Here is a 137,648-nt window from a genome sequence, read left to right as displayed (position 1 = left end):
AATCTACCAGAATTCCTGGCATATTTTTTCTTTTTAAACCCTTACCTTCTATGTATTAGTTCCAAGACAGAAGAGTGGTAGGGAGGCAATGGGGGTTAAGTGACTTGCCCAGGGTCACACAGATGGGAAGTATCTGAGGTCACATTTGCACCTAGGACCCACCTCTAGGCCTGACTCTCAATCCACTGACCTAACCCACTGCCCCCTATTGGCATTCTTATATGAAAAGAAAATCTAGCAAGATCTGAAAAGAGAAGTTTCTTTTAAAAAAATAACAAAAAGCTTCATCTGGGGAGTACATGAATCTAGTTATAAATATTCTCTACAGACATAAAGATAGATTTAGATAACTGGAAAAGTATTTCCTTATGGGCAGATTGAGTCAATATAATAAAAAAAATGAGGATACTACCTAAATCTATTAGTTATACAACATATAGGAGGAAAGAACAAAACAACAATCCACAGTATTATAGTGTTTGATCAATTGAAAGACTAGTTATTGGAGAGGATTCCCTTTTAAACAAAAATTGTTGAGAAAACTAGACAGCAATCTGACAGAAACTAGACCAACAAGTCCCTGCTTCAATACTTCTTAACTGTGAGACCTTGAGCAATTGAGTTAATCCCTCTGAGACTCAGTTTCCTTATATATAAAATATAGGGATAATAATAGTATCGACTTCAATATTGACTATTTAGACTACTAACATATCAGTTTGAACTGTCAAGCTTCATAGAATTGTTGTGAGGGTCAGATGAGATAGTATAGAAAAGGTACTTTATAAATATAAAATACTTTATAATAAGTTATTATTACTATGACTAACAGCAATAATTATAACAATTCATAATAATTGTTTTTTTTACATTTCCTTCAAGAGTCTTATCCGAAATTCTTTAAAATCTCATAACCTTAGGGTTATAGGTTTATCATCTCAGAAAACTCTGATTTAATGTTTAGAGAGTAAATATTTAATTTATTAAATTATATTCTAAATTAACACTGAGTAGAGGAAATTCTAAAGGAAAAAAAAAACACTCATTTGAGGAGAGCACAAACCCATGGCCTAGAATTACAATTTGATACTTACAAATTTCTCCAGGTTTTTTTTCATTTTTTTTAATCTACCCATCCATCAATAAACACTTACTGTGTCTACTATGTTCCAGGCATTGTGCACAGCCCTGAGGTTGCAGAGAGAGGCAAAAAACAGTCCCTGACCTCAAGAAACTTACATGCCAAATCACAACTCAGTCAGTTAGCTTTCAAGGGTTCTTCTTCATGAATTTAAGAGCTAGATCTGTGATGATGCATGTAATATTGATGGTGGAAGGCCAGAATTAAAAGATAGCTGGAGGAAACAGATTATGTTTATAGAGCAAAAAGCTATCTTGTGTGAGATTTTGAAAACAGAACTTAAAATGAGACCATATGCTATGTTGTCCCTTTTCCTCAGCCATACCACTCTGTCTCAATTATGTTTAAGGGCCACTGTTTCCTTCTCAATTGAAATACTGGTTTAAATCCTGTAGAAACACCTACCATACTTGCAATTTTAAAAACTTCATGCAAGAACTATATTTTCATATCCCTTTCTTGAAAAATTTTTCTTAAAATTTTCTTTAAAAAATTATTAGAACAGACCTATTTAACACAAAACAAAGTCAAGTCTTGTGGGGACAGCAGTATCAACTGGTTTAGCCAGATGTCAGGGGTGACTTCCTCAGGAAACAACAATATTTATTCATGAAATTATGCCAACAAGTCCATCTGGATGCCTAGTAACAACAATTTAGTTCTAGGAGATTTCTTTTCTATAGATCTATCCTCTTTTCTAGTCATCTAAGCCAATGTGTCCTCTCTAAAACAGAACTGAGAGTAGATACTGTGTTCTGCCTTTAAATGCCTAGTTTGTAAAGCAACTAATATAGATAGCTTTAATGAAGATGAAAGTTTATTGCAAGGACACTGTTTAGGGTCACTAATCATCTGTAGTCAAAATCAAATTTATAAAAAAATTATTTTAAAAAATCAGGAAAGTATGCTATGTACCTTACAGTAGTGAATTTAGATGATCTGTTCTTTTTTAAAATTTGTTCCTTTTTGTGCAGTGTGATGTACAGACATCATCAAGGATGCAGAAATTCAACATAATATGAAAATATTTTATATAATTAAAATTTTCAATTCAAGGAGTGTTTTGTGAAGGAAATTAAATCTAGTTGTGAATTAAATGTTGCTAGGTTTATTTAATATTGATCTACTTTTTTACTTATATTTTACTTTTGTAAATGTGAAGAAGAATTAACACTAGCCCTGGTAGGGGTAGACAGTGATGGAGATGGGATTGTGTGCTTTGAGAGGGGTCCCTCAGTGGATTGAGAGCCAGGCCTAGAGAGGGGAGGTCCTGTTCCCTCTTAGCCTCAGACACTTCCCAGCTGTGTGACCCTGGGCAAGTCACTTGACCCCCATTGCCTAGCCCTTACCACTCTTCTGCCTTGGAACCAATACACATTATTGATTCCAGGAAGAAAGGAAGAAAGAAAGAAAGGACAGAAGGAAGGAAGGAAGGAAGGAAGGAAGGAAGGAAGGAAGGAAGAAAGAAAGAAAGAAAGAAAGAAAGAAAGAAAGAAAGAAAGAAAGAAAGAAAGAAAGAAAGAAAGAAAGAAAGAAAGAAAGAAAGAAAGAAAGAAAGAAAGAAAGAAAGAGAGAGAGAGAAAGAGAGAAAGAGAGAAAGAAAGGATGGAAGAGAGAAAGAGAGAGAGAAAGGAAGGAAGGAAGAAAGAAAGAAAGAGAGAGAGGAAGGAAGGAAGGAAGGAAGGAAGGAAGGAAGGAAGGAAGGAAGGAAGGAAGGAAGGAAGGAAGGAAGGAAGGAAGGAAGAAAGGAAGGAAGGAAGGAAGGAAGGAAGGAAGGAAGAAAGGAAGGAAGGAAGGAAGGAAGGAAGGAAGGAAGGAAGGAAGGAAGGAAGGAAGGAAGGAAGGAAGGAAGGAAGGAAGGAAGGAAGGAAGGAAGGAAGGAAGGAAGGAAAAGAAAGAAATACCCAAGGGAGGAACATTCTGAGAAAAGGTGGAGAGTTTCCAAGAATGGGAGGAAGCAATCTCCCAGACCCTCCATAAATCTAGGGACCTTAATCCCTAGACACACACTATTCCATTTCTACAATGGCTATTCCAATACCCTGGCCACAAACTCTCTGGATCATCCTTGAATAAACATTTTCATGCCTTTGGATGAATGGAGTATGAAGTCCCAATTCTTTGGGTAAGAACCTGAATGAGCTCTCCTACAACAGCCTCTTTGCTTGGGAATCAAGAGAAATCTGGCATAGAGAGTCATATGAGAAAGTTAACAGTCTCAGTCTCATTGTTCAATTTCTTCTTTTTTGCTTGCCCTGAGCTCTTTTGTTAAGAAACTCCATGTATGCTCGAGGGGACTACATGCATGCTTTTACTTGTGAGTACTGTAAAAGGAGCAGGAATTGGAGAGACAAGCAAAGGGATGCCTTTGGTTCTGGGAACTCTTGCTCAGCCAACGAGGGCCTCTTTGTTGAAGCCTGCATGGTATTCTCTGCCTATTTTCAGCCCAAGCATGCATTCCCCAAATTGGACCTGGAGACCACAAGGGAAACTTGGGGGAGCTGGATTCTTGATATGATTCAAGAGTTTTTACTAGGATGACAAAAAGTTTTTTAATTGTCTGTGGAGCCAGAGGAACTGATGATTCAAGAGTTCCTGAGCCAGAACTGAATGTGTATACAAAAGGTGTGACCCTCTTATCTCTCAATCTCTAGTCTTTAAGCCTTAGCTTTAGAGAGAACAGCATTGAAAAGTTGGATGAGAGAAAGGGAATCAGTCATATCTCCTCATCCAGCCACCACTCTGTTTCTATTGTGTTCACTCCTTTTTAAAATTTAATTTTAATTTTTTCTCAGATGACATGATGATAACAATTTTTAATATTTGTTTTCTGACATTTTATAAATCATATTTTCTTCCTTCTTTCTACCCTTTCCTTCTCCCTGAGAGCACCCAGGGTGTTTAAGGGATAATTGAAGGCTATTGTTTAAAATATTCATAGCCACACTCTTTGTGGTGGCAAAAAATTGGCAAATGAGGGGATGTCCTCCAATTGGGGAATGACTGAACGAATTGTGGTATCTGATGGTGATGGAATACTATTGTGCTCAAAGGAATAATGAACTGGAGGAATTCCATGGGGACTGGAACAACCTCCAGGAATTGATGCAGAGTGAAAGGAGCAGAACCAGGAGAACATTGTACACAGAGACTGATACACTGTAGAGCAATCGAGCATAATGGACTTCTCTACTAGCAGCAATGCAATGACCCAGGACAATTCTGAGGGACTTATGAGAAAGAGCACGATCCAAATTCAGAGAAAGAACTGTGAGAGTAGAAATGCAGAAGAAAAACAACTACTTGATTACATGGGTCAATGGGGATATGATTGGGGATGTAGACTCTAAACGATCACCCTAGTGCAATTATTAATAATATGGAAATAGGTCTTGATCAATGACACATGTAAAACCCAATGGAATTGAGCATTAGCTATGGGGGTGGGGGGAAAGAGGGGAGGGAAAGAACATGAATCATGTAACCATGGTAAAAATATTGTAAATTAATTAAATAAACATTTTTCAACAACAAATAAAAAAAATAAAGGGTTTGGGATATGGGTCTTTCAGGGAGTTTTCTTGAAGACAAATTCACATAAGACAAAGGTAAATTGGGAATTCACATAAAACAAGGTTGTCATAATAGTTGTCATTCACAGCTGATCATCATACTTTATTGTTGTTATGACTGTGTTCAACATTCTCCTGGTTCTGCTCATTTCTCTTTGCTTGGCTTCATATAAATCTTTCCAAGTTTTTTTGTGATCATCTTGTCATTTCTTACGGCCTGATAATAGTATTCCATTATAATCATACACCACAACTTGTTCAGACATTCCCCAATCAATGGACATCCCTTTAGTTTCCAGTTCTTTGCCACGCAAAAAGAACAGTTATAAATATTTTTGAACAGGTAGATTCTTATTGTTTATTCTTTCTTGCCCTTATTTGAATGAGGATTCCAAGGAAAATATGCAGGTGATTTGGTGAATTTGAGAGGTCCCCAGTTCTCTCAGGGAAGAGGTAGAGAAGAAATGACAATGTACCCATAAAGAGCCTGCAGATGGCCATGGAAAGGTAGTCATAGCTCTCCAGAGTAGCACTCCTTAAGGAAGAGAAAAGTCTCGGCTGAAGAGATGCTCATCTCACTTCTCTGGGCTTCAACGATCTCATCTACAAAATGATCTTTAAAATGTCCTTCCATCTGTAACTTTCTAAGGTAGGCTCTATGCAATTAGAATTCTGACCAGCATAATGACCCACAAAAACCATTTATAAGGGCTAGCATTGCATGAGGAAATACACTCACTGTGCCTTAGCTTTTGGTTAAATTAGTGTGACAAATTGTCTACTGGCAGATGAACTCATATAATAAAGGCATTGCCCTAAAAAAGAACTCATTTCTCTAGGGAAACTTCAAGATATCTCCTCCTTCAGTGTCTAATCAATGTTTTTTGAGAATCTAGAATTTGAAAATAGGTTAATGGCTTGTTTGGGCACCTTTTTTTTTTTAAAGAGTTAATGAAGCTTTTGATTATAAGTTCCTCAGGCTGTTTTTTCATATTTAGAAACAGGTCTTGGACCTAATAATATTCACCAATATTATCAGGGCATGCAAAAAAGCTAAGCAGTAATATTACAAACAGTGATAAGTAGCTTATTTTCTCTGTAAATTAATCAGTAGAAAATTGTTACTCTAGACAAGACCATGGCCCTCACTCATTAAGTTTAACACCAACAAAGTGTTTGCAAAATTGTTTTCAGGTGACTTATAAATTGTTTTGGCAGATCATGCTAATCAATGATTTTAGCATACCCTGAAAGAAGCTCTTCATTAAAGCATCTCATCTAAAATAGTCATTAAGATCCTCACATCCTGTTTCCCATTTGGGTTTGAATAGTGCATTCTTAAAGCATAAAAACATAATGAGCAATGAAAATATTAGAGACTACTGGGCCAGAGTATATTCTGAATTTCAAAAATTCGTTTAAACTTTGTAAAAGTTAACAAAAAGAATCAAATAAAACATATAAAATAAGTCATTAAAGTTTACTTAATAACATTTATACAATGTTTTAAGGTTTACTAAGAGCTTCACTTATTTTATTTTCACAAGAACCCTCACTTAACCATTAGTGGGCTCAGGTTATTTAAGACTACACTAATATATAAGACAACATATTAAATAATTCTCCAATTTCTAGACATAGAATGTTTCTTTTTCTTTCTATTACAAATAAAGCAGCCATAAATATATTTGTACAAATAGGCTGTCTTCTCTTTTTATGACGTCTTTAGAACTAAACCCTAACAATGGGATGAAGAGTATGAATAGTTTTGTGATTTGTTCAACATTGTCATATTGATTTCTAGAACATTTATATGTTCTGCAGTTCTACTAACAACATATTAGAAGTTTTTGTTTTCCTACTGCTTTACCAACATTAGATTTTATAATTTTTGCTTTTTTTTTTTTGCCATTTCAAAGAAAATTAAATGAGATTTTGAAGTTGACTTGATTTCATTTCTCTGGTTATTAGGGAATCTGGGGACCTTTTTATAGGTTAATTAAAGATTATATTTCTTCTAGTCTTCTTAGGTTCTTTCAACCAATGCTTTATGGCATAATGAATATTATTAGCCTTATGGATATATCTTTATGGATTCTGGATGGCACCACTTTAATATATTTATTTCAAAAAATTTTTAATTAATATTACTTTTCTTTTAATTTTAGAAGCACTACTGTTAGGAAAAATACTTTTATCTTTATAGAATCAAACTCATAGATTGTTTCTAATGATTTCTTCTATTTGTTAGATTTTTTTTTTTAAACCCTTACCTTTCATCTTAGAATCAATACTAGGTACTGGTTCCAAGGCAGAAGAGTGGTAAGGGCTAGGCAATGGGGGTCAAGTGACTTGCCTAGGGTCACATAGTGTAAAGGTTAAAAATTAAAGAGTTAGACTAAATATATAAAATTTGGTTATCAGAAATTATTACTCAAGTCAGAATGAATTTCTAGAAATGTATTTATAAAATAGAGGGAAAATGTGAAAGTAGGAAATGAGAGAGAGAGAGAAAGAGAGTAGGTTCGAACCAGGCAGAGCTTCAGAGGCCCCAGCAATGGGGGCCCAGAGGTAAATTAAACAAGGGTTTTAGCCATAAGGCCTCTTCTAAGATGGAGCCTCTCTGAAGGCAAGTACCTCCAGAAAAGCCAGGAAAGGGAGTCAGCCTTTTCATTCACCCATATCGTAGTTCTAAGGGAAAATCCAAGAGCAGTCTGAGGTCCCAAGCTAGAGCTCCTTCAAGATCAAGTTCCAGGGTAAAAGAGCTGGTCACAGGAAGTTCTTGCCACTTTTAAAGGCCATTCCTTTTGTAACTTCCTGTGCCTTCCTTCCATTTTACATGGACCAATTGCAGCTATAGCTTTGCTTAGGACTGTCCAGGGGGCAGTCAGTGGGTTTCTGATTCATCACCCACTATCATATATGTGGGGCACAGACCTCCCCATACTTAAGGATAAGTGGAGTGTATATGCTTTTGGTGATTAAATCTAAAAATGGGCAGGGGAGAGTTAATTCCATCTTCAAATAGCTAGAAAGTACCTGAGGCCATATTTGAACCCAGGACCTCCTATCTCTGGGCCTGACTCTCAATCCACTGAGCCACCCAGCCATCCCCTATTTGTTAGATTAATAAAAATGTCTCTCCTTCCTATCATTGAGGCCAATACATTATCCCTCCTTTTTCCCTTTAAGTTATTGTGTTTTATTTTTATAAAAAAAGCAAATTTTCTGTCTTATAATAAATACTAAGTATCAGTTCTAAGACAGGAGGGCAGTAAGGGCTAAGGGAGTGATGGCAAACCTATGGCATGGGTGCCAAAGATAGCGCGCAAAGTGCTCTCTGTGGGCACACAGTCACTCCCCCAGCCTTCCCAGATCATTATTAGGAAGACAGAGGGACTGGGTAGGACCTGTGCCCCTCCCCCTTTCCATTGGGCCTTATGGCATTTTTTCACATCCCCTGCCCCTCTGCCCAGCAGCCAAATGGGAGAGCTTCCTCCCTCCCCTATGAGAGGTAAGGGGAGGTGGGACATGGCACGAATGAAGGTTCACCATCACTGGGTTAAAGAAATGGGGCCAAGTGACTTGCTCAGGGTTACATAGCTAGATAGTGTCTGAATCCAGATTTGAACCCAGAACCTCCCATCTCCTAGCCTGACTCTCTACTGAGCCACCTAGTTGCCCCTCTCCTAAGTTATTTTTTAAAATTATATATATATGTATATATATATATATATATTTAAAATGTATATTGCTGATTCAACTATAGTTTTATTGAGATGTAGGAAGTGAGGTATGGCCTGAAACCCATTGCTTATCATAGCTATCAAATTGTTTTAGCTTTAAAAAAAAAATTAAACATTGGCTCTATTCCCTAGTCTTTTTAGAGTGTGGGTTTATCAAACTCATCTTTTAAAATAAACATTTATTTTAATATATCAGTTTTCTACTTTGTTCCATTACTCAATTCTTTTTCCAGTGCCAGGATTATTCTTTTTTCATATACTTTACTTCCTTCTACACATTTTACAATTCAGCTACTCTAGCTTGCTTCCTGTTCCTCTCACATATCTCCTTGGTGGCTTTGGATTGACTTGCTCATACCTTGAATACTTGCCCTCTTTTTCTCCACTTCCTACCTTCTCTGTCTTCCTTCAGGATTGGTCTCAAATCTCACCTTCTGAAGGAAGTCTTTCCAGATCATCTATTCCTCCCCATCCCTGAGTCAAAGTTTATTTGCTTGCTGTCTCATCAATTGGAATGTATGTAAGAGACAGACAGAGAGAAAGAGAGAGACAAAGAGAGAGAGGACAGAGACAGGAGAGAGAGAAGGAAGAGAGAGAGAGAGAAGGAAGAGAGAGAGAGAGAGGGAAGAGAGAGACAGAGAGATGAGGGGCAGGGAGACCAAGAGGAGAGAGAGAGAGAGAGGAGAGAAAGAGAGAGACAGAGAGGAGGGGGGAAGGGGGAAGGAAAGAGAGAGAAACAGAGAGGGAGACAGAGAGGGGAGAGAGACGGAGAAAGGAAAGAGAGAGCCAGAGAGCCAGAGACTGAGAAAGAAGGAAAGACAAAGACAGAGAGAGAATGAATTTCCTAAGGGTGAACAGGGAATCTTTTTTGGGTGGGAAAGCTAAGTTGTCCCTTCGTTTCTAGTACCTGAAAATCCAGACTGTTATGAACTGGCTTCCCAGAGTGAGATCATTCTTAACATGGGGGAGCTAAGATTTTTCCTTGCTCCCAAATCAAAGAGCTCATTTACTCTGGTCTCTCTTCTGTTGTTTAACCTAGTATGTTTGACTTCTCTAATTTCTGTTTGCTGCTTACTTTTATAACAAGATGTATTAGTTATACTTGATTGTTGCTTGTGTACCAAGGATGAAAGGAAGTTATTCTGGTAAGAGTAAGTTAGCTGGGCAACTAGCTGACTCAGTGGATAGAGAGCCAAGCTTATTGATAGGAGGTCCTGGGTTCAAATTTGGCCTCAGACACGACTTAGCTGTATGACCCTGGGCAAGTCATTTACTACAATTGCCTAGCCTTTACTGTTCTTCTGCTTTGGAACCAATACTTAGAAGGTAAGGGTTAAAAAAAAAAAGAGTAAGTTAGCTGTTATCTTTCCCTTTAGCATGACAAGGGAAAGTAGCTTTAGTTCTAAACCCCAGAAGAAAATCATTTTAATTTTAAATCAGAAGTATTTGAGGTACAGAAGATAGATGTTGTTCTAGCTCAGTAGACCTCTTGGAGATAAGGAAGTGAAAAAATAAGCACAAGTGAACTAGTAAGCTTCCAGTTGCAAGTTTCTTCTTGTTTCTAACAAGTTTAGAAATCATAATCTTATGAATGAGATGAGCCAGATTAAGTTTCTATCTATCCATGTAAAATTCTGTTGTTTTTTTTCTGAAGTCTGCTATTGGTTGATTCTATGAATTTTTTTGAGATTTCCAATTTTATTCTCTGCATTAGTCATTTTCTGTTTTCTTTTTAATTTTATTATATGGTTTATTTTACTTTTAAAAAGAGTTTCTTTTATTTTTTTCTGCTCCTATGTTGGAAAATAATTTGATATAGGCTAGAAAAATGTTTTAGATGAATAAAATATGCACCATGACAAATTTTTTTTCCCTGTAAGTCCATAGACCTCAGGTTATGGATCTTGGTTCTTGAGGGACCAGGAAAAGCCCCCTGCAGAAGGAGGACTTTGAGCAGTCTAGAAGGAAGTCATAGAAACTAGGAGGCAGAAGAGAAGAAAGAACATGAGAGAGAGTCAGCATAGGGGTGTATGTCAAATTTCGGAAACTTTAGATTATACAGTTATGAGAGGTAGGAAATAAAAGCATTATTACTAGATGCCTGACAAAATACAATTCTATTTTTCCAGTCCTGTTTTTAATATTGTAAAATGTCATTCTATCTGCTTACCCTTAAAACCGTAATATTTTCTTCTGCAGTTTCTATGAAATCAACATAACAGTTTTACTTGGAGAATAGGTCACAAACCAACCAAACATAGGGAAAAAATATTGGAACAGTTAAGATGCTAAAAATAAGCTGGAAAGAAATGGTTAGATACTATTTTTTTTTTCAAAAGGAAACTCTGAAACCTTTTATTTGCCTATATATATTTTATTTTTTTTACTAGGAAATAGTTTTCTTCCCCCCTCATCAAAGTTATAAGATGTAGGAAGTATTAGTGACTTACATAGCATGAAGCAATGCTTCCTCATAGGAGGAAACCAAGACCATTTTACTGCTTTGGCTCATGATGCATGGGGGCTAAGGTCAAACAGCTAAGGATATGTGTTTACTATTGCATTAAGAGCACTTTCCATATCAAGCCAAATGAAGTTATCAGAAGGATTTGTTAACTTAAATGTTTCACAATTTCTACCTTAAGCAATGAACAAGTCAATTGCTTTCTAACATTCATTATATGATATCACTTTGAGATGCCTTGATTTTGTAACTTTAAAGCCAGAGTTCAAAGAAAAGTCAGAAAAAAATGTGTCTTGTTTTTAGCTCTATCTCTAATATGTGGCATTCTGGATTGTGATTTTTTTTTTCTTAGATAATGAAAAAAGCAACATTGTCAATTATACTAAGAGTATTCTGAATATAATATTAGAAAATATTTGTGAAGTGATTTAAATTGATCTGAGGCCATGTCATTTCTCTGCTCAAAAAACTGTAGTGAATTCCTAGTGACTCTAGATTACGGATTTCTCATCCTGACAGTATACAATCTAACTTCAAACTACCTTTCTAGTCTGACTTCACACACTCTAAATTCCATTCAAATGATACTATTAGTTGATCTCTGAACTGGACAAGCTGAGAAAGCTGGTACTTTTCTCTAGGCATTCCTTTCAGGCTATCCTCTATGTTAGGAGTATACCTCCTCCTCATTTCCACTCTCAAAATCTTCCTTGGCTTAGCTCAGGTACCATTTTCTTTATAAAGATTTTTGTCTCCCACACTTTCCACCCCATGAAAATGTTTTATTCTGTCCTAAAAATGTCTTATAACACTGTGTGGACCTCTTTTTGGTCTTCCTCATACTCTACCATGGGTTATGTGTGTCCATGTGTATTCTATATTCCAATATTCCTTTCTTGGTAGAATATAAATTCTTTAAGGTCAGAAATAGTGTTTTTATTTTTTAAAATTTAAAATTTTTATTTTTTCCAATTATATATAAAAACAAATTTTAACCTCCATTTAGGAACTTTGTTTAAAAAACAAATGACTTCAAACCTTCAGCTTAATAAATCTCTATTGAATTGATATAAGTAATAGGCTTAATAAATGCAAAAGGAAAATTAAATGGGGCAGAAATGTGTTTATTTGCATGTGTGTACATAGGGGCAGGGGAGAGAAAGGGTGAATAATTTAGGAAGACTCTGAGTCATTATCAAAACAACACCCTAAAAGCTAAATATTGGCATAATTCATAAAGTACTTTTGTAGGTTGGTTTGTAGGTAGGATCAGAAATGAAAAATCTTAAGACTTTTTAGACAGTACCTTATATGATCACAAAGGAATGTCTAGGGGGAAAAAGGTCTAGTTAATTCTGTTTGTGGTTGGTTAACTCATAGAGAGATATATTCAATGATTTTCAACTTGGGAACTACTGCATTCACATTTGCTATTTGGGGTTCTCTTCATAACTAAGGAATATATGAGGAGACTTGTCTAATGGCAGAGTGATCTGATGTTTTCCTAAGATTTCATATCTATAAGCTTATTTTGATAGATATTAGTAAATTTAAGTTCCTGGTTGTTGAGGTCAGAAAAGGCCCTTTCATCTCATTGTAGAAGGATTGGGGTCACCAGGAGAGAGGGTTTGACCAAGGCCTTCCATCCTGGCTTACTGGCTGTGTGACTCTGGACAAGTTACAACTCTTTCTGCCTCCAGGTCCTTATGGGTAAAATCAGGATAATCATTCATTCACTATATTCCTTCTAGGACTGTTGGGAGTATCTAAGGAGTTTTTCACCAATCCATTAATTTCCCTGTAGTGAAATCTATTCTCCCAGAGGCACCAGGGGGGTCTCTATCCTCTTCAAGACACAAACAAAAACCTAAGTAAATGCCACCACCCCCCAAATTCAAGGTTTTAGGGGACTCCATTAATCCACCCCTTATAGATATCATTTTTAAGGAAGCTTTTTCTCAATTTGTAGCACCTTCTTTGAGCCACTTCCAAAGGGACAGAGCTGGTTACTTCTGCCCCTCAGGATTTTCAAGAAAACTATGGCAAAACTATGGCAACCACTCAGGGTATGACACCCCACATTCAGGGTATGACCTAGGTCTGTCCTTAAAATTTTTTTTTAATAACCCTTATGTGTCTTAGAATCAATCCTGTGTATTGGTTCTAAGGCAGAAGAGCAGTAAGGGCTAGGCGGTGGGGTTAAATGACTTGCCCCCAACACACCACTGGAAAAAGACTTCCAGAGTCGTTGAAGTCCAGTGACAAGACAAAAGTGAGGATGACTGGGGATGGTGGATGAAACTGGGGCAGCTTTGATGCTGACCACGTGCTGGGCACTCACAGAAAGCTTTGACTTTTTTTTTTCCTTTTCTGGGGGTGGCCGTGATAGGCTGACTGCCAGGAGGGCAGTGTTGGGCCCTCTTTCATTCATGGCCACCATGCAACCTGGAGCACAAGAGTTGCCTCTGCTTTGTCTATTCACCCCTCCTCTTAGGTGAAGGTTTGACAGTTGGGAGAACAGGCCACCAGAAATCCAGGCCACAGTTTCTAATGGTGGGTGGTGTGGAGTCCAGTCTAGAGGGCACTTATTCTGGGGGAGGGGGTGGGTCATCTGCTAGGCCGCTAGGTAAGGTGAGCTTGGTGGTGGAAAGGTCGGGTCTGTGCTTGGAGTTTGAATCCATTCTCCATCCAGACTGATGCTAGAGGGGAAGAGGGTGTCCCCCAGGGGCTACTTGGTTAAGTGAAACTGGGGGACTAATGATAGGCAATCCATTGACTGGATGGGAAGAGCCTAGTGGAGGAGTCAGTCAGCTTTTACGAATAAAATTAAAAAGGGATAAAAAGGAGCCAAAAGACACTCCCTACCCTTAAGGGTCTTGCTGCCTAATCCCCAGATAAGGCAACCTTGGGAGCTTCCATCTTTAATGATGTTTACCTACTTTTCTATTTGAATAGTTTTTTAGGACCATAATTTACTCAAGTTGGCAAAGGTATTTTAGAAGGGAAGAGGTATTGGAGCCCAGGGGAGGAGATGGAATCTTGCTCTGGGACCCAACTTGTGTCTTGGAATGGGGGTCGGGATGAGGACTCAGCAGTGTCCGCCAGTAGGATTTGCTGACAACTGTCGCCATTCCGGTGGGGTGGAAGCTCCATGAATGGGGGAATGCTACTGCCCAATCAATGAGGGAAGGGGGAGGGAAAAGGAGAGCATGTTGATGCTGTAATGTCTCCTGCAGTTTAAGATTTATGATGAGAGTAATTGGCTTTCTATCTCCAGAGACAGAGACGGAGTGCTTGCTCTTTAAAGGCCACCAGGGGTGAAATGCAATCTCAGCAGCCTCATCCAGTGGTCCACACCCAGTGGGGTTATAGCGTGTTCATTCACAATTTGTTGTGATGTTGTTTAGGCAACCCCTTATTGTTTAGGAAAATTCCTATGCACAATTAAAGAAAATGTTTTCTCTTTCACCTTTTTAGGAGACCTCCTCCCTCTCCCTAGTAAGTTTTCCCATAGTACTTTTGCCTATGCTTTCTTTTAAAAACCCAAGAGGGTGGCTGCTCTTACAGGGTAAGGAAGAAACTTTTCAGCCTTCTCTTATCAGTAGTTTTGTTGGTGGGGAACTTAAAAAACCTAGAGGAAATGGTAGGGATGGTAATGGAGTATAGAGGGCCAGCTAGCTAGGTCTTCCTGTCTTAAGTGTAAAAGGCTGTCATCTCCCTCTGGTGTTGTGTGGCTAGAAGGAAGGAAAATAGATATCTTTATCCTCTTCTTCTGGCCCCCCCTCCCCCTTCTCCAAGGGAGACTCCTGTCAGGAGGAATCAAAGATTGGCCATTTTGTTTTCCTCAGAGAGGGGGGGGACTGGCCTAGAATTACATCTACCTGTTCTCTCAAATATTATTTTTCTATGAGATATGGTAGGTCCAATCTCACTTCTGATCACTGTTTTGTCATTGTCAGTAGTGGGACCCCCAAGCTTAATATCCAAAGACTCCATTCTCACCACATACCAATTCCACAATGAACACATGTAGGAGGTAGCAAATAGCAAAAAGAAAAGAAAACAAACAAAAAATCTTTCTAATGCAAGTCAATAGCAAAAAAGAGAACAGAGAAAGAATGCATAGGAGACTATATACTAGAGAGTGAAGGAACTCTTCCTTTGGGAGTGAGGTAACAATAAAAAAAAACAAACCAGGAAGTCCTAGATTTCAACCAAGGGGAAGTTCCCCCAAATATCTAGTGTAGCAAATTAAGCAAAGGGACACAATGGAAACTACCAGCTCTTTCCTGTAGTCTTTTCCTTCAGTAACCTTAAATTGGGCTGACCTCTTGATTCTTCTCTAAGCTAGACATCAAAGTACTCTAAGCCTAGAGACTGAAAAACCTGAAGAAACTTAAGGGAGACTGACAGGTCTCTTCTCCCACTCGGCAGGTGTAGGGCCATTGGTCTTCACCAATAAGAAGAGTCATATACTATGAAGCTTTGGGATTAGGGTTACACAAGACAAGGGGGCTGGGAGAAATCAGCAGTGGTCACCTGCTCTCTGACCACAGCTATAAGTCACTGTACTCACAGGAGAGCTAGTAATGTCTACAGGTTAGTTAATCACCATATTTAGGTAACCTCTGAATGGTACATTTGGGGATTTCTCATTTCTATCAAAGAGATTTTTTTGGAACTTCAGTATCTAATAGTGTTCCTTTGCCTCTCTCCAAATCCATCCGGGTAGTCACCAATTCCTTGCCCACAAGGCTCAAATCATGAACAAGATTATTTAGCAGCTAATGGAAAGTAGTAAATGTTCTTGTGTGTTTATAGAAAATAGAAATACAACTTCTTTGAATTCTCTTCCTCAAAGGTCTTTTGGCCCTGGGACAATTGCCCTGGGTGGCTAGGTAGAGTTATTAAAATTACCTGGGATAATTTCCTAAAGTATCTAGGAGAGAAAAGGGAGAAAGTGGTACTATTTATTGATAACGTATAATAATCACTGCCACATAATTATTTGCCACTGTTGCCTAGGTCTACATTAAAAACAAAACAAAACAGAAAACTCCAAAATGTAATCCTCCTTAAATATGCTTTATTTTTGTAAGTGGTAGTGTACTAGAGACACAACTTCAAGTCAAGGAAAATTCCACTAAGCTTTCATATGAGGTAATTTGATCAGATTCTAGTTTTGATCATTTCATTTTGCCCTTATACATTCCTCTCTATCCTCAGCAAGATAAAGAGCAAGCATGAATACAGAACTGAAGATTGTTTCCTATCAACAATTTTCACTTTAGTAGAAATACATTTTTTGTTGAAATCTTAATGCTCTTTTTGAAATATTAGGTCTATGCAAATGAATATGTTGACAAACTGTTGACATATTCATATCAATAATTTCATCCTTTGTTAAATTAACTCAAGCAAAATTTTGTGTACTATGGCAGTGTTTTAAAGGTAAACAATGGCAACAAATTTTTATTTATTTAGTCCCAGTTTTGACTAAGGAAATATTTCCTAACCTTAGACTCACTGTAGAAGAAATTCTTAATCTGAAACTCTGTGAGGGCCCACTCTGACAGATTTAATGATTTATTATACTCACCAAATGAAGAAAATCCTCTCAGGCCAGATACTTTTATAGAAACAGGAACATTCTCTTTGGTACTTAACGGTATATTAAAAATATTGTTGTTATTGAGTTATGTCCGACTCTACATGACCCCATGGTTTTCTTGGCAAAGAATACTGGAGTAGTTTGCCATTCCTCAGTGTGTTCACATTTTATATATGAGGAACTGAGGTAAATAGGGATTAAGTAACTTGCCTTGGCTCACACAGCTAGTAAGTATTTGAGACCAGATTTGAACCCAGATTTTCCTGATTACCTAGTTGTTTACCTTAAAAATAGGTGACCTCAGAACAATAGGTGACTCCCAAGTATCTACTTAAATCACATCTTCTTTTAGTACCCATTTCTTCCTCATGCTACTCGTGGTTATCCAAGCTTCTTACCCAGATCTGGCCTCACTAAACAGTTATGTGTATGTGTATCCTCTAGATATTTTTCCCCTCTACCTTTATCTCTGTCAAAATCAGCTTTCATCATGTTGTCACTTGGAAAGGTCCTGATAAAATAATTTACACTGAGGTTTAACAGGGACTGTATGTTTCCCAGAAGCTCCTGACATTTCTCAGTGAGTTAGCACAAGGAATGAAGTTCTCATGTTGGATATCCAGAAATCAGCATCATACAAATAAAAGGCATTTTGGAGGGGGAGGTCCCAAATTTGATTGTGAAATTAGGGGCTTATACTTTGTACCTGCTGGACAAGCCTTAAGAGCATATGAGCCTATGCTTAATGCTACTGTTATATATATACTTAATGTTAATGTAAACATAAATACAAGACAAATTTGTTACCCTTTGGGAGAATACATTTTGACTAATAGCACTACACTATTGTGGATCCAATTTATTTTGCCTGAAGATAATGCCTCTGTTCTGATGGTGCTAGTGAGCTGATTAGTGTGCCAGACACTGTGCTAAATTCTGAGGATACAAAGAAAGGCAAAGATTTCTCTCAAGCAATTTAGAATCTTAAGGAGGGAGAGAGACAACATGAAGGCAACTGTGGGCAAATAAGACATGCCCAAAATAAACAGAAGAATCTTAAGAGGAAAGGTGCTACCTTTCATGAACGTGGGAGTAGCAGTTTTACCTCTTTGTTGTTGTTCAGTCACCATGGCACAACAATACTGTCACTGGAGTTTCCTTGGCAAAGATACTAGAGTGGTTTGCTATTTCCTTCTCCAGTGGATTAAGGAAAACAGAGGTTAAGTGTTTTGCTCAGGATCGCACAGACAGTAAGTGTCTGAGGTGTGATTTGAATTCTGGTCTTCCTGACTCTAGGCTAGGGCTCCAGCGAACAAACCATCTTAACATGCTTTACTTTTCTACCTTTGACCGGCCCATTTAGGCTTTGAGCCAGTTCCATCAGTTAGGTTTTTTTGTTTATATGCAAACTGGAACACTGCTTCTAGGATAGCAATTTACCCATACATGGCATTATCCCAGGACAGTTTCAAAGTGCTTGATTTGTTTGTCCGCTTATTTTTGTTAAATCATTAAAAAAAAAATTTTTTTTTGAGGTTTGTTGCCATCACATGCATAATGCCAAATTCCATGCTTTGTCTGAGATCTCATGGCATTAACTGCACTTGGGAAAAGTTCACCCAATTTTGTCCAACAGAAAGGTTGGGTGGGTGGTGCTCCAGGAAACGATTTTCACACCAGTGCTGTGATTAGCTCCTCTCAAAACTCATTACTCCAGTTTGGACCTTGATTTATGTCATGGCTTCAAATGTGCTTTCCAATGCTAGTGCTAGTTTCCTCATTTTTTTGCCACATTGGGCAGGATCTGGACAATAAGACATGCTCCAACAGACCACATACAATAGCTCTTCTCAGAAGACAAGGTGATGGATTTGAAATAAGGCCTTTTCCCGAAACGGGAAAATAAGCACCCACCCCCAAACCTAATTAAATATACCCTGTTCTTCCTGGGATGGACTTGATCACTTTTGGAGGAAGTAAGGTACTGGGACTACCGGATTAACCAATGAGGTGTTTTGGAAAGGCTTCCAAATCCCAGGACAGGGTCAACACACCCAGCCCGACGTCTGTCCAACGCACTTTGCTCTTCTTCCCGCCTATAGCCCGCTTGCCAGGTCCGTCCCGCCGCGATTATAAATTCCAATGTGCATTGCGTTTCGGGACTCCAACTCCCAGCATGCTCCAACTCCAATGGCTCGGTCTCTCTATTCAGTCCTCCTGGAATGTAGCGCGCTGGGAGCAGTAGTTTCCGGAGGCTTCAGCCCCAAGTCCTCCGTTCCTTTTCCCTCCTCTTTCCTCAGCCCAAACCCTAAAAGGTGCTACCTACGTCCCTACTCCTTGACAGCAAGAGGAGGGCGAGCCTACCTAATTGTGAACGCAGAACCTCTTTCAGTCTCACTGCCCCCGCTCCCTATCTCCGGGTCGGCAACCCTACCACCAACATTCTAGGAACCGCTTCCAGAAATCTTGTAGAATATGCGGGAGCGCGCAGCGCGTGAAGGTTTATGCCGCGCTAAGGCTCCAAGGGCGGGGCGGACGAAGAGGGGGCCCAGGCCGCCTCGGTGGCGCGCACGTCGCACGCAGGGGCATGTCACGTGGGGCTGCGAGGATCGCAGTGCGCGTGGCCGTGGTAGCTGGTGTGGGGTTGAGTCAGTTGCTATTGGGGGGGAGAAGTGACTGGTCCTCCGACTGCCCGACCTGCAGCCAGCTGAAGCAGGAAGAGAGCGAGCGGTGAGCCCAGGCTGGTGTCTGTACCCTTCTCGTAGCCCCGGCGCTTCGCCATCTCTCCCTTCTCCCCCCACCCGCTTCGGCTCCTCCCACTCCCTCCCCTGGACAGCCCCCTCCCCCCACCCACCCAGGCAAACCGCCGCCTCGGGCGCGCCCCCGCTCCCCCTGCGCTGTCTCTCCGATGGCGGCCGCTCCTGGGGCCATGGCCAAGCACGAGCAGATCCTGGTCCTCGACCCGCCCACAGACCTCAAATTTAAAGGTAGGTAGCGAGGTGGGCCTCGACGCAGAGAAGGGGTAGAACTAGATGGTTAGCTCCTCGCTTCCGCCCCCCCTCCCTTTTTTTTTCGTGGGGGTGTAGGGTCTGGCGAGAGGATAGAGCGTCGCCCGCTCCGCTCTCACTGCTCCCCGTGTGTGTATGTCTTCTGTCTTTCTCCCTCGTTCTTCCAGCTCTCTTCTCGTCTTTCTCGGCGTCAGCCTTTCCTTTACCCTCCACTCCCCCTCTCGTTCACACTCACACTCAGTTTCACGCGCGCGCACACGCAGCTTATGGCGGGGGTTAGTGGGGGGGTTGGCGGAGGAGGCTGAGGAAGGAAAGGCGAGCTGAGCTTGGGGTGCCGGGACCAGGCGCCTTGGCCGCCATCTTGGGATCCCGCCGGGAGGCAGCTTGTGGGGCTTGGGTTCCCGGCCGTCCCTTCTTCTCCCTTTGCCATCGTCCACCACTGACATTTCTTCTTTGCCTCTGGGGATTCGCAGGACTTTTTCTGGGACGGGAGGGGCAGATGACCTCGGAGCGTGTGCGCCTTGGGGCTCCTACTGGGCCCGGAGGTGGCGCATGCTGCTCAGGTGGCCGCAGACTTGGGGCAGCTTTCTAGGACCCGGCCGCACCCCCCGGGGTTCATTTGGCCTCCCCAGAGCGAGGGGGAGCCCATGTTTCCAGCTGCTCTGTGTTGGGGTCCGGTGTTGTTCGAGTTTTTAACTCTGCCAATGAGACCTACAGTTCTCCGCTGCCTTTCCGAATCAGTTCCCTCGGAGGAGTCTCATGGGATGAGAGAGATGTTCGTGATCCTGGTTATTGTGATAGAGAGGCAGGCGCATCTCTCAGCGATTGGGGGGAGGCTCTGGTGTTGAGGATTCTTGATATCGTGTAAGTAGTACACTGGGGGTAAAGATAGGCTTTTAAAATTTAGTCTTTACTCTTAGCGCACCTTGTTTCAGATAGACAACCCCAGCTCCTTGCCTAGTTTCTAGCTTGCTGCCTATTTCTATCATTTATTGCAATTCTCATAGAATTCAGAAAATTTAAAGAAACGGCTTATTTTACAGCTTTTGTTTTCATATAATTTTGTACCAACACCTTTGGTTAAAATATTGGTCCTTCCATATCTTAAGTAGGGAGTCAGCATGCTGTAGCTAAAGGAGTTGTAATCTGAAGAACTTAGTTATTAGGAGTACTCTCCCTTTTAAACACCTATGTGAACTTGGACAAATCACTTATATGTCATTTTAGTCTTATTTTTCTCATTGGTAAAAAGAAGGAGGAAAGGTGGGTGTCCTTACACTAGTTTCCTTTCACTTCTTTATCTGCGATGCTAAAGTGGTACTGCTGACTAGGATTCTTCCTTGGTCTATTGGTGACCTTAGGAGATTTGTGTCTTACTATTTGTTTCTCCATTTCCTGTGTTTGTGGTTTTGAGCAAATGACTTCAGTAAGCTTACCTCACAATCTTAATGAGGATCAAATGCAACAATATTGAGCAGGGATAATCAGATGATAAGTCAGTATGCTCAATTCCACTTGAATTTTCAAAATTCCAGTTAATGCGTTTTTTTAAATTAAAGCATTTCAAAGGGTAAAGTGAAATATGATAAAGCTATTTTGTTCTGGGAAGTGTCAGGCCAACAGGAAAACACTTGTATTTCAGCCAGCATTCATCAGGGGAAAGTTAATATAGCAAAGTTGCTTTATATATCCAGATAATTAGTTTTATGATATGGTATTAGGATACTATTAAGCAACTAGTATTAGACTTTTTAAATACCGATCTATTTCCTGTATTTCTATAGAAAAGTTATGTAAGTAGTTTTTGAGGAGCTATGGGGCATTCTGGAAGTTATGGATATTGTATTCATTCCTATGGTTTAAAAAAAAAGTTCTTAGAGCCTGAAATTACATCAATAGCCACCTGCTTTTGAAATGTTTTGTTTTAATCTACAGTGGTGAATGTTTTTGTGTGTATGTTTTTTACTTTATACTATTGTTTTGGCAGTCTGTGTTTCTGAAATGAATGTCTTTTGGATATGCAAGATATATTGCATATTTATATGCAATATATCAATTGCATATAAATGCAATTGCATAGGTTAAAGTTAAAATGTTGTTATCAAGATGAAAAGGAACCCTCCCTTCCAAAGGTGAAAGGCCCTTGTTTACCATATTTTGTATATTCAAAAATGGACCTATGGTTTACAGAGGAAACAAAACTTGGCTTTAATGTAATCATAAATGTTTTGAACATTTAGAAATTATTTTTCAAACTTAGGAAAACAAATATTCCTTCACTCTCATAACAATCACTAAAGGTGAAAATATTCAGGGTTTGACTTAACTAGTCACCCAGGGAAAAAAGTGTATAGAGAAAGCCTTTTGTCTCAGTTTTGATCCACGATAGGTGGTATATCTTGGTCTGACACTGTACATGGACCTAAATAGAGAGTAGGTTAGATTACCTTAGAAATGACATATCTTTTAAAAATTTATTTACATCTTTACAATTTTAATCTTTACAATAGAAACAACTGTTTTCTGACATTTTAGGACCCCCTCCCCATAAATAATCTGATATAAGTCATACCAGTGCTTTAATGCAATACATATTTCCATATTGCTCATGATGTGATAAAAGGCACATACCATACATATAGTAAAAAATTCATGAAGGAAATAAAATAGAAGATGTCATGTTTTGATTTGCAATCAGTCTAACAATTTCTTCTAAAGGCACATCTTTTTAAACTAAAGTATGAGGCAGGTTCAGTGGTTAGACCGATAGCTTGGCCTCCAGAAGACCAGAGTTCAAATATGGCTTCAGATACTTCTGCAATGTACAAGTTACTTAACTTCTGTTTGCTTTAGTTTCCTCATCTGTAAAATGGGAATAATAGCACCTAACCCCCCCTCCCCCTAGCCTTGTTGTGAGGATTAAATGATATAATAATCATAAAGCACTTTACTTACTTGGTATTCTGGTGATGCTATGTAATTACAGATTATACAATAAATACCACAGTGTCTGAACAATTAAATTTAGTGCTTATCCAAAGGACATTAAAGAGGCACATGGTGGCATACTATAAATGAAGCGTAAAGGATTCTTTCAGATATAGGATGTCGTACATTGAAAGCAAGAGAAAATTGATAGATAAACCTGAGTGCTCCATTAGTATCTGCACTTTCAAGAGAAAGAAAGACCAAGTAGATCACTTTTTGGTGGAATTATGTGAGGCTATACCAATGAAGTATGGCAGTTATTAATGAGTTGAGATTTTTTTTTTTTGAGAAAAGTACCTACATTGAGATTCAGATGTAGAAAGAGTTCTAGGAATCATGAGTCCTGAATTCAATTCTAGCTTTGAAAACTAACTATGTGAGTGAGCTTAGGCAAATCATTTAACCCTTTTCAACTTCAGTATCCTTTTCTGTAAACTAAAGAGAAAGAGAACTTTCAGATCCCTTCGAACTATAGATCTCTCATCCTGTTATTTATTGTGAAAATATAGCCATATAATTACTCAAATATAGATGATCGGTGAATTAATTGAGAATTTCAGGGCTATTCAGAAGATTTTTTGATGAGCTTTGAAAGTTGTAACATTTGACCCTAGCTGTATATGGCCCATTTGGCTGTTCACTTAGAGATGACTTTTCTTCAAATGGGTAAATACTTAACACACAAGCTCATCTTATGCAAATGACCAACATACTACAACATGAAGTGAAATAGGTAGAACAAACTGATGAAATAGGTGAAATTCCTCAATATTTTAATCAGTTTATCTCCAATGTATTATTTTTTTTAAACCCTTGCCTTCCACCTTAGAGTCAATACTGTGTATTGGTTCCAAGGCAGAAGAATGGTAAGGACTAGGCAATGGGGGTGAAGTGACTTGCCCAGGGTCACACAGCTAGGAAGTTTCTGAGTCCACATTTGAACCTAGCCTCTCCTGTCTCTTGGCCTGATTTTCCATCCACTGAGCCAATCCAGTTTCCCCCAATGAGACATTTTTTAAAATGATGCCAAAGCTAAGGCTTGAACCAGTTGAGGGAAAGTGGGTTGTATTTTCATTAGGGTTTTTTTGTTGAGCCCAGGATATACTTACTCTCTGGATGGATAATGCTCAGCTCTCTCTTGAGTCTTCCAGATAATTCTTTGAAACTCCTTTGTAGACTTTTGATGTTCCTATGTGTATGTTAACCAGAGGTTGGAGACTAATCTTAGAAGGTCGTTCCTTAACCTCTCTGGGTCTCAGTTCTTCATCTGTACATTGGACTAGATGAGTTAGAGTTAGGCTTGATGCCCTGTCTGACTTTAGTTTGATGCTGTGAACCATTCTCTGTTTCATAACTTATTGTAAAATGGAGGGGATTGGATCTGGATCACATGAATAAAAAATCAAAAGTGCCTAAAGGTCTAAGATTCTGTGACAGTTGTGCATGAAAAGGCAGGATAAAAAAAAATTAAACAGCTTAATTTTGGAAAGCACACTTGGAAGAATTTGGTATGAGTATCAAAGTTCAGGATTCAAGTCAAGAGGCAGTTAAGAGATATAGGGGATAATTTCAGTTAAGAATACTCAAGTTCAAATTCGTATTAAACTTACTGGCTGTATGGTACTGTTATGGTATGTTATTTAACCACTTCTGCCTTAGTTTCCCTATCTATAAAATGGAGATAATACCTCTTCCAGAAGAGGTTAAATTTAAAGGGCTTTAGAAACTTTTAAAGCACTATATAAATGTCAGCTATGATGATGACAACAAGTATTTATTAAGTGCCTCCTATGTGCCAGGAATCTGCTAAATGCTCAGGATGCCAAGAAACCCTTTGTTAAGAGAGACTCACAGTTTAATGGGAAAGACAACATATAAACGTCATGTACAGATAAAATTGAGGATATTACCTGAGGGAAGGCACTAACATTCTAAAGCATTTGGGAATGTCTTATTGTAGAAGGTGAGATTTTAGCTATGACTTAAAGGAAGCCAGAAAGCAAAGATGAGAAGGGAGAGTGTTCTAGGCATGGAGGACAGTTGATGAAAATGCCTGTAATTAGGAGATAGACTGTCTTGTGAGGCACAGCAGGGAGGCCATTGGCACTGTATGGTGACTGTATGTGGATTTGGTCAATGTTAGCATCCTCACATTTTACTTTGCAGAAGAAAATTAGCCCATGTGATTGTATTTTTATAAGTAGTACTTTCAAGTATTCCTCCCACCCCCAAATGATTTTCTTTAAGCAGAACTTTGTTTTTATTTGAATAAATATCTGAAATTAATAAAGCTGGGATGGGGAGACAACCACCACCCCTTTATTGTCAGCTATATTTCATTCTTCCCTTTTTTCTTTGAGCTGGTTGGGCACCATTGTTTGCTCCCTTATGCACAAGGTATGAGCTGAAGTTATAACACTTAACCATGTGTCCTTAGTCTGGATCAAAGATCCTCAATTCCCAATCCTGAAACATGAGGGAAGTAGTGAGTGTAGTCACAAACTTTCATTTACTTGAAAATCATCTTCCCCTTCCTTCCCTCCCTCCCTCCCTTCTCTTCATCCATCCTTCCCTCTCTCTCTCTCTCTCTCTCTCTCTCTCTCTCTCTCTCTCTCTCTCTCTCATGACCACATTTAGCTACTTCAATTAAAAGAGGGAGGAATTATGGGGCAAGAGGCCCTTAAAAATATAGAAACGAAATAATTTTGCTGCTGAGTGGCAGTACATTAGGAAGAACTTTTTTTTTAATGTGAAGGGGTAGTGTTCATATATAATTCACTCCTTTCTGTTAAAGCAAAAATATTGGTAAGTTATGGGAACAAATATAGCAATTTCTTTTGAGGGACATTAAAAATTTTGGTGATAAGAGCAGTAATCTTATTTGTGAAAATAGCACAGTAATGATTATGGATGCAATTATTGAAGTCAGATTATTCTCAACTAGATTTAAACACTTTGGGCAGGGATTTTGTTGTTTTTGGTTTCTACAAGACTTGGCATATCCTAGCTCTTTATGTTTGTTGAGTTGACTATAAAGAATATACTAGGTCTCTTGAGTATAAATTTTAAAGAGCAAAAAGATCCTCAAACATCTAATCAGGGAATGTGAAGGTTCCCATTTAAGTAGATCTTTTCATTTGAGTACCTTTGAATGTCTTTATGCCATGAATGGAAGCCTCTGCTGTCTTTGAACTGAGAGGTACCAAAGTTTTATGTGAGCCTCCCAAGTTTAAATATTGGATTCTAGAATTTAAAAGAGAACCCAAAGGGCCAAATTCCTAATCTGCTGCTCTGTAAGCCATAAGATATGTTAATGTTTACATATATGAATAACTTACTGAAAATTGACATGATAGTAGAAATATACAGGACCTATATGAAATATTTTGGACGAGAGGCAATTTGTTTGCCTTAATGTGCTTGATGTATTGATTTTTAGTTAAAAATATCTGTTTCAATTCCACATTCACATATATAAATGACAATGATTATACATAACAGAATTTGAAAGCTAGATGGAAGTAATTTTTAGGCTTCTATAATGTCAATTCTAAAAGTACTTAATATCAAATAACAAAGGTATAATGTTTTAATATGGTGTTGATAGTATTAGCATTTTTGCATTGCAATTTAGAAATTACTTGCTGTCAGATTTATTCTCCTTTTCTGATACAGAGCTGGGATACTGCTTTTTGTCTTTTATCATAGATTGCATTTCATTCTAGGAATGCTTTGTAAGATTATTGCCTTATCTTTTAGGTTGAGTGAGGGAGTGAATGTGTGTGTATCTCCATGTCTAATGAGCCAGTGGATCCATGTCCCATTGTGGATTATTGTTGAATAAAGTTCTTTTAGGCTTCAGTACAGAGAAGAAAATGTTTTTCAATTTATCAAAAGAGCACCATGAAATTATAGAATTTTGGAGCTAAAGGGACTTTAAGATGCATTTCAGTAGTTCTCAAACTTTTGGGTCTTGGGAGAATTACTTTTATGCACTGAAAAATTGAGAACTGTAAAGAACTTTTGGTTATATGGGTTATAGCTACTGATATTTTCTGTATTAGAAATTGAAACTGATAATTAAAAACATTACAATTTAGTAAACCTAATTACATGTCAATGTAATATTTTAATGAAAAATAACTTTTTAAGAAATCTTTACCTTCTTTCTTAGAATTAATTTTAAATATTGGTTCAAGGCGGAAGAGTAATAAGGACTAGGCAATTGGGGTTAAATGACTTTCCTGGAGTCACAAAGCTCTAGGAAGTGTCTAAGGTGAGATTTGAACCCAGTACTTCCTATCTTCAGACTTGGTTGTTTCTTCACTGAGCTACCTAGCTGCCCCTGAAAAATAACTTTTCCAAATAAAAAGTATTTAGTAAGAAGAGTGAAATTGCTTTTATATATTTTTGTAAATAATTTTAGTAATTGGCTCAATAGAAGAAAATTGGATTATCATATCTACTGCTTTTGATCTCTTGATGTGTTGTTTTGGTTAACGTATATGAAGAAAGTTTGACCCCACACAGATATAGGTTAGAAAAGGAAGGAATATTTTATTTAAACAACAAAGCTTTAGTATCATTAGGAAAATAGTTAAGACTTTGAGGTCTCAAGGACCACCCCCCAGAGATCCTAGGATCACATTTTGAGAAACCACTGTTTCATTTTACAAATGAGGAAATCATCCTAAGGAGGTGAAATAAAATGACTTGTGTACAGTCACATGGTGAGTTAATAAAAGAGGTGGGGAGTAGAAAGCATTTTTCCTGGTTTATTGCCAAATAATCTTTATACTACATGATGTTGATCCCTCAGCCAGTATCCTTTTTTTTTTTAAAGCACAAATGAAGAGTATCTTTCATAAGAAGTTATTAGTTGATTTTGGGCTGGTGATGATAACTATTGACATATTTTGTGCATATCAACTGAATAAACTTTAATTGCTTTAGACCTTCAGGAGTTTACAGTCTAGTTGGTAAAATGAGACACGATGCAACTATTTTAAAATATATTTTATAACTGCATAGTAGGCACTTCGTAATTGTTGGTGTGGATGGGTTTATCTTAGATTTGGAACAGTGGGACTGAATAAGAAAATCAAGTTGTTTTTAGATACAGAAACCAAAGTAGAATAGCAATTGGAGTCTTAGCTGTAATGCCATTCTTTTGTTATTTTCAAAGCAAAGATATTTAATGAAGTAGCAAAGTAAAAAAATTTCCCCAACAACTTAATACCTCCAACATTTCAAGGCAGTCATATTTCTGGGGTATTGTCATACTGTTCCATCTAAGCTTGCTTTGTGTAGCTTCTGCCAAGCAAGTTTACACACATAATGCATCAGATGCTATTTTGCTTGGAAGCATTGTTACTCAACAGTGTTTCTCCAGATGCATTTTCTCTGTCAGAATTTGTGCTGCTATAAACATTGTCTCTAGCAGTTGTGTAGTCTCTCCTGACTGTAGTCAGATGTGTGATTTTGGAGTTTCTCCCTGGTTCTAGTTTCTGGTTGCAGCAAGAGTCCTTGAAGATAGTGTTGTCTTATGAGAAGAGTGGGCACTTCCATGCTCTTTCAATCAATCGCCAATACTGTTGATATTTTAATAGTTTTTGGAAAGTGGTAACATTTAGCCAACGATTAGCAAAAGTCTTCCCTCAGGTAGAAACATTTTCCTCTCAAAGAAGTAGACTTAAATTTCTTTTGAGGCTTAGCTAGGAGATTTTGTCCCATTCATAAAACTCCAGACATAGAGCTAGATGTAATGTTATTCTCAATGCTATATGTACTACCAAATGGTAGTGGCAAAGTTTGGAATAGGCTCCCATTTTGGTATTAACACAAGATAGAATTCTTTATAAACAAAACCAACTTTGATGAGATTATTTTAGTGATACAGATGACACTCCTTTTTCCCCCACTCTTATATTAGATAGAACTTTATGCTTAATATTGCTTTTGGTGAATACTACTACCTTGAAGTTCTGTAAAATATGATTATTACAAGTGCCAAATAACACATTATTTTAAAAATTATTATTCAAAATTGTGAGGATGAATGTTTGAATTGTATAATTTAAATTTATTTAGAATACTTTTTCAGTGGTTTGGCATATAATTTAGAAAATGTTTTGCACTGACCTAAGAGGGAAAACAGTTTCTTGTGAGTTTTCTTATCTTTTTCTGAACTTGATAGTATAGAAGACATCTCATTTCCAGTTCTTTGATTTTGTATTTGGTACCTCTGAAACTTTGTGATGGCACATAAGTGCTTAAGCATTCTTTGTTTTTCATTCATCCTTTTTCCCCTCTCTGACATCCCCTCTTCCAATTCTCTCCATAAATACATACTCATCATATCTGTACCAACTTGAAACAGAACTTAGAGAAGTTGAAAACGGTGAAGAAAGAAAGGTTAACCTATTTAGGTATTGAATAATAGGAAAGTATGAGAAAGAAGGGAAAATATAGGAAATAAGAAATATTAAATTTTGTGTAGTACATGCATGTAATGATGCAATTTTCAATTGGTATCCCACTTTATATTATTTAACTTTGTATTAATAATCAAGTTGCTGTGCATTAATATGCAAGCTTGAACTTCCTCTGAACTCCTTAAACCTATAGCTGTTGGTTCCCTGTTTGTGACCAACCATTAAGTTTCCTTCTTCAGTACTTTTCAGCAACAAAATTCTTATCTACATTCTTATCTGTCAGAAATCATTAACATGTAAACCACAAGTTCCCTTTTCTCCCTCAGAAATGGTCTACCATGGATTTTCCAGAGGATATTTGTCTGTCTTGTAATAAACTAATGTAACCTGTGAAACTGTTGCACAGTACCCTTAGATCCCTTTTATTGACACTTGCTAATCTTGCTAATAAATTGAATGTGCATGGAACTTTATAGCTTCATTTTCTCTTTAGTGCAGATTTTATCACACCAATTGGCAACCATGGCAGGACTTGAGTAAGGGATCCTGTGGAAGGCCTTTTGAGGAACTTTATTTACAGTGCTCTGGTGAGCTAAAGAACTTCTGTGAGGGACTGTCCCAGAGGTTGGATTCCCCCCTCAGGTTCCAGTCTATTTTTCCAGTCTAAGGTGGGATCAAAGTTCACTCAATTCTTTTACTGGATTCAGGATCCTGTAGTAGCCTACCTTGAATCTTGAAGCATCCCTTGAGATTCTTAGAAAAATAATAGGAAATCTTTAAAGAAAGTATTGCCTTTTAGAGGGATCATTGGGAATATGGCATTATCTAATTCCCTTGAAAAGGTATTCCTTTTATGGGGATTCTCTTGGTAAAAATCTCAGGGAATTTGCTTTTTAGAGCTTTGATAAGACACTTTCCTTTGGAACAACTCAGGAGAGTTATGGGGCCTAATAATAGAAGAAAACTATTTAACAGTGAGTATGGGAGAGCAGAACCTTGGTACTAAGTTGGTGAAATTTGAAACTGCTAGAAATTCACTTGATAAATTGTTTTGGCCTAAAATTTCATTATATTGAATAAAATATGATCTAAACCACAACTTTCCATTTAGCAGGGAAAAACTATGAACCAAGCTCTGCCAAAAAAAAAATGGTCTCAACTCCAAATTTGATCTAAAGGAGGGGACTTTTTGTTTTTTGTGAAAATATTATTTAGTCAATTTAGAACATTATTCCTTGGTTACAAGAATCATATTCTCCCCCCCCCCCCCCTTTCCCGTAGCTGAGGCGCTATTAATAAAGGAAGGGACTTTTAACTGAGAATTAAAGACACTTAAGAAGAGAGTAGAGTTTTAAAACAACTCTCAGGGACCTGCTTTCATAGAATTGGACTTTGAGTGAGAGCTAAGGAGGATAAACTTGACTAAGGGTGTTCTATTTATCTGCTATGAATTTCCAAGCTGTGGTTTAAGGCACTTAGGTCTAAGACAGTGATGGGACGAACCTTTTAGGGACAGAGTGCCAGTCCCCACCCCACTTCACAGGCTGAGTGCTGTGCCTGCTCCCCCCCTTCAGACCAAGTACCATGCCCTGCCCCCTTCTCCCTCTCCCTTCCCCCAGACAGGGGAGGGAAGAAGTGCTCCCATTGGGCTGCTGGGCAGAGGGACTAGTGAATTGAGGAATGTCCTCAGGTGCATGGAGGAGGGGGAGCAGTTCTACCTTGAGTCCCTCTGGCTTTCTAGTAGTGACCTCTGGCAGGTAATAGCAGGTGTGCCCACCGAGAGGGCTCTGCATGCCCTTTTGAGCATGTGTGTCATAGGTTCAACATCACTGACCTTAAGGTAGCAGTGAAATCTCACAGTAGAAAAATTGCATTTTAAATTTGTCTATTTTTCTGTCACTTAAGAACTGCCACTTTACATCTTAAAGTGATAGACTGTCATTTGAAGTGTCGGAACTTTATAAATATTCAAATTAAATTAGAAATGAATTAATGGACTTTCTACCCTAACTTCATGTCCCTACTCTTCCTCATATTTAGAGTCCCATTATCCCTTTTTCCTTCTGCTCCTCCAATTTACTTTCCTTTTATTATGAAATGAAATTGCTGTGCCCCAGTGGGTGCTGCTTTAATGGGCCCATGGAATCTTCCCTAGGATCTGTCTACCCTTATCTTGGCCCCCTACTCAGGCAGCTCCAGCCTTCCATTCCAAACTGTTTTTTTTTTTCCTTTTGCTTCCTTCCTCTAGGCCTGAGATAGTGAACTTATGGCACGCTTTCAAAAAATGGCACGTAGGGCGCTCTCTGTGGGCACATCTGCAGTCATCTGCCAGAGTTTGGTACTAGAAAGCCAGAGGGACCTGGGGTGAATCTGTTCCCCTCCCCCTCTCCATGAGCCTGAGGACATTCCTCCCTTCCCCTGCCCCTCTGCCCAGCAGCCCAATGGGAGCACTTCCTCCCTCCCCTGTATGAGTTAAGTGGAGGGGGAGTGAAGGGAGCAGGAGTGGGGGTCTGGCACTCCATCTCTAAAATGTTTGCCATCACTGAGCTAGGAGGTTGTCTAGGACCTGTGGGAGAAAGCGGTATAGATACAGAGACAAAACCTCTAACAAGTGTTAAGAAATTGGGAGTCACAACTATGTTCTTATTGTAACAGGAAGGGCTACCTCATCAGAGAAACGATAAGAAATGGAGCTTTTCAAAAGTAAAGGTGACTTTAGGAACACCAAACCATCAATTATTAGATATATTTTGCTCTATGTGTCTGACTTGATTTTATGCTCTTGGTTCCTTTGTGTAAATCAAACTTTTTTCTTTTGGCCTGATCCATTGAAAGGAAAAAGGAACTTTAAAAAAAGTCTTTTAGAAGAATAATATTTCTTTGCCTTTAACTTTGGTCAAACTGAAAGGGCAGACCAGAGACAAGGGAGGTAATCTTTATTCCCAGTCTGCATATTATGACATTGTAAACTTTTAGTAATGAAAATGTAAATTCCCTCCAAATTGGGGTTTGAATGTTTTTAAGAAAAAGGGAACTGCCTCTAGTATTAAAAGTAGTATAATGAACAAGTTTAAATGCTTATGAAGAAACAACACCTTAGACTTTTTATCATTTCTTTCCCAAAGAGTGACTGATTTATTGTTATCGGTATAAAGAAAGGAAAGAGGGTGACTTTACTGATTAGAGGCTGCAGTTTAAAGTTTAGATGTATTTGTATTTATAAAAGTACCTATTAACTCTTTCTTGCTTAAGGAAAGAGAAACCTGTTTAAATCAGGGAACAAACTAAAATTTAATTTGGAATAACTTGTTTTCATCACTGTATTTGCTTCTAGTCAGCTTGAGCATTTTTAAGTATTATAATAATATAACTTTACTGGTAAACTAGAATTAAAGTCATCTAAAGAAATTGATATGAACTATGCATTTCTAAACTTTTAAGCTCAAATGATTTGGTTGGGATTTTTGTTTTGAAACTAAAATCTCATTTACAGTGAGATAAATAATAGAAACACAATACTGAAGCTCATGCTTGTGAAGTGCTTTACACAACATCTGGCTTGTGCAGAGGATGAATAATACAATATTTATACTTTATGGAAATTGAATTGGACAAAATAAATCTTTGATATGTGTACCATTAAAAAGCTTTAAAATTTATTTAAAAAGTGCTTTTTAAGATGAGCATTTGTAATAGTGGGATTTTGTTAGGGGAAAGAATAAGAAGGAAACAAAAATCAAGTTTGTTTTTGAGAAAGGGAGGGGGGAAAGGGTAAGAAAAATTATTATAATAATATTATTACACATTGAAAACAAATTTGCTGATATATTAGAAGTTTGAATTACAATTAAGAAATTAAAAGTTAAACATTTCAAAGTACTACAGAATACACATCTGAAACCCTTTAAATTAAGTTTTAAAAAGCAGAAAATGCCTGTTATAGATGGTAATACTATTATGTAAAATATTGTTGTCTATGGAGTAATTAGATTTGATTAAGATGTGACTAATATAAAATGCCAGGGATTAAGAAGATAAATGATTTTCTGTGCAAGATAATTTGGAAATGCACTCAATTCAATTTCACCCAGTTGTATGTTGTTATTGTATTTGTAAAATCTTTGTTATAGTATAAAATTTGGGAAACCATTGTATCAGAAGTGCCATTATATAGTAGATTCCTTTTTATCTGGATCCTTTTAGGAATTAACCTCTTAAAACTCTTTTAACTCTTAAAAAGAATATGACAAAAATGTTAAATATTTATTGGAGTATATTGTATTAAATTAGAAAACAACAATAATAATTCACTGTTGGGAGAAGAAAGTAGCAGCATCCTTTTAGGAGATTGTCTGTGAGGTTCTTTGACTTCCTATTTGAGCTAGGTCATAAGATCTTACTGCTGACATGTTGTGAAACTTTGAAGTGCTACAGCTATAGTGGAAAAACTTACAAATTAATTTTCAATAAAGAGTGAGTTTTATCTAAGGTTATTTGGAAATCATGAAATTATATCTGTTAATAATTAGTATGTAGTAAAGATATATTTTTGAAATACCTATTCAGTATATGTGCGAATACTGGTATTCACTATATATGAATAAAGCTCCAGAATATAGTTATTCTTACATAAATCAGTAAAATGTCCATATATTTGTTAAGACATGAGAATAATAATAACATAACACTAAACTGATTAATGAAGTTTTCCTATTTAAAATGAAGTCTTATCATGTAACCGTGGAAAAATACTCTTAAATTAATTAAATAATTTTTTTCAATTAAAAAAAGATAAACTCTTATGAGACTTTAATTTGAGTTTTTAAATTTTTATTTAGCTTTTTAGTTCTGAGTTATTTATTTCAGCTATACTTGTAAAATTTCAAAGTCAGTGGCTCACCATACAAGGAGAATATCATGTGCTGTTCAAAGGGAATGTGGTCAGGGAACAGGTAGATGTCTAGCATCAGGGAAAAGTTGAGAGAATGACTTTATGAAGGTAGGTTCTTCTTGACTCAAATTTTTCAGACTCTGTTCCTGAACAGGAAATTTTCCCACCTGGTTAATTGTGAGCCTGTACTTCTCAAATTAAATTAATTGTTTATTTAGCTGCTCTCCTCTCTTTGGTCAAACTCCTATCCTTTAACCCTTACACTATGAATACTTGTAACTTTACTACCCAATTGACTTATGCCTGAAATCAAACAGAGGTCCTGTTTTTAACCTGAGTTTGAGGAGTTCTTAGCTTTGGTGCCCACCCTTTGATAATGCTTATATATTTGTGTTTCTAATATTAAATTTTTGAAGTATCAAATTCTTCAGTGATGGGAATAATCTCCTAAGGGAGGGATTAGACAAGGAGTATCAGAAAAGTTTGCAAGGATTAATAAAAATTTCCTAAGGCATTATTTTTTTTAAAACGAAGAGATAATGCTTTCCTCCCCCTGTTCTGCCCCCCAAACACATATTTATGTAATTGGCTCATAATGTTTATAGGTCTTGTCTAGACAATTCCCAGTTTATAGTGGACTGTTGTTCAGACCTTTTTGCAATATGATTTTTATGTAATATGGATTTGCATGTGGACATGAGGACATGTCCCCCTGTGGGGGACAGCACATGTTTCAAGGACATGTGAAAGACAAAGACAGAGAAATGAGAGCAGGAAGAGGAAGGGGCTGTGGCCAAGCACATGGGGGCCTGCTTGGAACCAAAAGCAAGATGCAGGGGATATATACATGGTAGGGCTGGGCTAGACTTGAACACAAGAGAAGACCAGCATCATGTTGGGGCTGGGACCAGACATGTACCTGATGGAGGAAAGATGGGAGATCAATATCTGGCTGGAGACATGAGCAGTCCTCTCCAGTCCATGGAAGTCTCTGTCTTTGTTCTTTAGCCTTTTTTTCCCCTTTTTGATAGAGTTATGGGAGGCTATTAAGTGCTGAGCCAAGGAACTGGATGGGGGTGGAGGAGAGAGATTTCTTTGTGTAAAGTTTAATTTGCATAATGTGATTTTATGTAAAATGAAAACTATATGAAAAGTTGCATTGATAATTAAAATTGTTTTCCTACTTTGAAGTCTGATACTTTTAAGAGGAAGGTCTCTTAGGAACTCATGGATTCCCTTTAACTGTCTTAGTAACAACTCTATGACAGTTGGGTAAGGACTAGACAATCAGGGTTAAGTGATTTGCCCAGGGTCACACAGCTGGGAAGGATCCGAGGTCTGATTTGAACCCAGGTCCTCCTGATAGGCCTGGTACTGTATGCACTGAACTACTTAGCTAGACACTTGGAGATTCTCTAGACACTTGGAGATTCTTGATAAGATTCTTCCTTCAGCCTGTTGATATCAGATTTAGGTAAAGATAGAAACAGCAAAGTGGTATTTATGAAATTCTCAGTTTCAGATGCTTTTCTTAAAGCTATATTGTTAATGCAAACTCAATACAATTTAGAACAACCTTCTAATTTTGTTTTTTTGGGAGATTGTTCTGGATTGTATTGAGTTTGTATTAGATCTTCATGTATGCTCTTGGAATCTAAGACTCAGATTTGGATGGAGGAGTCCTTCACTGCTGTCCTGGGAAAGATTGTTTATCTATTGCTTTTTATCAAGAATTTCCAGCGAATTGGCAGAATTCAATAAAAGACTGTTAATATCCTCACCTCCTTTTCCCATGTACTGCTGCCTCTGTGCCAAAGGTGAATGCCCCCTTAAATTTTTGTCTACTTGCTTGCATTAGGTAATGAGGTTTTAAGCTGGTACACTAGATTGCTTACTTTTGGTCCTGAAAGAAAACAGGCAAATACTTATCACTGCCATCAGTATTAGCACTACTGCCTATTTTATTATTCTTTATTTATTCTTAATAATCTACTCATTGGACCTTAAAGATGTTGGTTCTGTCATTACCTCCATCAAAGCACTCCAAAATTCCTGGTACCTATTCCTCTTTATGTTACTATCATATGAAGGCATGACCATCTTATTCCTACTCATTGTTAATTTCTCATGGGACTCCTATTGTTAGTTTTCCTGACTGGGAAGTGGGGGGGGGGGGATACTGACCTTCAACAAAATAGTTTTCTTTTATCCCTGTGCAAATTATATTTAATTATTGCTTACTTAATTTCACGATGTTTGTGTGAATTTCCCCTCACAGTCTGACTTGCATATACCTATATATACTCTTTAATTCCATTGAGTTCTGATCATAGCAAATTATAAGTTTAGATTTTAGATGGTGATTCATGGGACATCTCTCCCAAGAATCAAAGGGGGGAAATGTGGAATTAATTAATAACCTACTTCATTTTGCATTATTGTACTATGTAATTGATAATCAAGTTGCTATGTATTACTCTTCCTTAATGTGTGAGCTTCAACTCAAGTCTTGTGCTGTTAATTACGTTTGTTATACAAGTCACACTCCAGCCATTAAGTTCCCTTTAGCATTTTCCAGCTACAAAATCCTAATCTGTATTTTAATCTTATCAGAAATTAACATGTTCTTTGTTCTCCTTCAGAAATTATCAACCATGGGACTTCCTAGAGGATCTTCTTTTTGTTATAAACGGATATATATATCTCTTGTTTAGTAACCTTAGCACTGGACCAATCAGACATGAAATACCTCTTTGTTGTTCCAAATTGATATTACTGTTTATTTTTTGGATCCTGATTGTCAGATACATCTTTGGCTACTGAGAAGCTGTAAGATATCCCTTTCATTGGCATTTATTTAGTCTTTCTAATAAATTGAACACGATTGGAACTTTATTATTAGTTTTCCTTTTTTGCAGATATTTTATCATGGAAAAAGTGTGATGTAATATCAAGGCTTGTAAAATCAATAACTTGACCCTAATTAGGGGCGGAAAATGAACTATTGTATTAGGGGTCCTTCTCCACCCAGAATTTAGCATCAGAGCTAGAAGACCTTAGCTTGACTTGAGTTTTATTTATTAACACTATAGTAGAGGTTATAAAATTAGGTTTTTTGTTTTTTTTTTTTTGGCACAAGTTAAAGTTGTTTTTTAAATTTTGTATAAAACAGGCATATTATATTATATTATATTATATTATATTATATTATATTATATTATATTATATTATATTATATTATATTATATTATATTATATTATATTATATTATATTATATTATATTATATTATATTATATTATATTATATTCATGGTAATAGTTCCCTCCAAACCAAGTTATAAAGCACTTAAAAAAAAAACCCAATTTATTTGGATGACAAGTCAGTGAAATGATTCATTCTGCTGCCACATGAATTCAGAGGCATGGTATTCACAGTTTTCATTCTTACACCAATAACTGTTAGTTTTGTATATTAGAACTGAACTGTAAACAGGCCAAATCATATTTTTGGTATTAAAGATATTAAATAGGTATTTTTAATATCTGATCTGTTTATATTATTATGGTAGTTGCTGTATGATACCAAAGACATTAATGTGGCTTTTGGACATCTTAAAATACGGGCCTTTCTTTAAGACCAAATTTTTCTTTGATATCAAAAGTTTGGTCTATAGTCTCTTTCAATTATCCCTTATTCTTTTGAGAGCATTACTATGCTCCATGTCCCAAACCTTTGCACTATTACCAGTTCCCTACTTACCTGACTCCTTGCCTATTTCCCTTTCACCCCAGCACCCCCCATGTAGTCACTTGCCTTGCTCTCTACTTTCTGTATCTGTGCTCACTTTTTGATACAGTGGGAAAGGGAGCCTATTTTAGAGTCAATGAACCTGTTTTCAAATCCCAGCTCTGTCACATATTATATACTTGACACTGGTCTCTAGATTCTCAGGCCTCATCTGTAAGTTAAGTGGGTTGCTATAGATGATCTGAGGTTAAAGTTAGTCTTTCAGATCTTGCTTCACCATGCCCAGGATTAGCCTTTATTTTTATAACCATTTTCTTGTCACACAGCTACATTATTCAACATACGTGTTAGAATAAAGATAATTGGAAAAGTGATACACTAACTTTTAACATTGTTTGATTAACATTTTGAGATCATTCTATACACTTGTATTTTAAGTATTGATTCTGACAGGATACACAAAGGTTTTGCACAAGAGAAATGATTTCATCACAGGTGGCTTAATTTTCTCATTAGTCTTGAGGAGTTTGAGTTTACAGACAATCATGGAAAATCACTTATTACTTTTAATAAAAATAGATTCTCAATCAGAAATTCTAGAGACAATCAACAGTTGAGTGGAGGGATCAGAGGGGCACTAGTAATTTTTTCAGGGTTTGTTTGGAGAGTTTTTCAGGAAGGGTTTTGGTCAGTAAATCAAGTCACTGAGGCATGATAAGGCATGGTGTACCAAAGCATTTTGTACAGGCCTCTCCTTATGAATGATTTATGTACTGGCTTAGGAGAATAAGTTTTGGAGCATGAGAGTAGGGGATTTCTTGGGCACAGCTTTGCTGGGAATTATGTACTACCTAAGTAAAAGTTAACCCATGATAGTCTTTTGGGTTTGGTTTTGTGAGTCTCATCTTTTGGTGATGTTTTGGGGGAATCATATGCAAGCATTTTGCTCTTATATTACTTTTTCTGAGACTAGGGAGAAGGACAATGATCATGTCAAATCCATCAGTAAGGGTTGTTGATGAGAGAAGTCATACAGAAGGGGCTGAGTGGGCAATTCCATCCTGCCAAGGAGCCACTTTGTGATCTCTTGGCTTCCAAAAGTGATCATGTCAAGACACTGTGGCTTGACGGCTCCCAGCAAAATCTAACTTTCAAATTATATATATATATCCTCAAATTTTTCCCCTCTCTGATTACACCACAACTAGACAACAACAAAATTCAAACTATAGAAATGGCATACTAGTTGGTCTCACCTGCCTTCATTCTCCTTTCTCCTATATACTTTGCTTACAGCTGCCAAATTAATAGCATTAAAATACATGTCTGACCATGTCACTTCTGCTCTGTATAATTATCATGCCATTTTACCAGTTATTAAAAATATAAGTATTTAGAGGTGACCTATTTTTCAGCTATTTTACTTGCTATTGCTTAGCTATTGCCTGCAGATTATACGTTTTATGTCAGGAGAAGTTGATGGTGGAAATGACCAAAGTCGTTTTTAACTTAACCCTCAAAACTCTCAAAAAGTTCGTTGCTGTCTTGAAAAATGAAACTGGAGCAATTTTATCCTAAGAAATATCTAGCCTAGTTTCTTGTAAAGCTAGAAAAACAACAGCCAAAAAAGGCCAAAATGTCTTAAATGCAGTCTTAAAAATTGTTAGTATCAAAACATTATTAAGTTGGAATAAATCTTGTAGTTTGTGTAACCTCATTTTCCATCTTAAAAAATGAAACAGTTTAGACCTAGAGAGATTATGAAATTGTTAGGGACACAGTAAGGGTCAAAGCTAGTGCTCTTTATACCATACCATGCTGCTTTCTTTAGTGTAATTTTCATAAATCTTCTGAAATAAGTACAGTTTAATATAGAAGTATTTGGTAGAAGAATACAGTCTTTGGTATCTCAAAGGGTGATAACATCTCAATCATCAGGAAGCCACTTATTTTGTAAACTGAGCAAAACAGAATGTAGCAAAAAACTAGGAAATAAAAATGATTTTTGAATAACCATAGTCAAGAGTCGCATTTTACTAATGGGAGACCTTTTTAAAAATTTTCTAGAACCTATTTTGTTTTAGGTCGCCCACTCAAAGGATCATAAGATTATATATTTAGAGCTTAAAAGAACTTCATTGGCCATGAAGCCTAACCGTTTCATTTTACAGATGAGGAAACCTGAGGCCCATGATGATTAAATGACTTTCTTGAGATCACACAGACATCAGAAGGGAAAGAAGGGAGTATTTGAATCTAGGACCTCTGATTCCAGAATCATTGCTTTTTCTGTGATACTATGCTGCCTTTCCTTAACAAGGTTATCTGGTATTCCTGATTTGAACAGATTGTAAATATCAAATTAGATCGGCTAGGAGGAGAGATTTTCTATTCCTGTGGACATCTTTTTAGTGAGACCATTGCTATTTATAGACAGGTCTCAATTTAATGAGAAGATTGTGTTAAAAGTTTCATTTATATCAGACTATTTTTATGGGGAAAGGTATTCTGAATGTTAAAGTTGTAAATGGTGTTTAGGTTCCTAACATAGTCTCTAGTGCTCTCTTACCTGGCCTACCTTCCCCTTTAAATTGTTCTGAAGTGACTACTTTTGTCCTCTATTTCAAAACTTCTATTTCTTCAATTCATATTATTCCAGCTCTATATTTTGAGCAAAACAATTAGATTGAATTGAGTGTGAATGACAACCACTTATCTCTTAGATTTTTTTGGGGTTCTTGTATTTTTAAAAAATTAACTCAGATAAGCATAATGAAATGTGAAAAAAAGTAGCAGCAGTGTCAATATCCAGTTACTAGAAGTGGATTTTTGCTCTGTCAATACTGTCAAGTTGTGAGGGTTGAGGATCTTGCTAATGGCAGGGTGTTTAGTAGGATAGTGTTTTAAAGTTTACTAGAGTAACCCAGTGGAATTACTTGTTAGCTCCAGGAGTGGGGAGGGAAAGAACATGAATCATGTAACCATGGAAACATATTTTTTAAAAAAGGAATATAAAGAATAAAAATTTACTAGACCATTTAGAAATTTGTAGATAAATTAACCTGCATTGTTTTAAGGCCATGGCGTTTGCTGGGAAGAAATTAGGATACTGTGGGGGAATAGCTTTTAGAGTATCACTATTATGTATTGATTCTGACTTGATTTATGTAGTCATATCAAATGCTTAATTACCAAAACAAGACTCATATCTTACCTTTCTGCCCAAAATAAACGTCTTTAAAATTTTTGAATCTCTATTAAAAACACCATCTTTACATTCACTTAGGATAAGCAATTGTGGAGTCATCCTTAACTCCTGCCCACATCTCATAAAGATAAATGGAGGCAATTGAAGTTCCAAGCATGTTCAGTTTATTAGCACTGACTAATAAGAGGCATCTTTGTCATGCCAGATTGATGTCATTGTCTATTTTTGGGTTCTTCAGTATGATTATAAAAGAGTTGCCTTGATTGTTAGATGCATCCTTGGCTATTGAGGAACCTTTAGATCTCTTATTGGTGATTGCTATTCTTTACAGATTTTCTTAGTCTTTCTCTTCCTCTTGAAATTTGTATAATTTTGTATTTATCTGTGTACATACTATGCCCTCTAGTGGAATGTAAAGTCTTTAAGGGCAGTTTAATTTTTATTTTTTTATCCATTGTAAGTAGTTTATAGAGTCTTACACAAAGTAAATACCATAGTCTCCAAATTGCAATATATTAATTTTGCATATAGATCCTGCATTTACTGACTTGAGAGCTTGTTATCCCTGGTAAAATGTAAGTTCTTTGAGAACATGGATTGTCTTCCCTTTGTATTTGTATGCCTTAAACTGGGAATGGTTCCCTGCAAATAGTAAATTGACTTGTCGATTGATAGATGTTTAATAAATACTTGAATTTGTCACAAAGTATGTAGCTTCTATTATTTTTCATAAAGTCATCTAGATTTTCCTATTTAATGCTTCCGAATGATTGGGAGGGGCTTGTTTAAAGACTTGGGTATGAAAGAAACTACAGGTACCAATTTGGAGGGTTGTAGTCTGTTATTCTATTCACTAGCTCTGTAGCCTTGGGCAAATCAGTTTATGTTGCTTAAACTTCTTTCCTCTTCTTTAAAATAAAGGGGTTGGACTATATCATCTTTAAATTCTTAAAATGATATTCTACTATTAATGGTTTTAATTCCTGATAATCTCCCTTTTTACCAGGAAGGCATACCTAGAACCATGACACAATCTGCTACTATTGATAACTATATGAATATAAGACTTGGGGGAGGAGGGACTAAAAGGCAGAGAATCTTTAAGCAGGAGAATTTCCTGTAGTTGATTTTTCATTTTCATTAAGATGAAAAATCATGTATAGCCTAGTTGGGAAAATTGTGTTTAATGGAATCTGTTGTCACTTCAAACCTAAATTACTCAAAATAGAACTCACCATCTTCTACTACTACACTGGCTTCTTTTCTGACTTTTCATATTCTTCTTAAATGATACTAGTATTAAAATTACAGAATTAGAGTGGGAAGGGACCTAGAGGAGAAAGGTCAGTTTAAACATGGAATAAGAATCATCTTTAAAATTTTATCTACATGGTCATTTCTCCTTTACCTTGAAGGCCCTAGTGAGGGAAAACCTACTACCTAAAGCAGCCAGTTATATTGGCTTTATTATGAAGTTTTTCCTTATATCAAATACAAATATGCCTTTTTGCAACATTTTGCCAAGCAGTGTAGTCTTTCAGTCATACTTATATTACCTATCTGAAAAGTTGTGTCAGTTATATATAACATGTGTGCATGAAAATATTACATAAAATATTAAGCATGCAAGCTATTTTTGATTTTTTTTTTAAACCCTTACCTTCCATCTTGGAATCAATACTGTGTATTGGTTCCAAGGCAGAAGAGTGATAAGGGCTAGGCAATGGAGGTTAAGTGACTTGCCTAGGGTCACACAGCTAGGAAGTTTCTGAGTCCAGATTTGAACCTAGGACCTTCTGTTTCTAGGCCTGGCTCAATCCACTGAGCTACCCAGCTGCCCCCTATTTTTGATTTTTCAATTCTCCACACATATGACCATTTGCCAAGTCTAATTGATTCTAATTCCATTATATTGCCACAATTCTTATGTCTTTTTCTTTACTACCTTGGTTTGTACTACCTTTCATTACTTTTCAACTGGTGTTTTTTAATAGCTGATCTTCCCTTGGAAAGCCTCTTTTCCAGATAATCCAGTCCACACTGGATTGTCAGATTAATCTTCATAGTTTTGATGACATCCCATCTGCTTTGATGCTCAAAATCCTTTAGTAGTTTTTCATTACTTTCTGAATCAAGTTTTAGTTTGGACCATCATAAAACTGTCAAATAAAGAGAATTTATCCTTGAGGTAAGTAGAGAGGTAATAAGAGAGTGCCTGGCTTGATGAGTTCGAATTACTAGGCCCAGATGAATTGAGTCTCAGGGTACTGAAAGAGCTAGCAGAGTTATTGTTGCTTAGCCACTGAACATTTGTACAGGAGCCTGGGGAGAATAGGAAAGGTAATAGAAGACTGGACTAGCAAAGTACTATCCATTTCAAAAGAGGGGAAGAGAATGGAGTCTTCAAACTATAAGCTTTTTAAAAAGTTAAGGGGCATTGAGTTTTAGCAAAATTCTTAAAAAATTTTTTTACTGATAAACCTTAAAAAAAAAAAACCCTAATTTTTAAATGTATCACTCTCTCTTTCCCCAGAGTCTTGGCAAAATTCTAGGATGCATTAAACTGACATTGACTATCTAGAAAAGGAAATGGTGATTACAAAGAGCCACTGTCTTCTACAAGAAGAGGTTATAATAATAGAAAGATAACATATTATAGCATTTATTAGACTGTTTCCTGTGGTAGCAAAAACTAGAAACAAACTAGGTGCCCATCTGTTTGTTAGATTGCAGTTTTCAAAACTGATGTCCCTGGAGGGCAAATCAGTGGCAAAAATGGTACGATATTTTCAAATACAACTCCCAGTGTATACTTCCTCTGATGACAAAGTTTGAATCAAAGTTAGCAAAGGCAAGACTAATAGCAGATTAATTGGTTTAACTTGTTGATAGGTGACAGAAGTGGGAAGACTATTATTGCTGGCTGGCATCATAAATTGGACCTGGGATAAGGGAAATTGATTACTCTGTTCTCCTAGGAGAAAGGATGAATATACTTGCCCTGGAGGAAGAGGAGGAAGATTTATGGAAACTGTGCTGATTGAATATCTGTTACTTTCCTTGCCCTGTGAATAAGTAGAACTAAAATCCACATGAACTGCCCACTTTAGAAATTAGGACCATAGAGGCTCCTGTACCTTCCATTGATGACTTGGTAGGTTCTCTATCCAGATGTCCTCTTTCTGCCTTGTTGTGAAGAAGTTCCCTAGGCTTGACAAAGATAGAGGAGGTTTTGTGAATGTAGAAAAATTAAATTTGTATTTAGTAAGATTTCTGAAAGTCCTTTCAAATCTTGTAAAAAAAAATTTTTTTTCCTGATAGGTAGAAAAACAGCTTTGTAGTTTACTTTTTTTTTGCTTTTTGAATGCTGTGATAATGATTAGCGTCAGAAATGCAAACCCTGGAAGACAAGAGCCAAGACCTTGGATAATCCACTAATTGGATAATTAGCCCATGGATAACTAACTTGACTTAAGGGGATAGATAACCTGTCTGGTAATAGGCTGAATAAAATGTTGAATTTGCTTATTTACCAGATATTGTCTATATGTTTTAAACTGTTCAGTAGTGTTATATTGTAATTACATTGATAAACAAGAAATTAGTGCTTTCTAAATGTTCCTACTCTGGAACTATTAACTAAATAATGCCAATGTATTTTTAAAAATTAAGTTAAACATTATGGAATTACAAAAGATTCATGTTAATATTAGCAATAATTTGCTTTTCCTAGTAGCTCTATAATTATTTAACTTTGTTATGTAGTTACCTACCTTCTTTGAGTATTCAGGTGTTTACTCCTGCTCTGGTGGTGACTTTAATAATTTTGCATCTGTTATGTTAAAATTAATTTCTTACTATACATTTTGTAACTTTTGATTGAAGAGTCCCATCCCACTCAAGTTTTTTTAAAAAATGGATTTACCTTTATTAAATTTACTTTTTATACCATCCCTGTTCTTTGTTTTTCTAATTGAAATGCTACACAAATCAATTCATTTGTCCTTGCTTTATAACCAGCAAACTGCTTTGTGTCACCTGTCCCTGTCCCTGGCCTTGGCCATTATTCCATCAGTTTTGGAGAAGAGAAAAACTAAGGCCCTTAGGATGAGTTTCTCAAAGTTTTGTAGGTAGTAGTAAGTGGCAGTGTCTGGGTATGAAGACAGGTCCTTTGATTCTAAATATCTTTTCTTCTGATTTTTCTTATTGTTTTTTTTTAATCACTCTGATACCTTTTGGGATAATCTCAGTCTGAGATTCTACAGTGAAGCTATCTTAAATTTTCCATATGTATCTAGTGCTGTGGGTCATGAATTCATGAGAAAAAAGTATCACTATCAATAGATAGTCTCAGTATTCTCTTTTGTTGGTTTTTATGCATCTTTAAAACTTTTTAAAAAGTTTTGCATTTTACAAGTTTACTGAGGGGTCAAACAAACTATACTTGATCTGGTTTCTGTCTTGTGCCAATTTTCAGTGGCCAAAAAGTGCTTATTTTTTCTTTGTCCAGTAGCAAAAAAAAAAAAATTTTTTTTTTGATATTTCTTCATCAAAAGTTGTGTTTCTCAGTTTCTGGGAAAGTTTCTTCATTATTTATTTAAACTGTAAAAGGGTTAACATCAAATGGAAAGTAAAATATAGAACCTATATCATTCATTTGATCAAATATGATCCAGTGTATTTAAAATTATCTGTAGTTCTGTATCTGAGTATTGAAGATGATACAGCATTAAGTTTTTGGTGTGTAGCTTCTAAGGTTTATATTTCTATTCACATTTAAATTTTTTGGAGGAAACCGAAAGGATATATATTTTTAAAGAACAGAAGCAAATCTGTCAGGAGCATGGGGGCAGTCCTTTTAGATTTTTCTTATTTGTATCTTCTAAGACTGTTGGTGTGGATGTTTTTGATTTATTAACATTGCTGTTGCTGGCACTTATTACCATGACTCTTCTTCCCCAGTCTTTTGATTACTCATTGTATATGCCAGTTAATTTTTATAATATTTCTCTAAGTTCATAGAGAATTCTCCCTGAGGGAAGTGGGAATAGATCAAAACTTATTGAAGTCCTGAATAAGTTTTAGATCAACATAGAGGAGAATAGTTTACCCTAAATTATTTGGGAGGAGTTTGTTCAGGGTAAAATTAGGAGTTATTGACTGAATATATTATGCTAGTGGTCACCAGGGATTAATTCCATCCCAATAAATTACTCAAGTCAGTTTGGGATTTTTATGGTAGTTTAATTATAATAGAAGGAAGAAATTAAGAAGAAGAAGAGAGAGAGAGAGAGAGACAAGGAATTGGACTGCTCTGGCAAGCCAGATAGGAGTTCAGAGGCCTAGTCCAAGGGGCCTTCTCAATCTAGGTTGGCTTCCAGCCTTGAGGCCTCCTCAGAGATGATGGGCCTCCTAGGAGGAGAGCGTTTTAGAGGAGATAAAGGGATCAGCCAAAACCACTCACCAAACACACTAAGAAGGCCGCCTCGAGCTCCCAACACTGAAAGAGCCAAACGCCTCCGCCAGAGAGGGCTGAGAGGGAAGGTGACTCGAAATATATAGACCTTCTTTACATCACTTCCTGCATCACATGTACCAACGGTAGCTTAAGCTTGACTTAGGACAGTTCAAGGGTTCTGTCAGTTGTTCCTGATTTGCCACGTGCTAGCACATGTCAGTCATAGGCCATCCTCCTCAACATTTAATCCATAAGTAGGGGTGTACACATTCCTGGTTGCTAGAATTTCTAAAGACTAAGCAGGTTTAAGTAAAACTAAAATTCACAAGTTACAATATGGGCAAAGTTTGGGGAAGTTAAGAATGTTTAGGAGAAATGAGACTCAACTTGTGTGTGTGTGTGTGTGAAAAAAGGAGTGTAGATCTTGATTATGGATAGCATAATTGAGCTAGCCACCAGACTTTGCATTTAATGTAGTAGCTAAAGTCATTTTTAGCTTCTTAATTAGTCAGTGTGTGATAAGGGAAAGGAATAAATATTTGTATAGAGCTTATTATGTACCAGGCCCTATGCTTAAGTGCTTTTTATAAGTCTCATCTTATTTGTTCCTCACAGCAACCCTGCAAGGGTAAATGCTGTAAATACCCCCCCATTTTACAGATGAGGAAACTTAATCCAGATAGGTTAAGTGTCTTGCCAGGGTCACACAGCTAGTAAATGTTTGAATTCAGATTTGAACTTAAGTCCAACTGCTTTTAGGCACAGCATCATGTGCTGTGCCATCAGCTACATGATGAATATTGTTTTTAGGGAGATTTTGGATATAGGTCGATCTAAGAGAGACTTGCTTGCAGTAGTAATACAAATGTTAGCTACTTAGGACCTGGATTGTTGGGGGAAACTGAGGGAATCAGAAAATTTGAAGTTGTGACAATACTTAATGAATATAGGATGAAAGAAAGTCTCCTCCAAGGTGGTGGTGGTGTGTGTGTGTTTGGGTGTTTTACATAAGAGAAAATGAAGTATAAGAAACTAAGATTTCTTACCTTTTAAGAAAAAAACCCAAAACAAAAGCTTGGATAACTAAAAGTTATGCATTTTATTTTTGTTTATCACATTCTAAAGTTTTACAGTGTATGCCAATGTTTTCCAGCCTTTGATTCTATGCTAGAGTTTGGCAGTATAACTGAGATAGGCCGGAGATGATGGATATAAGTGGAATTGGGTTGGGGTTTCTTGCTTGGACTAATAACAATAAACTATAAGGTTGGGCTAGTTTGCATTACTGCATTACATTACAACTGCATTACATCATTGCTTGTGAAATTTTGATATTTTCAGTAAATGCTGATAATACTGATTCTCCCAAGTTCTTTTTCCAGTAGTGGTAATCAGGACTCTTCCTGATGAATATATTCTTGTGTGACACATACACAGAATTGGATAAAGAAATTTATTTAGTACACTGGGAAATGGGAGTTAAGGAAAGGAATGAAGAGAGAAAAGGAAATGAGAAGTTGTAGATTAAGAAAAGGATTACTACTAAGCAAAACTATTAAAGATATACCAAAATACTTGAGTTCTTTTTGAGGTTGCAGAGAATGGGAATCTGAAGGGGGGGGGGGGGCTCCAATGAGTGGGGAGGGATGGTGGAACAAAGTTATGTTATATAAGTGATATGCAACTGATCTAAGAAATGAAGGGATGATTCAGAGAAACCTTGGAAAACTTCTATGATCTGATGCAGAGTGAATGAACAGGTCCAGAAGAACAAGTTAATCAGTGACAATAATATTGTAAAGATCAATAACTTTGGATGAATTAGGCACTCTGTTCAGCATAATGACCAATCACAATACCAGAGAACTAATGATGAAATATGCTACCTATCTCCTGATAGTGTCAAATGATGTGTAAATTTTTTTTGCCCATGACTAATGTACAAATTTATTTTGCTTGCGTATACATGTTTGTAACAGAGTTTTTATTTTTATTTTGTTCTCACCTGAGGGAGGGGAATTGGGAAAGAGAATCAGAAGACAGATTTTTATTGATTGAAAAAAATGAAGTATAATTAAAAAATATTAACTAGGTTTTAGATGTACTGTAACTGTGGAAAAAAGTGAAGTTGACATGAGGATTGAATTGACAATAACAAACATATATTAAATGTTTCCTAATAAATGGGACAACTAATTTCTAGATTGTTTTAAAAATGAATCATTGTACACACTATGATATTACTTTGGATTTTAACACTAACGTAATGCTTGAAATGGGTAACCCTGGATTTTTTAAGCCCTAATTTGTTGGAGCCAGTCATTTTTATAAATTCATGTGTAAAAATAGGTTGAATTCTAAAGAAATTGAGATATTAAAATTGTTAAAGCAAAATTGGTCTACATTGAAAGATTATCCTAAATCTTTAATATGCAAGTGTTGGTATAGCAATTAAAAAATTTTTTTTTAAATACAGGTTTTTATAGTTGAATGAGACTTGGCCTAGAGTCAAATTCTGGTAGTGTTCCAGGCAACTCTAATTAGGTTTTAAGTTGCCAAGTGGTTGCTGATCAGAAATTTCCTTATAGGAAATTTTCAAACCAATGAAAATCATAGGTCAGGACCAAAGAAGATTTTTCATTCAGTGCCTAAAGGCCACGAGATTGTCACTAGTTGGCACTAAGTACAATGTTTTGTTTAGGAATAACCAAGAATTTTTTTTGTTGCAGCTTGATTTGAAATGAGGTCTTGAACTATTTCCTCCCAAAATGGTATTGATAGAATACTGATCTGTTTCCAAAGCTTTATATATTTTAACAATTGATTTTATTTTTTTTTAACACATCTTAATTTATGAACCATCCAGATTCTTTTGCCTCTACCTCATATGACTTCTTTTGTTTTTGTCCATTTAAATTCTTTTTAAACATAAGGTCATATAAATCAAACCAGTCAGTTTTTTTAATTCATCTATTTTAGCAAAATATAGTTGTTAGCTATAGTTATAGGTAAAGAATGAAATTGTTAACTGATTTTAGTTTACAGTAGTTAGTTTGCAACACAATCTTGATTATGTTATGCTCAGGTGTATCTTATGTGTCATTGAACATTAAAATGACAGTATTCTGGTTAATATGCTCTGTTTACTGTAGGGAAGAAAAGAAGTGAGATAATTTTAGACTATTTACATAAAAGCTAAAACCAAACATTTGCAAAAATGCAACATAGTTTATTAATAACAATGTTCCAAAAATCCACAAAGTGGATTAAAAAAATTTTATTTGGTCAATTTCAAACATTATTCCTTGGTTACAAAAATCATATTCTATTCTTTCCTCCCCTCCCCCAACCCTCCCATATCGACGTGTAATTCCACTGGGTATTACATGTGTCCTTGATCAGAACCCATTTCCATGTTGTTGGTGTTTGCAGTAGGATGTTCATTTAGAGTCTACCCAGCCATAACCCCTCGACCCATGTAATCAAGCAGTTGTTTTACTTCTGTGTTTCTACTTCCACAATTTTCCCTCTGAATGTGGATAGTTGTTCAGGAACACTGCATTACCAATAATGGAGAAGTCCATTACATTCGATTGTACCACAGTGTATCAGTCTCTGTGTACAATGTTTTAACCTGGTTCTGCTCCTCTCACTCTGCATCAATTTCTGGAGGTTGTTCCCGTCCCCATGGAATTCCTCCACTTTATTATTCCTTTGAGCACAATAGTATTCCATCACCAACATATACCACAATTTGTTCAGCCATTCCCCAATTGAAGGGCATCCCCTCATTTTCCAATTTCCAAAATCATCTTTTCAAGGCACAGGTTTGACCATGCCATTTTTCTGTTTGAAAGCGTACTCTGGCCATATATTAAGTTTAAAAAAGTTTAATCAACATTGAGCAATCTATCAGTTATTTCTTTGGAGTAGGTGATAGCATTTTCTTTCCTTCTTTTAAAACCTTTACCTTCTGCCTTAGAATCAGTGCTGTGTATTGGTTCCAGGATAGAAGAGTTACATCTAGGATATTGCTTAGGCATGCATTGAAAACTTTAAACAGTTTAACTTCCAAACTTAACTTTCCAGACTTCATATATTTCCTCTTCATGTATTCTTTGTTGCAGCCATGTTGGTTGGTTTATTTAGCATTCCACTTCCCCATTCTGCTTTTGCAAGTACTGTCTGCCCTTTAAGGCTGGAATATACTTTCCTCACTTATTTGTCTTAGAATTACTGCTTCCTTCATAGATTGGAGAGGGAACCTTTCCTCTATAAATCAGTTCTCATTGCTAGTTGTTTAGTCCTCTATCCCCTACTTTTTTATTTTTTATTTGAAACTCTTATTTTCTGATAATAATTAATACAAAGTAGAACAGCAGTAAGGGTTAGATAATTGGAGTTAAGTGACTTGTTTTGGGCCACACAGCTAGGAAGTATCTGAGGCCATATTTGAACCCAGGATCTCTCCTCTCTGGGCTTGGCTCTCTTATTCACTGAACCACCTAGTTCATCCTCCCCTCATTCCCTTTTCAAATTATGTTTTTACCTCTAAGTCTACATATTACTACTTCCCGTTCTCATCTCCCAGTGGAATGTAAGCACTTTGCGGATAGAACTGCTTCTGGTGCCATCTCTACTATAGTTCTTGTATATAGTATAGACTTTAGTATGCTGAATTGAATTGTATCACAGACAATAAAACCACTGAGAAGTAGTTTTTCAACTGGATAGCATGCTACTTATCTGTATGCTATCTACTTTTATTTAGGGAGGGACGAATGTGTGGCAATGATGTGGATTTCAGAGATGTTCAAGAAAGCCAAGTTCCAAGTTGTGTCCTGAGCTTAGGGTAGATTCAATTAAGCCTTTCTTTGAAGTTTCTGCCTGGAAAATAATACAATAGGTGATCATAGTAAGTTAACAAAGAAAACTAATTTATATTCAGTACTCTTTATTAGGTAGAAGAGTGATAATACTTAAAATTTGATTGAAAATTGTGACCTAGTTAAGAGTTAAAAACTCATTTGTGTATCCAGAAAATTTTTAATTAATTTTAGCCATGTTGATGCTGAAGTTAATGAATGCTTGGTGATTGATTCAGTTATTTTTCAGTTATTGTTCATTATATTTAAAAGGAATTGAAGATTCAATACATGGTCTAAAAAGTTTTTTTTAAATGTAGTTTATCTTTAATACTTTCTAATAGGGCAGATAAATTCAGTGTCATATTATATTCCTAATTCCCTCCCAGTAATTTTGCCATGAATGACATCTAGTATTTTGGTGTAATCTTATTCCAATCTACTGAATTGCATCTCTTTTTTCTCTTTGTTCTAATATAGTTCACCAAATATTTATTAACTGATAGTCATCTAGATAATACAATGATTGGATCTCTGGACTTTAAAGAGTTAGGAAGACCCAAGTTCAAATTTGGCCTCATACACTTAATAGCTTTGTGATCTTGGGCAGGCCATTTAACTTCTGTTTAATTTCCTCATTTGTAAAATGGGAATAATAATCCCTCTTACTTTCTAGAGTTGTGAGAACAAAATGTGATATTTGTAAAGAATTTTGGAAAACTTAAAATGCTGCATAAGTTCTAGTTATTATTATTTGATCTTTAGGGGGTTACATTTTTCTAGGAGAGTATGACCTATGCATGTTAGTATAATGTAAGATAAAGGGTGAAAGGAGCAAAGGAAAAATGAGCAACATGCTTTGTGAATATAATTGCCTAAGGAATGAAGAAGTCTCCATCGAGGAGGGAGGTTTGAATTAAGCCTTAAAGATGCTTTTTACTTAAGACATCCACAGAATCATAAAGCATGCTAAATTGTGGTTAACAATGGGCACCCTGTTGATTTCTCCTAGGGATTCTTACTTGCTACTATTTTAAAGGTAACAGGTTATTTCAAGTAGGAGTGATGACTTTGACCACTCTGTTGTCAATAGTGCTTTGTAGCTATCCACCCCCACCCCCTATCTTCCTTGTTTTTGTCTCAGGTAGTTTGTTAGAAATAGCTATCATTGGATTAGCCATGCTACCTAGCTCATTATTTTTTGGTGTTATTCATCAGCAAATAGCAAGCAGCGTTTGGCTAATTTTTATGTTAACTGCCCTTGAGTGGATCATATAGCCATGTTCATTAACACAACTATGTCCTATGTAGTAGTATGGAATGTAGTAACATTCCAAGTCTAATATATGGTTTTAGTTCTATCAATTTCTTCCCTGTTGGCTCTTAATTTATTAAATATAACATTCTTATTATGAAACATCACACCTCAACTCCCTATTTCCTGATCTATGTATCTATCAGAAAACATTTAAGAACTTACTATTGTCAAGCACTGTGTTTAGCACTGGATTTTACAAAGGCAAAAATGTTCTCCCTAATCTGAATACATTTACATCTTAATGGGAGAGACCATATACAAACAACAATGTCCATATAAGATATATCCTAGTAATATGGAGATAATTTCAGAGAGCAGTGGGAAGGATCAGGGAAGGTTTCTTGAGGTAGGATTTGATATCTGAGACTTAGAAGGAAAGCCAGGAATCAGAGATAGTGTAACAGAGGGAAGAGGACATTCTAGGTAGGAGGAACAGCCAATGAACAGGTCTGTAATCAGGAGATGAGAACAAGTGGGACCATTACTATTGGATTGTAGGAGAGGGGAATAAAGAATAAAAAGATTGGAATGGTGGGAAAGAGGCCAGGTTAGGAAGGGCTTTATAAGTCAAACAGGATTTTATATTTGATCAGAGGGTACTTGGGAGCTTAAAGAGTTCACTTAAGTATGGAGGGATGATAAAGTGATGTGTTATTGTGCTTTGGCAGCCCAGTGAAAGAGAGCGTGAGGATAGCTCTGTTCAGCCCTAGCAGTAGTAGTAGTTTTGTAGTAGTCTCTCAGTAACTGAGGATGATTGTCTTTGTGCATTTTTGTGCACAAAGACACTTGTGCATGAAGATTTAAGTGGAAAAGTTGATGCACAGAGACAGTCCCACTCTCTTGTCATTGGAAGCCTGGGTCCAGTGGCACGAAAAGTCGTTACACCTGGAGATTTCCTCAGCTGCATTGGATGGCCATGTTGTCCTTTGTGCTCCAACAACGCCCTAAGCACTGCACAGTGCTTTGCTGCGTCGCCCTCTCAGCCGTTGAACCTTCTTATTGGTTTCTTCCGCTTGTTCCACCGAAACAGTCTTCACATGCTGGGTGAGCAAAGCCCTGGTTCACCAGGGGTCAATGACCCAGTGGCTGCCCTCACAAGGTTTAGCCGGCCTTTGCCTGGGGTGTGGCCGCTGCTGCATGCTAGCAGCTACTAGGAGCCACAAGTGAGAGCTGGGTGTCAGGTGGGGGTCAGTGGCTGGAGAGCTGCCCTAGGAGGGCAGGACAAGCCCTCCATACCAAAGATATTACTCCTCCCTGAGCACCCCATACACCCCAAGGTAGTAGTAGTAGTAATAATAACAACAGCATTCATCTAGCACTTTAAGGTATACAGAGATTTTTTGCCAATATTATTTTAATCTTACAACAACCTTGGGAGGTAGGTGCTATGATTTGCCTAGGGTCACACAAATAGTAAGTATCTGAGGCCAGATTTGAAATCAGATCTTGCTATAAAGTTATGTTTTCATTGCACCACCAAAAGCTGTCCATTTCTCTCCTGATGAACTCTTCTTTTTTGAATCATCTTTTTATTGGACTTTTAATTCAGCATGTTCTATACCATTATTCCTCATAAACCCACTCCTCTTGCTAAAAAGTTAATATTTAATCTATAAACAGTAAGTCATCTTTAGTACAATCTTTTGTCTTTGTAACTTCTGACTAAATACATTAAAAATCCTCTTTAGGACAGATTGTTTCCTGTAATATACTATATTTCTTAAAATTAGTTAGCTTACAGATTTGGGATTTTAATGCTTGAAGTGATATAGTAGAAAGTACAATGATTTTACAGGAAGTCTGGATCACTTTTGACAGGGGAAGAACTGGGAAGAAAATTATACAGGTAAATAGTGTAGATTAGGATTAGCAGTAATAATAATAACAATAATTAACATTTATATAGTATTTACTATGTGCTAGGTACTATGCTGAATGCTTTATAATTATCTCATTTATTCTCACAAACAGCCCTAGGAGGTAGGTACTATTATTTTCATTTTATAGGTGAGGAAACTGAGGCAGAAAGTCCCTATGGTCACACAACCAGTGTGTGACCTATCTGAGGATAGATTTGAACTCAAATCTTCCTGATTTCATTAGACTAAAAAAAAGATTTTTGGGGGGTCAGATTAAGAAGCCTTAAAAGGAGTTTGTATTTTTTCTTTTAGGTCTCCTAATAATGCTTAGCATTTATGAGGGCTTTTAAGATTTGCAAAGCATTTCAAGCATGCTATTTCATTTGAACTTGAAAATAGCCTTGTGAGGTAGGTGCTATTATTTCCTCATTTTACATAGGAGAAAGCTGAGGTTAAAAGAAATTAGTTGACTTTCCCCAAGATCATATGGCTAATAAATGCCTGAGCCAGAATTTGAACTCTTGTTCTTTCAGAGTCCAAGTTCAGCATTTTATTGTCTATGCCAGCTAATTTCTTTTTAGGAAATGAGGACCTTGACACTAAAGGAAGTGTGATGAAACAACTCTTTTCAGTGGAATTTGTATATTTTTACATTTTGTATGTGTATTTGTAAGATCACATAAATTTATATGGTATGCTCTGGGTAGTCACTTCATGAAGTAAGTCACCTGAGGGCTATAGTGGAAATAGTCCTGGGTTTTTGGGTTCAGAGGACCTGAGTTCATATTCTAGCTCTACTACTTTCTGTGTGACTGGGCAAAATTGTCTCCCATTTCTGGGCCTTAATTTCCTCATCTACAAATAAGAATTAGATTCAATAATAGACTAATAGCAATAGTGGTTCTAGAGCTAAACCTAATTTTATGATCCTTTTACCTTGAGAATCGAGTAGTGGTTAGATTTGGCAGCTGGGCCAAGACAATTGTGAAATGTTAATTTTGTTAGATTTTCCACCTGTCTAAGCTCTGCTGGCATAGAATTTGTGATAGTACAACAGGAGATGACTATTGTGGAAGAAGTGGAAGTGGAAGAGAGAGGAAGTTGAGTTTAGATATTGGCAAGGGCCATCTCTAGGGCATCAAGAGATTCAAGCTTTACTAAATGTCAGCTTAATAACAAAGTTTATGAGAGTGAATCTGATATGGTGGAGCCTTGGCTGCATGAGTACTAGGTCATACTTGGAATCTGTATCAATCACCTGTGCATAGAGTTAGGGATGCTAGAGGATGAGGTTTTTATGCTTTATAAATTCATTTTGGTCTCTGTATTTGGTGTTATTAATATGTTTTCCTTGAGCTTCTTGTTAAATAAAAGTTAAAAAACAGACTTTACCCTAATTTTAAGTGACCTAAAGGGAAGAATGGCAGGGGTTTTTCCATACTTTTAGAGGAACTGGAATAGCCTAGAAGAGTGATGTTAAAACTCAATAGAAACTATTATTTTGCAGATTGCATATTGACATTGAAAACCACAAATGAACACTATGTGGTATAGTATTTTTATTTGTTTTGTTAAACCTTTCCCAGTTGCATTTTGATCAGGTTGAGACTTTATTCTGGAATTTTGCCCAGTAGTTTAGGAGTTGGACACCTCTGGCCTATGAGATTATGACTTGTGGTAGCAGTAATGAGATGTAGCTATCACTTAAGAATTTCAGGTGTTTGGCACATTTTAAGGTATCAAGGGAAATCATCTAGTTTTGTAATTTGGTATAAGGTTTATATTGTTATTCCTATTTACTACTGAGCATTTCTTTATAAGACATGTTTTTAAAGTTAAATTAAAAAATATTTTGTTTGTTATTTCTGAATATATCCTTCACCTCTTCCTTATCCAACAAGCCATTCTTTGTTACAAGGGAGGGAAGAAAGCATTTCAGTAAAACTAGCTAACACATCAACTCTGTATGATAGTATATGCAGTGTTTAGATTGACTTGAAAGAAAATGTCTATTGTAATTGATTTTAGTAGTAGAAAGGAGCCTTGGATCTGGAGTCAAAGGACTTGTATTCAAATTGTCTGCCCTTTATTACGTGTGTGACCTCAGATAGTTTTTTAACCAGTCTAGATCTCAGTCTCCTTGTCTGTAAAATGAAAGAGTTTAATTAGATTTTTAAGGGCCCTTCTAGTTCTAAACTTATGTTTGTAAGACTCAGCAGAGAAAATGATTTTATTTTGAGTTGTTATATCTAATTATTTTCACTTAGCAACATTTAGTCCTAAACCAAATACCTGTCCACATATGACATTTGGGCTTCAACTCTGTGTTGTTATAGTGATCTAGAATAGCACTTGATTTTTTACTATAAATGTTATTAATCCTGTTTATGTATCACCCACATTTCCCAATATATAGCTTATTCTTCCAAACAGAAAGCTATTTTTTATAATTAAAAAAAAAAGGAAAAGTTCAAACATCAAAAAGGTCTGTCTATGATGAAGTAAAGGAAGTTATTTTTTGGTGTCTTTTGGTGATTAAGCTTGATCATTATAATTTTATAACATTCCTTTTTGTTTATCCTTTTTTTCCCCTGGGTCTTATACTTTAACAGTTTAATCTGTCATTTATTAGGCACTTAGCTACTACTAAGTGCTAGGGATACAGAGACAAAAATGATATAATTGCTACCCTCAAAGCTTAGGGGTTGGGGCAACCATGTACACAAGTAAGGAAATTCAAAATAGATAAAAAAGTAAAAACAAATGAGTTTTTTTGAGGAGGGATGGGGAATTCACTTCTGGGGACTAGTTGAAAATAATTCCCAGAGCAATTATAAATTACCCAGTGTCACATAGGGTAGTGGCAAAATCAGAACTAGAATAAATAAATGTTTTCATACTTCTCATAATTTTCTCTTTTATGAAGATGTCATTTTACTTTTTTGAAAGTTGTGAAACATTTTTGTTGTATTGTCAATAACTTTTTTTTTAACTTACTTTTGTTGTATTGTCAATAACTTTTTTTTTTTTTTAACTTACAGGCCCCTTCACAGATGTAGTCACTACAAACCTTAAACTTCGAAATCCATCAGACAGAAAAGTATGTTTCAAAGTGAAGACAACAGCACCTCGTCGGTACTGTGTGAGGCCGAACAGTGGAATTATTGATCCAGGGTTGACTGTAACTGTTTCAGGTACTGAATAATTAATGTGGGTTCTGCAGGTACAAACCTTAAAGGTATTATTTTTTAAAATCTAAAAACCATATATATGTCTTAATTGCTAACTAAATTGCCCTAAATTTTTCCCCATATTCCTTTTGCTAACCATCCTAGTCTAGATCCAAAGATTTCCTTTATTTTCTACTAACTGTATACATGGAAATATCTTGTTTAGGAACTCAAAATAATGATTCACTATTATTGGCTTCTTGCACCACATCTAAACATTTCATTTTATATCAAACTTATCCAATAGCTAGTTTCTTTAGCCAAGTAGTTGGTTGCTGATCTTGACCAATGACCAACCTGGCCATGCTACAGACAAGTAAATTTGCTTGACTTGCAATCTTCAAGTTCTCCATGTCTGTTTGTGCATCCCTCATGTATACAAATTCATCCAGGTTTCTCCCATCCTTAAAAAAAAAAAAAACAAACTCCTCACTTGACCCATTCATTTCTAAATTCTTGTCCTATACTTTTTTTATCCATTCACAGAAAATTTCCTACTAAAACCTCCCTGTACATAATACTTCTATTTCTCCTCACACTTCTCAGCCCCCTCTAATCATTATACAGCTGAAACTATTCTCTCCAGTTACTAGAGATTTCTTAATTACTAGTTTGAACTATGGCTTTTTCTTAATCTAGATTTTTCTTCTCCAGTATTTGACACTTTGTTCATGAACCTCTTCTCTTGGATTCTTACTACCCCTCTGGTTTTTATGAAACTCTTCTTTTGATTTGTTGCCTACCTTTTTGATTAACTCAGTTTATTGGTGAATTATGCCTATCACTCGCCTTGATTTTGAGTCCTTGTCTCCTCCCCTGCCCCCCCCATTTCTTCCTCTTCTCCTTTATAGTCTATAAGCTTTTGGCAACTTCATCAGTGTTGCATAAGTTAATTGTAAAAAATAAAATAATTAATTTCAGCTTTTTACATATTTAAAAAAAACTTAATATGTAATGTCTATTTTTGTGGCAGTTTAAAAAAGTGATTTGGCATTGAGTTTACAAGATTTGGATACTGTCTTTTAATGTTTTGTGGTGAAACCACATTTTTATCACTTCAAGTATTAAGTATATTTTTGACAATCTGTTTATCCAAGTCTAGCTTAGAAAAAAAGCTCACAGGTTTGCTTTTTTATTAAAATTCCATATTCTGTCCCTTCTTGCCCCTCACTCACCCACTGAGAAAGCAATCGATTATAAATCTGAAATCATGCAAAAAAAATCCATATTGTCCATTTCATACAACAAAAAAAGAAAATGAGAAAACTACTTTAGTTCATCGTGTTTTTTTTCGTTTTTTTTCGTTTTTTTTTCTGGAGATGGCTAGCATTTTTCTTTATGAGTCCTTTGGAATTTTCTTGGATCATTGTTTTAATAAGAGTAGCTAAAGTTTTTCATAGTTGATCATCATTACAGTATTGTTACTGTGCACAATGATCTCCCTTGGTTCTCTTCTCACTTCACTTTTGTATAAATTCATAAAATCTTCTTAGATTTTTCTGAAATAATTCACATCTTTATTTTTTCTTTCCTTTTTTTCTTTTTTTTTAAAACCCTTTCTATCTTAGTAGTAACACCTCTAAAACAGAAGGGCACAAAGGCTAGACAATCAAGGTTAAGCAATGTATTCAGAGTCACAAAACTAGGAGGTATCTGAGGACAGATTTGGTTCCAGGTTTTCCTGACTCCAGGCCAGATGCTCTCTATCCACTGTGTTACCCTCATCATTTCTTATAGCTCAATAGTACTCCATCATAATCATATGCTGTAGCTTGTTCAATCATTTCCCAATTGATAGGCACCCTCTCAATTTTTAATTCTTTGCCACCATAAAAAGAGTGGCTATAAATATTTTTGAATATGAATATATACATATATATATCTCCTTTACCTTTTTATTTTATTTCTTTGGGGTTCAGATCTAATAGTGCTAATTTGAGTCAAAGGATGTGCACAGTTGTATAGTCCTTTAGGCTCAGGTTCAAATTGTTTTACAGAATAGTTGGATGAGTTCATGGCTCCACCAACAGTTCATTAGTATACCTATTTTCCCTCATCAGTTCTAGCATTTGTCATTTCTGATAGGTGTGGGGTGGCACCTCATAATTGTTTTAAATTTCATTTTTCTAATCAATAGGGATTTAGAGCAATTGGGTAATAACTCTTATTTTTACAGATTTGACAGTTACCTATATATTTGAAAAAAAAAGGGATTTATCAAAGAAACTTGCTATAAATATTTTTATGTTACTTCATTGTCTATTTAGCAAAATATAATTTTCGTGATTATCTCTTTTAAATAGCTCTATTTTTGCTTTTTCTTTGAGATCATAATTGTTACCCGTACCTTTTTTACTTTAGTTTAATAATAGATTCTGTTCTATATCCTTATTTTAAGTCTATGTGTGTATTTTCCTGTTTCAGATATTATTTTTTAAATTTAATTTTATTGATTAATAAGAAAATTTTTCTATGGTTACATGATTCATGTTCTTTCCTTTTCTTCCCAACCCCCTTCCCATAGCCAACACACAATTCCACTGGGTTTTACATGTGTCATTGATCAAGACCTATTTTCATGTTATTGATATTTGTACTAGGGTGATCATTTAAAAGTCTACATCCCCAGTCATATCCCCATTGACCCATGTGATCAAGTAGGTTTTTTTTTCTGTGTTTCTACTCCCACAGTTCTTTCTCTGGATGTGAATAGTGTTATTCATAATTCCCTCAGAATTGTCCTGGATTATTGCATTGCTGCTAATAGAGAAGTCCATTATGTTCAATTGTGCCTCAGTGTATCAGTCTCTGTGTACAGCATTCTCCTGATTCTGTTCCTTTCACTAAAAAAATTCCTGGAGGTTGTTCCAGTTCACATGGAATTCTTCCAGTTCATTATTCCTTTGAGCACAATAGTATTCTATCACCAACAGATACCACAATTTGTTTAGCCATTCCCCAATTGAAGGGCATCCCCATATTTTCTAATTTTTTGCCACCACAGAGTGCAGCCATCAATATTTTTTTGTACAAGCCTTTTTCCTTATTATCTCTTTGGGGTATAAACCCAGTAGTACTATGGCTGGATCAAAGGGCAGGCAATCTTTTTTAAACTCTTACCTTCTGTCTTGGAATCAATACTACGTATTGGCTCCAAGGCAGAGGAATGGTGAGGCCTAGGCAATGGTGTTTTAGTGACTTGCCCAGGGTCACACAGCTGGGAAGTGTCTGAGACCAGATTTGAATCTAGGACCTCCTGTCTCTAGGTCTGACTCTCAATCTACTGAGCCATCCAGCTACCCCCGCAGGCAATCTTTTAAAGTCCTTTGGGCATAGTTCCAAATCAGTTATTCTTTTTTAAACAACATATTGTTCTGGTTTCTGCTCCATTCTGTTCTCTCCTTCCATTTTATGAATGATTTCCCTCCAGCCACATTTTTAGTTATATTTTACTATGTATTTCCCTCCATTCTATTTTCTTCTGTTTGTCTTTCTTGCTCGGTTTTTGTCCTGTCCCTCCTCAAAATTCTCTTTAGCTTTTGATTACTGCCTCCTTTTAATCTGCCTTCCCTTTTGTCTTTCCTCTCCTCCCCTTTTCCTTCTCTATCTTTTTTGGAGAAGATAGATTTCTATACCCAGATGAGTTTATGTATATATAAATGAACCAATTCTGAGTCAAGGGAGGTTCAAGCATGGTCTGCCATCCCTTCCACAGTAAAATCTCTTCCTTGCATGCTTTTTCTATGTGTGATACTTTTCCCCTTTCTATTACTTCCTTTCTCCTTCTCCTGGTGCATCCCTCCCTCTTTTTGGGGGATGGGGAGTATCCCAAACTTGTTGACTCATACTTATGCCGTTTTTCCTGTGTTGACAGCTTCTAACAGCTTCAATAATCGTAAATTTATTAAGAGTGAATTGTATCATTTTTCCCATGTAGGAATTTAACAGTTTAACTTTATTGAGTTTCTTATAATTTCTTTTTCATGTTTCTCTTGGATTTGAATGTCAGATTCTTTATTGAGCTTTTATTATTCTTTATTGAATTCTTTCATCAAGAAAACTTGAAAGTCACCCTCTATTTTGGTATCAGTTTTTGTCCCTGAAAGATTCATATTCAATTTTGTTGGGATCCTTTGCCTTCTGAAATATCATATTCCAACCTTTCCATACCATCTTGGTTTTGGCCCTCATGAGTTTTCAGTGAGATTAAAATCAAGCAAAATTTCTATACCATTGAAGCATGAACAAATCCATCTCTTGCACAAATTTATGAACTATTCCTTGGTGCCAGGCCTTGTTAGTAGTATTCCAACTCTATTTGGGAATTTCTATAATTCTGGAACAATTCTACATCTCATTATATCAGTGAATCTATCAGTTCATTTCCTGAGAAAGGATAAGACTTCTAGGCCTGTTAGAAGTTTTTAAAAAGAAATCCTCAATATTTTTCAAAGTGAATGATTTACAGTCTGAAGATGACTAGATTATTTCTTTTGACAATGTTTAGATGTAGTCTGGATACTTCAACTTGCTCTTCTCATTCTTAACTCTTCATTATGGCTTTTGACCCAATTAGTCAACTTAAACTGCTTTATCCAAAGTGACCAATAATCTTTTTTAAAATACATTTTTTGTTGTTGTTGCCTGTTTTTTTTCAATGTCATCCAAATTTTCCCCAGTTTATTCTCCACTTGCCTCCCTAAGAGCCATTCCATATAACATCAAATATTTTTTAAAGCAAACAAAACACCTGAAAACTGATCAAAGTATCCAAAAAGTCTAAAAATATGCAATATGCCTGCCACACTTGGGGACTTTGGTCATGGAGTGTCTTCTTTTCAGTCATGTTTGTTCTTTGTAATGGGGCATTAAAAATTATATTGTTTTCTTGACTTTGCTTACTGCACTCAGTATCATTTTATTTAGACCTCTATTATATTTGTCATTTCCTACAATATATATTCTGTTAAATTTATGTACCATAATTCCTAGTGAAAGATATCTACTTGGTTCCAGTTCTTTACTATCACAAAAAAGTGCTGTTATATCTATTATATAAATATCTGGGGACTTTATTTTTAGTGGTCTCCTGTAAGCATAGCAGAGGGGGTCTTTGGTACAAAGATATAAATATTTTTGTCATTTTATTTAACTTCAAACCACTTTTCAGAAACTTGTTACTTCATAGTTTCACCAGTGATGAACTAGTATGCCTATCTCCCCATAACTTCTGCAGAATTGATTATTCCTGTCTTTTGCCATCTTTGGCAATTTGCAGTGTTATGATTTACATTTCCTTCATTATCACCAGAGATCTTTTAATTGCCAAATTCAGTGATCTTTTTGTCAGTCATCATTGTTCTTGACTTTTTTACAGTCTTTGAAACCATTAATCACCTGATATTTTCTTCTTTCTAGGTTTTTGAGATATTAGTCTTTAAAAAAAAAATACAACCCTCACCTTCTGTTTTAGAATTGATATTAAAAGTTGGTTTAAAGGCAGAAGAGTGATAATGACTTGTCAGTTGGGGTTAAGTGACTTGCCTTGGGTCACATAGTCATAGGAAGTGTCTGAAGTAAAAATTGAACGCAGAACTTTCTAGCCAGGCCCATCTCTTATCTACTGAGCCATCTAGCTCCCCCTTGAGACATTATTCATTACTGGTTTTATTTCTACTTATCTAATTGCTTCTCCATTTTCTTTCCTGGATCTTCATCCAGGTCATGCCCACTAATTGTACTTAACCTTGAAGGCTCTGTCCTAGGACCCCTTTGTTTTTGCCCTCTGTACTCCTTTCCTTGGTTATCTGATAGATTCAATTATTATTATTTCTGTGTTGATGATTATCATGATCTACTTATCTAGTCCTAATCTCTTCTAATACCCATTTTCACCACGATACCTTGAACTAGAAGATGTCCTGTAGAAATCTTAAACTTGATATAACAAAAGCACATTCTTTTTCCTTTTTCCTAATTGAGCTATTACTGTGAAAAGAATTTCAACTTCTGCTGGTTTCCTTGTAGTAATGTTTTTTATAAGAACACAGCAAAAGAGAACAATGTAACATTTGTGTGGTATGAAATCCAGCTCAATCAAGTTTCATTTGGTCAAGGTCAGATATTCTGAGGCATCTTAGTACATATAACCTGACATTGTTTTTTGTTTTTATGTTTTATTTAATTAGTTAATTTAGAATATTTTTCCATGTTTACAAGATTCATGCTCTTCTTCCCCCCAATCTCCTCTTGTAGCTGATGCGCAATTCCACTGGGTTTTACATGTATCTTTGATCAAGACCTATTTCCATATTACTAATATTTGCACTAGGGTGATCATTTAGAGTCTATATCCCCACTCATATCCCCATCGACCCATGTTTTTCTTCTGTGGTTCTATTCCCACAGTTCTTCCTCTGAATGCGGATAGTGTTCTTTCTCATAAGTCAGAATTGTCCTGGGTCATTGCATTGCTGCTAGTAGAGAAGTCCATTATGTTTGATTGTACCAATGTTTCAGTCTCTGTGTACAATGTTCTCCTGGTTCTGCTCCTTTCACTCTGCATCAATTCCTGATCATTCCAATTCACACAGAATTCTTCCAGTTCATTATTCCTTTAAGCACAATTATCTCTTTGGGGTACAAACCCAGCAGTGCTGTGGCTGGATCAAAGGGCAGATAGTCTTTTAGTGCCCTTTGGGTATAGTTCCAAATTGCTTTCCAGAATGGTTGGATAAATTCACAACTCCACGAACAATTTATTAATGTCCCAATTTTGCCACATCCCCTCCAACATTTATTACTTTCCTTTGCTGTCATGTTAGCCAATCTGCTAGGTGTGAGGTGATACGTCAGAGGTGTTTTGATTTGCATTTCACTGACTAGAAGAGATTTAGAACACTTTTTCATGTGCTTATTAATAGTTTTAATTTCTTTATCTGAAAATCACATATTCATGTCCCTTGTCCATTTATTAGTTTGGGAAAGGCTTGATTTTTTGTACAATTGATTTAGCTCTTCATAAATTTGAGTAATTAGATCTTTGTCAAAGGTTTTTGTTATGAAGTTTTCTCCAAGTTGTTGCTTCCCTTCTAATTTTGGTTGCATTGGTTTTGTTTATACAAAACCTTTTTAATTTAATGTAATCAAAATCATTTATTTTGCATTTTATAATTTTTTCTAACTCTTGCCTGGTCTTAAAATCTTTCCTTTCCCAAAAATCTGACAGGCATACTATTCTATATTCACCTAATTTACTTTTAATTTCCTTATTTATATTCAAGTCATTCACCCATTCTGATTTTATCTTGGTGTAGGGTGTGAGATGTTGATCTAAACCTAATCTCTCGCATACTGTCTTCCAATTTTCCCAGCAGTTTTTATCAAATAGTTGATTTTTGTCCCCAAAGCTGGGATCTTTGGGATTATCATAGACTGTCTTGCTGAGGTCACTTACCCCAAGTCTATTCCACTGATCCTCCTTTCTGTCTCTTAGCCAGTGCCATATTGTTTTGATGACTACTGCTTTATATAGTACAGTTTAAGATCTATTACCTGACATTGCTATCACAAAATAAAATCATAGAAAAATTATTGCTTCTCCCAAGTAAATCACAGACCACTGTGTATATTGAGCCTTAGTCTCTGTACCAAGTTCTCTTCTTGCATCATTAGAATGTCTTTTTTAATTAAACCTCTTCCTTCTGTCTTAGAATCCAAGGCAGAGAGTGATGTGCCCAGGGACACATATCTAGGAGGTATCTGAGGCCACATTTGAACCTCAGTCTTCCTGAATCTAAGTCTGAATCTACTGAGCCCACCTCACTGCTAACACTAGAATTTGATGTCCCTCAGGCATTCAATATGAACATCTCCCAATCAATTCTAGCTTTCTCTTCAACCTCACTTCTTTTCCTGGCTTCTATAGTTCTTCTTTCAAGTCCCCTGATTGTCATTCAATAAATATTTATTACGCTCCTACTGTTAGACATTCTGCTAAATCCCGGGATTGTAAAGAAAGATAAAAAACACTCTTGAAAACAGGCAAAGAGCAGTGTTTGTACTAACAAAATATATGCTGAAAATAACTTTTTTGGCAACCTTTGAGTACTCTTTTCGAATACTTAAAGGGACTTTGAAAAGAGTAAAATGGGAAAATGTCCTATCAAAGACTAAAGAAATCTAAAATACTATTAATATGACTTTAAATTTATTTTAATTCTCATTTCTGGATATCAATTAAAATTTTGTAGTATTTCTGATTGTGACAGTGTGATTAAATCCTTTATTGTCTAATAATTTCAATAAAAATACTTGAAAATGTATTTCTGGCATTTTACAAAAAGGAAACTAAAAGAAAAATCAATATTTTCATACTGAATCCAATGTTAATTTCAGAGATTAATTTTTTGGGTTTTTTGCAAAGCAAAATTTTAATTTGTATATTTGACAGGATTAGGTGTTTCTTTTGTCAAAATACAGTTGTCTGGCTCTTAAAAAATTATTTAAACTTTCCAATATCTTCCCCACTTTCATTTTTCACAAAAAACAACATACATACATACATAAATATGCATATATAAAACTAAGCCTTATATTTCTGTTTATCACTTCTTTCTCTGGAGGTGGACATTCATAGTTATTCTTCATATGATATTTCTATTGCTGTATGCAATATTCTCTTGGTGTTCTGCTCATTTCATTCTTCATAATTTCATGTGGTTCTTTCCTTATCTTAAAAAAATTAACTTGCTTGTCATTTCTTAGGGTGTAGTAGTATTCTTTCAATCATATACCATGATTTGTTTAGGTAGTCCCCAACTGATGAGCATCCTTTTGATTTCCAGCACAAAGAGAGCTGCTGCTATAAATATTTTAGAGTATATAGGTTCTTTTCCTCTTTCCCAGATCACCTTGGGAAACAGACCTAATGATGTTATGCGCGCGCGCGCGCACACACACACACACACACACACACACACACACACAGAGTTTGGACATAATTTTAGCTTATTTTCTCCAAGGAAGGCTGTGGTGTAACTTGATGGTTTATCTGTTTCTTGATGATCAATATATAAATGCAAGTGTTTTTTCTACTGTGAGACTAAATTCGTGGCCCTTAGTAGATTTTTGTTAGACATATTTTGTTGTTAGCTCTATTATAGGATTACATTTTCTCTGAGGGTCTGGGCTTCAATGTTACTATTTTTTACATTGAAACCGAATTCTGTGGTATATGTATGGTGGCCATAAATGGGCTGTTTTTTTCAATGTAAAGCTCTTCAGATCTGTAAGGGCTGTGTGATAAAGTGAAGAGAGCAACTACATTAGTCTTTGTACCTATGTTCAAATGCAGATTAACTACGTAACCCAGGGAAAGACAGTTAACACCTGAGTGCTATAGGCAACTCTCTAAGATTATAAATAAAAGAAGTACCAATCTGTATTGGTAGATTGAATTTCCTCACGTAAATTTCCCTGTACCGGTGAAATCTATGATATACCCCATATCCCATGTTCCTTATGCCTTGATTTGATTTGCAACACTCAAGGCAAATACATTTTTGCTAGCCCTTGTTAGGTATACTCCTCTACCTGTTATACACCTGGATTGGGGAAAAAAGTAAATTATACAGTCCTTTTTATACCACAAGGTGGCTCTAGAAGCCAATTTATTCAGAATATCTGAGCACATTTGGGGGCAGGAGGTTGGGAAATATATTTGGTTATTGGGACATTTTTGTTAGAATAGTGACTATCTTAGAATTATTTGAAGCGATTCTCTAATCATATAGGTTTTTTAAAGTACTAAAAGTCTTTTAAAGTATTTTCCTTTACACTGGAATTTTAAGATACTTTTAGGGAAAAAATAGTATTTGATCAGGACCATCAAATATAGGGCCTAAGTTAATTTTTATTTTCACAAATATTTATTAACTTAATAAATGGAGACTAGGGGGAATACGTTAAAATAAAAGCATGAAGTAGAATTTGGAATTCCACCACAAAACTGAATTTTTGTTAGCTATATCGTTATCATTTAATTTAACTAGTCAGTTATTTTATTTTCAACTAAAAATAAATCTTACTTAAGTTAAAATTGTCCTCTAAGGGGTGTTATTCTGTATGTTTAATATGAATATAGGGGTGTTTGACTTTTCGTATCCTTTTCATACCCATTAAAGTAGAACACAGAATAATATATACCTTCTTCTTATTTAGTAATGCTACAGCCTTTTGACTACGATCCAAATGAGAAGAGTAAACACAAGTTTATGGTACAGACAATTTTTGCTCCAACAAACACTTCAGATATGGATGCTGTGGTGAGTAGATTTTGTAATGAATACAGTTTTAGGAATCATTTAAGTTGTGTTAACATGAGGCATTAAGAAATACTGTGCCTATTGTGATCATTCCAGAAAGTTATTTTTAGAACTCCAGCGTTCACTACCATAGAGTTTGTTTTAAAGTCAAAGATATTGGCAAGTGTCCCATCGAAATGTATAATTTTATCCTTTTCCTCTAATCTTAGCTTTTCTATTAACTTCTTTATCTTTATTTTGTTTTGTTCTAATTCAGGTTCACAAGATAAAACAAATCCTCAATTTTTCACTCTTTTCTACCTACACCTCCTTTAAGATCCTATAAGGTCTTGTCAACTCCACCTCCTCAACATATTTCATATGTCCTTTATAGAGGCAAAAACTGAAAGTTGGCACATAGCACTTATGTCTGCTTATTTAACTTCAATCTTAGAATTGTGGGATCCATTCAGGACACATACTCTATTTAAGGTTGCTCATAACAATTCACATATTAACTACCTTAAAAGTTTTAAAACCTGTAATTTTAGAAGAATGAAAATATTGATTTTCTTGAACATAGTAAAATTTTAGTAAGCAAACCAAAGGTCTTTGCCTTCTTTTGGGTGGAGGGGCAGATTTATTAAGTAACTCCAAAACTTAAAACAGAAGATTTGCATACATTTTATATGAATTGAGAGATTATTATTTAGATATTTGATATGTAATCATTTCTTTTTAGTGGAAAGAAGCAAAACCTGATGAACTGATGGATTCTAAATTGAGATGTATATTTGAAATGCCCACTGAAAATGATAAATTGGTAAGTTGGTAATATAATTAGTAACATTATCATGTTCTAGATTTATCAAGTAAGAGGATACATGTCTATTCAAGTTGCTTTTGCTTACTTATGCTGTGTTTGTATCTTGTGTTGTGGATGAAGGAGAGAAAGTATTTTTTTGTGTCCTTATATAATTTATATCTTTGAACACTAGATATTTTGATTTTTTCAAAATGTTGTATTTATTCAAAAGGAAAAAATACCCAACTCATCTTAAGTTCTGCAAAAGAAAATGCCCTGAAGAGTTTGTTGCAGTATTTTTAGGTTCACACTTTCCCTGAAAGGTCCATATAAAAGAAAATGAACACTTTTGAACTCTTTGAATATAGTCATATGTATTATTGATTACTCCCCCCAAAAGAAATGAACTAGTTGAGTACTGTATATTTGTTTTCTCTCCCCAAATAATGATGCATCAGTGCCCTAAAAAAAAAAATAATTCATGGATGAGCAGTTTAATATAAAAGAGTTTACTTGTAGAAATTTTAAACATTAAGAAAGTTGTTTAAATTATCTGGTTTTAGGCATTATTATGGAGCCTTAAAGTTAGCATTTAATTTTCAAATGTAAAGCATTGAAATGTAAAAAGGAAATAGCTAAATAGTTAATAGCTTGATTGATTTAGACAAGTAGAACTTAGAAAGACATTGAAGTCTTTCAGCAATGCTAATAAGGTGGGCAATCTAAGGTCAGCAATCTTTTCCATTACTATATAGCTCTTGATCATTAGAAAGTTTTTCCTTATATTGAGCTGAAATCCTCTTGTCTATATTTTGTATTGGTTCTAGTTCTGCTCTGAATAATTATCTGTAAAGTTCTGACAGCAAGGCTAATTCTTTGTTAGAACAAAGATGGTGACACCAGATTATGGTAGCTAAGCTTGTAAAAAATATATGAAGTAGTAAATTATTAAAGAAATGTCACATCTTGGTAGGTAAGAAGAGTAGAGTCATCTTCAGAAATGTGGCTGAACAGGTGTGGTTTTCAGGGTTAGATACAAATTCTCGGTTTTCTTGATCCCAAAGAAGTACCTTTTCCTTTGCAGAAGTGGAGACTATGGGCATGAAACTTTGCTTATGTTGTCAGATTCAGCTGATGTATTGGTTAGTTTTCCTGAGCCCCCTCTTTTTTTTTTGTTACAAGAAATAATTTTGGGTAGGAATATATATATATATATATATATATATATGTATATGGAAATTAAAATGATGTAAAACAAATCAACAAGTTCTTGGTTTGGTGGCAAGTAGTATCTAGATCTCTAGCATTATCTTTTACCTCATATAATTAGTTGTCAGGTCTTGCCATTTCCACCATTACACCTTATCTCCCATAAAACTCTATTCAGCTACCATCCTATTTGAGGACTCCTTTGACTTTCTCTTTTATTATGCAACAAGCCCTTAATTGGTCTCATTGCTGAAAGTTTCCATATATATCCTATATATTGTTGCCAAAGTAATTTTCCTTAAATGTCACTTACCATATGACTCCTTTATTTAATGAACTCTAGTGACTTCCAGTTGGTTCTAGGATACAATATGAAACCTATTTAGCTTTTTAAACCCTTTATACTTTCCTATATTTCTAGCTATACTGAACAGTATTATTTTCTCCCTCTCCCCCATAATTACACACTCTACAGTCTTACCAAATTGGCATTCTGTCTTTCTTCACACATGATACTTTATCTCTAATGTCTGTACTGTTGCACTGGCTGTCCTGAATTCCTGAAATGCATGTCCTTCCCATCTCTGCCTCATGAAATTTCTCTTTTTCTTTAAGGTGCAGTTCAACACCATCTTTTTCAAAATTATAGAATAGAAACCCTTCATAATTAGCTTTTCTGTTAAGATTTTATAGAACAAAATTTTTATAGTTGAACTGGTAATGTAGTATTGTGACTATCTAGTCTAAAACCTTCATTTTAAAGTACAAGCCCTTCATTTTGAGGAAACTGAGGGCCCAAAAGGTTAAGTGATCTTTATAAGATCACATTGGTAGTAATTGTCAGAAGTAAGGTTTGAACCTAGGTCCTCTGAATTCAGTCAGTCAGTGCCTTTGTACCTGTACTCATTATAACATTTGAAAAATAAAATGTTTAAGACTATGTATTGGCTGAGGCTTAACACCTAAAAAACTTAAATCATGTAAAAGCAAGATATTTAATATTAATAAGACTATTAGGTTCATGTGGAGAATGTGGCTAGTTTGCCTATTACAAAGATGCTAGGTCCTTTAATATCTTAGGTTGAAGTAAGTGAGGGAAAAAGGCCAGATATGAGGGATTTACATAGAAATCTAGTTATTGTACTTCAGGCTGTGATGTTCACTACATCATTGCTATCAGAGAACCTTATAGGTTAAAAACTAAACAACTCGAATCACATTCATTTTATATACTAGCTCTAAGGGACACTTGAAATCTCCTACATACTCATTTATAGATGAGGGAATTTAGACCTAGAAAGGTAAAATGTCTTAGTATAGTTTCAGCTAGTAAAATCTATTATCTCTTCCATTATAACATTGTCTGTATGCAAGGCTGCTTTAATTTCAACATTGCAAATATTATTAATGGATGTTGAAAGAACTTGTTTCTTTCTCACACCCATTGGATTTGAAATTAGGAGGTGGTTCTTAATGTTATTTTCTCTTTTAATAAAAAAAAAATCTTGGCAACTTTAGCTTCAGTTTGTTGATTTGTAAAATGAGAGATTTGGACTAGATAAATCTCTTCTAAGGGTCATTTCAATTCTAAGTTCTAGAATCTCTTTAATTTTCTTATTTCAGACTTTTTTTTGTCTTTATGTTGAGAGTTATTTTCATACTCTTCAAAATTCCCTTTTTTAAATTTACATCCTCCTATCTTACCCTAATTAATTTGTATCTTCTTAAAATCTCTTAATTACAGGGTAAGTATAGGGAATATTATGGAAGACCGTAAGAGTGAGGAACCTCCTCCCTCCAGAGTTTCATTTTAAGCTCCAGAATTGAGACAATTAGGCATCTTCCTGCTGCTGCCCCCCATCCCACCCCCAATTTCCTGCCCCCTTTCAGGTATCAGTGGGCTTATTATTTGAACACATTTCCCCCCCTCTATTTTTAAAGTAGGACATTTATTTCCTTGTGGCAGTGACCTTAAACTCTTACAAATTTTTTATTTGGGGGTGTGGACATCATTCTTGTTAATGATTTGAAAGTAATTTGATAATATTTCAATTTGGTTATTTGTTAAAAAAGCAAAACATTAAAATTTGTGGCTTATAAGGAACTTAAAAATTTTTTAAAAATATATTTGTAATATTTACAGGTTGATATGGAGGCTCCTAAAACTCATCTAAAAGCAGATGGAACCCTGATAAAGCAGCATAGTAGTCTTGCACTCAATGATTCTGAAACAAAAAAACTAATGGAAGAATGTAAAAGACTTCAAGGAGAAATGATGAAATTATCAGAAGAAAATCGACACCTGAGGGTAAGTTTTAGATTTTTTTTTTTAAACCCTTACCTTCTGTCTTGGAATCAATACTGTGTATTGGCTCCAAGGCAGAAGAGTGGTAAGGGCTAGGCAATGGGGGTCAAGTGACTTGTCCAGGGTCACAGAGCTGGGAAGTGTCTGAGGCCAGATTTGAACCTAGGACCTCCCATCTCTAGGCCCGGCTCTCAATCCACTGAGCCACCCAGCTGCCCCCTAAGTTTTAGATTTTAAAATAAGTTGTGTTTAAATTAACTGAAGGGAGCAGAAAATTAAGTCCTATTCAAGTCTGCAGTAAGTTTAACAACATTTTTTTAGAGTTTTGCTCTTTTGAATGTTAATATTTCATAAGAGTTTTTGTTATCCTAATGATTCCATGAGACATAGAATAATCTTATAATTTTTCTTTGTTTTCATGGTACACTTTCACAGGATTCTTAGCAGTTTAAAATTGAGTACATCTTCCTAATAACGAGATGGCTATAATTGGATATAATTGGATTAAGGTTTCACATCCTGTTTTGTAGGACCTCTAATCTTTTTTTTTTTTAACCTTAACTTCTGTCTTGAAATCAATACTGTGTATTGGTTCCAAGGCAGAAGAGTGGTAAGGACTAGGCAATGGGGGTTAAGTGACTTGCCCAGGGTCACACAGCTGGGAAGTATCTGAGGCTGGATTTGAACCTAGGACCTCCTGTCTCTAGGCCTGGCTCTCAATCCACTGAGCTACCCAGCTGCCATCTAATCTTAATGAACCATTTTCTAAGAATCAAAAATTAGTCATGATCCTATAAGGTTTTGTACTCTAAAACTTTATTTAAGTACTTCATCAACATATTTTTTACAAATTTGTTCTAAAAGTATGCTTTCACAGTCATAATAACAGGACTACAGTTAAGCCTTGATTTTGATACTCTGAAAGCCATGGCTATTTGTAGAAGAAGGTGATTTCAGCATTTTGTGCCATTAATAAGAGACTTACTTTGGTCTTTGTTCCATGGTGCACTGGATGTAACAGGAATTGGTTGAATTAATTTTAAGGTTGATAATTACCTTTGCATTTTATAACTTAAAGCAGTAGAAAATTAAAAGTTAATTTACAAATATAGAATTTAGAAGTAAAATATTGAAATTAAAGTATTTGGATTTAAATTGGTTTTTGTAGTTGTCAACAGTAGTTCATTTATCTACTGATAAATCATTTATTTCATTTTTAGAAGTATATGTGAGTTAAATAAGTTCTTTTTATGATATACACACACACACACACACACACACACGTACAACTGATAACATGCAATTAAAAGTAAAATGGTTCCTTGTTAACAGTGTGTAGATAAAGGAAGTATAAGACCTTCAGGAGTTCTTATGACCATACAATGAGGCAGTACAATGTATGAGAAAGTGCTCTAGATATGGAATTGGGACTAGCTTTGGGTCTATCCTAGGCAGTTGATCATTGGCAAATCACTTAATCTTAGCTTCCTCATCTCTAAATTGACTAAATGTTTTTCGAGATCCCAACACCCCCACTCCTCTTTTTTTTAGTATATCATCATCCTTCTAATAGCTCATGTTCACATCCATGAATCCTCCTTGACTGATGTTTCATTAAGCTTTACTCCCTATGTCTCATCAGGTGCCTGGTATCATGGATACTAACATCATTGTAACGCCAACACTCATTCCCATTCTGTCCTCTACTTTCACAGCTGCTGCCACTCTAGTTTAGGTCTGCATCACTTTACCCTGGACCTTATTGTTTTCCTTGTTTCAAATCTCCCATACTTCACTGGGCCCATTGATCTTATTCATTGAACCACCTTACTGCCTGTTTGTGTTATTTCAATTAGTAACATCACCCCCCCCCCCCAAACAAACAAACAAACAAAAAACAACAAACACAACAACACACACACCATTCTCACTCTCCATCTTGACTTATTTTCTTTAATATGGCTTCTAAGCAAGCTTTCATCATTTTCAAAAATATTTTTGCACTAGACCCCAAAGGTATATTAGAACAGAAAAGAAGCCCAAGACTTAATGAAACTTTAGAGAAATAGTAATTGATTGGTAGTTTAGATCTAGAACTATTATCCAGGTTTTCTGACTCCATACTGGTATTCTACTATACTATGGAGCCACCCTAAACTAGTAGGAAGAAGTAGGGGTTAGTAAAGGGGCAAGTTGGGAGCATAATGGATTAGGGTGTCAGGCCTAGAGTCAGTAATACATGAATTCAAATCTGGCCTCAGAAAGTTAATATGCAATTTTACCTTTGTTTGCCTCCGTTTCTTCATATATAAAATAGTAATTACCTCTTGGAGCTGTGAGGATCAAATGAGATAATAATTATAAAGCACTTAGCACAATGCCTGGCACATAGTAAGTGCTATATAAGTGTTAGCTATATATGGCATAAAAGTGACATGTGAACATTCAGGAAATATGAAGAAAGGTACCACGCTATTTTTTCCTCCCCGCCTTATATATCCATGGTCTTGACCTTTAATCTCTGTTACCCAGTGAACATATGAGGGAAGACTAAAAGAATGACATTAGGTAATACTCTTTCCCCCCAAATTAACATAGAAATAATGAAAGGAAGCATGTACAAGTAAGAGCTTTTAGAGTAACATGTTGAATTTGTAAAAAATTGTTATACTTTGAAGGAAAAGCAAGCTATACATAATTCATGGTTTTGTGTACTTTTTTTCTGTTATATTTTATATATACATATATTCTTTTAGTGTTAATGTTCAAATTAAAAAGTATTTTACAAACTATAGTACTTAGTTTTAAACCTCAAGTATGTGAATAGTCATCAAAAATGACCCCTTGATCTGGAGGCTTTTTGTCTAGCAATTATTAGCATGTTGCTGTTGCTTCATATATAATAATAGGTCCTTGTTTGATCATTTTTCCATATTATTTTTTGGTTGGGAGATGACTGGCCTCAACACTTGTCTTCTATGTCCTTCTATTGCTGTTGTTCACAGCTAGGAAACTTGTAGGTTTTCAGTGCTTTGAAAGTGGTATTATCCTTGGGAGTGGTATGGTTACTGCCCTCCTGGTCTGTGCCCCTTGTTCCTTCACTTCTGCAGCATCACTTCTCCTCTCTGGAACTGTGACCTGGGTCACTGGTGAAGAAGGCGCTAAATGGCTCCTGGTCCTATTCCTAGTGCTAGTACAAGGATTCACTAAAATCTTTTTCTGATCAAGTGGCCAGTACCCTTATTCTTCCTGTGCACTGAGCACTCCCAGGTATTGCTGTTGCCTCTCAGGTTCATACCCTTCTGTAGCACTCACCTCAGAGGTTCACACCTGTTGCCACTTCAGGATGTGTGGGTGGGTGGGGGTGGTGAGGGTGGTGGTGGGGCTTTCCCTAGAGTTCACAGCTCTCTCCTTTCTCTTCTTGGAAGCTTCTCTGGTCTAGAAAGATGACTTTTTTTTTTATTGGTTATCTCATTCAAAATTTGGTTTGATGTGTTTTGAGGGTTTTTTGGGAAGGCTTGGGAAAAAAACGCTTTTCTCTATTATCTCTGCCTATAATAGATTCCTAATGCTTATTTTATTGACTTTGTATCTCCTAGACTCACTCACCACATTTCTCTGTAAGCCTCCCAAAACTTCTCTCTTCCATTCCCTCAATTGAAGATAACAATCACAGCTTCTGTTGAACTGTAGACCCTAGGTGCTATATGGAGCATGTATCTTCTTGGCCAGCCCCTCCCCACAGAATAAACAAATCAAAGTACCTGTCACCTCCATCAGTTGGCTTGACCAGAAGTACTGAGTATGTTTTCCTGAGCAACCTTCATTGCCTTTCTTTCCTAATATAGTCTCACTGGACTCTTAATTTGTGTCACAAAATGAGATTCAGAGCTTACAACCTCAGTGAGCAGGTATTTCCTAATCTAAAAAGGAGAGAAATGGAATAGAATGAAACTAAAAAGATTTATTAACCACGAATTATATGAGAAATCACTATACAAATATGTGCAAAGATACAAATAAAGAATCCAGACAATCTCCAATTATTCATGGCCTAATTGAGGGGAGATGACACATAAAGGAGGGTTCACCATCAATTCATGGGGATAATAATACATACTTCTCTTGGGCTGTTGTGAAGAACAAGTTAGATAATGAGTGTAAAACTCCTAACTATATAAAGAGCTAAATAGGTGTTAATTAATACTACATCATTTAAAAATTTTTTGATAATAGCTTCCATTTTATATAGTTTTTTTTAAAAAGCCATACCTTTTTTCTTAGAACCAATAGCAGAAGAGAGTGGAAAGAGCTAGGCAATAGGGTTTAAGTGACTTGCCCAGGGTCACACAGCTAGGAAGTATCTGAGATCAGATATCTCTGGGCCTCGATCTCAATCCACTGAGCCACCCAGCTACCCCTTATATAGTTCTTTAGATAAGTATTCAAAGCACTTTGCTCAGCTGATGAGTAATTTAGGAGTTGAAGTATATATTTTTCTGGAATGGCTAATGATTTTTTGTTGTGATAAAAGTTGAAGGTATAAGGATTGTTATGATACCTAAAAGATGCAGAACTTTTTATTTCTGACACAGCCTGTAGTACAAATTAAGGATATGAATTAAGGAAGATGCCACCAGGTGTTTTGTAATAATTTACTTTCTTATTGAGATGGAAATAATTTTATAGAATGAACTTTGAGGGAGGAGGGCATAGTTATTCATTTCATGAGATTTTTTGACATGTGAGACAATACTCTTTGAAAACATGTTTATTTTGGTTCCAATTTGACTGAAGCTCAAGGAGCTTGTTTAAAAGGTTTTTTGATGATAAATTTAAAATAATTTATATTGATAGCCTTTCCATAACACTTTTTAGAAGACTTTTGTTTGGTAAGCATTCATACTTATAAAATTATTAAAACTTAAAATGACATTAAGACTCTTGGGATGTTATGCATATTCCTCTACAGAGTCAGCCTTATAACAGATAATTTTAAAAAGAAGGTAGAAAAGCAGTTCAGCCACAATTAAAATACCACTTCATCTGAGTCTGAAAGAGTATATAAATATACATACACACATACACATACATTCTTTGGGGGTAGGCTTGATTATAATAATTATACACCATTCAGTTTTATTGCTTTTTTTGTGTTCTTCATATTCATCATTTCTTAGAGCATAATAATATTCTTCCACGTTCATATGCCATAATATGTTTAGCCATTCCCCAAGTATATAGTTAAAAAATCTTGAACCCCTGGACTATGTTCCTCAGAATTCTTTTTCATTACCCAGCATCCCTTTCCCTGCATCCTCATGCTTCTGTTGTTACATTATTGTTTATAAGGTTCTGTGACTCCACCTTTTGGGGCCTCTTCTCTTGCTACCACTTCTTGAGTTAGATGGCTCTTTAGTTTACTCTAGCTTTTTAATTTTAGTTATTATTAATAAATAATAAATAATATTTGGGTATTAATTTTAATTTTCACACAAGTGATTGACATCTTTGTTTCTAGTTGTTTTTGCTTTTATAAAAGACACATCTATAATATAATTCTTTAGTGCATAAGTAATCCTTTTTATCTTTGCTGACCATGCAAACATATTTCCTAGCAGTTTGGGTCAGACAGTATCAATGGTTTCTTAGCATAATTTTATGTTGTTTTCAAGAGTGATTGGTGGTTGGAGTACTTCTTCACAACTCTAACAGTGACTCATAACCTTTCTTTAACAATCATTGTTGATTTGCTGAGTTTGACAAAACCTCATAGTCATTTGTAAGTAAGTTTGCAATTTTTCAATTTTTGGAATTTTAAAAATTCCTTGTCTTTGATCTCTTTAACTATCAAGGAATGACTATGCTCAATGTCTTTTTTATTGGTGTTCTTTAATTAGTTTTCTAAATTTATATGATTCTTATCAGAGATAATTGAGGCAGAGATTTTTGTGCCCAGTCAATAGCTTTCCATCTTATTTTATCTATATTGATTTTGTTATTTAAAAAGTTTTTTAGTGTGATAAAAAGGAATACAATTTTTTGTATCACTTCTCTCCAGAATTCCTCTTCTACTCATTGCTTGCCAAAGTATCTATCTGATTTTCTTTGTTGTTTTTCTTATTTTTGTGTGACTTAATATTCAGATGACATACTCCTTTTGAGTTCATTGTGCTAGGGGGAGTAAGATGTTTTAATCCAAATTCCTGCCAGAAACGGCTTTTCACTTTTCCCAACAGTTCTTTTCAAATAGAGAGTCCTACCCCAAATAATTTCTGTTCCCAGGTTTTTCAATAATAGGTCATTTTTCAGGCCATTTGTTTATGATTTGTTTGTATTTGTTTGTATATTTTTTAACCTAGTAGTTTTGATGATTATTGCTTCATAGCACAATTTCTAAAGGAGTTCAATTCTCTCTTCTTTTTTCATTTCTTTTAGCATTTCACTAGAGCTTTTGCTCCAAATAAATTTTTTGTTTTGTCTCTCTTTAAAAAATACTTCCATAATAGTTAGCTTTGATATAACCCAAACCTGTAAGTTAATTTAGGTAATGTTATTTTGGTGTGATGAGTCAATAAATACTAAACATTGCTCCGATTATTTGTTGTTTATTATTTTTTTAAAGTGTTTTAAAATTGTTTGATAATTAATGAACATCTTTTTTATTTCCTCCCCCCAGGATGAAGGTTTAAAGCTCAGAAAGGTATCACAGATTGAAAAAACAAGCTCAAACGTGATTCCTTCACTTCTTGTTGTAATTGCAGCCATTTTCATTGGATTCTTTTTAGGGAAATTCATCTTGTAGAGTGAAGCATGCAGAGTGCTGTTTCCTTTTTTTTTCTTGACCAGAAAAAGATTTGTTTACCTACCATTTCATTGGTAGTATGGCCCACAGTGACCATTTTTTTTGTGTACAGCGTCATAATAGGCTTTGCCTTTAATGATCTCTCACGGTTAGAAAACACAATAAAAACAAACTGTTCAGCTACTGGACAAATTGTATATTATCAGATCATCAATAGCAGGTGTCAGTTGCACATTCAGTCCTTTATGAAATTCATAAATAAAGAATTGTTCTTTCTTTGTGGTTTTAATAAGAGTTCAAGAATTGTTCAGTCTTGTAAATGTTATTTTAATAATCCCTTTAAATTTTATCTGTTGCTGTTACCTCTTGAAATATGATTTATTTAGATTGCTAATCCCACTCATTCAGGAATATGCCAAGAGGTATTCTGTGGGGAAATGGTGCCTCTTACAGTGTAAATTTTCTCCTTTACCTTTGCTAATATCATGGCAGAATTTTTCTTATCCCTTGTGAGGCAGTTGTTGACTGAGTTTTTCATCCTTACAATCCTGTCCCATGGTATTTAACATAAAAAAATAAAACTGTTAACAGATTCTTGCTGGGTAGCCTGTTTGTGTCTCTTGTATCATTAGAAGGGGATACTTAAGAAGTCTTGTGTATAATAATTTGAGACTAGTAATGCATTCTTTCTGCACTCAACCTTATTTATTTGACTTATTCTGATAATTGTAATTAAATTGGGAAGAGCGCCCCCCCTCCCCCCTCTGTTCTTATAAGGAAAGGAAAATGATGCTAAATTTTGGATGCTTTCAGTGTTATGGACGATGATAATCAAAGTTATCTTCAACCATGATTGTTTAAAACACAAAAGCTATGGGGATAAAAGTGTTTTAATTACAGTAAAATTGTGCATATATGTTTAAATGTCTATATTGCATTTAATATGCCACTGTCCTATCAGTTTCTTTTGGTGTCTTCCTGAAGGAGACTAATTCTCCTTTGTTGTTCTAGTCAAGTAATTTTAAACCAAGCTAATCTTTTTTTTAAGCAACTTTATAAATAGTACAACTAGGTGTAACCCCCCCCCCCTTTACACACAAAATAAAATTCCACAGTGAAGTTGATGTTACTGAGCAAGTCTTGAATATTCTTCCTGAACAATGATTTAACAACTCTGCAAATTTGTTAACCATGTAAACCATTTTCAATTTAAGAAAGCATTTATGAGGTCTGATACTTTTTTGCACCTAGTTTTCTATCTTGCTTCATTTCATTTATACTAATTGTAGGTAATAATAGAACAAGGGATCAGTAGTTGGAAGTTGAATGCAAGATAGCACAGCTGAATCTTAATAAATAAATGTGATGTTTTTTTAAAACAAATGTGCCTAAGTGAAAGCAAAGCGTATTAGTCTTCCTGATCTGTGGGACTTGATGTGGTGCAGTGAAGTATATTAGGCCCAGTTCTAAATGCACATTTTATAAGTTGAGTGAAATGTTATAGAGAAAACAGTATTTTGGTTGCCTTTAATCTCTAGTTTTCTTTAATGGATAGATCACATGTATCATATTTATTGCTCTCTCTGGTAACTAATTGCCTATGTGCAAAGACAACAATGAAACATACAAGTAATGCTTACCTTTCACCATTAGCATGCAGCTTACAAGATACTTCCATTGGTGTATGCTCTACTATCTTTGTAGAAGTTTCCTCCCATTCTGATAAAACTGGAAAAGCATGCTTAAGAGGCTTACATTTTCATTACATAAATTTGAACACAATAATCCCTTGGCCTAAAGTTCTGTGTTTTTAACTTTAAATTGGCGATATTTATATATACTTACACCTGGTATTTCATAAGTTCCTCTTAAAAGTTATTGTCAAAAAGAATGCAGTGAAATTCTGTAGGTTATAGGACAGAATTCTAGATTTCTGAAGAGAGCATAGAAGTAATTTAGAACACACAATCCCTTCATTTTACAAATGGGGCAGCTAAGACCAATGGAAGCCGAATTAACCTACTGAAACTCATTAAAGTTATATATACCTGAATGGGGTGTATCTCAGTCTAAGGCTTAGGTCTCCTAATTCTTGGGCCAGTGATCTTTTCCAATACTTTAGTAAAACAGTGGTCTCATCCTAATGGGAGAGAAGAACTAAAACAAATAGTGTAAGATTCTATTTTGATGGATATAGGCGTAGTTTCACATTAATGGTGGGATTGTATTACAGGTATCTTTGTTTAATAGTCTAAGATATAGGTTTGATCTCAGTGCTTAGCCTTAGGAATGGTCACCAGACATGATATCTATTTTTGAATGGATATTATATAAGATTAACCACACAATGGGTGATTATGCACTATTATGTGGTTTAGGGAGCATCAACAAAATAAATGCACATAGGCATCTTAACCCAGTCTATATACCACAAGGTGCTTTAATATTGTAGGTGGGGACTGTCTCTTGGTTTCTAGTAAACTCTTCATAGCTGTATAAAAAAATGTAATGCTGAAATTTATTTTGCTATCAGGAGTTACTTTGAAAAAGTCCAACTGTTTAATGAATTATGGAATATGGATTAAAATGTTTGTCTTTGTTCCTTACATGTTTAGTTTTTTTTCTTTGTTTTTTTGCTTTGCCTGCTTACTTGTGTATGTAAGCATGGGGAAATACATCATTGCTAATAGTTAGACTTAAAAACCAAGTGACTTCCAGTCTTAAGTTTGTCATGCTAAATGCACTTACCTTCTTTCTATAACTAATGTACCCTAACTTTACCCATTTTCTTGTATTTACAAGAAATCTATGGTTTATATTCTGAGTGTGTAGTATGTTTAAAAAGTTTTTTAAAGATGAATTGGCACTTAGAAAAAATGTAGTGTAAATGGTTCAGAAATCCTGGCAAATGAAAAATATATTCTTAATCCCTGAGGTAGTTTAGATCAGTGTTTACTTTTGTCATTAAAACTGGTATTATCTGGTAAATGGGGATGTTTTTAGAATGTAATCTTTCAAAATGTGCCACCTAGAAAAACAAATTTTGACAGGATAATTATATTCTTGTTGGATACACTGCAAAATTGTACTCTTCTCATCACTTTAGATGCATTCAGTTAATAGTGTGCCCAGAGCTTTTCACACCTTTTAAGTGATCTTGGTCTGTGCAGTTAAAAAACAAAACCAAACCAAAAACTTACCCTTTGTCAAAATTATAGGTAAAGATAAATGCTTAACAGATGGTAAACAATAAAATTAGTAGGTAATAAACTTTATTTTCTAGTTTCCAGGGGTATCAAAACAACTGAGTGAATAAATAAACTCTTAAAAATAGTGGTGGTCTCATTTTTCTTTTTTTAAAGAAAAAATACAATAATAACTATGTACTTTTGCAAAAGATGTTTGGATAGCTGCATTCCTGTAAAATAGAGCTTGTGTGCTAGTCCATTGTATTTATTTTTTAGTGAGAAATGTTAGGTATTTTTGTCTGTGTGTGAGAGTGTGAGTGAATGAAGTGGATTTTAAAGAGACTGGAGGAGAAATCTGTTTCTCTAGTTCTACCTCTACAAAGAAACCTAAGGACATTTTTAGTCTCAGGAAATCCTTGTGAGAGTACTTTTATAACCAGTGATCTTGTGTATTGGGCATGTCTACCTAGTCTGTTTCTGAAGGTAGTGTGATGATTGTTGGCCAGAGAAGAGGGTACTTGAATTTAGTGCCATCTGGGGGTAAAAAAAGACTTTTTCCTTAATTTTTTAAAAACCCATATCCTTGTCTTGTGTATTGGTTTTAAAAACAGAAGAGCAGTAAGGCTAGGCAATGAGGGTTAAGTGACTTGCCCAGGGTCACACAGCTGGAAAGTGTCTGAGCCCAGATTTGAACCTAGGACTTCCTGTCTCTAGTCCTGCCTCTCAATCTACTGAGCTACCCAGCTGCCTCCTTTTCCTTCCTTCTTAAGACACTTTTAGGGGACATAATGGTTTTGTTTCTTCAGCAAAATTTAAGTGGAGTCTATTTACTAGAAGCATTTTTTGCCTGGTTATTTTCTTGCCTAAATAGAGTTAAATGCCAAATTTTGGTTAAGAAATATTTGTATTAATGAAGGGAAATATTAAAATGATTATAAGACTTGTAAAACAAATATTGAAATGCAGGTTTTTTTTTTTACATTTTTTGATATTTAAGATAGGTAAGAGCTACATTAAATCTTTGATCTTCACGGTAATGATTCAGTGTAAGTAGTGAATAATAGCATTTAATTTAGTAGGTGACCTTGGAGCCAGGAAGACATGAGCTCAAGTCCTGATAATACTGATTGTATAACTTGTGGCAAGTCTTAGCTTTCGAAGGCAGTTTCTGTGGCCAATTACAGATCTGCCTTGGTAAAGGAAGTTTGCTCATTTGGATTTCTTTACTTCACTGAGATCCTAGGCCTATCAGTTCTCTTAATCCCCAAACAAATACACAGCCTCCGCTTTTGTCCCCAGCAGTATTTTTAGAAGGCTTATTATGGCTACTAGGAATTAAGTTATTCTTGTAATAACATTTTTGAGTACTCATGATTCATACTTCTAATTTATAGGAAGAAGGCTGGTCTCTATTATATATATCTTCTTATATAGGAAGAAGGCTGCAGAAAGTGTTTGAAAATAAGTATATTTTAAAGTACAAAATTTATTTTTTGTACTTGAACCAGTAAATATTTTTTTTTTATGATCACCTTTATAATTTTAAAAGTGATTGCTAGGGCCTATTTTCATGTGGTTTCTTTCCCACACTTCATATTAAAACTTGCTACTTGAGATTTTCAAGTGACACTGCAGTTTGGCAGGCTCTGTTAAAATGGTAGCTCCTCTCCCCCCCCCCCCCCCATTTTAGTTTCAAATCAGTTTTCACCTTTGCAGTGAGTCACCACATTTTTCTGATGCATTCCAAACCAAAGGTAGGAATAATTGTTCCCTCTGTGAGAACACTGTGCCTTAATTGTTAGGCCTTAATATTTTGTCTACTTTGGAGCCCCCTTCACATCTCCCCCATCAGCAAGAGCCCTCTCAAAAAGCTCAAAAGAAAAATCTCAATATATTTTATGTTACAAAGCAGTCTGTGTTACCAAAGAAGGTTATGGGATATGGGAATATTTTTAAGAAGGGAAAACAATTAGAATCTAATCCAGAGGTGTTGAACATGGTTCACATATAGCTTTCAACACTCCCAATGGTGTTCCACAAACCAGATTAAAATGTAGTTCCTATCTGATTGTAATAATGTGTGCTACATGGTTGTTTTCTAAGTCAATATGTGGTCCTCAAGGATCCTTTTGCATGATTTAGTGGCCCTGTTCTTATTTTGATTTTCATGCCTCTGGCATCATGAGATTCTTCCATGAAGCTTTTTGTGATGATTTAAAGCTTTTTTTTTTTAATTTTCATATGACTACATAGTGACTACAGTAGCCTAAAAGCAGCATTAGGAAGTGGCTGCACGTAATTGCTTATGAAATATTTTAGGATTTATAAAGCACTTCAACCATGCTTTCCAAGTACATACTAGACATATTTTATACCATTTACATATTGACATATGGTCAAATGGTGGGTGGCAGAACCAAAAATCATCTTTTCTTCATTTCCATTCAATTAAAAATGATAGGGGGCAGCTGGGTGGCTCAATGGATTGAGAACCAGGCCCAGAGATGGGAGGTCCTGGGTTCCAGTTTGGCCTCAGACTTCCTAGCTGTGTGACCCTGGGCAAGTCACTTAACCCCCATTGCCTAGCCCTTACCACTCTTTTTTTTTTTTTAAAACCCTTACCTTCCGTCTTGGAGTCAATACTGTGTATTGGCTCCAAGGCAGAAGAGTGGTGGTAAGGGCTAGACAATGGGGGTCAAGTGACTTGCCCAGGGTCACACAGCTGGGAAGTGGCTGAGGTCAGATTTGAACCTAGGACCTCCCATCTCTAGGCCTGGCTCTCAATCCACTGAGCCACCCAGCTGCCCCCCCCCCTTACCACTCTTTTGCCTTGGAATCAGCACATTGTATAATCAATTCAATACAGGTCAGGGCCCTTAAAAAAAAGAATGATAGATGATACATACTTGGCACTATTGTAGGCAATATGAATACAAAGATGAAGATTAAACTCCATCCTATTGGGGAATTGACATTCATGTAAATACAAGATATGCATTTATGTATACACACATGCAGGTGAAATGGAGGGATCTGGAAAGGCTGCCTGTAGTAAGGCCTCTTGGTAGGTACAAGCTAAATCTTGAATGTAGTTTGGGATTCCAGGAGCATATGGAGCCAGAGGTTGAATGTCAGGTGAAGATCAACAAGTAGGCCAATGTAGTGTATGGAAGAATGTATATACGAAGTCTAAAAGATTAGAGCTAGGTTGTGATGGGTTTTAAATGCCAACTAAAGAGGTTGTATTTTATCAGAGCTTTTTGACAAAGTGGTAGAACTTTAGGTTGATACTTTGCCAGTTATGAAGAGGATGCTTTAAAGAGAGGAAGTCACACACTTAGTAAGCGCACACACTTGAATTGCAGCAGAGGAGATCTGAATTAAAGTGATCGTCATTTGACATCCAATGATGGATGAGAGAGGTAGAATATAATTTGGAAGGTTGAGGTAGAGTGAAGAACTGATAAATCCCAAGTTAACTTAGTTAATAGGAAGAACAGTGGTGCTTTGGACATGGAGAAGTTGAAGGAGTGTGCTGGGGGGAGGGGGAAGAAAGAATTCTTTTTTGGATCTGTTGCATTTGCGCTGCTGTATAAGTGGAGATTTCTAGCAGGCCCTTGGAGATTTGGGACTGGAGCTCCGTACATAAGGGGGCTGGATGATGGCGATTTGGGAGTTATTTACATGGAGAAGGATGAGGTAACCAAGAACATGTGTAATATCTAGTAGATCCCTAGGTTACACAGATGGGACTGGGGGTTGGGGGGAGGGCAGGGACCAGAGCATGGATCGGATCAGTTTCTGGAAAACCCAAATAGAGTACCTAACATGGCTGGAGAGTCAAGAAAGAAGTCAGAAAAGGCATTTAATTTAGTAATTAATGTATTGATAAATTTGGAGAGGGCAGTTTCAATTCTTTGGGATATAGCCTGAAGATAGAAAATGAATGGGAATTAGGAGATAGAGGTAGTGAGTGACCTCTTTCCCTAGTTCATATTTGCATCTCAATAAGCCTTGTTTAAAACAGGAAAAACAGATTTGTGTGTGTGTGGAAGAAAAGATTTGTGTACTTCTAGTTTGAGAACTTTTAGAGCGGTATTGTAATTGATTCCTGAAGAGAGAAGTCTAGTAGGCTATTTGAGTAGTGATTTGCATCAAGGTAATTTCTAGGCTTTACATTTCCTTTAGGAAGGAAACTAAATTCACTAAAGAAAAAAACTTAGTCACCCTGTGCCCTTTATCACCTACAGAAAACGCACCCCAACTGGATCCTTTATTCTTTCTTCTGAGTGTTTTCTGAGAGCTTGCTCTCTTGACTCTTCTCTGTGTCTTTAAAGTCGTATGCCTCCTATTTTGTTGTAAGAGAATCAAGAACCTGTACTCGTAGGTGATGCAGCTCCATAGTAAGACGATTTTTGAACTAGTTCTAAAGTGGTACAATTATAGGGTGAGATCTGATGATTGAACATAATCTTGAGAGAGAAATGGAGAATGGGTGGGGCAAGCAAATGTTAAATTCTCTACCTGAGTATTGCTGAAACAATAGGAAGTTAAATTAGCCAAGAGCCATTATGATACTTAACACAAGAGGAAGAGCTTTTTTAGAGCAAAGTTAATAGTGAAGACTGATTGAATTTACTTTTGCACTATATAGAAAAAAAAAGTTTACTAAGCAAATGGAATAATATAAAAACAGGAGAATACTTTTAAGAAAACATTGCTCAGGTATGTCAGAAACACTTCTCATACAATTGATAGTGCTACTTGTAGCCCTGTAGTGAAGACTTCTTTCAGGCAATTCTTATTTAGTCTCAATCTGGTTACTGGATAACATTGGGCCTGTGATTTCATTGGCAAAGGGAACTCTTGCTTGAGGAAATTCCCTTATCAATTCAGATCAGCACCTTCTCAACAATTTAAGAGTTCTAAGATATTTGCCAGAGGGTCACATGGCCAATATTTGTTAGAGCCAGTGTACCCTCTTCTTTCTGGCTGGATTAGCTCTATCCACTATGCCATTCTACTTCAGGATATACTTTAAGCTGATGCAACTATTACTTTAAAATTTTCCTTTAATTCACGTTTTCCTACCAATTTATTTTAAACTTCCATTTAATTCACAATGGAGAGTTTTCATCAGCAGTATTGGGTCTCATGACATTTAGTTCTCAACATTTTTGTGACTTTGTACATGTGAAATGGAGCAATTGTCCAAACTGTTTGTAAAACATTACATGAAATATCTTATAATCCTACAAATGACAAGATAATTAGAACAAATAAAATCTAGACTCAAATCCAGACCTTTGGACTCTAAATGCATACTTCTTTCCACTACACTATGTTTCTTAACTTTCACAATGACACAACATTGAATTATCTTTCATTTTTATATAATCTAAATTGTCTGGTATATCGCCTCTCATTCCCTAGAAAGTCATCCCTCATAACAAAGAATAAAGGAGAAAAAGCTGAGGTCAGCAAAATTAACCAACATCAAAAGTCTGCAGTTTCCTATGTCTATTCATCCACTTCTACAAAGAAGGCAGAAAGGAATGACGACTCCCCCTCCCAAGTTTTTTAAAAACTCAGTAAATGTATATATTTTTGTTCAGTTTTGTAGGACTTTTTGTGAACACCCCCTCACCCCCTGGCGATCCTATTTTATTGGCAAAGATACTGGAGTGGTGTGTCAAAGGCAAACCTGTTTTTATACTGTAGTTCATCAAACAGGATATTAGAAGTAGAGGCATGGGGTAGTTGTGAGCTTTTGAGAAGGATATGGAGACAAAACACTTTATAGTGTTTAAATTTTAAATTCTGTATAATTGACAGTTATTACTAGCTATTGTCACAGCTCTGGTGATAACTTCATTCTAGGAGCCTTCTATTGCACTTCTGCTGAGCTTGGGTGATCTCTATAGAAAAGTGAAGGGAGAAAAAAATATGCATATAAACAAGTAGAATCTGAATTGCTGACATTTTCTTAAGTTTAGAGAATCAACAAAACAAATCAAGCCTAAGTTTGTAGTACTCAGTTTTCACAAGCTATTTGACCCTTGAATGTATGTTTTTTTCTAATTTTAATGGATATTGGAAATCAAAGAATACTTTTGGGGAAATAACTTTTAATAGGCTTTAGACTATTTAGCAGCTTATATAGTAGATAGCTAGCTGTTAGAAGGCTCGTAATTTTGCAATTTCCTAGCCCTGTGATTTTACTAGTGTAGGTAATCTGTGATGACTGAAGATAATTTTAGGGTTGTGACTTAAAATCTAGATTTTATTGGCCACCAGGGGAAATCCCAAATAAAATACCCAAGTCAGTCTGGAAATTTATGGTAATTTAATTAATATAGAGGGAAGGAATTTAAGGAGAAGGAGGGAAGAGGATATAGGATTTCTCCTGCCTGGTCTGTGCCAGGGAGAGTTTTAAATTCCCACCTCTAAGTCTCTGAAGAAGATTAGAGGCTTGTAAGAGGATAAAGTTGGAAAAGTAAAGGAGGGAAACTCAGCCAGAAACTCACCACCAAACCGGACAATAGCTTATAGCCACGCTAAGATGCCGAAAGGCCCAGCATGCTCCTATCAGCCAACTCTCCACCGCAAAAGGTCCTGGAGAGAGGAAATGAGCCAATATATAAACCTTTCACCCTTGTGTCCCCTCCTCTAAATGCCCATTCTTTTAGATTTCTCATCTTCTTTGATTAGATTGTATCTTTAGAGTTACTTAACACTTCTTTGTTAAGTTCGCCTTTTGTGAGTTACTTAACCTTTTTGTGATTAATCTTTATAGTTACTTAACATCTTTTTGTATTAAGATCTTAAAATAGACTTAGCTTAAAAGTTCTAGCTTCACTATAAGGTAAGAGTAAAGTACCTTCATTGTTCAATCAGGATATTACAACTTTATCTTCCCCTAAAGTATGGTCTACATAGGGTGAAGTAATTTAATGTTCACAATCCCCCCTGATTTTGTTAGACTAAGTATCTTCATTGTTAAAATCAGGAAATAGCTAAATCCAATCTTTACAATCCCCCCTGATGATCATTGGGAGGCTAATCTCCCCATTGATTATTTAACATAATCATCTTGTAGTTCTAAAGCACTTCTAACTACAGATGTATACAATATTCAGTTTCTAAGAGGAAATAACAATAGTTAGATAAAAGAGGGAAATAGAAGAAAGAGACAGCAAAACCAATGTTTACTGAGTGTATTGACAAAAACCAATTAGGGGGCAGTCCTCTTTTGGCATAAGAGTATACATTCAAATAAATTTTCAATCAAATTTCAGTTCAATCAACCACACCCAAAGTTCATTTGGGATCTTCTTGATGTAGTGTAGGTTTTCTGGCATCCTTCTGCAACAGTTCATTCTCTGGATTTAGGAGTTAGCAAGCTTCTTCCTTGAAGATCTTTTCTCGAACAAAAAATTTCAAAATCTTGGATTTTTATTAAAATACAACCCCCACCTGAAGTGGGTGTTAAAAAACATCCAGTTCAGCTCAGGATGCAATGTTGAGTTATGGGGTTGTATGAATCAAATATCAAAAGAAGAGAAAAACAACGACAATAACAGAACCCCAAAAATATAAAGAAAAAAATGGAAGAAAGTTAAACTTTTGGGAAAAAAAAACATTCAAAATCAGAATAAAAATACCAGAATCTACATATATAAATTGTTGAGTAAGCAAGAATAAATTCATAAAAGGCCCTTGTATTAGGGTTTAATAAATTTCTATCCCACAAGTCTGTTGGACAGAATGCAGTAATATTTCACTTACCCATTTGTAGCCAAGACTACAGGAAGTTGTCATACTATAAGAAGAAAAAGAACTAGAATTTTATTTTGATAGGGAAGTGTCATTGCCTGGTCTGATTTTTGTCATTCTCGGGGATATAGGGAGCCAGGATGATAGTCAAACTTTGGTACTTGTCTGAGTACTTCACAAAGAGTCTAGATACAAGGAAGTCCTACAAATTAACATATGTCAAGCATCGCAACCTCGAGTCTCACACTAGTTTTTTTTTTTTTACCTGTGTGCTCTTTTTGGCACTATTCAGGTTAAGTCTGTGCTCCTTGTTTTTATCCCATTTCCTAGAATCAGTCACAAACATTAATCACAGTCCCATAACGTTTTATCAATAAATGGCAGGTTCCCACAATTTAAAGCTTTTGGGTATGCATTGATATTATAGCAAGTATATATATTAAACTTATATTACTGCAGAAAAATAATATTAATTGTATGTACCTTTAGTATAAGAAACGAGAAAAAAGGGGAAAATCAAACATTCTAATCAAAATAAAAGAAAAGCAATAATAAAAATAAGGGGGAAAGAAAATCATGAATTCAATGTGTTCTTGAAAAAAACAACAGCATCCACTTGACAATGGATTATTATCTCCAATGCATGTGATAGGATACAGTCAATCAGTCTCAACAGAAGATGCTCTCTTTACATGTGAGCAATGAATCCAAAAGTCCTTCTCTCCAATCTTTATAGATGTTGGAATAGTTAACAATATTTGGAATGGCCCTTCCCAGAAAGGCTGTGTTGCTCCAGTATGCTGGAAATTCTTAATATACACCTTGTCTCCTGCGTTCAGGTCATGAAGAGAAAAGTCTAGTGGTCTGGCTTGTAGTGCAGCTCTGGATTCATGGAGTTCACACAGTTTGTGCTATAATTCCTGTATATAGGAAGCAATAGTATCTCCCCCTAATAGTGATGTATATGCAGTGGAGAAAGGTTTAGCCTGTATAGGTGGATGTCGAAAAAGCATCTCAAATGGTGAGATGTGTAGGTCTCCTCTAGGCCTGCTTCTAAGATAAAAAAGGGCCAGAGGGAGAATTTCAGGCCATTTAAAATGGGTCTCAGTGCATAATTTGCCAAGCATAGTTTTAAGTTCTTTGTTCATTCTTTCAACTTGACCTGAGCTCTAGGGATGATATGGAACATGGAATTTGGGAGTTATTGCCAAGCAATAATATATCTGATTTAGGACAGAATCAGTAAAATGACTTCCTCTATCTGAATCAATACATGTTGGCAGGCCAAAGTGAGGAATAATTTCTTTTAAAAGCACCTTAGCAACAAAAGCCACTGTGGCTTGGGTTGCAGGAAATGCTTCTGGCCATCTGGTCAGTTGATCTAGTATGACTAGACAAAATTTATAATGTCTAGCCTTTGGCATTGTTATGAAATCTGTCTGTAGATGCTCAAAAGGTGTGTAAGTCAGAGGACGCCCACCAAAGGCTTTGCCAAGAAAGGCATGTTGGTTATATGCTTGGCAGGTAGAGCAGGTTGTACACACTTTAGAGGGTATAGTGGTTATACCAGGGGCTATCCATACTCTCTTAACAGAGTACACGATGCCCTGGGTGCCAAAGTGACCATTTTTATGAATAGATTGGCAAATTTGGTGATAAAAACTTCTAGGGAGTAGGGGTTTTCCTTCAGATGACACCCATATTCCATGAATCTGTTTTGCTTTTAATTTTTCCTTCCATTTTTCCACTTCCTTTTCATTATAGGAAAGTGATAAGTCATCAGTGGTTGTTAATGTTAAAATTAATTCAGGCCCTTCTATGGCTGTTAGCTTTGCAGCGGCATCTGCTCAATCATTTCCCCTAGAGACAAGGTCAGTGCTACCTGTTTGGGCAGAGCAATGAACTACAGCTAGGGCTTTAGGCAGTTTGAGAGCAGAAAGAACTTCATTAATAATTTCTGCATTAGCTATGGATTTTCCAGCTGAGGTTAAAAATCCTCTTTGGAGCCATAACATCCCGACTGAGTGACAAATGCCAAAAGTGTATCTAGAATCCGTATAAATTATTGCCTTTTTATCCTTGGCAATTATACAGGCGTGTTTCAGAGCTATGAGTTCTGTACCTTGAGTGCTAATATTAGAGGGCAGTGAAGCTGACCACTCAGAGGCAACTTCTGTGACTACAGCAGCTCCACTGTAGTGTATGCCGTCCCTCATAAAAGAGAAACCATCAGTAAATAAGACCAGATCTGGATTGTCTAAAGGAGTGTCCAAGAGATTATCTTGAGGCTTTTCTGCCATGGACACAAGTGTTTCACAACTGTGTAATGGTTCTCCTGACGTTGGTATATCTGGAAGCAAGTGGCAGGGTTAAGGCTTGTACAGCATTTCAAGGTAATGTTTTTTCTATTTAACAAGGTTATTTCATACCTTGTAATTCGCTGATCCAAGAATGCCTGTGTTCTATGCCTTAGCAACAATGCTTCTACCTCATGTGGGAACATAATTGTTAATGGGCATCCTAGTACTAGATCAACAGTTTTTGTCACTAGTAAGGCTGTAGCAGCTACTCCTCTAAGACATGGTGGTGCTCCTGATGCTACTGGGTCCAGTTGGGAAGAATAATAAGAAATTGGGCACTGAGAAGGCCCCAAAGTCTTAGTTAAAACACCTGAAGCTACCCCTCTTCACTCATGTACATACAAAGTAAATGGCTTCTTGTAATCTGGGATGCCTAGAGCAGGGGAAGACAGGATAGCCTGTTTTATATCTGATAGAGCTGACAAGTGTTCTGGCTCTAATTTGAGGGGTTCAGGGACTGAATCCCTTGTTAGTGCTATAAGGGGTTTAGTAATTTCCCCATAGCAAGGAATCCATTGTCTACAAAACCCTGTTGCTCCTAAAATTGCTCTCAACTATTTCTTAGTGGTAGGAGTGCTTAAATTTTGAATATTTTCAATTCATTTGGGAGGAATACAGCAGGCACCCGCAGTCAGGATGAATCCCAAATATTCTACTTTAGGGAGACACCACTGAACTTTATCCTTTGAGATCTTATGTCCTCTTTTGTGCAATTCCAAAAGAAGGTGTTTACTATCTTCCTGACATGCTTCTGTGTCTGTTGAAGCCAAGAGTAGATCATCTACATATTTGATTAATTTGCTATTTTTAAATGTTATGTTATCTGTGTCTTGGCTCAAAATTTGTGCAAATAAACTCAGGCTTTCCATGAACCCTTGTGGCAGACGGCTCCATGTATTTTTGGAGCCCTTCCAGGTAAAGCAAAGATATGCCTGGAGTTTCATTTTAAAAGGAAAAACTCAGATTCTCTACTCCCTTCTTATAGGGAACTCCCAGAGTGACTTTTCAGAAGTCTACTCTTCCTATCTGATTGCTGTCTAATTTTACACAGTAATTAGGTTTACCTAATTTTGGGGTGGAGGAGGACCTTTTTTTTTTTTTACCATATAGCTCATATACCATACATTATCCTTAAAGAGTATACTCTGTCATTTAGTATCATAGGAGAATAGGTTTGTTTGTTAATTATTTTTCAGTCAGGTCCAACTCTTTTGTGGCTTCTTATAGAATTTTCTTGGCAAAGATAGATATTCTAGCAATTTGTTAGAATTTACTTCTTCAGCTCTTTACACATGAGAAAACAGAAACAAATAGGACTAAGTGACTTGTGCAAGGTTACAAAATAGTAAGTGTTAGAGGCCAGTCTTCCTCACTCCAGATCTGATACTATCTTTTTACCATTTAACTGCCCTAGGGGAATAGATGGTTTTGGTTGTTAGTTTGGTGAATGGGGAATTAAAAGATACAGCATCTATACACTATGAATTGTCAAATTATTCAAGAATAATAAAATATACTTCATAGTATAGTTTTTGATTCAGAAAGGACTTCGAAATCAAGTCAGTCACCATTGTGAATATTATTGATAATTCATAATGTCAATTATAATTTTATTCTAAATCTATACAGTACCAGTTGATTTCTGAATAAACCCTCTTCAACCACATATTTCTGAATTCTTGATTCTACATCTTTTTATAGGTATTGTTTCAAATTTACTTGTATTATTTGATATCCCATGTCTTTTTGTGTGTGTGATACTTTACAGGATCAACAGATTGCCTATACTGATTATGTTAATTTCTACGCTAACCACTTCAAATTATTAGGTTTTAAAAGAAATCCTTTTCTCCTTATTAGGCCTCAGATCTTTCCAGAAGTATGATACTGTTTTTCCTGCCTACTTCCAATCTATACTTGATACTAAATGATACTTATTTCCTTGATGGCATTGAATCTTCTAATCACCTGCCATTATCAATGGACCTCTTTCTATCCATTTATAGTCTTCCTGAAACATCTCCCCAGTGGGTAATGTATTCCCATTTTCTCCCTTTCCTTTTCCCAGTAATACTGACTTAACAACTAGGGAAGAATAAACCTCACTCTGCAACCCCAGATGCCAGCTCCAGTGTTCCCATCCACCACAAACTGCCTCCCCTCCAACCCCCCTCCCTTCATGTATGTATAACCACATATATGCATACGCCTCTCTCTTCCATTGTGCCCTTTTGACTTCTTACTCTATACTTAACATCCTTTCATTTAGATCTCTTCCTTTTTCTATCTTCTGGCATTCCCTGAGATGTGGCTTCTCTCTACTGCCCCCTGATGACTTGCACCTGACCATTCTTTCCAGGACTGACTGCAGTCCCTTTCTTCCTATTCATCCTTTGTGACCTCTTTGCAGCCCTTGACACTGCTGACTCCCTTCTCCTGGGGACTTCCTCATTTCTGAGTGTTCACAACACTTCTCTTTTGGCTCTCTTCTTTCCTGTGTGACCACTCCACAGTTTCCTTCTGTATAGATCTTTAACCATGTCCGATCCACTACCAGTGAGTATATCCTCTGGCTTGGGACTACTTTCCTTTCTATACTTTCTTATTGGGTAATCTTAGCTTGCACATCTCTAAGCAAATGTTTCCAACTGTTTATCCACCTGCAACTCCAGTGTCCCCTATGTGTTGGACATTTTAAACTAGATGTTCTGGGAGGGGAAGGGAAGGGAGAGAGGGAGGGAAGCTCAGTCATATAACTTAGGAAACCTTGTGTGGAAATTTGTTATTACATGTAATTGGTAGTAACTTATTGGTAATAAGCTTAACACATAAAAATTTATTTAATATTCCTCTTCCATCCCAACCCAACCATCTTTTGAACTTTCCTGTTACTGGTTAAAGGTATTACCTTCTAATTGTCCTGATTCACAATTGAGTGTCATCCTGGACTCCTTCCTCTCTCAGGCACCATATATCTCACCAGTTGCCAAATGTTGCTTTTATCTCAACAACTTCTCTTATGCTTTCTCTTCTCCACTGAATCCTCCCAGTTCAGGCCTTACCACCTCCTCACCTGTGATATTTCAAAAGCCTTGTATTTGGTCTCCCTCTTGTCTGTTCCCACTCTAGATATTCCATTCTTCATGACTTTCCTAAGGAGCAAATCTGACCATATTCCACCTATTCAGATTCCACTGACTATTTTCTCTAGTGTCAAATATAAACTTTTCTGTTTGCCATTTTAAGCTCTTTGCAACCTGGCCTATTTCTGTCTTTCCACTTTTCTTATACACTAATCTATTCCACGTACTCCAAAATTCAGCCGTACCTCACACTGTTCTTTACACCCAAGGTTAGATTTCCTGTCTCCATATCTTTGTTTAGGTTTGTCTCTAATTCCTGGAATCCTCTTCCTTCTCTTCTCACCATCTTAAAAACCCCTGGCTTCTTTCAAGACTCAGTTCAAATGCTATTTTCCATGGAAGGCCTTTTCCTCCAAGGTGATCTTGCTTCTATTCTGTCTATATTTTGTATATAATTACTTATATACCTGTTTCCTTCTCCACCATCAGAAAATAAACTCCTCCAAGGGAGGGGCTATTTTTGCTTTTGCTTTGTATCTCCAACATTTTGCAGCATATTTAGCCATAGTAAATGTTTGATAAATGCTTGTTAATTGATTGGTTGAGGATATTTGGGGTGCATTTGGAACATTGTTGTTTAAGTGTATATCTTCATGGCAGAGAGGATTTTAATGTGTTTAAAAGCTAAGAAATTGAATTAAATATGATAAAAATATTGCTAAACAGGAGATTCCTTGATCAGTTGAATTTAATTTATGGAATTCTTTTTGTTTCTAAGAGTCACTGAACTTGGAGCTCTCAGAATCAAACTAGTGTTAATTTCCCCAGGGCCCTTACAGAGAAATTTGTTCAGGGATTATTTTAACCAATCTGAAATTTGCCTGGAGTGAGTTACGAATGTATTTGCACAGAGCAGTATTCATTATAAGAGTATATTCTTATCCTCACATTTTTGTGGGCCAGGCACTTTTTCTTTTATGGGTTTGACATTTTCTGTGCTTCATAATAGGAACTGGAAGTAGGACATTAATAAAGTAATCTTTCAATAACCATCAGATCTCTTCTTTACCCCAAACTGACTTAGAGCTTCATTTGATTTGAAAGTAGATATAGCCTCAAGTAATATTGTCAGTTGGACATTTTGAAACAGATACTTAAACCAAGGAATAATGTTCTAGATTGACTGAATAAATTAATAAAAAAAAAGAAATCAAAGAGGCAAAGTTTAAATTCCAATTCTGAATGTCCTCTTTTTTGAAACCCCAAACTAAGGAAACTTCATGCCATGTAAAAGAATTGACTATGATTAAAGCAAAGTTGATAGATCAAAACAAAACAAAACAAAAACAAATGGCTAATATTTTTCCTCATGGAAGGAAGAAATGAAACAAGAATTTATTAAATACCTACTGTGTACCTGGCACTGTGCTAAGTGCTTTACAAATATTATCCCATTTAATCCTAATAATAATAACTCGAGGGGGTAGGTGTTATAGCTATTCCCATTTTATAGATGAGGAGACTGACTTAGAAATTAAGTGACTTGCCCAGAGTCACAGAGGTAATAAATATTTGAGGTTGAAATGAATTTCCTAACCTTCCACTGTGGCATCTTGTTGCTATGGGGGAAGAAGAGCCTGAGAAATCCATTTGGGGTAAGCATGGCAGAAATGTGAAGTCATAGGACTAGAATCTACATCAGGAAGGAATCTAGCAGCTTCCTCATTTTACTTGTGAGAAAACTGACAGCCAGGAAGACTGGTTTGTCTAAGGTCACAGTGAGATTTAAAAAACATTTTTGTTGTTGGGCCTGAAGTCAGGAAGGCTCTTTGTGAGTTCAAATTCAGCGTCAGATACTTATAAGCTATGTGATCCTGGCAAGTCATTTAACCCTGTTTTCCTCAGTTTCCTCATCTGTAAAATGAGTTAGAGAAGGAAATGGCAAACTTCCCCAGCATATTTGCCAAGAAAACCCCAAATAGAGTCAAGAAGAGTTGGGCATGCCTGAAATTACTCAACAATAACACCCAAATATATATTCCTTTTCTCCCCTCCTTTTTGTTTTAAATTCTCAGCTATTAGTCATTGAGGGGTTAGAAAGAAGATGTAAGAAAAATTAATTCCAGCAAATGAAGGTTTCCATAAACCTCTAGAATCCTTTCTGGAGCCAGAAAGAATCAGAGAAATAGGATGAGCCTTTGTTGATAAATTTTATTATTTTTTTTAAACATGATTTTACCTTGAGGTAACACTAGAGTCCACAAAGCTAACTTCATATGAGAGCCATATTTCCTTGAACATCCCTTGATCTCAAATGATGTCAGAAGTGAAGCAGTATTATGCCTGATTAGTATTCAAATGGGAGATATCCCTGGAAATGCCCAGTACTACAAACTTTCAGAGGCATTGTGGTGGAAATGGAGAGTGTCAAACTTGGAATAATGAGATCTGAGTTCAAATCCTGATCCTAACTTGGGCAAGTGACTTAACCTTTCCAGGCCTCGATGTTCTTATTTGGAACATGAGCAGAGGAGGAAAGGGGTTGGTTTGGATGACTTCTAAGTTTCCTTCAAGCTCTGAATCTATGATCCAAATAAAAATAGTTTTATGTGTACAACTTTTTAAAAAGTTCAATACAGAAGGGAAAGTCTTTTGCAGAGATACTTGTTTTTGAATATATGATTTAATTTGAGAGATTCTGGAAAATTCTACTGTTTGAACAAAAATATTCCCCTTAGTCTAGCTGATATTCTGCCATGTAAGAGTTCTTCTTTTGTATTGAGACTTTGTGAGTACAGTATTCTTTTCCAAGGTAAAAAAGATTCCTAGATGGGATGCCTAATATGTCATTGTTGGTCATTATCATGTTGTAGGAAATCTGTCTACCAAGCTACTTTTTGATGGAAAAAATAGGGAAAATAGAATAGAATAGACAGAGCATGTACTCTGAGAGATGGGAAAATGGAGATTAATTCCCAAACCTAGGATAATACTTGATTCTCATAGAATGGGAGAGATTGAAGGGACTTCAGAGATTGCCAGATAGTTCCCCATTCTCATTTTCCAGATGAGAATACAGGATGTAAGAGGCTATGACTTGCTCAGGGTCACATAGCTAGTGAATGTCAGAACTGGGACAGGAGCCCAGATCATTTAATTTTCAAAGTTCCTTATAGCCCTGATGGGGCAGAACAGGACATCCAGGAGTTTAATGTTCAGTCTAGAAGGGACCTAGAGATTTTTTCTGGAAGTCTTCCTTTTCTTAATGAGAAAGAGAGCCAGAAGGAAGGGATGGTTCCAGAACCCAACTTGCAGCTGTAATAATTAAAATAGTTGAGGCAGCAAGCTGTAGTGATTAAAATAGTGGAAGACTTAATTTGTGGCCACTAAAAGAGTGGATGAGTAAATTTGTGAAAGCAGAAAATATGTTTTCAAGACAGTGTCTTGTTTTAAAATCAAATATAAGGTGGTCGCCAGGGAAATATTCCCAATTATGAAATATACCCAAGTCAACTGGGTTTTATAGAGATTTTAATTAATTAATACAATGAGGAATTTAAAGAAAGAGAGAAAGAGTAAGAAAGGAATAAGTATGAAGGGCTTTAAGCCAACATGGCCTAGACCTGAGTCTTAAGAAAGAGAGATCAGTCAGTCCTTAATCACTCACCACAAGATCTGTCCAAGCAAGAATATAGACACCAGTTCAGCCATCCATCCTTCTCCAGAGAGGGATTCTTCTGACTGTCCTCAAGAGACTGTCCCAAGAGCCTGTTTCCAGAGCTCTCTCCCAACAGCCTCCTTAGAGACTGTTTTCTTTTCTCAGATTTCTCATCTCCTTATATAGGGAATTTTCTCCTATGTCACCTCCCCTAAGTTCTCCCATCTACCAATCACAGTAGATGTTTTTCAAAGGACAGACCATTCTTAGTCCACACCTAAGAAGCTGTAAATTTTTGAGTAATTCACACCAGGAAAGCTCTGAGTAAGTTTCTCAGCTCTTTGTTCCTTGTAAATTCACAAGTTGCCTGACCTTTATAGGTACTTATCACCTTTTTTGTATTAGTTCTAAAAATAGGCATGGCTTTAAGTATGGGTTTAAGTACTTTTCATTGTTCAGCAAGCAGTTTTCTCCCCTAAAGCAGTCTTAAGTATGGGTGGAGTAGAGATCTCACATTCCTGATCTAAGTACCTTCACTGCCCAAATGGAGAATGGTCCCAATGGAGAATGGTCCCAATGGGGAATTTTTAAGGTTCACAATCCTAACCTTATGAAGTAGGGTCTGAGAATTTTTTAAGGTTCACACAGCCCACTCCCAGCAGCGGCATCCTTGTCAGCAGAGATGCCATCTCCTGTGGGCAGTCACACCTGGAAGACATGCCAGCTGTTTACTGGCTCCTTAGAGGGAGGGGCTGCGGCTCTTATTATTTGCTTCTTGTCTTGACTTGGAACACAGGTGAGGCCCTCCCTCCCCCCCAGGTGGCATGCTTGTATAGCCCAGAGTGAAAAGGCTATGCATTCTGATAGTCATCAGGAGATGTGGTTTGGAGGAGTTTGGGGAACCAAATTCAGGCTCTTAAAGCTTTGTTTTAAATCTTAGGGTAGCAAAGTTTTACTATGGTCTAATTCAGTAAAGATAAGTCACTGATTTAATCCAAAGGAACCAGACTTAAATGTAAAAATATTGGGTCAGGCCATGGGAAAAGTACTTTGTATATAGGCAGGTCTTCTGCTTCTAGTACAACATGAAGCTGTTGTTCGATTGTTTCAGGTATGTCCCACTCTTTGAGATTCCATTTGGAGCTTTCTTGGCAAAGATGCTGTGGAAGTTTGCGGTTTCCTTCTCCAACTCATTTTATAGATGAGGAAACTGAGGCAAACTGTTAAGTACCTTCTTGTAATTTATGAGATATCATCCTTCTGGATTCTGTGCTGAATATCTTCTTTGATTTTGACACATGTAGGGGAGCTGCCTCGTTGGAGGAGAGCCTTCGAAGTGGTCTATTATGCTCTATTGAATCAAATGAATCTTACAATCAACAAGCACTGTGAATTCTCATATTCTCTGCCCCATTCAATCAACTCTGTAGCTGAGAAGATAAGATTTGCTGTAAGACCACATGTATAAAAGGTTTCTCATGCTTTCACTAAGGATGCTCTTATTGTATTTATAGATTATTCTTAAATATATTGTAGGAGATGAGAAGGTAAGTATATGGTTCAGCTGTTACTGACACTTTCCTGACAACCATTTTAATAATGTTCATTTAAAAGAGTTTGTTCCTTTTTGTAACTTCAATCTGAAGAAATACCTGCTTCTAGCCATACTCACTTTTTTTTTTTCAAACCCATACCTTCCGTCTTGGAGTCAATACTGTTATTGATATATTGGTTCCAAGGCAGAAGAGTGGTAAAAACTAGGTAATGGAGGTTAAGTGACTTGCCCAGGGTCACTGGGCAAGTGTCTGAGGTCAGATTTGAACCTAGGACCTCCCATCTCTAGGCCTGGCTCTCAATCCACTGAGCCACCCAGCTGCCCCCCCATACTCACTTTTAACTTGACTCAGCTCCTGATTCCTCAGATTACTTTAAAAATCTCTACCCTACTGGATTTCTCACATTGGAGATTCTTCACATCCTCTAAATTGGAGAGTTTCTCTCCAGAATCTCCATTTGAGGAAATACCCATTCCAGCTATGCTCACTACTAATCTGGCTCAGCACCTGATCTTTTTAATTAATTTCCTTTTTTTAAAAAACTTTTAAATTAAAATGTATTTTTTCAATTACACATAGAAACAATTTTTGACAGTTATTTTCTGACATTTTGTGATTTAGATTTTCTCCCTCCTCCCCATCTCCCCTATGTCCTCAAGGCAGTAAATAGTCCATCCAATATTGATTATATCAGGGCTTTTATGCAAGACATTTTCCACATTCCCCCTGTTGTGCCTGGAGACACATATCATATATAATAAAAAACTCATGAAGGATGAATGAAGCGAAGGATGGTGTGCTTTGATCTGTAATCAGAGTCCAACAGTTCCTCCTTTGGCTGTGGATAATATATATATATATATATATATATATATATATATATATATATATATATATATATATATATATATATATAATCATGACTCTTGGGGTTATCTCAGAACCCAGTTTTGCTAATAGTAGTTTAGTCCTTCACAGTTGATCATTGTAAAATATTTCTGTTACTGTGTAAACTGTTCTCCTGGTTCTGCTCACTTAACTTTGCATCCATTCATATAAGTCTTTTCATGTTTTTCTCAACTCATCCTATTCATTGTTCCTTATGGTGCAGTAGTTTTTCATTTCAACTATATACCACAGCTTGTTCAGCCATCCCCCAACTGATGAACAACCCCTCATTTTCCAATTCTTTGCCACTACAAAGAGCTGCTAAAAATATTTTTGTACAAGTAGGTCCTCTCCCCTTATCTCTGATCTCTTTGGGACACAGTTCTAATAGTGGTATCAATGGGTCAAAGGGTATGCATAATTTTATGGCTCTTTAGGTGTGGTTCCATTTTTTTAAACCCTTAGCTTCCATCTTAGAATCAATATTGTGTATTGGTTATAAGGCAGAAGAGTGGTAAAGGCTAGGCAATGAGGGTGAAGTGACTTGCTCAGGGTCATATAGCTAGGAAGTGTCTGAGGTCAGATTTGAACCCAGAACCTCCTGTCTCTGACTCTGAATTCACTGAGCCACCTAGCTGACCCCATGGTGCCATCTTTTTAAATTTTTTTTGAGGTTAAATATATTTTTAATTTCTACAAGGTCCTCTCAAGGAGTAGGAGAAATTTAGTTGAAACCTGTATAAATCAGTTGTTAATGTGTACAAAAGTATCTTAAACATTTCTGAATACTACCAGCATCCAAATACTCCTTTTCTAGTGAAGGTGATGATGCATTTTTCTAGTAAGTATCACAACATACAACATAATTGTTTTTTTTTTTTACAAAAAGAATTCTAAAATACAGGGCAAGTCCTTTAAGAAGAAAAGCTATTTCTTGACATTCATTTCAGTTAAAACATGTGAGCTGAATGCTGCAAAGGTTGTCCCTCACGAGAGAGGAAAACAAACAGTGCTTTGGTTCAAGATAAAAATACACTCTGGGCTGAGAGACACAGAGAAGTCCTAGTCCAAGGGTAATGCTAGATGTGGCATTTTGTATCAGAGGTTCTGAACCATATTAACTCACTGAGTTGTACTTGGTTTTGTCTCCTTCCCAGTAAACTTTCTGAAGAATTTTGGTATGAAACAGACATTATTTTGCACTTAATATGAAATGTCTAGAGGGTCATGGTAGTTTGAATTCAGTCTTCTTCCTAATAAAATTTTATCTACTGAGTTGAGAGTTAAACAATTTTCCACAATAGGTAATCAATAGTTTTCAAAAACCTCTGACTTTTTTAACTTCATAATTTTTTGTTAAACGACTGTAAAAATTAAATCTCTAATAATAAAAATATTATATTTTATGTAGATTTATTAAAGATCATTAGAAATCAAGGAATAAAGAGGGTACAAAATAAAAATCACTTGCCCATGGCTGCTTAGCCATTTTAAAAATCCCCACTCACCACCCTCACCTCTGACTGCAAGCCCGAGAAGAGGTGGGACTCTCCCTATCCTTGCATTATATCCTCTGTCTACAGGAAGTATGTAATGACAGGAAGTCAGTGGGCTCTTGGGAAATGTAGTTCTTTTTTTAGGGTAACAGATTTTCAATTATACATTCCCCCTGAGAGCCAAGGTAGACTAGTCTTTGCGATGGGTCTTGTAAACATACCTACTTTGAAATTACAATAATTTGAGGATAAGAGGAAAAGAGAACAAAATCAATACTTGCTAGGCTCATTGACAAAAAGCAAGTTAGGGGGAAGTCCCCTTCGGCATAAACGTATACATATAAAACAAGTGCATTCAACCTCACACAATTCAAATCACTGTGAATTTTAAAACTACTCCACCCTACTCAGGCTGTACTTTAGAAGATCTGATTTAGCTATTTCCTGAATAGTAACAATGAAGATACTTGGTTTAACAGAATCAAGTCTTGGGAACTATACATTTCTCCACCCTACTCAGTTTAACAAGGTCAGGATGCCTGCACCATACTCAAAGATTTAATTATCTGAGGAAATGGCCTTCAACAGACATGTGCAGAAAAAGTGGACAGACCCCTGGGCTGTCCCAAGTCAAGCTAAGCTATCATTGGTACAGATGAGATGCAGGAAAGTGACATAAAATCGTCTATATAAGGCACGCCACTTGCTCTCTCTCCCTCTTTCCCTGGAGAGGTGACTCTGGCTGGCAGTGTGCTAAGTGTTCTGACATCTTGGCTTGGTGGCAGTTATTGTTTGAGTTTGGTGGTGAGTTTGCCCTTGAGCTGATTCAGGTTCAGGCATCTTGGCTAAGCCCTTTGGAGTTTAGGCTTATTCTTTCCTCCTTACTCTTATCTTTCTAGAGCCTCTGGTCTTCCTTCTGGCACTAGTCAGGAGGGAGAAAATCCTACACCCTTTTCCTTCTTCTTTATTCTTAATTTCTTTCCACTATATCAATTAAATCACTATAAATTTTCCAGCTGACTTGGTTATATTTCTTTTATATTTGGGATATCCATGGAGACCAAATAATTAACATAGTTTAGGTCACAATGCTAAATTATCCTTTACATCACCACATCCCAAAGTTCACCCCGGATCTTCTGGTGCAGTGTGTGGTCTGTGCAAGCATCTTCATTGTGACTCCTCCAAACAGTGCACTTTCTGGATTCAGAGAGGTAGTGTGTTTCTTATCCTAAAATTACTCTCAAAAAGAATTTAAACTTTGCATTTTAGAATAATAATACATTCCCCCTTGAAGAGGGTGTTGAAAAGCACAGGGATCACTTAGGGATGCATGGCTGAGTTATGAGGTATATGAATCAATTGACAAGAGAAATAAAAAACATTTAAAAAATCCAAAGACAAAAAGATAAAATAATTTCTGGATGAAATATAGACTATCAAAGTCTTATATGTAAAAATGTTAAGTAAAGGAAAAAAATTATAACACGTCCTTGAATCAGGGCCCAATTAAAATAATGTCTATCCCACAAATCTGTAGGACAAAATGTTGTAATATTTCAATTACCCATTTGCAGCCAAGACTATAAGAAGTTGCCATACTATACGAGAGAAAAAGGACTGATAGGGAAGTGTCATTCCATGGTCTGTTTTTACCTTCACTCTCAGGGATAGGGGAGCCAGAACAGCCAATTGTTAGGTACTTTCATATTTTTCACAAGGGGTGTAGTTCAAGGAGTCCTGTGTCTTAACATATGTCAAGTGCCGCAATCTTGAGTCTAACACTAGGTTCAAGTCCTTGAGCTCTTTGGGCAGAATGTCATCAATCTACATAGGATTGGTTTGGTCTCTTTGACCTTGTGCTATTAGGCACTATGCAAGTAGCTTTGTGTTTCTTTGGCACTGTTCAATGGCTCTTTTTGTATTCCCTTCTCTTGGAATCAGACAGAATCATTAAGCAAAGGCCCATAACATTTATTAATAAATGGCAGGTTTCCAAAAACTTTTGGGTATGCATTAATATTATAGCAAATATAATTTAAACTTATATTACTGCAAATTAAAAAAAAATTAAAGAAAATCTCAATACTGGTGACATGTGCTTCTGTAAAGTTAAAATTAAATCTCAGTAATAAAATATTATATATTAAGAGATTTGTTAATGATCATTAGAAATCAAGGAATAAAGAAGATACAAATTAAAGACCATGTGCCCATGGCTGATCAGTCAGTTCAAACATCCGGCTTACCACCACCAAGCTCAGGACCAGAAGTAAAGAAGAAGGACCTTCTATGTCCCTGCCTAATATCCCCTATCTACAGGAAGTACATAACGACAAGAAGTCAGTGGACTCCTGGGAAATGTAGTTCTTTCTTGAGAATAACAGATTTTTAATTATACATTCCCCCCTGAGATTCATGGAAGACTGGTCTCTCCAATGGATTTTGTAATCATACCAACTTTGAAATTACAATAATTTGAGGATAAGAGGAAAAGAGAACAAAACCAATGATTGCTAGGTACATTGACAAAAAGCCAGTTAGGGGGCAGTCCCCTTCAGCATAAGAGTATACAAACAAAACAAGTGCATTCAACCCTACACAGTTCAAATCACCACATCCCAAAGTTCACTCTGGATCTTCTGGTGCAGTGTGCAGTAACTTTGCAATTTAGAATAATAATAATAATACATTCTCCCCTGAAGAGGGTGTTGAAAAACTCAGGGATTACTTAGGGATGCATGGCTGTGTTATGAGGTATATGAATCAATTGGCAAGAGAAATAAAAAACATAAAATAATCCAAATAAAAAAGATAATTTCTGGATGAAATATAGACTATCAAAGTCTTATGTGTAAAAATTCTAAGTAATGGAAAAATAAATCTATATAGGTCCTTGAATCATAGTGCAATTAAAATGATTTAAGCAATTATGTATTTACCCAAACAGTAGCCAGGACTCTAGAAAGTTTGCCACACCATGAAAGATAGAAGAGGGACTAGATTATAGGAGTCAGATAGGAGCCAAATTTGAGATACTTGGTAGAAGGTGGGACAAGGAAGACCTGCCTTTAACACATGTTAAACAGCTACAACCTCGAACCCCAAACAAGTTTGAGTCCTCTTGTCTTGGCTCTTAATTTTCATCAATCCCATCAGGATTGGTTGGTCTCTTTGACCCTGTGCTCGATTGGCACTATGTTGTTTAGCTTTGTGCTTCTTTGGCACTGTTCAATGGCTCTTTTTGTATTCTCTTGTCCTGGAATCAGACAGAATCATTAAGCAAAGTCCTATAATTTTTTTTAAACAATCAGTGGCATCATTTTTATAGTCTAAAGCTTTTTAGGTATGCATTGACATTATAGCAAATATATTTCAAACTTATATTACTGCAAAATAAAAAAAGTTAAAGAAAATATCAATACTGGTGACGTGCTTCAAATACAAAAAGGAAAAAAGTAAAACTGAAACAGTATATTGAACATGCAAGCAAAAACAATAATAAAAAGTTTTAAAAATAAAAAAATATATAGTTTACAATCACTCTATGTCAGCTAACAAAAGTAGAATACAAAAGTTTTTCACCAAAAAAAGGATGAGATTCATTTCCTCTTCAAACCTGGCCATGATCCACTGTGAGTGTAAGCAAATGATTTTCACAAAGTAACAGTTTTTTAAAAATAAAAAACAGTAGTACAGCATGTAATGCACATTCAAAAAGTATCAAAGTCCCCAAAATTCACAATAGCACAGTTAATTATAGTAGTAAAAAACCCATTCTCATATTTCATATAAGTTGCTGTATGACAAAAAAACCTATGAACTGATGGATATTTGTCACAATTTTTACATATGTAGCAAATTTTTCAACCTTGGCAAACATATTTTTAAACAAAATAAAACTGATTTGGGTCTACATCATCACCAAGAAATCTAAATTATTCTGGTGGAAGTAAATTAAACAGAAGAGTTTTTTCAGGAGCACTTTTTTCGACTTCCTGATTCATAGAAACACCTTGGTAGGAACATTTCTTTGTTTTTCTACCTTTTATACAGCATTCTTTAAAATATAAATATAAAAAAAAACCTTATCCATTCAGAAACTACTAGTTACTAAAATTATTTTTGAAGACACCTCAGAATTACCATTTAAATTCTTAGTTCATTAAATTCTCCAAAGATTGCACACAATTTAACAAGTTTTGTTGAAACCCATCCATCATCATCTATGTGACAATTTACAAAGTCAAAATAGAAAAAAAAGGCCATTTTTTATATGGGCTTATTCAATAATATTTGTTCAGTATAGTTATATGAGAAAGGTAACAGAATATAACAGTAGTTAAAATCCATTACATTAAAATGATGTGGTGTATCAGAATAGTATTGAATCCATTTATATATGAACTTAAAACAACAAAATTAAATCTTAAACAGAACAATCAGTAAAATACAATAAGATAAAGAGACTTTCATTAAAAAAAAAAGAAAAGAGTCTGAAAGGGCTTAAATTTTCACCTCCAGTTCCTTTAAAGTTCCCTTTTCTAAAATTCAGATCCATATTGTTAGCACTGTGGAATCTCCCATAGTGAGGGAGAACATGGGTTTTAGGAATCTCAAACTGGCTAGGCCCAAAAGGCAAAGAGTTGCAGGGAGATGAATTTCTCCCCTGAATCTTGGACAAGATAAGTGAAAGGATCAGTACACTCATGAAAAAACATCCTAAAGCTGGAAGCTGTTTGAAATAGGTAGTGCACTGCTCTTTCATAGAATATGCCATGCTTGTAATCAACTTCCTTCTTGGAAGAGTCTCTTTCTTCTCCTCTTCCACCCCACCCCCAGGTCCCCTGTCACATGGAGGCTAATTATTGCCTAAGGGAAGAACACCCAGTTTTTACCAGTTGTTTTGTTATTCTGAAGACACAGTGACAGCTTCCAGCAGCCTGGGACCTGGGGCTGGGGCTGGATAAGCGGATCTTGGTCAAGAAGGTCAGGAGGAAGCAGTATCAGCAATGCCAGAGTCAGCAACAAGGAATGAGGAACGAGGAACACAGGACTCAAGCAGTTGGGCAAGAAAAATAGTTTATCTCTTCTTTGCCAAGAGTCCCCTGGATAAAAATAGCCTGACCAGTAGGGAAAGCAAGCAACTGGGCAAAAAGTAGGAAAAGAAAAATGTAGCAGTTCCAAAGAGAGTTAGTTTGTGAGGGTGGGTGGGGTGGGCAAAAAGCCTTGGCAAGAGAAACTTAGCTTGAAAAAAAATTTTATCTAGGCTCTCTTAAAAAATTGAGAGGTTCTTCTCCAACTAGTGGTTGCCATCAATGTAAAGTTAAAATTAAATCTCAATAATAAAAATGTTATACATTAAGAGATTTATTAATGGTCATTAGAAATCAAGGAATAAAGAAGATACAAATTAAAGACCACGTGCCCATGGCCGTTCAGCCAGTTCAAACACCTGCCTTACCACCACCAAGCTCGGGACTGGAAGTAAAGAGGAGGGACCTTCCACGTATCCTCCTAATATCACCTATCTACAGGAATTACATAATGACAGGAAGTCAGTGGACTCCTGGGAAATGTAGTTATTTTTGAGAGTAACAGATTTTTAATGATACACTTCAAATACAAAAAGGAGAGAAAAAATAAAAAACTGAAATAGTATATTGTACATGCAAACAAAAACAATAGAGTTTTAAAAATGAAAAATAATTTACACACTTTGTCAGCTAAGGAAAGGTAGAATACAAGTTTCTGACCAAAAATGAAATCCATTTTCTTTTTAACTTAACCACTGTGTGAGTACAAACGATTTTCAGAATAAAACAGTAATATAGTAGATAATGCACATTCAAAGAAGCACCAAAGTCCCCCAAATTCACAATAGCCCTGTTAATTACAATAGCAAATAAAACCACTTACATTACAAGTAGGTCCTTTCCCCCTCTCTCTAATTACTTTGGAATACAGATCTTGTAATGGTATTGCTGAATCAAATGGTGTACATGGTTTTATGGCTCTTTGAATGCAATTTCATATGGTTGTATCAGTTCATGTTTACACCAACAGTGTATTACTGTCCCAATTTTCCCACATCTTCCCCAACATTTATCATTTTCCTTTTTGATCATATTAGCCACTGATAGATATGAGGTAATATCTCAGAATTGTTTTAATGTGCATTTCTCTAATCAATAGTGATTTGGAGCATTACTTCATATGGCTATGGATAGTTTTAATTTCTTAATCTGAGAACTGGCAGTTCATATCCTTTGACCGTTTCTCAATTGGGGAATGTTCTGTATTATTACAAATTTGACTCATATTTGAGAAATGAAGCCATTGTCAGAGACACTGGCTTTAAAATTTCCCCCCAATTTGTTGTTTCCCTTATAATCTTTGTTGGACTGGTTTTGTTTGTATAGAAACTTTTAAATTTAATGTAAACAAAAATATCTATTTCATTTTTTGTAATGTTCACTATATCTTGTTTGGTTATAAAATTTTCCCTTATCCATAAGTCTGATCTTTCCATGTTCTCCTAATTTATTTATAGTACCACCATTTATTTCTAGATTAAGTATCCTTTTTAACTTAATCTTGGTGAGATATTTCTAGTTTTTGCCATATTGCTTTCTAATTTTCCCAGCAGTTTTGTCAAATAGTGGATTCTTCCCCCAATAGTTTGGATTTTTGGGTTGCCACATGTGGCCGTGAAAATGTGGGTTTCAAGACTTTGAATTGCCAAAATTGTAAAGATAAATTTTAGTGTCTCGAGTTAAATCAAAAATAAGTGGTCGCCATGGGAAAAATTTCCAAATATGAAATACCCAAGACAGCTGGGTTTTATGGAGATTTTTAATTAATACAAATGAAGGAATTAAGGAAAGGGAAAGAGACAGAGTAAGAGGAAATAATAGGAAGGCTAGGGCCTAGGCCAATGGCCTAGGCCTTTCTCTTTAAGAGACAAACTAAGTCAGTCTTTAATCCACTCACCACAAGATTTGTCCCAAGCAAAACTCCAATTCTTCACTGAAATCCTCAACTCCTGAACTGAGTTCTGAGACCAGCTCTGACTCCTGACCTCCAATTCAGTTTCCAAAGCTGAATTCCTTGAACTACCTTGAACTGGTTCAGACAGCTCCTTTTAAAGAGAAATTTCTCTTGTGTCACCTCCCCTAAATTTTCACGTCTACCAAGCACAGTAGATGCTTTCCCTAGGACTTCCCATTCTTAGTTTTCAGTTCTTACCTTCTCTGGGTAGATTCTATCTTCTGAGTACTTCACACCTTTTTGCTAATCTTGCCCCTTGCAAGTTGCCTGACCTTTTAGTGATTAATTTGACCTTCATAGGTACTTAGCACCCTTTTGTATTAGATCTAAAAATAGACCTAGCTTAAGGGCTTTTTCCTCTCTATAAGTATGGGTTAAGTACTTTTTTATTGTTCAGTAAGGAGTTTACAACTTTATCTTCCCCTAAAGTATGCCTAAGTATGGGTGGAGTAATGTTAAAATTCCCAATACATTCCTGATCAAGTACCTCCATTGTTTAAATAAGGAATAACTTTAACCAAATGTTCTAAGGTAGAGTCTGAGCAGTTTTAAGATTCACACATGGTCACTAACTCCTGGGTGTTGATTTCCTTACCTATTGATCCGCTACTCTATTTGTTAGCCATTACCAGATTGTTTTGATGATTATTGCTTCATAGTATAGTTTGGGATCTGTTATGGCTAAGCCTCCCTCCTTCCTTCATATTTTTTCATTAATTCTCTTGATATTTTTGACCTTTTCAAATGAATTTTGTCATTATTTTTTCTTGTTTCTTTCTATGATTTACTCTTTGATCTACTCATTCTTTAGGATAAGATTATTTAGTTTCCAATTAAATTTTAGTCTTTCTGTTGCCCTTTGTTGATCATTATTTTTATTGCATTGTGGTCTGAAAAGGATGCATTTAATATTTCTGATTTTCTGCATTTGGTTGTGAAGTTTTTGTGTCCTATTATATGGTCAACTTTTGTGAAGGTGCAATATACTTCTGAGAAAAAGGCAAATTCCTTTCTATTTCCATTAGGTTTTCTCCAAAGGTCTGTCATATCTAACTTTTTCAAAGTTTTATTTATCTCCTTAATTTCTTATTTTTTGGATGGATTTATCTACTTCTGAGTGGGGAAAATTGAAGTCCTCTTCCTACTAGTAAAGTTTTACTGCATATTTCCTTCTGCAATTCATATAGCTTCTCTTTTAAGAATTTGGATGCTATGCCATATGATGCATATATGTTTAGTATTGACATCATTTCATTGTTTATGGTATCTTTTTAAAATATATAATTTGCTTCCTTAGCTCTTTTGATTAGATCAGTTTACTTTTGCTTTGTCTGAGGTCATAACTGCCACCCCTGCTTTTTTTTATGTTGTCTAAAGCATAATAGATTCTGCTTCAGCCTCTTACTTTTACTCTATGTGTGTGTCTTCCTGCTTCAAGTGTGTTTTTTGGACAGCATATCATGATATTCTTGTTTTTAATTTAATCTGCTATTTCTTTTTTTTGGGGGGGGGGAGTGTGAGGGTGAATTCATCCCATTCACATTCACAGTTATGTTTACTAATTGTGTGTTTCACTCCATATTTTCCCCGTTTCTCTCTCTGTGTCTCTCTTCCTCTCACTGTCGGTCTCTCTTTCTTTCTCTTTGTCTCTCTTTCCTGTTCACAAATGTTTTGCTTTACTGCCTCCTTCAGTTCACTCTCCCTCTCCTTCTCCCTTCCCCCCATTCCATTTTCTCTTCTTCTTACCAGAAGGATAACATAGGCTTCTGTAGCTGGCTGACTGTGGCTCTTTTTCCCACTTTGAACTGATTCCAATGAGAATAAACTTCAAATATTGCCTGCTGCCACCCTCATCTCCTTCACCGTATTGACTCTTTGATTTTTTTTTGAGGTAGTTTTTGAGGTAACTCTTCCTAATATTATTGAAAGGCCCTCACAAATATTTGACTGCTACAGAGGGATTTATTATTGGGGTTTAGGTGAACTAGATGAGGGGAGAGGGAATAGGTAGCCCTATCAAGATCCTATGAGGTCCCTAATCTGATGAGCCTGTAACAGTGCCCAAGACATCTCTGCCCCTTCCCAGCTAAATATCCCCTTTCTATAACTTAATCACTAGTTTGTCCTAAGAGAAATATGTAGGAAATAGTTCAGGGAGGTAGGGAGGTTCAGATGAGCTGTGCCCTCCTTTGAGAGGCCAAACAGCATCCCCCTTAAGGGTCTGTGAATTTTAAAAGTCTCCATCTTGGTATAGCACCCAAAAATTGTGCACACCCACACTACACGGGCATGTGCTAGTCAATGACAAATCAGAAATAACTAACTGCCCACCTGGGCTGTCCTAAGCCAAGTTAGAGCCAATCATTGGCACTTGTGAGACACAGGAAGTGAGGTAGAGAACAGCCTCTGAAATTCGCTCACTTCCTGTGGAGAGAGCAAGACGGGAGTTGGTGTTAGGAGCTTGGACAGGGAGGACGCCCGCAGACAGCTTTCCTTCAGATCGGTCACGTGAGTTAAGGACTGATTCTTTCCACCTTGGCCCTTTGGGCCTAAAACTCCCTCTGCCTTGGTCAGAGGCTGAGTAGCACCTCTTCCCTTTTCTCCTCTCTCCTTCTCTCCCTCTCCTTTCCCTACTCCCATTGTGATTAAACCTCCATAAACTCCATTCTGACTTGAGTGTTTCATTTTAGGAATTTCATAAGTAAATTCCTTGGCGGCCATTGTTCAATATTACATCAATCTTAAAAAGGTGAAATTTTCACCATTACAGGTCTGAGATGTCTTTCTTCAGGTTGAGGGAAGTAATAGTTATATATTTGGTGGGAGATCAGCAACAAGCTTGGAGAAAGAAGCAAGGTCTTCTCAGGTAGCTTCAGTGATCCTTTAGCCCCCCAAAACTAGACTTCACAGCTTCAGGTCCCAAGTTAGAAGACTCACAGGTTTCTTAGAATTCCCTCAGAATTATTTGTCCTCCTAGAAGTCTTTGCTCCTCAACTGACACTCAACTTCTTTTCAGTCCTCATCCTACAATTCCAAATCTCCCTGTCCCCATCCTTACATCTGGGAGTTTTTGAATTTTGCTATAATAGTCCTGGGATGTTGTATATTAGAGTTTCTTTCAGGAAGTGATCAGTGGATTCTTTTAATTTCTATTTTCCCCTTTTATTTGAGGATATTAGGGCAGTTTTTCCTGATAATGTCTTTAATATGATATTCGGGTTCTTTTTTTGATCATAGCTTTTAGGTTTTCCAATCATTCTTAGATTGTCTCTTCTGGATTCTCCCCCAACACCCATATCATTAATTTTTCCAATGAGATATTTCAGATTTTCTTCTATTTTTTTCATTCTTTTGATTTGGCCTTATTGTTTCCTGATGCTGTTTGGAGTTCTTAACTTTCATTTGCTCAATTCTAATTTTTAGGAAACTATTTTCTTCTTTGAGCCTTTGTATTTCCTTTCCCATGTGTCCTATTCTAGTTTTTAGTGAGTTGCTTTTTTAGTTGCTTTCTTTTTTCTTGTTTTTTCCCCTCCCTTTTCATTTGACCCATTATAATTTTCAAGTTGTTGAATAGTTCTATAATTTTTCTATTACTTTATTTTATACTTCTTTTCAAGTTTTTCCAGGGGTCTTTTAGGAACTGACACTTTCCCTTTTCCCTTTAAGTCTTTATATGTTTTCTTTTTGTCATTGCCCTCTTCAGAGTTTATATTTTGATATTCCCGACACAAAGTTACATTTGCTCATTTTTCTAGTTATTCTCCCCCCACCCCCTTTTTGGTACTTTGCCCATCTGTTGAATTTTTGCCCTGGGCCTGGGTCAGAGGAAGTGCTGTTCTAAGCTCATGGCGAAGACTTTCTTGATTGTTGGGGTGGACCTGACTGTTTTTTGGCCCCTCAATGTGCATTTCCAGGAGGTAGGCCAGCTGGCTTCTTATGGGGAAACTTGCAGCAATTCTTTCTAGCTGGATTCTACTCTCCTTGCTTTGGGTTTCCCTGTTGTCTTCTGTGTTGGGCTGCTCCCCTCTCTGCCCCCTTTTATTTAAACCTCAGGCCATATGGAATCAGGTAGGGCTGGATTGGGTTTCTCCTCTACTCTGCCCTCTTGTTGCCCCAGGCTTTTTGGTAGCTCTCAGATCTGTTGTTTCATTGTCTCCTTTCATTTGGTAGCTCAGAGAGCTGTTCCCTGGGTCAGCTTTTTTGTTACCTCAGGCCACATGGATGTGGGGAGGGCTGGCTGAGCTGCTTCCCCTCTGGCTGCTGCTATTTCCTTGCTTTGGGCCTCCTGTGAGTGAGTAGGGTTGTTCCCCTGCCTGCCTTGTTGCCTCAGGCCATGTGGAAGCACTCTGGCTAGCATGTGCTCTGCAAGCTTATCCCATGTAGCATTCATTCTCTGGGCTCCAGGGTGATGTGCCACTTCTGCTTCTCTTTGTTTTCAGGTGCTTTGTTTTCTATTTTTATGTGATTGGAAGGTTTGGGCTAGCTGAGGGTCCTTGACTCTTTTTGAATTAATTTTCTACCATACCTTTACATAGGTCCCTTGTCTTAGCCCCCATATCCCATCCCCCAATTTTTAGCCCCTTTATGTGTTGTCTTCTGTGTAATTAGGATCTGTTCCCCAGAAACTTTTTCCCAGCATTCCATGTTCCTTCTCACCTTAGGTGCTAATGTAGGGAAGATGTAAGTTTTGTGTAGCCCCCCAACCCTCCTTTTCCCCCTGATTGAGCTAGGAAAGTGGACATTTATGCCAGGCAGGAGAATCTGCACAGGTGGGTTTACTTTTTGTTAGATAATTAAGTTTGAACTTCTATTTCTTTTAGTTTTATTTTCTTTCTACTTCAAGCGATTATTAATAATCTTTATAAAATATACTTGAGTTATTGGATATTAATTTAAATCTTACACTTCCATTAAAATGTAAGCTCTTCAAGGGCAGGAAGAATCTTAGTTTTGCATGTCTTAGCATAGTTCCTCACACATAGGAAATACTTAAAAATACTTATCTCCAATATAATCTCACAGTCCACATATTAAAAAAAAAAACAAACCCAAAGGGACAAATGCCTATTTTCCATACTACAGACAGCCTTTGTTGCTAATCTATCAATTTATGTATTTCAATTATACCCTGGGGATTGGCACTAAAGAGGGAGGAACTGAAACTGAGAGGGAGGGAAGCAACCTGGCTGTACATTTGGGAATTTATAACTTCTTCCTGAACCCAAAGCCTGCTTTTCTTTGTTTTAATACCAACCTAGTGGAGTTAAAGCGACTGGTCACTCACAGGATCCCGGGGTAGCCGGTGTGGGTTAATAGGCTGTAGCTTAGGTGCACTGGAAAAGTAAGCAAGAATCGCCCCAGTGAGAAGGGGAGGAGGAGCCAGCTGTGTGATGTACAGGGAACCATTTTTTTTTTAATTAGCCTTCTGTACCACCTGTTTCCAAATCTGTGCTCAGTTCACTAGAGTCATGGATCTACACTGATTCTTTTGGTTTTGAAATATTTCAGTACGAGTGCTTGGCCTGGATTCAGAAAGACTTGAGTTCAAATTTGGCCTCAGACACTAGCTGTGTGACTGTGGGAAAGTCACTTAATCCTATTTGCCTCAGTTTCCTCATCTGTCAGATGATCTGGAGATGGAAATGGCAAACCAGTATAGTATCTTTGCCAAGAAAACCCCAAATGGGGTTATGACTATACTGACTGAACAATAGCAACATTTTCAATATAATTGGTTTCCTTGACAACCCTATATGTTTTGTGCTTTTAAGAACATTATTCTGAGAGGAATCCATAGATTTCACCAGATTGACCAAGCGGTCCATGATAAAAAAGTGAAGAGCACTCATCTAAGCTGATCTAGTTCCCTGGCCTCTAACATCTGTCATTTGAACATTTGCTTCTCTCATTCTGTACTATGGACTGGTTCATTTTCCTTTTCCAGTCATCTGTATTTTTTTTAGTCAGGGAAATATTTTTATTGGTAATTTCACATAATGCTGGCTGACTGAATATTTTTGTTTATTGAGATATGCTGGAATGACAATTGTGCTTGAAAATAGGAAACTGCTTTTTTAAAAAACAGGAATTGTTAGAAATACTTAAGAATCAATTAAAATAGCCAAAGCTGACAAGAACAAGTAGGGTAAATGATTTATTTCCTAGTTCTGCGTAATACTTCATATTTCTGTAGTAATTATACATGTTGATAACAGAAGAAGACTGGGATAAGGAAAGAATGATAAAAACATTCTGTCAAACTTTCTTTTAGGAATTAAACTTAACCTGGAAATTTATTATGTAGCTTTTTTTGGGGGGGCAAAGGCATACAATAATGTATAATTAAAATTTTATGTAATATGGGAAATTCTAGTATGACAATAGTAAGTATTTGAATTATAAAACTAAAGAGTTATTTAAAATGTTTGCTATTTTTGCTAGAAAAGATAATAAATGAATGTTTTAAGTAGCCAAAAAAGAAGAAACTATTAATAAAACTAGAAACTTAATTCAGTAATAATCTAGTTAATTATGTTAAAAAAATTGGCTAAAATGTATACAAATTTTTAATAATGATTTTCCTATTTATCCATACCAATACCAGCATTTTTATTATTTGAGAAGAATTATGAAAATCTGGCTGCACTAACAATTGCTTACATTGATCTGACTTTTATGTATATATATATGTATACATACATTATATATGTGCATATATATAAAACTTTTATAATTTTCAATTCTCAATAATATCTAGGCAGCTTGATAGTCTAAAAATTTTAATTCAGTACATGTCAATAGTAGCTAAATTAAGGTTTGAGTATTGGAATTTACTAGAAGTGAAAAATGTTGCCAGTGACCCTGAATAATGAATTATCTGCCACATTTTCATGGCACTTTTAACTCCAGAGATTAAATTCTGGAAATGTGGTGTTCAGTATAGTTGCAACAAAATTTAAATGTGGCATGTGCTGGCATGTTAGAGAGAGAGAAACAAACTTTAATGAGATTCTCTATTTAATGATGAGGCTTCTTCTCTGGATGAGGATGACCTGGACATTCCTCTGTGCATCATCAGAGCTAGAACTACTTTGGCTATGTTGCTCTCTAGAGGTAGTACTAAATACAATGGGTGACGTAGTTTTCTCCTTAAAGTCTGTCATAATGACCATCAGATCTCCACTGGTCATTTCCAAATTCTGTGCACTACTATGTCCACCTTTTTCAATCATAGCCTGGTTTTCTTATGATTGTTCCTTTTTTTTCTATTTGTTTTTTTTCACATTTTTTCCTTCTCTAAATTAACTTTTTCCTCTCTTTCTTTTATTGTTGGTAGAGAGGGGGAAAACTGCTGGTTATCTTGCTGTGTAACCACCTGGGTTTCCCAGTGGAGGTCCCCCTCATCACATTGCACGTCATGCCTTTGAAAGTCTCAGTGTAGTACTGAATGGCACAGGCAGTACAGTCCCAGTATCCCTCCTCAGAGGATGACTTTAATTGTTTCTTTGGCTTGGTAGGGTTCTTCTTTTCTCTCATAAGTTGGCTAAAAAATACCTCATTTATCTTTTTCAATAATATCCTTCTTACTACCAGGTATTCTTGAATTTTAAGGAGAAGGAAAGTGGGCTGTTTGGGAGGAATAGTGCTGAATATCTTTTGCAGTAAATGATGTTAAAGAGTCTGCATTTAGAGAGAATTATTTTTAATCCATTCCATTACTCTGACTAAAAGTCTTTATTTTTGAAAAGTTATACTCAAATTGTAGGCAACTACTAATATATTTTTATTGCTTAAGGTAATTTATTTCTTCCTCTTTTAGGCTAGGCAATTTATATTTTTGTAAGTATTCATCCATATCACCTAGATTGCCATATTTGTTGCCATATAATTGGGCATAGTAGTTTTTAATGATTGCCTTAATTTCCTCTTCATTAGAAGTGAGGTCTCCTTTTTCATCTTGGATACTGTCAATTTGGTTTATTTCTTTTCTTTTTTTTTAAATTAGATTGACTAGTACTTTGTCTATTTTATTTGTTTTTTCAAAGTACCAGCTTGTAGTCTTATTTATTAAATTAATAGTTCGTTGACTTTCAATTTTATTAATTTCTCCTTTGAGTTTTAGGATCTCTAATTTAGTCTTCATCTGAGGATTTTTAATTTGTTCGCTTTCTAATTTTTTAATTTGCATGCCCAATTCATTGACCTCTGCCCTTCTTAATTTGTTAATATATGAACTCAAGCATATAAATTTCCCCCTGAGTACTGCTTTGACTGCATCCCATAGGTTTTGAAAGGATGTCTCATCATTGTCATTTTTTCAATGAAGTTATTGTTTCTATGATTTGTTCTTTAACTAACTGGTTTTGGAGAATCATATTGTTTAATTTCCAATTAATTTTCAATTTACCTCTCCATGTTCCCTTACTAATTATTATTTTCATTGCATTGTGATCTGAGAAAGTTGCATTTATTATTTCTGCTCTTTTGCACTTGTTTGCAATGTTTTTATGCCCTAATACATGGTCAATTTTTGTGAATGTACAATGTGCTGCAGAAAAGAAGGTATATTCCTTTTTGTCCCTATTTATTTTTCTCCACATGTCTACTAACTCTAATCTTTCTAAAATTTCATTCACTTCTCTTACCTCTTTCTTATTTATTTTTTGTTTTTTTGGTTTGATTTTATTTTTATTGCTTAAGCAGTAAACCAGATAAACATCTTTTAATTGGCTGGTGTAGAATTTCTTGAAAGTATTATAGTAAAAACTCGATGTTACCACCAGATGGCAATATTATTATTCTTGATTTATTTTTCCAGGAATGGGAAAAAACCAAAAAGGACTTAATTTGCTTGTTCTCTTTAGAAGTTAATGGTTTAAAAAATATATTTTTCAACTAAACCAAAACCATTGAGCTGTGACTTTTATTATGTAGTTGTGTTTTGATTTTGAAGAAAATTGAGAAATATCTATCTATCCCTTTGCTTCCTCTCCCTAAAAGATACTAGATTTCTACTTGGAGTCTTCATTAAAAAAATGAATAATAAAGATTAACAGGAGTAAGTGTGGTATAGTGGAAAGTATACCAGACTTTGGATTTAGAAGACTTGGATTCAAGGTATAGCGTGGCAACTTACTTAGCTTATGTTATTATGGGATGTGGAAGGGGAAGAAACAGGAGGTAAACATCTAACTATTTTGAGTTTATTAATGGGGAAATGGGATAGGAATGAGGGTAATAAGGAGAAGGGAAATTTCTAAATCTTATACCCAAAACTAATTTTCCTTAATAACTATCCTATTAGCTCACTTCCTAAGCTAAATAAGTTAAGTCCCACATTAATAGTATCTCACAAAGTTGAGTCTAAGATAGGCCAAAGTCTAAAAGGAAAGATAACAGTTCCCAGCCAAGTAGATGAATCTTCCTTATACTCTCCAGTCCAGTTGACCTGCAGTCTGGCTGAAGTTGCCCCTCTCCACAGCTGATGTCTTCCAAGAACCAGTGGTATCTTTTAGAGTAGAAATTGTAGCTACCAGCCACACTTACTTCTGCTCCAGAAGGAAAACTGTTGTCAGTTAGGACAAACCTCCCCCAATCTCCTTACATGGAATTCCATGTGATTCTGTGTCACATGTCTCTATCAATCAAAATGCAGTCTTTTCCTTTCCTTAATATACTTTATGATGGTGGATTAAGTCCCAACCCTGTGTAATCCTCTCACTTGTAAAAAGGGGATGACAACTCAAGAACTATCTCTACTTCCTCCTTAAGGTGCCAAATTGAGAAAATTATTTGTAAACCATAAGATACATTAGAAACGTAAGTTATTGGGGCAGCTCTGTGGCTTGGAGATGGGAGGATCTGGGTTTGAATTTGGCCTCAGATAATTCCTAGCTATGTGATCTGCACAAGTCACTTAACCCCATTTGCCTTGTCCTTGCCCATCTATCTGTCTTAGAATTGTTACTAAGAGAGAAAGGAAGTGTTTGGAAAAAAAAAGAAAGAAATGTGAGCTATTGTTATTTTCTACTTTTGAATTTTTCTAATGCCTTTTATTTATATAACTCAGGGAAAGAGGAAGACTTTTTTTTAATACCTCACATTTGTGTGAGGCTCTATAAAACTATTTTGTCTTCTAACACACCAACCTCCCCCACCCCTTTCTCTTAATACACATACTATCTGTGTAACTCTGAGAAAGTGACTCAGTGGAGCAATGCCTCTGGTTATTCTTTTTCTTTTACTCCAAATTTTATAAAACCAAACAAAACAAGCATTTACATACACAGAGAGAAAGAAGATGGTATATAGATGAAGTCACAAATCTCCTATATATTTAACTTACTTTTCTTCATATGTACATAATAAATCCATCTGTAAGTGTCCCAGCCCTCCCCTGCCCTCCCCACATCACAGAAGATATGCCAGAGAGACCAACATGTACATATAAATTAGATCTTTCATGTTTCACCTTTCTATTAATTTACTGAAGGTTACATTCACAGTTTATTCTTCCAGCCCAGGCATTTCTCAAAAATCTGCATTAATAGAGGGCATCTCTTCACCTGGGGTTTCTTTTACCAGTGGAACCACAGTCTGGTCCTTAGCCCTATCTTCTATCTCAGGATGAAATTAATGAAAGTGGTTTAAATCTAGATTAATTACCTTTTCTCACTTCTTGGATAGTGCATAGATAGATGCACCTATCTAGAAAGTTTCCGTGCATAGTTGAAATACATATACCTATATAGGAAGATCACTGAGAATTTGTTCTGGCTAGAACATAGCTTGAAAGTTGAGGATTTTGGCAGAGACATGAAATAAGTGCAAACATATGGAATGGGGTTGAGACTTGATGGTCTTACAAGTCTAAATAACCCTCCCCCTTAAAAAAAAAACCCTTACCTTATCTCTTACAATCAAACTAAGTATCAGTTCCTAAGCAAAAGAGTGGTAAGGGCTAGGTGATTGGGGTTAAGTGACTTGCCCAGGGTCACACATCTAGGAAGTGTCTAGGGGCAGGTTTGAACCTAGAACCTCCCATCCCCACGCCTGACTGGAATAGATTTTTAATGGAGAATAAGTATAAATATTACATAATGATGGTGATGGTAATAGTGGTAGTGATAATAATGGTGATGGTGGTGGTTGTTGGTGGTTGGTGGTAATGGTGGTGTAGTAATGGTGATGGTAGTGGTGGTGATAGTGATAGTGATGGTGGTGGTGATGATGATGAAGGTAATGGTGATGATGATGAAGATGGTGGTGGTGGTGGTGATGGTGATAGTGATGGTGGTGGTGATGGTGGTGGTGGTGACAATTTACACTTAAGAAGACACTTAGAGAGCCAGATTGCCAGTTTGAGTTATGGTTGGAGGAAGTAACAATGACTTGTGAATTAGTGAAAGTCAGAGAGCCAATAAGCCACAGAGTTTTAGAATGAGAAGGACCTTCACAAAGACTCTTGTCCTACCTTATGTTATAGGTGAGGAAAAGGAACCTATAGAACCTGGTAAATGATAGTAAAGAATTTAGTCAGACAGAGGGAACTCTGGTTCTAGGGAAAAAAAAGATGGCAATCCTTACACAAGAACAGTCAAGTACCCTGGATAGTTCCCTCAGAGTGCCAGGGCATGCTAAAGTATCTTTTCCACTTTTTCATCAAAGCATCCACCTGGTTATTTCACTAGATTAAGAGGACAGTGAATATGCTGGATCTTAGTCAAAGAGGCATGCAGTAGAAAGGTCCTATCATCAGAAAACTGTAGTTGAAATATGGATTCTGACCCTGGATCAGTCATTTAACCCATTTGCACCTTGGTTTCTTCATGATCATAATACTTCTCCTAGCCACCTTACTGAATTGTTTGGGCATAAAGCATTTATCTGTTGTGCAAGGTACTAAAAGAGCACTGGATTTGGAATAAGAAGACATGATTTTGAGCATGGGTTTTACTACTTTCTCCCTTTAAAAATTAAGGTAATAATAGGATTTTGTTGAAGTAACTGTGGTGTAGTGAAAAGAACACTCGTCTTGAGAGCCTCTTTCTGGGATTCCATTTCTTCATCTACAAAATGAGAGAGTTGAACTAATTGATCTCTAAGATCCCTTTTGTTTCTGAAGCCTATGTCACAGGGTAATATAGATATAGAGCTAGAAGTGATCTCACAGGCTACCTAGGCCAATTTTCTTATTTTACATATAAGGGAACAGATCGACAGCGTGAATACCCAAGGTTCCAGGTAGTCAGTGGCAGGGGTTGGATTTTTTTTTTAAATCTTAAAGCACTATATATAGCTACTGCTTAATCATTTCAGATGTCTGACTCTTTGTGACTCCAGTTGGTGTTTTCTTAGACAAAGATACTGGAGAGGTTTGCCATTTCCTTCTCCAGCTCATTTCAGGATTAAGGAAATTGAGGTAAACAGCATTAAGTGGCTTGCTCAGGGTCACACAGCTAGTTAGTTTCTGAAACCAGATTTGAATGCAGATCTTCCTGATTCCAGACTCAGCACTCTCCACTGTGCCACCTAGTTGCCCCACAAACACTATGTAAATGGGAACTATTATTATTTCTAGTTTGAGAGCGAGTGTTGATAATTGAAAATATCAATGATTCTTCCAAATAATTTATATTAACCTTAGAAAGCATCATTAGTTTTACCTTCCCAATACTGCTTTTCTTTAGCAAAGATGAATTAATTTTAGCATCAGCTAGATCCAAGAGCATGTGACATACTGCAAGTATAATAAATAGCCTTGGTCAGAAAATTTTGAATAATCCATAATAGCTCATATAGAATCATAAGCTAATAGATTGAACAGGAAGTGCCCTCAGAGGACTTCTAATTCAGATGCCCTACTTTTGCAGATGAAGAAGCTGAGGCCCAAATTTAAGTGACTTGCCTAAGGTCCCCCAGGTAGTAGGTGTCAGAACCAAGGGCTGCTCCTGTCTGTATAAGGGGCCTTCATTCAGCATATTCATACACAATACATACACTTCATGTCATTCTCAAACCTTTAACATTTTTTTTTTTGTGAATCAGGAGTGGAGAAGGGCTTGTGTAACCGTGCTTACTTTTCCAATGGGGAGATGGAGATACCCAAAGATCTGGCCAGTATGACCATCTGGCTCTCAGGAATGCTTTCCCCTCCGTGTACTGTGGAACTTCTCTCACTCTTATGACAAAAGGGTTAGCTCGTCCTGCCTTCCAAATCTGAACTACAGTTCTCACAACCTCATCATTTCTCTCATTGTCCTTTGTATCACAGTTATTTGTGTGCACATCATTTCCTATTAAATTGTAAACTTCTGGAGGGCAGATTTAGGATTATATCTATCTCTGTATCCTTTGCACCTATCTAGATGCTGGAATAAATATGGAATTTGTTACTGAGCTGAGTTATAAAACTTGGTCTCTATCCCAAAGAAATTTCTCAGTAGAGAACTCAGGCCCAAGGTTACCAGAAGTAATAATCTAAAGCAGGAAAAGGAATTTAGGAATTGAGTTGTGGTACAGGTAACCAAAGAAGTTCATAGGAAATGAATATAAAAAGTTTCTGGAAATTTCAGGTAAGATAAATAGACTGACTTGCTATTTGGGAACAACATATTTCATGCAACATTATGGAAATATCCAGGTGTTCAAGAATTGGTATGATATGGAATCAATCAAGCGTTTTGCAGTGAGTACCTTTTCATCATTTCATGCAAGGTTAGCCCAATCTCTCTTCTTTAAGTACTCAGATATACCTGGGCTCTCTTGGCAGTGCTATTAACTAGAATTTTTTCTTAGAGCACCCACATTTAGAGCAATGCTTGAAATTTTTCAGAGGCAGAGCTTAGCACAATTAGCAAAAATGATTAATATGAGAAGTTTCCAAATGGTAAGCTTTCCTTTTTCTCTCTTCTTCCAATCCCCAGTTGCCTAATCTTCTACATGGCATAACCCCATCCTCACCCGACCTCTGAGGTGGAATCTTCAGTAATCCTGCCAATCTTCCATAGGGCAGATTCTTAGGGTCTCTACTCTGAACTAAGTTTATATTTAAAAGTCTATTTAAGGCATGGTTCAATGCCCCCAGCCATGGGCATCAAATGTGTTAACCAAACTCTGATGTCCTGTGACCATTACCAGGTTTTGTGATAAGATTCCATCTTCTCCGGGGTGGAGGGGCTCCTCTCTATATACTATGGTATTGTGACAGCTGCCTGTGCTTGGGAATGTCTGTAAATAAACTTCCTCATCTGGTGAGTCACCTAAGGGTGGGGAAGTTTTCTACTTTTATGCTTATTGGAAAGATGGGCAAAGATTTCCTTAATGTTGAGTCATCCTTTGAAACAAGTATAGAAATGGGAATTGACACTTTTGTGGGGGTGGCACACAAATTCGAAGATGATTTCCTAGATCCTTTCATTATGCCTCATATACCATAATTTCCAGACCATTCACCATCTTGGTTGCCCTTACTTGGATATACTTCTTTTTAAAAATTTATTATTATTATTATTTTTTGTCAATTTCAAACATTATTCCTTGGTTACAATAATCATGTTATTTGCCTCCCTCCCCTCCCCCCACTCTTCCTGTAGCCAACGTGCAATTCCACTGGGTATTACATGTGTCCTTGATCAGAACCCATTTCCATGTTGGTGTTTGCACTAGGATGTTCCTTTAGTGTCTATATCCCCAATCATATCCCTTCTACCCATGTATTCAAGCAGTTGTTTTTCTTCTGTATTTCTACTCCCACAGTTCTACCCCCTCTGAAATGTGGATAATGTTCTTTTTCATAGATCCCTCCAGGTTGTTCAGGATCACTGCATTGCCACTAATTGAGAAATCCATTACATTCGATTGTACCACAGTGTATCCTTGGATACACTTCTGATTGCTAATTTCCTTTTTAAAATGTGACAGAACTAAATATGATGCTCCAGGCCAACAATCAATCAATAAACAAGTATTTATTGAGTCTACTATGTGTATGGCACTATAATGAACACTGGGGATACAAGTACAAAAAGTGAAATAATTCTTCTTCATGAGAGGCTTCCTTTTTTTTTTTTGAAAGCAGAATGTTGAATTTATTATATTCTCAAAAAGAAGAGCAGACTTCATACATGCGCATGGACTTGACCACTTTACCTAATGTTTTCTAAACACAGCAACAAAATAAATTATGATAGAAAAAATAAAAATAGGAAAAAAGTAATATAGGTTTAGAACCAATTTAAAAAGAATTTTAAATGTCAAATGGAGTTATTAATAGAGAAGGCAGTGAGGAGCTAGTGAAGCCTATGATCCTATTATTCAAATGGACATAATAAAAATTGAGATTGTGCTTTCTTTAGCCAGTTGTATTGTTGAATAATCAGCTTATTTGGGGACAAGAAAACCTCAACTTTTATGTCAGTTGGCTACTATTGAAGGTAGTACCACTAATGGGTTAGAAGTCTCATTGGAAGCCTTCCAGAAGTAGCTGGATATCCATTTATCTGGGATGTTAGAGAGTTGATTGCTCTTCATTCCTGAGCAGACTGTTTTAAGACTTTCCCACTCTGCCTCAGGAAGCTCATTTTTGGGATAATCTCTTACTACTATAAGATTCCATCAGTGTAGATATCAGAGAGGCAGAGCTCTGGTAGGTCCATGAATTCCAAACCTGCATTTAAGGAGAGAGCTCAGCTCAGACCTCTCTTCATTTCTCACCTGACTGTTCTACTTGGGACTTCTCTGACTGATGTCTCCACCGTGTCCTTGCTGTAGCTACCTACCCTTCTTTTTCAGCTTCCTTTTGTCTTCCCCTATTAGATTGTAAGCTTCTTGAGGGCACAGACTGTGTTTTTTTTCATATTTGTGTCCCCAGTGTTTAGTACAATATATGAAACATTTTTGTTATTATTCAGTTGTTTCCATTCTGTCTGACTCTTTGTGACCCCATTTGGAATTTTCTTGGCGAAGGTACAAGAGTGGTTTGCCATTTCCTTCTTCAACTCTTTACAGATGAGGAAAATGAGGCAAATAGGGTTATGGGACTTGCTCAGAGTCATGCAACTAGCAAATTTCTGAGGCTGGATTTGAACTCATAAAGATAATTGTTCCTAACTCCAGACTCTGCACTATATCCATTGTGCCACAGAGATGCTTAATAAATGTCTTGACTATTTTTTCATAGGAATTGGGTAAGATGACTTAAGTTCTTCCAAGCCTCTCTGAGATTCTGTGAATTTACTGGGATGGTTTTCACTTTTATAGGGCCAGAGACAAAACCTTGGTAGGGTCTAGTTGAAGTTTATATTCTAATGAAGGAGACATTTAAGGATTTTCCATACAAGTGTGAAGCAAATAATTACAAATGAATACAAAATAGCTAAATATGGGGGGGGGGGGGCGCGGAATGACAGCTGGGTTGAGTGGATTGAGAGCCAGGCTTAGGGACAGGAGGGTCTGAGTTCAAATGAAGGAATGGGGCACTCTGACAGCACAAGGAAGGCGAGACTGGGACGAGGCGGGCGGGCAGACAGCGAGTTCAATTTGTTGGATCGAGACATCTCTAAAGCACAGTTTGAGTTTCCAATGTGGGAGCGAGGCTCGAGGAAGAGCCCTGGGCTGGGCGTAGATATGATCTGTGAGCCCTGGGAGCCCACGAGCCTACTGAGAGAGAGGCTACTTCGAGAGAGCCCTGGCAGCGACCTGAGGGAGAAAGAGGCTACAGATCCTGCCCAGAGGGACAACGGCAACCCCCGCGGGCAGCACCTTTGATATGTGTAAGTGACTTGCACAGGGTCACACAGCTAGTGTCTCCTGGTGTGGGTTTGCACACACAGATATATGTGTGTACATGTCACATACTATACCCATAGTATAATCTATATAGAGTGCATGTAGGTGTGTATATATGCTTCATATAGGTACCCAGGTGAATATCTATACACTATAGAGATAGAACATGCACATATATGAATATCTAGATACCTCGTATAGAGATCTTCATAGATATGACTATATGCTATATGAATGTAATATGTGGATATGAATATATACACACTATATGAATATAATATATACATGATACAGATACAACACATATGAATATCTATATCTATAGTATACAGATATGAATATCTTTATATTAAGTATATAGATATTCATGTATGAATATATATCTAATACTTATAATACTCCAGAATTTATACAGTATTTGTGTGCCTGTGCATGTCCTATCTATATGTTCCATATCTCTACATATATGGCATACATATAAAGTATATATTCATATGCCACATATGTATATTATATATTGTAAGGGTTAAATTTAATGGTTGGACTATAATTTTATGAAATTATGTGGTAGACAATATTCATTATATCTCAAGTCAGAAATTTATTTATAAATATAGACAGAGAAGAAACAATAAAGTAGAGAAAAGTGAAGAGGTTAGAGAGGTTATCTATCCTATCAACCTAAATGTTTACTCAGGATCTGCTTAATCCAGGCAGAGATTAATTAGCTCTCAACCAGGAAGGCTGGAGGTAAGTAAGCTTTTGGCCTCCTCCAAGATGGAAGCAAGTCTCTTAGGAAACTAGGAAAGGAGTCAACCTTTCACTCACTCAATGAATTAGTCCAGGAGTCAGAGTCTAAGTTGAAGTCTAGCTCCAAGTCCATGATCCAAGTGAAGCTCCCTTGAAGACTCTCCCCAGTCAGAAGACTATCAAATCTTCTTATTTTTTAATTTTCTTAAAGATAATCTCCCTTGAAGGAGTTTGGGGCTTGTTTTATGGTGACTTCTTGTCATTTTCCCTCTTCAGAGGGGGGAAGTGTCTGTGGGATCAACTTCTCACCTTCTTAAGGTTAAATTCTCATCAAAAGGATTCACAGCTAAGGGTATGAATTTTCTAAATCGCACCTAGTAATAAGTAGGGTGTTCAATCTTTTGTTGATTCAATTTAAAAGTAGACAAAGGAGAGTTAATCCTTTCTTCATTCTGGGGAGGTATTAAGTAGGGGTACTTAAGTTAGTGTTAACTCAAGATAGAAAATAGAGTAAAGAATTATCTTTCACAATATAGACATATATATATATATATATAGTATGTAATATAGTAATTATACATACATATGCATTATATAAATAATTATGTATTTACACACAAAACTAGCTGTGTTTTGACATCTTGGGCCTGTCACTTAAATGTATAAAATGTCCTTGCCTTTATTTCCTGTACTGTGCTAGGTACTAATCTGATTACATTTTTAGGACATTATCCATATCACATATTCTAATATTGGGTATTCCCTAAGTTCATGCCTTGTGCTCTCCTCTCCTCTCCTCTCCTCTCCTCTCCTCTCCTCTCCTCTCCTCTCCTCTCCTCTCCTATCTATACTCTCTAGATTCCTGTGTTGCTCTCACTAAACTGAACCCCCATTATGCAAACCACATCTGGAATATCATGTTAGATTCTGCTGCCCCATTTTATTTATTTATTCATTTTTTATTGTCATGCCAAGCACACTTCCATATTGGTTATTGTTGTAAGAGTTGCTTCATTTAAAAAGAGATGTTAGCAATAAGGAGTACATCAAGAGAAGGTGAGTCTAGATGTTAAAGGGTCTGGAAACTATGTCAAAAAAGGAGGAATTGAAAGAGCTTTGAGAGATTGTCAAATCTCAATTCCCACACTTCTGTCCAAGGATGACTCAGCATGAAGAGAATTCCACCCTCACTCCCCACATACATAGCAAATCTCTCTTGGATAAACAAGTTTTGAAAATTAAATACACAGATATATGCATACATATATATATACACATGTATATTGATGTTTCTGAAAATTGAATTTATATGTATATCCACTCATATTGAATTTTCAAAAATTTGTTGGTCTTTGTTTCCTGTGAATTCCTTTGGTTTCCCATACCACATCTCTTAGTATTAAGTTTCATTACTTGCTTCTAATTTACCTACTGGGAACTTCATGTTATGATAGACTTAAGCTCTCTCTTGAGAAGCAGACACCAAATTTAGCTCTGAAACTTAGAGTTTGAGAGAGTTGCCTGGAGGCACTAGAAGGGTTAAATGCCTTGTCCAGGACCACACAGCTATGTCGGAGAGAGAGGATTCAAATACAGGTCTTCTTGCCCTTAAGACCAATTCTCTATTCATAATGCAACTAGAATGCTGGTAATGGTGGTGGTGGGGTACTCTGTTACTTCACTTCACTTCAAGTAGACACTAAATGTCTCTGACTCTTCAATAGTTCCAGCTTTTCAGTAATTCAAGGTATCTCTGTTCTCTTCTGTCTTACTAGATCAGTGATGGTGAACCTATAGCATACATACCAAAAAGGGCACACAGAGCCTGCTCTGTGGATATGTGGATATGCCTGCGTCTTTCCCCGTCCCCCCCCCCCCAGTTCCTTCCTAGAAAGCCAGAAGGACTTGGGGCAGAGCTGCTCCCACTCTCCATGAGCCTAAAGACATCCCTCGTTTCTCTGCCCAGCAGCCAGTGGGAGCACTTCCTCCCTATTCTGTCTGTCTGGGTGGCAGTGTGGTGGTAAGGCAGAGGGGCACCAGAACTTCTTCTCTAAAAGGTTTGCTATCACTATGCTAGATTATTGGTTCCATGCCCTAATTGGACTTCCTCAAGGAAGTGCTTTGGTGGGCAAAACCCATGTACCCACAAGAGGGAGAAATTAGGTTGGAGCAGGGGGAAAGCCTGCTTTTCTGGAGAAAGGGCTGGGACTGGAAGGAGAGAAAAATGCACATCTAATATTTACTCTTGATACTTTTTCTCTAGTGCCAGCCTCTGTCACAGACATGATGTCCAAAGAACCCTGAATTTGCACTTGAGTCAAAGTTTCAGCATCTATAGTTTAACCAGCTGAGTTGAGCCACAATTTTGGGCAAAGCATGCAACCCCTATGAAATCTTAGTTTTCCTGAAGGTTGTGATAAAGAAAGCATTTTGTAAATTCTAAAACACCACAGAAATGTGGACTTATTGTCCCAACTCCTAGAACAATGCCCTGCAAGTAGCAGATGCTTAAGAAATGCTTGTTTAATTGACCTCGGCTAAGCTCCTCCACAACTTTAAAAGTATCTTCCATAGCTTAGAATCAGTTTTAAATGCTAACAGACTTGGATTCTTCAAGTATTGTAAGAAGCAACTATCTTTAAATCATTATTTATCCTTCATTTTTGAAGAGAACCAACCACATGAGGGAATGGTCATGACTTATACATGAATTGGATTTAAGTGAAGCAGAGTTGTAGTCATTGAAGTCTGTGGCAAGCCAAAAGTCAGGATGAGTGGTGATGGCTTAGTTGTGACAGTCAGAATGCTAAGCTCTAGGGTGACAAAAAAATTAAAAGACAATCATTGCTCTTGAACATTTCCCCTTTTTAAAATTTTATTTTTAATTTTTATAAAACCCTTACCTCCCATCTTGGAATCAATACTGTGTTGGTTCCAAGGCAGAAGAGTGGTAAGGGCTAGCCAATGGGGGTTAAGTGACTTGCCCAGAATCACACACCTGGGAAGTGTCTGAGGCTAGATTTGAACTTAGGGCCTCCTGTCTCTAGACCTGGCTCTCAATTCATTGAGCTACCCAGCTGCCCTTGAATATTTCACTTTCTAACATGATAATAACTATTAGGTAACCTAGAGATAACTACATTTAAGAGATAGTCTAAATGGAACATATTCTCATGAGAAAGGCTCTGAGGAGAGGAGAGCAGACAGGCAAAAGTCTCATGCAGAAGGTGGGATATGAGCTCAGTCCTGAAGGAAGGGAGGGAGGTAGAAATTGGAGGTGAAGAGAATGTATTTTCCAGACATATAGGACATCTGGTGTAAATGCCTCAAATTGGGAGATGCGATGTATAAGGAACAGTCAGGGGGAGGTGTAATTGGATCATAGAGTGGGTGGAGGGGAGTAAAGTGTAAAACTGCTGGAAAGGAAGGAAGGGGCCAGTTTGTGAAGGGCTTTAAATGCTAGTCAGAAGTTTCTGTTTCATCTTGGAAGTAAAAGAAAACTACTTGAGTTCATTGAATAGAGAGATGATATAACCAGAGCAACATTTTAGAAAAATTACTTTGGTTGCTGATAAATTGGAGTGGAGAGATTTGAGAAAATGGGATGAATTTAGAAAGCTATTGGAATAGGCCAGAAGAGAAATTGGTGGTTGTTCTTTGTACTCAAAAAGGACCAAAATGACAAAAAATTGGTGTCTTTTGACTTGCGAATAAATTGGATTTATGTGAGGCAGAGTTGCTCATAGTCTTCAGCCTCATTCTCTCTTCTAGGGTCATTGAAGTCCAGTGGCAAGACAAAAATCAAGATGACTAGTGATGGTCTGAGATGCAGTGGATGCTCTTGGCCTCTTCTATGTCTGACCAAGCTCAAAGGGCTCCACAGTGTCTGCTTCAGCCACTTTCATAGCTGTTGGAACAGACTGTTGTCATCCACCCATTCTACCAGGGGAAGTCTTCACATACTTGCATTAGACATCCACTGAAATCATGGATGTCTTGTTGGTTGCTCTCAACCAGGTTTAGCCTGACAGTTTTACCAAGTGTGATGGCTGCCCATGCTTCTTTTTTTTTTTAAGTTCATTTATTTATTTAATTAATTTAGAATATTTTTCCATGGTTACATGAATCATGTTCTTTCTCTCCCCTCCTCCCACCCCACTTTCAAAGCCAATGAGCCAATTCCACTGGGTTTTACATGTGTCATTGATCAAGATCTATTTCCATATTATTAGTATTTACATTAGGGTGATCATTTAGAGTCTACATCCCCAATCATGTCCTTATTGAACCATGTGATCAAGTAGTTGTTTTTCTTCTGTGTTTCTTTTCCCACAGTTCTTTCTCTGGATGTGGATAGCGTTCCTTATCTTAAGTCCCTCCGAATTGTTCTAGATCATTGCATTGCTATAAGTAGAGAAGTCCATTACATTTGATTGTACCACAATGTGTCAGTCTCTGTGTATACTGTTCTCCTGGTTCTGCTTCTTTCACTCTGCATCAATTCCTGGAGGTTGTTCCAGTCCCCATGGAATTCCTCCACTTTATTATTCCTTTTAGCACAATAGTATTCCATCACCAAAAGATACCAAAATTTGTTTAGGCATTCCCCAATCAAAGGGCATCCCTTCATTTTCCAATTTTTTGCCACTATAAAGAGAACCTGCCTATGCTTCTTGGAGCCACAGGTGAGAGCTGGAGGACAGGCAGACCCAAAGGAGGATGAGCAACCCAAAAAAGGGTTCAGCAAGTTCTCCCACAGAGAATACATCATGTACCTCATCTACAAATCAATCTGAATCACAAAGAAGGGAAGCCAGCTATTAACCAAACCTAAGTTCTCAGTGTTAGTGAAACTAACTCAGTGCATTAAAGGAATTTCTTCTTTAGCATGGCTGGCAGGTTGCCTTTGAGTCTCTGCTTGAGCAATAACAGTGATGAGGAGCCCACTGTTTCGGGAGGCCAACCATTTCATCTATGCATAATCCTTATTCCTATTAGAACCATGTTTTCCTTATATTAAGTTGAGATGTGATTTCCTCTAATGTTTACCCACTGATTCTGTTTAACCTCAAGAGAAAATTAGATTAAGTCTACTACTTCTCTATGCTATAGACTTTCAAATATATGTACAAAGCTGTCCTATAACTCCAAGTCTTCTCTTATCCAATATAAACATCCCTCATTCCTTCAACTATTTCTCTTATAACATGCTTGCCAGATCCTATGCCATCCTGATTTCCTGTCCTTAGATGTACTCCTGTGTCTTAATGTCTCTTTTAAAAGGTTGCACATGAAACTCTAGAGCACAGTGAAGGCCCATTACTTGCTTTAATCTGAACTCCACATTTTTCTTGTATATTAGTACTTTAGTGAATTTGTGATTCCATTGATGAGGAATGCTCTCTAATGGTTCAGAGAAAAATCCATTCAACTATGGCATTTTGGGCAAATCTTGTCCATGCAAATTAATACTTAAAATTTTTTTTGGGAAATTTTTATTTAATTAATTGATTTGGAATATTTTTCCATGGTTACAAGATTCATGTTCTTTCCCTTCCCTCCCTCCATCCCTCTCCTGTAGCCACCATGCAATTCCACTGAGTTTTACATGTGTCATTGATCAAGACCTATTTCCATATTATTGATATTTGCACTAGGGTGATCATTTAGAGTCTACATCCCCAATCATATCCCCATCGACCCATGTGATCAAGCAGTTGTTTTTCTTCTGCGTTTCTACTCCCACAGTTCTTCCTCTGAATGTGGATCGTGTTCTTTCTCATAAGACCCTTAGAATTGTCTTGGATCATTGCATTGCTGCTAGTAGAGAAGTTCATTACATTTGATTGTACCACAGTGTGTCAGTCTCTGTGTATAATGTTCTCTTGGTTCTTCTGCTCCTTTCACTCTGCATCAATTACTAGAGGTCATTCCAGTCCCCATGGAATTTCTCCAATTCATTATTCCTTTGAGCACAATAGTATTCCATCACCAACAGATACCACAATTTGTTCAAACATTCCCCAATTAGAGGCATCCCCTCGTTTTCCAATTTTTTGCCACCATTAAGAGCATGGCTATAAATATTTTTGTATAAGTCTTTTTCCTTATTATCTCTTTGGGGTACAAACCCAGAAGTGCTATGTGGCTGGATTAAAGGGCAGACAGTCTTTTAGGGCCCTTTGGGCAAGAATAGTTGGATCAATTCTCAACTCCACTAGCAATGTATTAGTGTTCCAATTTTGCCACATCCCCTCCAACATATATTACTTTCCTTTACTGTCATGTTAGCCAATCTGCTAGGTGTGAGGTGGTACCTCAGAGTTGTTTTGGTTTGCATTTCTCTGATTATAAGAGATTTAGAATACTTTTTCATATTCATTAATAGTTTTGATTTATCTGAAAATTGCCTATTCATGTCCTTGCCCATTTATCAATTGGAGAATGGCTTGATTTTTTTGTACAATTGATTTAGCTCCAAAGAGATCAAAGAAAAAGGAAAAAAATGGAAGTCTAGATTGCTAAATGTGTGCCATTCATAGTAGCATTTTATGATCAAGTTCTTTTGTTGTTGTTGCTAATTTTTCCATTCAGTTCTTGATTTTATGTCAAAGCTGGACTCTTCTCACCTGGGAGTGGTGAGATACTGTCAAGCTTCATGCTTTTTTTTTTTATGTTGCTGTTTTCAGAGCTAGTTCAGGGAAACTGAAAGTTTTTGGTACTTCCAAATGCTTCTCCCATTTTGTATTTGTGAGGTTGAATTTTGAAAACAAGACTTGACATTTATCTCAGTTGTATCCTTTTTTTTTTTGAGGTAGCCAGGTGATAGGAATAGATAGAGTGCTGGACCCGGAGTCAGAAATATCTGAGTTAAAATCCTACATCAAACTTTTTGTAGCTGTGTGACCATGGGCAAGTCACTTGACCTCCATTTGGCTTAGTTTCCTCATCTGTAAAATGGGAGTCATAGCCCTGTCTCCCAAGATTGTCATGAGCATCAAATGAGAAAATGCTATATTTATAAAGGGTTTTTGTCAACTCTTAAGTATTATATAAATGTCAACTATTATTATTATTATTGCCATCCTTCAGTATATTTATACAGCCTGCTGATGTCTTAAAAGACAAATAAAAAACCCTTACCTTCCATCTTAGAATGAATACTACATATTGGTTCCAAGGCAGAAGAGTGGTAAGGGCTAGGCAATGGGAGTTAAGTGACTTGCCCAGGGTCACACAGCTATAAAATTTCTGAGGACAGATTTGAACCCAAGACCTCCCATCTCCAGGCTCTCAATCCACTGAGCCACCCAGATGTCCCCTCCTATCAATATCTTTTTGAATCTTGGCTATCATCCAGTGTGCCATCAAGAGATTTGATAATGATGTATGTCTTTATCTAAATTCATATGGGAGAAAAGAGTTAAAAAGAAGATGGCTGTGGTATAAATCCTATGGCACACATTTAGCAGTCATCTTTTGTGGATTCACTCTCTAGGTAGGGTTGGTCACTAAGACGTCGACTACCCTACATTTATCAGCACCCAGATTCTATTTCTTACTCTTGTTCACATACATTCCATCAGGGACATCATCAAATAGATTGCTGAAATACAGATATGCTGTTTCTATAATCACAATCTGATTGACCAGCCTAAGGCAATACCCATCAATTGGAGAATGGCTGAACAAATTATGATATATGAATGTGATAATGCCACGGTGCTCTAAGAAATAAGGAAACAGGCGATTTCTATGACATCCAGAAAGACTTGTATGAATTGATACTGAGTGGAGTGAGCAGAACCAGAAAATGAATTTATAGGATCAGATCAGTGTTATAAGAATGAAGTGTTTTTAGAGGCTGATGAAAAATGAAATGAACAAAGATAGGAAAATAATTTCTACAACAACAATCCCATAAACACTGAAAACTCTGAGAATCTTTATCAGTGCAATGACCATTCATGATTCCAGAGGACTGAAGATGAAACATGTTATTCAGCTCCTTACACAGAGCTGACATAGCAGATTGACATATATATATATATTCCTTGAACACAACCAACGAGAGAATTTGTATTGCTTGACTACAAATATTTGTTACAAGGAATTTATTTCATTTTTTTTTTCTTTTTAGTTACCAAAGGAGTTAAGAGTGGCAGGGAGAAAAGATAGATTTCTATTAATTAAAAAATAATGTAAAAAATAAAATGAAGTCAGTCTAGCTTGTTTTATTTGTAGTGAACACATGTTGGCTCTTAGTTTCTTTCCTAGCCTTTTTAAGGGTTAAATTAAGAAGTTCAACAAAGTGAGGAGAGCAGTTTAACAGAAACTATGTTTAATTTAAGAAAGAAAAGAGGAAAGTATAAAAATTAAATTTGGCCTCTAGTAATAGAAATATTATATTTTATGAGATTTATTAAAGATTATTAGAAATCAAGAACTAAAGAAAATACAAAATAAGAAAACTACATGCCTAGGGCTGATTAGCTCATTTAGAGTGCCCAAGCTTAGCTTACTTACTACATCAATGCAATGGAAGACCAGTGAGATACGTGTCAGGCAGAGAGCCAGTTAAATACTCCTTGTGATCTCACTCAGGTGGAGACTCAGGTGAGATTATAGGGAATTCTGGGAAATACCAAGGAATTCTGGGGATTGAAGTCTAGGGTTCAAATCTCCATTTTACAAAAGAGAAATGATTAATCTTATACCCTGTACCTAAAATTCCCAATACTACCTAAAATTTCCTAAAACTATCTCTGTCTTATCAGGACAGGTTCTTCTGCCTGGCACACCAGGCCTAGCTAACTTACTTTATTTATAAATGATTCACTAACTCTAACTCTCTAAAATAATAGAAAGCCACCACTCTCACTCCTTCAATCAGTTTTCTATAGCAGTCCAACTGTCAGTAGCCAACTGCTAGCAGATCCTTGCCTCAGAGACAGACCTCCTGCTCTCTAGGGATCTCTGAGGCAAAAGACCTTCAACTGTCAGTGGCTGCTTCCTTCATCTCCTCACTGACCACCTGATCCCCCTAACTTCCTGTCAAAGGGCTGGCCACTTCCTCTCCTCAGGTTTTGGTCCCTTTGGTAATGGAATCTTCAGCTCTGACTCACTGACTCACTGAACCTGTCAGTTCTGATCTACTTAGAAACCCTGCTCTGTAGCCTCTTAAGGAGACAGAGGGAGAGATTAAGAAAATCCCTTTAACATCTTTCATAACCAATTTGTTTAATAAAATGATTAACAATTTTGTTAGGGGTTGTAATCAAAGCTTCTATTCCACAAACTACAGGAATTCATTTTTCCTCCTTTTAGAAAATCAGGCCAATATTTACTTTTCTTCAATATTATTATATTTTACATTTTTAAAAGTAAAAAATGATCAATATGGAATCTTTATCTACAAGTTCTTTTGATATGTAAATTCTGGATATAATTCATCTGTATCTGAAGATGAACATAGTTAAAGCAACTAGGTACCCATTTATTTATCATCTCACCTATTCTTGACTTCAAATCTCTTTAAACACAGCTATGTAGATGATGGTTATATCATGTCTTAATCCTCATGTTAGTTAGTTCTGCCCTCTTCTACTAGAAACAAGACCAGGGCATAAGGGAACCTAGAATATAATAAGCTGGGGTTATAGAGGGAAGTTTTATAAAATTTGATTTTTTCCATTAAACTAATATACATAGATATTTATTTTGTGATAAGTTTGGTTGCCTGTGTTATATCAAAGATTCCAAGACTAGTGGAAGGAAGACCTAGAAGACAACATTTTCTGGCTATCTGTGGGATATATTTAGGCACAGCTGGAAAATGTCATGGTCTAGCTGTGTTCTAGGACTAGCCATGATTGCTTTGATCAGGACTATTACTACTTAGCAGTGGGTCTACTAATCTGTATCATGCCTTTTCCATAATGTAATGAATGCTTAGGGCAGCTATGTGGTCCAGAGGATAGAGTGTCATATATGTGTGTATATGTATATATATATATATGTACATATACACATGTATACACATATATATGTATATATATCATATTGAGGTCCTGGAGAAATAGGGA

General features: G+C 36.3%; 1 protein-coding gene, 1 non-coding gene and 1 pseudogene across 2 annotated transcripts; 2 read left to right on the top strand and 1 right to left on the bottom strand.

The window, feature by feature from the left end:
- The first annotated feature begins 16,014 nt into the window (after positions 1 to 16,014).
- On the top strand, positions 16,015 to 79,563 carry VAPA (VAMP associated protein A). Its single transcript, XM_001364950.5, has 6 exons — positions 16,015 to 19,521; positions 57,354 to 57,506; positions 67,764 to 67,867; positions 68,589 to 68,669; positions 72,004 to 72,168; positions 78,845 to 79,563. Exons 1-6 carry the CDS (start codon positions 19,443 to 19,445, stop codon positions 78,968 to 78,970), a joined length of 708 nt encoding a protein of 235 aa, XP_001364987.1. The 5' UTR covers positions 16,015 to 19,442; the 3' UTR covers positions 78,971 to 79,563.
- On the top strand, positions 35,414 to 35,475 carry MIR12339 (microRNA mir-12339). Its single transcript, NR_162887.1, has one exon. It is a non-coding gene; the product is annotated as a microRNA mir-12339 (primary transcript).
- A 37,462-nt stretch (positions 79,564 to 117,025) lies between the features above and the next one.
- On the bottom strand, positions 117,026 to 117,561 carry LOC100616947 (YY1-associated factor 2-like; annotated as a pseudogene).
- Between the last annotated feature and the right edge of the window lie 20,087 nt (positions 117,562 to 137,648).

The sequence above is a fragment of the Monodelphis domestica genome, chromosome 3, assembly GCF_027887165.1.
Source record: "Monodelphis domestica isolate mMonDom1 chromosome 3, mMonDom1.pri, whole genome shotgun sequence".
Taxonomy (NCBI): domain Eukaryota; kingdom Metazoa; phylum Chordata; class Mammalia; order Didelphimorphia; family Didelphidae; genus Monodelphis; species Monodelphis domestica.
This window is presented reverse-complemented; position numbering and strand designations above follow the sequence as displayed.

Bases quoted from the DNA above. Each gene is read 5' to 3' on its own strand.
- VAPA (XM_001364950.5), top strand. From the start codon at position 19,443: ATGGCGGCCGCTCCTGGGGCCATGGCCAAGCACGAGCAGATCCTGGTC. The intron at 57,507-67,763 runs GTACTGAATAAT...CTTCTTATTTAG, and splicing joins GTTGACTGTAACTGTTTCAG to TAATGCTACAGCCTTTTGAC. The intron at 67,868-68,588 runs GTGAGTAGATTT...ATTTCTTTTTAG, and splicing joins CTTCAGATATGGATGCTGTG to TGGAAAGAAGCAAAACCTGA.